At 57.2% G+C, this 140,310-nt stretch overlaps 1 protein-coding gene and 1 long non-coding RNA gene across 12 annotated transcripts; one reads left to right on the top strand and one right to left on the bottom strand.

Moving 5' to 3' along the window:
• Window positions 1-48,124: 48,124 nt before the first annotated feature.
• Window positions 48,125-110,537, top strand: ST3GAL1 (ST3 beta-galactoside alpha-2,3-sialyltransferase 1). 11 transcript variants are annotated; one of them, XM_036264423.1, is made up of 9 exons: window positions 48,125-48,404; window positions 64,441-64,602; window positions 85,823-85,877; window positions 100,503-100,695; window positions 101,569-101,765; window positions 102,957-103,136; window positions 104,246-104,291; window positions 105,431-105,550; window positions 107,381-110,537. In XM_036264423.1, exons 4-9 carry the CDS (start codon window positions 100,507-100,509, stop codon window positions 107,552-107,554), a joined length of 906 nt encoding a protein of 301 aa, XP_036120316.1. In that variant the 5' UTR covers window positions 48,125-48,404; window positions 64,441-64,602; window positions 85,823-85,877; window positions 100,503-100,506; the 3' UTR covers window positions 107,555-110,537. The 11 variants fall into 11 exon arrangements, with proteins under 11 accessions (XP_036120316.1, XP_036120307.1, XP_036120312.1 ...); XM_036264414.1 differs by having other exon boundaries at window positions 99,789-100,695; XM_036264419.1 differs by lacking the exon at window positions 48,125-48,404 and adding an exon at window positions 49,380-49,443 and having other exon boundaries at window positions 99,789-100,695.
• On the bottom strand, window positions 55,163-56,718 carry LOC118631805. Its single transcript, XR_004959905.1, has 3 exons — window positions 56,499-56,718; window positions 55,687-55,849; window positions 55,163-55,303 (listed from the first exon to the last, which is right to left on the bottom strand). It is a non-coding gene; the product is annotated as an uncharacterized LOC118631805 (long non-coding RNA).
• Window positions 110,538-140,310: the final 29,773 nt, after the last annotated feature.

Below are 140,310 nucleotides of genomic sequence, written 5' to 3'. Positions count from 1 at the left end.
CGAATTATTTTTAAAAAACAAAAGACAAAAAGAGACTCTTTGATCCTCCCCCTTACCTGCCTAATGACATTCAGATAGAAAAACCCACTTCGAGAGAGCTGTCATCTTACCATGATATGAAGGACTAGGGCAGGTGGCGGGAACCAAGCACATCTGTTTGTTGGACTCCCCTGTGTGTCCTCCTGTTTCTGGGTGGTTGGCAAGAATGCACTTATCTCGTGTTTGCTCTTTCTCATCTTCCTGTGAATTCCCTTTGAAGCCCAGACCCCTGCCTCCTTCTCCAGAACAGCATGTAAGCCTCAACTGCCCAATGGATCTTCAGTCCCAAATTCCTACAGAATCCCCGTACGTACACATGTAATAAAAATTAGTCATTTTCTCCTGTTAACCTGTCTCATGTCCACTTGATTAAATCACATTTTATTTTATTTTTATCCTCACCCGAGGACACTTTTTCATTCTTTCTTCAGATAGAGCAGGAGGGAGAGAGAGAGAGAGAAACATCGACGTGAAAGGGACACATCGAGTGGCTGCCACCCCCACGACCAACCAGGGCCGGGGACAAACTGCAACCGAGGTACGTGCCCTTAGCAGGAACCGAACCCGGGTCTCTCCGGACTGCAGGCCGACGCTTTAACCGCTGAGCCAAACCGGCCAGGGCGATTAAATCACATTTTAATTTGCTTGGATTAACTTAGATATCTTAGACTCCCAGGGCCATAAAGTCTCTCAGCAAAAGGCCCAAGGAGTCTCCCAGGAGGTTACTTAGGCATAATTCCCACCCCTGGAGAACAGAGGCTGTCCCTTGAGCTGGTACAGGCAAGGTAAGGATTGCCCCTTCTCGGTGCCTGAGGACAATCACAGGCCTCTTTAGTCCTAACCAGGTTCTTCAGCTGGTCGATACCAGGACAGGGCCTGTTGGCAAGACCCCTTCATGGGGCTCTGAAAGGAGGAACCGACCTAGAGCCCTTAAAATAGGATGGGAGACGCAGCATGGAAACCTAAGGCTGGAACTCACCAAGGCTGCCGCCCTTGTCCACCCCAAAGGACAAACCCGTCCTACTACTTGTTACAGAAAGACGGGGGTAGCGCTAGGAGCCTTAACCCAGTCCTTAAAGACAATACTCCACTCCGCAGGCTACTTTTCCTAAAGCCTAGACGTCGCAGACCTCACTGGGCAATCCCCGTCGTGGTACTGCTCACCATACGTTTTGTTATTCCAGCTTCACCCCAGTCATATGACGATGTCTAACACAATGTGCCTCCAACAGGTCACAAGCCCTGCGCGGACTCTGGGAATACCACCCCTGCCGACTCCAGACACCATCATAGCTTCCTTCCTGGGCCAGGATCTCGTGGCTCTGACAGAGAATGTTGCCCCCTTTCAGCAGGGAAGCACTACAGAAGAACCCTGTACCCCTTTCCTTGCAAGAATTCAGAGCCAAGAATCCTTCGGGGGGAAGACAGTAGGTAGTTGACAGGCATGAGCGAGGGCGGGAACAATAGGCCAGGTGCAGAGGGGCCCCTGGACGGAGAGCCCCAGGGCCTAGCATCGGGCAGATCTACCAGCCCTTGCGTGACCACTCCCTTAAGCGTTACCCCCTGGAAGAGGACCTGTAGGCTTCAGCTGTGTCTCGGCCCCAAGCCCAGAGGAACGGCAAACTCAGATGGAGCGATATCGTGGCTGGCATCAGGACCAGCTGCACTGACTAATGACCCCCTGGGGGTGATAAATCAGTGGAGAACAGAAGGGGCACAGCGGCAAAGCTGATGACTGTTGCATTGGGTTCTCCCCTAAGGCCTCCAGAGGAAATAAAAGCCCTCAGGACGGAGGACCCTCCTGGGCTCTCTCCAAGGATCACGCCCCTGCCCTCCCCCGCCCTTCTTCCTCCGGGGCGAGCTGGCTGGTGTGTGCATGCTCGCTCTCTCTCTCCCTCGCTCTCTCGCTCGCTCTCTCCCTCGCTCTCTTGCTCGCTCTCTCCGGAGCAGCCCCCCCCCCCCCTCCCTCGGAGCACCACCTCCTCTCCTCCCGAGCTCCCAGGGCATTCTTTGGCTGGAACTTGTTTCTAGGCCCATTTCTTCCACCTCTGTGACTTTCTAAATAAACTTTCCCTTCTAATTTGAAAAAAAAGAAAATGTTCAGCCAGAAAAGGAGAAGAATTAGGAGAGAAAGAGAATTATTTTTTCTCGCCCACACTATTAAGGTATTCATCTGTTAACTGAAAGACTTCAGTCACCTTAAGTGAGTGGGTTTCCCCCAGAAAAGCCCTACCTTCGGGAACCACACCTCTGCCTCTCATGAGTAATTTATGACCCATTCTTTGGTGTTTGGAAAAAAACACCCTATTTTCCATCACAGAAATTCTGGGGGAAGTGTCTGGGTGGATTCAGGAAGGCGTCATGGGGCTGAGACACGCCCACCCCACAAGGCAGGGCTGTGGAATTTGATTTCACAGAAAACAGCAAAAACAGTCACCTATACAATGAGTGTCTGCTTCGCACCCATTGTCCCCTAGAAACAGCTCTGGGGGCCTCCCGCTCTGAGGCCCGGAGCGGGAGGCCTGAGTGGGGAGTCACTTCTGAAGGGGAAGAAGGAGTGAGCATCCGCAGATTCGATGCCCAGGAAGGTCGGCATCTACGCCGGGAGTGGGCCCTGGCTGGTTTGGCTCAGCAGTTAGATTGCCGGCCTGTGGACCAAAGGGTCTGGGGTTCGATTCTTATCAAGAGCACGTTCCTGGGTTGCAGATTTAATCCCCACCCCTGCTGGGGTCATTTGAGAGGCAGCCAATAGAGGTGTCTCTCACGTCAACCGCTCTCTCTCCCTCCCTCCCTCCCTCTCTGTCTAAAATTCAGTGGGGAAATACCCTCGGGTGAGGGCTAACCAAACCAAACGGGCCAGGAGCGGGAAGGGGTTGGTAAGAGACTCCTCGGTTCCATCTTCACCCCTGGGCTGCGGGGAGGAAGCGTGAGAACCAGGTAGCCTTGGGCCATGCGTCTCCAGGACAGTCATGGGAGGCGACCCCAACCCTGCGGTGCACCGAACCCCTTGAGCTCTCAACCAGAGCCGTTAACTAGGGAAATGGGGCGGGGAGGGGATGCTTCTGCGTGCACTGATGCCAGGCCCAGAAGGGCCACGGGCCGTTGTGGGGGTACCTGGGCAGGTCCCCAGGTGCTGCCTGGGGGGAGGAGGGCTCGGCCTCAGGATGCCTCCCTGGGGTCCACCTCAGACATGACCCTCCCCGGGGCCACTGGGGCATCTTCCCACCCCCCGTTTCTCTCTGTCCACCTTGCCCACCCACGGCCCACTCTAAGTACGCCCGCTGGGGAGTCGGGGCCAAAGCCCAGGGTTGGAGCAGCAGGACCTTCATGGAAGAAAAGAGAAGGCTTCTGTTTGCCTTTCTCTTGCTCAACACCCGGTTGCACGTCACTAATTACCCAGGGGCGGGAGCCATCTGGAAAGTGGGTTCATTCATGGTTTCCAGCTGGCGCCGCCCTGCCATTGCCCCGGTAGTTGTAATCGGGGAGTGGTTGCCCGCTCGCCACCTGGTTCCGTGCTCCTGGAGGGAAGATGCTGGGGCCTTGACCGGTGGGCTTCCTTCTGCGGAACAATCTGCGCCTGAGGCTGGCTCCTCGGTGGGAAGGCAGAGGGCGGGTCAAAGGCCCCCGAGGTCTCCCGGCTCGATTTCAGTGACACCCTTTGCCTGAGTGCCTGACAGGGCATTTTATGTCTTCTCAGAGGACTTTTTAAAATAGAACACCCTCTTCTGGGGTGCGATGGATTTTCATTTCTAACATCCTCCTTGACTGGCCAGAAGCTAAGATGCTTATTTGGCATTTAACTAGTCACCACGACGGGATGCAAGTGGCCACCCGTTCTGGGCTGGAAGCCGTCTTCACTCTCGCCAACCAACTTCCATACACTACACCAACAGTCAGCAGCTTGTTTTTTATCCTCACCCGAGGACATTTTTGCATTTATCTTCAGATAGAGCAGGAGGGAGGAGAGAGAGAAACAAAGACACGAGAGAGACACATCGAGTGGTTGCCCCCCACACGACCCCAACCGGGGCCGGGGACAAACAGCAACCGAGCTACGTGCCGGCAGCAGGAACCGAACCCGGGACTCTGGTCCACGGGCCGACGCTTTAACTGCTGAGCCAAACCGGCCTGGGCCAGTCAACCGTTTTTTGACACGAGCTGGATGCCGGGCGTTGTTCTAAGAGGCTACACTTTCCAAACACCCTCAGCATAACTCGGTGAATTGGTGCTGTTATCAGTTTCCCATTTTACAGATAGGTCAACTGAGGCACAGCTAGGCCAGTGCCCACCCAGTTCCCGGCAGCTTCATGCCTCGTGTTTTCTAGTGAAGGCCGGCCGCTGTTTCTCTTCTCAGGACTATCCAGGGATCTTTCTCGAGACGCTGCCATTTTTGTACAGCTATAGTCTCCATTACCCTCAAAGCAAAAGCCTGAGGTTGGGTTAGGACAACATGCAAACTTCCTAACATGTATGTGGATCGGGGGGGGGGGGGGGCAGGCCCAGAGGAGACTAACGACCCTGCAATAAGAGTGGTACTGGTGCCCGGCTGGTGTGGCTCAGTGGACTGAGCGTCGTCCCATGGACTGAGAGGTCGCCGGGTCGATTCCCGGTCAGGGCACATGCCCGGGTTGGGGGCCTGATGCCCAGTGGGGGGCGTACAGGAGGCAGCCAGTCGATGTTCTCTCTCTTTGATGTTTCTATCTCGCTCTCCCTCTCTAAAAATCAATAAAGGGAAATTAAACAAACAGTGGTGACCGGAGTTGGGGTCTCCACCATGCCCCTGCGGCTCCTTCACCCACTAAACCCCCGCACCCCCCAAGCAGCAGGTCAGCTCCCCCGCGAGGACCTAGGTTCTCCCCCTGCAGACATTTTCCAATTTCACCTTCTTGAAATTTTCATTTTAGCAATAAATCTTCTCAAATGACTATTGCTCCAGAAGCATTTTCAAAGAAATGAAAACCGTGATCACCGGGGTGAGAAAACAGACATTTTTTTTCGGTTACAGAGGAAAGGAGACCCAGGTCGCTCCCAGCCACGAAGTACGCTCCTGTGGGCCAACTTTCCGGGGTTCTGCCGTGCAGGCCGAGGGCAGGGCTGCTTCCTGGTTCCCGGTTCCTGGCTGTCCTCTCCCCACACCTGGTGTTTGCCCACCCTCGGGGGAAAGCACAGCCCGATGGGAGGAGCTTCTCTCTGAGCTTGGTTCCCTCCTCCTCCAGGGGGTGACAATAGCACCTGACCTGCGGGTGGGCAGCCCTGTGCAGCCCGGAGCCCAGGGGGTCTGTGAATGACAGCCGGATTCAGGCTGACGACACGATCACTTAAGAGCACGGGTAGGGCAAAGCCCGGGCCCCATGCGGTGGCCGCCGCAGCCCGGGGAAGCAACCCATCTCTTCACTGCGAGCTGGCAGAACACACAGCTGCAGGCCTCTAACCAGTCCGAACTGAGGCCACTCGGACTTGCCTTGTTACGTCAGACACAACCCTACTTTGGTTGCGGTGGCTGTCAGCCACCTTGGGAGACCCCACAGGAGAGGTGAGGACAGTCTCAAAGGGTCCTATTGATTATAGAGGCTGAGACAAATGGCAGAATGCATTCAATATGCAATAATAATTCCTCCCCAGCCGGTGTGGCTCAGTGGATTGAGCGTCATCCCATGGACTGAGAACCCAGTTTGATTCCCCATCAGGGCACATGCCCAAGTTGCAGGCTCGATCCCCAGGATAGGGCGTGCAGGAGGCAGCCAACTGATGTTTCTCACATTGATGTTTCTATCTCTTTCTAAAAAAAAAAAAAAAATCAATGAAAGCATTTAAAATAATAATTCCTATTTATAGAGCCCCTTCCATGTGCCAATGACCATGTGCATGTTAGCTCTGTTTATCCCCAAAACCATTATAGTTTCCATGACAGATCAAGAGACAGCCCTTTTGCTCATCAGCTGCAAAGGTGGTTGGATGCAGTGTCCCTGAAGTTCATTCCAGGTGGGGCTCACTCGCTCATTTCCCAGGTGTAGAATTGGAAGTGGCTTGTTTACGGTCACCCACAGCTCATTAGCCATGGAATCTGGTCTCCTGTCAGATTCTGCTGCCTCCAAACCCCACTGGTTACTTCTCGTCGGCAAACCCAAGCCCATGACATAGTGCCAGGGCCTCGGCACCTGGGTCAGGCACACCTCCCGCAGCCCAGCCACTTGGCAGGAGCCCACCAGCAGTCACAGAGGTGCTAGCGTCCTTACGTAGCAGGGGCAGGAGCCCGGGGCTTGCTGCAGGACGAGCGGCCTGGGGACAGGGACACATGGAGGGGCCCCGGGGACACAGAAGAAGGAACCAGGACTGAGGAGACTGCCCAGAGGGAGGCAGAGGTCAAATTGTGGTTGACCTTGAAGCAGGCCCAGGAATGCAGACTCTACCATCCTCAATGGGGGGCATTTGAGCCATGAGGAGTGAGGTCTGGCAGGGCTGGATTTGTGGGCTGGAAGCAGCTCTGTGCTGGATCTGTGGCGGACAGACGGACAGACGGGTTGGATTTGCACAGGGAAAGCTCGGTGGCCCCCTTTGGAAGGAGACGATGAGTAATAAAGAACTTTTAAGTGTGACCCGTTGCCCATAGGTGCCCTCACTGCACAGACTTTATTATTCATCCGTTTCGTTTACTGATGTATCCCCAGCCCTAGAACCAACCGTGCCTGCGACTGGCACACCTCATAAATAACCATTGAATAAATATGTGAATAGATGAATAAATGGGGAGCTGCTGGGGCCAGGGAGGGGCGAGGATGAGAGTACATAGTCTCAAGGTTCCAAATTGGAGTTCTCAGAGGTTCATCCCATGGCCTGAGCATGACCCCCAGGTGGGTGGGATCCGAGAAGCCTGGTTCCTGAGACTATCCCGGGGGGAGGAGGCCAGGATGGAGAGCAGGTGCCGGGCACAGTGAAGATCAGCCTGGGAGCTGGGAGCTTTCACAGTGAGAGTCCGTCAGGCCAGGCTCCTTGGTCCCACTCCGCCCGGGGCCTCAGGAGTGAACCTCCTCCGTAGGCTGTCTGGCTCCCAGGAGATGCTCACATTCTGACCCTCAGGACCTGTGGCTATTGACCTCACGTGATAAAGGGGACTTTGCAGATGTGATGAAGGTCTTGAGGTGGGGTGAGTGCCCTAGATTATCGGCCCAATGTCGTGGCCAGGTCTTGCCTGAGGGAGGCAGGACGCTCCGAGTCCGCAGGTGCTTTGACGAGGAGAGCCGAGGTCAGAGTGCTGTGGCCGGGCCCAGGGGTGCAGGCAGCCTCTAGACCGGTGGCTCTCAGCCTTCCTGATGCGGCCGCCCTTTCCTACGGCTCCTCCGTGGTGGTGACCCCCCAGCCAGAACGTTACTTTCGTTGCTACTTCAGAACTGTGACTTTGCTACTGTTATGTCTTAGGCGACCCCTGAGAAAGGGTCGTTCGACCCCCAAAGGCTGAGTACCGCTGCTCCAGGCGCTGGGAAAGGGAAGGAGACCACTCTCCCCCAGGGCCCCCAAGAGGAATGCGGCCCACTAACGCCTTCATTTCCAGACTTCTCTCCTCCAGAACTGTAAGAGGCTAGATCTGTCCCGTAAGCCACTGGATTGGTGGTACTTTGCGACAGCAGCCGCTGGGAACAAACACACCCTGCCTTCCTCCCTCCCTTCACCACCAGCTTGCTGGCCTCGGGAAGCCTCGGACCCCAGCCCTTGATCCCCGAAGCTGCTGGGACACACTGAACAACATGTTTGATAGTGAGGTCAGGCCTGGTCTTGAGGGACACAGCCTTACCCAAGGAGATGGAGGGCTACGTTCTTCTTTTCACCTGCCCCAAGCTCTCTGGGCAGTGGGGGTGCACACCACTACGGACGAAGAAGAAAGGGGGCCAGGGCCCTGCAGCCTCGCAGGGAGTAGGCAATTCACAGGCAGCTGGGGAAGAGCAGGCAGCAGGTGCCTTCTTGCCAGGCAACCCAGAACCCGGGGGCGGGGCGGGGCGGGGCAGAATCTAGCTACCAGGGCCCTGCCTGCAGCCTCCGTGGCTGATGCTGACCTGAAGATGCTCAGACCCCCTCCCTGAAGCAGGCCTTTCCCTCTGAATCTCTCGGGCAGGACAGGGGGGGCTCAAGGTTCTTTCTGGGTCTTTTGTGTCTTAATAACCAGCTTAGACTCAGTATCCCAAAAGGCACTGTTTTGGGGGTGGCAAACTTTGGTCCCCTTTAGAGATGTCCCTTACAAATGTAAATGTCCTTTTACAAAGGGTAACTTCTGGGTTTTCAGGGCTCCCCCAGGTCTGCTGTTCCCTAAAAATAATCAGCCTAAAATAATCAATATCCCCAAAGGCACACCCTGGGTGACGGGTTCTGCTCTGCTTCTGTGCCCAGGCTCCACGCAGAGCCACCCAGCACTGCCCTACGGGCGGAGTCTGCGCTCGGAGCTCGGCACGCCGGTGGGTTCAAAGGTCCCCTGATAGAATGTCACCTTGTCTTTCTCACCTGCGCCCCCTTCCTTAGCCCCTCGCCCCAGGCAGAGAGCCTGCCCTCTCCTCTTCATTCCCTTCCCTGACCTTTGGCGTCGTCGGGAGACCGTCTCGATTGTCACTGGAGTGGGAGTGTCCGCTCCCATGTGGAGGGCAGAGAGGGGAGAGGCCAGGGATGCTGCTGACATCTGACCATGTCCAGGCAGCCCTGCCTCACAGCAGAGAATTCACGGGCCCCGAATGTCAACCGCGTGAAGCTCAACCGTGTCCGCCGTGTGAATGTCAACCTGCTCCCGAGGGTACATATTGCTTGACTCACTCATTTGTAGTAAGCCCAGCGCTAGCTCAGAACCTGGCACAGCCAGAGTCCAGTGCCCTTTGCTGCTGGCGGATGCCGTGTGGGCGAGTGAATTCCTGCGTTCCTGGAGCGTGGGCACACAGCCCCCTGCGTGCTGCCCACGCAGCTCGGGTCCACGAGGACCTGCCCGGCTCCCCACCTGCTCACCCAGTCCTCCCGCAGCAGAGGATCCGTCGCCTGTCTGCTCTGCAGTCCGAGCGGCGGCTCGGACACCTGGGTGGAGTCACGGAGGGAGCGTCCTCTGTGATTGATTTCACTGACCAGAGGCATCTCCCTGCTGCGGCTCCGGGTCTGGTAAGCAGCGCGCCCGGAAGAACAGCGGCCCTCCTGACAGTTACGCACGCAGGAGGCGAGGCGACAACTGGGAAAGTGAAATGTGGATGGGTGGTGACAATGACTGAACGCAGGGGGGAACGCGAGCCCGCCCCGTGGGCAGTGCCAGCTGCAGCTGCAGGGCAGGGGCTGGGATGGCCCCGGGGCAAAGGCACGGACTCCTTTCTCCTGGCGTTTCCTCTCCCGGGGACTGGAGGAGGCCAAAGAAGGGTCAGCAGAGAGGAGGCGAGAGCCGAGAGGGGCTGGTACAAGTTTTAGGTGAGACGTCCTGGAAAAGTCGGAAGAGAAATAGCCTGAAATGTACCAGCCCTGGGCTCTCTGAGCCACATCAAGTTACAACTCGCCCTCCCCACTCTGCCCTGTGAAAACTCAACCAGGTTGTTAAGATTTTGTCTCTGGCTTCCCTCGAACACGGCCTTTACTAGCCTGGAGATAGTTCCTGGTTGCTCGTTCCCCTCCACCATACGCTGTGGAGGCCCTTGAGCAAGAAGGTCTTACTCATGTCTCTGTCTCCAGTGTCTGTCTTGCTGTGTGACGGTGCAGTCAGTAAATGAACCGACGGAAACATTTCCATCAGAGGAATCGGTGCAGCGGGCAGAGGGAGGCAGGATGGAAGGTCAAGGGCCTGTGGACAGCAGGCCACAGTCACGGAGTCGGGGAGGTTGGGTTTATTCAAGAGGCAGCAAAGGTTAAGTAGGCGCCGCGTGTTGCGTTTAGCCTGCTCACGATGTCCCTTTGTCTTGGTGTGTGCACTGTAACTTTTCATTCACAACCAACGTCCCGAACTGCGTGTCATGCTTCAGTTTGGCGTTGAGTTGGAAAAAGGGCTGACGGTCGTGGGTCAGTAAACCCCTCTTCAGAGTCCCCCTCTCCTAAGGCCTGGGACTGGTCTCTGTTCACTGTGCTTGGACTTAGCACATGCGATACGGTTTCGACCGCGTAGCAGAACATGCGTTCGGAAAATAGAGTAAAGAATTTACGAAGATATTCCAGTCGGTCGCCTCTGGGAGGCAGGGTCCTCGATGTTCTCTGCATTGTCGTCAGAACTTTCTGTTTGGTCCACCTACGCCCTCGTGCGCACGGGTCCGGGAGCTTTATGGGACTGCGTCCCTTCCCTCAGCTCTTCTAGAACCTTCCACCTCATCCACCCAGCCACACGAGAGACGCCGCCATGTGTGTGCGATGCACCAAAATCAAAGCCTTTCCCCGGATTTGTGGAAATGAGCCTCAGCGGTCATTTGCCTCGAACTCTAGATCTGGATGTCACGCCTGTGACAAACCACCACGCCTTCCTCTGAGGGCTTTCCCCCAGAACCCAAGGGGAGACCGGATCTTTCTGGGTCTGCCGGAAGAGTGAGCCCTGCCTCCCCGCGCAGGCCAGGCCGGGAGCACCTGGCCAGGAACCCACCCCTGTGAGTTCGTGGGCGGAGGCTGGGGTGAGAGTCTCGGGTCTGAAATACAGCTCTACCAGGTACGGTACTGACTCCCCCACCTCCGTGTCCTGATCTCTAAAGAGTTGCTGACTGTGGGCATCTGCCTTCTAGAACTGGAGGGGAGGGGGAGCCTCAAGGGCGTGATGCTGTCATCTCACAGGAAGCACTAAATAAATAACTAATGGCTCATTTGTCAAGAGTGTATCTCATCTTCATGGCTTCTCCCTTAGAGTAGCGCCCACTTAACCAGAAGATGCTCGCTCTTCGCACCGTCTGCTTGTATCCCCCCAATGTATGTCCTTGAAGCGCATAACTGAGACCTTCCAGTCGGCTCTTCCCGATCGTGGCTTTAGATCTGCCCAGGGTCTGTGTGTCTGTCTTGCATGACTCAACAGAAGTATATCCGTGAGCTCGAGCTTATGCAACAGGAACGAATGACCTCTCCCTGCCCCGGGGAAGAAATCTTGGCAGATTCCAAGTGGTTGATGTCTTGCGCACAGTCATGTGCATCTCTGCTCCGTGCCCTTCACTGCATACCTTTCATTCCAGCGCTAAGGAGCAGCCCCGAGCCAGGACAAGTGTCCTCGTGACAGAAGGAGAGGAGAGGGGGGAGACACGGAAACATCCCGCAGGGCTGGCGCCCACCACTTCCACTTGCATTGCATTGGCCACAGCAAATCACATGGCCAGGCCTGCTGTCAGTGGGGATGGCATGTTCTTGCATAGACAAGTCGAGGAAACATGCTGAAGAAATCATAGCCTTTCCCTGGGAGGTTCTCCACCTGGTCTCAGGGACTCTCCGGCTGCACAGGCAGGAAAACACTGAACTTGAACGCTGGGCCCTGATTCCCTGGGGCGGGGGACGTGGGAGGGTCGACTGGTCTTTCCTCTGCTGTCATAGCCCTTCGTGCTCCCGTAGCCCACTACCCTAGTGACACTTGTATTTAGTTCCAGCTGTCCCAAAGATGTTCACATCAGAAAGGTTGGAAGACAATAATCCCCAACCTGATGTTTTTCTCTGTGATGATTATTTTTCTTTTGTATCTTTCAGCTTTTTGAGAATGGGTATATAATTATTGAGTAAGAAACTATATCTATATGTTGTTGTTTTTTTAATTAGAAGATTAGTCTGGTGTCCTCACTGGACGGGCGGCCTCAAGAGGTTGAGAGGGAGGCTTCTGTTGGTCACCTGCCTTGGGGAAGCACCAAGGAATGTGGAGGTCTGTCCGACCCGCAGAAGGAAAGGGTATTTCCGGATGAGAGGCTGCAGCTGTCATCCTTGGATGCAGCCAAGTCAGAAGTGACCCCTTGAGCCCTCCCCACCAACACCAAAATCTCACCCAGGTTCTGCCCTGGTAAGTACGTCAACAGCGAACCTTCAGCCCTTCTTTGGTTATTTGGAAACTGTCCTTGAACTGGCACCATCTTGCTTTTAGGAAACAAAGGCTCGATGGACACTTGCGGAGTCAGTCCACTCGTCCCTCCGTCGTCGGGGAGAAAAGCACGTATTCAGATCGTCCTGCCCACACAGAGGACGCGAATTCTCAGGGCAGATCTTCCACAAGGTCTGGCTTGTCCCAGAGCTGTAGGCTCCTTGTTATGTAAATAGAGAGGGTAACACCTACTTCATAGAGTTTGTAAGCATAGAAAGCAATCATTTTTGAAAATAGCATGACAAAGCCGGGCACATAATTAGTAATTACTGTAATGATAGAGCTATTCGGGCACCACAACACAATGGTGCAAACCATTTGGCAAGGCTCTCGGGCAAACCCCTATGATCATAATGAAAATAATAAGTGAAAGCCATCTATAATGTGTCCATCCATTTCACCATTTAATGATCAGGAAGTTCTTTCTTGTGTCCAACCTGCATTTCTCCATTGCAGCTGAACCCATAAACTGACACCCTGCCGTGTGACAATGGCCCTGTTCTGGAATCAGTCCAGTGTCATGGAAGGAGCACTTGCTATGGAGTCAGACAGGTTTGGTTTACAACTGCATGTCCCTGGGCACGTCACTAAGAATCTCTTGAGCTTCAAGTTCCCCTTGTTAAAAATGGGAGCAATACTACCTCAGAAAATGCTACTTTGAAAATTATTTTGAGAGATGCATGCAATGCATCTTGCCTGTGAAAGGCATACATTAAACGTGAGCTCTTTTCCATTTATTTCTAATAGATTTTGCCATTTAAGGAAAATCATATTTTTCTAAACTCAAGGTTTTTTTCAGCCCATTATTTTTATCCAGGACCATTATCGCTATTAAGTGTTTTGGGCTTCTCTCTCTCTCTCTAAGGACATTTTATAATGCCAATTAGAAGTACAGGTGTACTGAGATTAAAAAATAATGACTGGGAAGGTGAACAGTGAGTTCCCCTCTTGACACTCAGCTTGCTGCTTCTAAAGCTTATTTCCAAATATCTAATTCTCTATAGGGGGAAACACACACACACACACACGACACCCCCACACACACACACCCCCACACACATTTCTGGGGTCAAGGGAATATTGTTAAGATTTTACAGTTTCAGACCATCAGGGGAAGGATGGTCTATGTGAGCAGGAAGACATTCATGGGGACGACACAGACCCTGTTGCCACTCTTTGTTAGAATAGAAGGCTGATAATAGGAAACCAGTAGTCACATCTCAGGGAATTAGGAAGGCTGAGTCACCAGTTGGAATAACCAGAGACAAAGTCCCAGTTCACATGCTGGGACCACCCCTGTTTTATTATCACACACAGAGGAGGCTCTCAGTGGGTGTACAGTCACGCATGAGTCCACGTTTGTGGATGAGATGATGTTCTATTTTCCTTCCCATTCTCTTTTTTCTGTCTCTTGGGTCCTTTTTCTCCACCTCCCCCTTTCCCAAAACCACAGGGATAAGAATAAAATGATCTAATTTAATGTGGGGACCGCAAATGTGTTTCCTGTTACATCTGAAAACCACTTTCCTCCTCTACAAATAGAGTGAGAGAGGCCTGCTTCTGAGCCCCGTCTCTTTCCAGCCTGTCTCCACCTCCTAGCGCCCCCTTCTCCCGCCTGGATGCCTGTGGCTGCAGCCCAGCTCGTCTCTCAACCTCGAGAGTTAGCATCACAGCAACCCCCCGCCCCCCCAGCCCACCATCATTCTCCAAGCTCTTGCTCCGGCGGCATTCAGCAATGCCCTCTGCCCATGCCAAACACCTCTTACTTCTGTCTGTAACAGAAGGGACTAACCCACCTCCACAAGAAGGGAATGTCGAGCAAGACCTAAGGGAAAACTTGGGGTCTGCCCACAGCTCATCATTCCTGCACCCCCTTATTTCTTTCCTCTTACACTTTCTGTCTAGTCACATGACAGAATTGTCCCAAACCTCTGTGGCTTTCACACCTCTGGGTCTACGCATGTGCTCTGCTCTCTTCCCCACTTCCGACTAGTTGAGGAAGAAGCAGCTTAGAAGTCTATTCTCCAAGGTGCCTACCTTGTCACCCGACCTGTCGCAGGACCTGTCTTCTGTGGCTCAGAAGCACTCTGCCCTTACAGGTGTCCCAGTGCCCTGCCACTGTGGGATGGTGTCCCACGCTGGCCCGCGTTCACTGGGACAGCCGTGTGCCTCTCACCCCCGCACCCCCTGGCCCGACACAGCACACGGCAGCAGTGAGCCCTGAAGTCCTGCGTCAGCAGGGAGTGGAAACCACGCTCTTAGCCAAGCGATGCACGTTAGCACAGAAACACACCGCAGATCGAACTTCCCAGAGGCTAAAACTGGAAGCAGGCACACAGGGTAATCACTCTGGGCAGATGCTTTTCCGATCATCATTTTCTTTATTTTGGGTTAATTATTTATTGAATGGCTAAATTCGGTAGGGTACAAAACGGCCCGACTCAGACACAGTCTGTCCTCTCTGCCCAGAGGAGTGACAGCTCAGGCAGAACCATAACCCTCGGGCACGTTCAGAAATAACCGTGGACCCAGGGTCACACGGAAAAGCCCAGGGCGCACCAGACTGCCCTCTGCCTTGGGAGCAGGTGGTGAGAAGGAGGAACGAGTGAGCTGTGGCCCGCTCCACGCCGTGCCCCTGCCCCGCCGTGCCCCTGCCCCGCCGTGCCCCTGCCCCGCCGTGCCCCGCCACTCTGTCTGCTGCTCCAGGAATATGCAGGGCAGCAGCCACGGGAGGGAGGGCGACAGACTGAGCGGCCCAGGGTCAGACCTGGCTGCTGCTGCCGGCCTCTCCCTGCTCGCCAGGCATTCGAATGCGGACTGGTTTTGCAGAGACCCTCATGACACCCCACCCCAAACCACGTCCTGTCCTGGACCGTCCCCAGCAGCCTCTTTCTTCTGGCTGGTGCGAGGCCATGTCTGCCTTCATGGCAGTTTGTCCCAACACCCTGGGACATGTGTCAGGGTCTCTGCTGTCCCTGCTCTAACAGCCATGATGATGGACTCTCACGAGCCTCACGGGGACCTGCCCCCCCCAGCCCAGCACCTTGCCCCTCGCTCTGCAGAAGGCTCACCTCGCCAGCTCTCTCCAGCTCTCGCACCCGCCCTTCTGCCCCCCGGGGTGAGGTTCACACCTCTCTTCTGAAGCTGAGACTCTGCAATCACTCCATTCTGACCCTCAGTTACTGCACGTACACGCCCTGGCAGACTCTTCTTGTAAACATACAGGCCTTGAGAAACCCAGAGAAAACTATAAAGATAAGGGGTTAATGATGGCCTTGGGAGACTCAGAAACCATGAGAAAGAAGAGATTAATAGTTGCCCTGACCTCTAACAAGCTCCTCTCCCCTTCTCTGTATCAGCCCCCTTAACAGTGCCAAGAGCGGCCCCAAGAGAAGGTAGTTTTGGTTTTTTTTCTGTAGTTTGTGCCTTTAAAAGTGGGCAACAAAGAAGGCAGGTTGCTGAGGATTGGGGAGAGCCCCCAGCCCGGTGTAATGAAGCGCCCTCTACACTCGGCTGGGCGCGTCTGGTTATCTCGCTGACACCTGACAGCAGGTCCTGATCATCCTTCGTCTTCGACTCGGGTTTCATCAGAATTCCGGAACTCCAGGAAAAGCTGCTCTTCCTATTGATCCGTGCCAGCGACAGTAGGAGGAGGGAACAGGAAACTGGTGTTGCTGATGGCAGTGTGCTGAGCTAAGCCGCAGGGCTGTCTGATGTCCCAGCAGCCCTGAGACTCCGACAGAGGCAGGACGGGAATGGCGTCGAGGCGGAGCCGCTGGTGGCCTGGCACGGGCACAGTGGCCACCGGTGCCGTTTAGATCTGTTTGGTAATGATGGCTGAAAATGATGGCTTGCATTTGTGCACACACAGGTGTGCAAGTATCTAGTTAATGTGCTAAAGGACCCTTGCGTACCCTGGGGTGGCATGGCAGTTAGAAATGCCAGAACTCGGGGAGCCCCAGAGTCCCGGGAAATCCCAGGTTCTCTGTTGAATGGACTCATGGACCTACCGCCACAAAGAGGGAGCCAGGACTCGGCCCGAGCCGGGCACTTAGGACGGCTTCACAAACGGATGGGAGGGATGCGGGAAGTTCCTCCGAGGGGGCTGGGCCAGCCTGCAGCCCCGAGTCAGGGAAGAGAAACATAAGAGCAACCGAGGCACATTTTTCAGTCTTGGGACACGAGGTGGAGGGAAGAAAGGCCCTTGTCTGAGTCCTTGCTCCATTCAGACCTCAAGACTTCTGCTTCGAGCACCTTCCCCATCTGGTCCTCACGGCGGCCCCGTGAGGGGACAGCCGAGCTCGTCATCATGGGGAACAGGATGGAGAGAGACTAACTGACGTGTCATGAGAGCAAAGCTGGGAACGGAGCCCAGCTTCGGCTGGGTGCTCAGACACGCGTGCGGTCCGTGGTGGGCAGAGGTGGGAATGGCCCTGGCAAGTGAGCTGGGCCTCGGGACAACCTGACCTCCACACGGTGCCCACCTCTGTTTGCCGCAGAACTGTCCCCCCCCACCCCCACCTCCGGTCAGGAAATGCACAGGCGTCAGGAGTGGCTCACTGGAGAGCAGTCCGGCTGGCCCTGCTTCTGGGTTTGGAGACCAGGTACCCGGGCTCGGGCCGGGCGGTGAGAAGCTCCTTCCTTCCTGGTGTGATGCTGGGGACCTAGGCTGCCCTACAGGTGTTCCTGTCACCAAGGTCGTCAAATGGTTTGATCCCCAAGAAACCTCAGCAACTTCACAAAATCACCTCCGTGGCCCTAAGTATTCAACCCCGTTGAGGCATAGTCCCCCCGCCCTGAGACTGGCCGGAGGGGAGGACTCTCGGGAACAGGCCCTGCTGCGCTGTGCGGGGCCACCCCCTTCCCCAAGGTCAGAGCCAAGGTGAGAGCAGGGCCCGCGGGAAGGAGCGGCGCCAGGCCCAGAGCCCCAGCTCGGGTCGGGGGCATCGCTCGTGGCCAGCACCCCCAGGCAGGAAGGGTGCAGGTGAGTGTGGTCTAGGACCTGCTCTGAAGGGGCCGCTGCCCAGGGGAGAGAGACTTGGAACCAGGGGTCCCCTTCCTGCCTGCAGAGGACGTGCCCTTGGCCAGGGCCTCCAAGCTGTTCATGAAAGACAACCCGACAGCACACATCTCCGCTCTCCCACCTCCTGGAATGTCCAAGCGCCCATGGCGATGACTCCGTCCGAAGGCCTCGGTCAGCTTGTGCCTCGCTAGTCTCAGAGGAGCCGGAGATGCTACTCACAGCCGTGGTGACCCTACCCTGAGACAGGCTCTGAGCCAGACACCGTGGAAATGACGTGTATGTCGTCACATCTGGTCCTGACAGCCGCCTGGGAGCTGGCTGCCGGGATCGTGATCCCTGGTTTCCGATGACGGAGCCAGCGGGTGGGCAGAGTGGGGTGTCCTGCAGGCTGGCTGGCTCCATGCTGTCTCCATCGGGAGCCTGCTGGGCCACCACCGGCCCCCTCCTCTGCCCCTTGGTGCAGACATGGGTCCCCAGGAGGCCCGCCAGTGCCCGGAGGGGGCAGCAGTTCCTGCAGGCACAGAGGGAGAAGAGTCCCCTCTCCAGGACGCCGTGCCCTGTCACGGACATGTCACAGCGCGGGGGCCGGCTCTGCAGAACTGCCGCCACCCCAAGCACACGGGGCCCGCAGGGGCAGGAAGGCCCCGGATCTGCTTGGGGCCGATCAGAACCACCCAGCCCTGCAGAGCGAGTGCTTCTTGGGGGTCGCCTATAGACACCTACCAAGATGAGACGTGTCCCCAAGTGAGGTCGGCTTCTTGTCCTGTTAACCAGCGAGCGAAGAGAGCCATGCTCACGCAGTACTCCAGCCGAAGGGAAGCGGCCCAGGCTCCATCCCTGAGGCATGGCCAAGCAAGGTGCGGGGACACACACGGCGGGGTATTCGTCTGGAAAGGAAGGACATTCTGACCCGTGGTGGAGCCCAGGTGGACTTGAGGACAACGCGCTCGGTGAAACACGCCAGTCAGAGGACAACGACCGGCCTCCCTCACAGGAGCACCAGGGTGTTCCGGTCACCGGGAGGACTGGTGGTTGCCGGGGGCCAGGCGGGAGGCGTGGCGAGCTGTCATGCAGCGGGGACAGTGTCAGTCTGGGGAGATGAGGAAAGTCCTGGAGAGAATGTGCTGTGTGTACTTCATGCACTGACTGTACACGGACAAACGGGTGAAAACAGGGTGGAGGTGGTAAGCTTGAGGGTCCACGAATCCGGTAAATACAAACCGCCAGGGCCTCTGCTTTAAGGAGGGAAGACCCCAGGCCTCGCCGGCAGGTGGGCCTTTGCTCCCCCTGCTTCTGGAGCGTGGCCGAGAGGCGGCCAGTCGCAGCCTCTGCCCTTCCCTGGGGGACGGCCCGAGGTGCTTCCTCTTCCTGTCTGGGCGGCCACGGTCCCCCGGAACCTCACAGAGTCCGCACCCGCACCGCGAGCTCCTTTCAGAAAGGGGCCCACGGGCCCGAGAGCAGCAGACAGCGATCTCAGTGCACGGTTTCCTATCGACTCCCAGACGGGGGACGATCATCAAGCCTGACTCGGGAACTCAGGCCTGTGAGGAGTCGCATAGGTGGCGGGACCCTGTCCTCCGCCGACTGACGGGCCTCGTTTCCCGGAGAAGGCAGGACTCGGGAGATGCCACATCGAAGGCCGTGGGTCTGGGCACCAACAGCGTGTTCCCTGCACGAGATGGAGACTTGGCTCCCCCGAGCCTGGAGGGAGACACAGCTAGCGAGCGGCAAAGGTCGGTTTTGTCACGGTGGCGGCTGCAACTGTACCAACGCTTCCCCTCCACCTTCTAAGTTCCTCTGGCGGGCCCATAGCCGCACGAACAGAGACAGAGTAACAGGAGACCTCCAAGTGTAATACATGAGCAGGGAACACTGACACAGGCGTATTCAACCCATGAAAATTCCAGGACAGCGGGGTGACGTGGGGTGTGCGAGACATTTAGGACGGAGGAGAAGGGTGGGGGAGGGGTACCAGATCGGGATGAGACGGGCATCTCGCAGGCAGCTGGGTAAGGTCGGAACATACCTGGCGGGAACCTCTGGCTGGTGACTCAGAGACAAGGGGACACGGGGGTCTCTATCAACAGGCGCCTGCCTGAACCCCTCTCGTTGGCCACCCTCAACTCCTCCAGCTAAGGCAGCACCCTAAGGTCTCCTTCCTGAAGCAGCTGTCTGTCTGACTCTCTTGGGCAGAAAAGGGGGAGGGTCAGCAGTTCTTTCTGCGTCTTGTTTCTTCACAAACAGCTTAAGATCCATATCCCCCAAGGCCGCTTTGGGGTGGCGGGATTTGGCTCCCCTCGCCACGCAAGGAAGAAAACCTTGCCCTGGCCAGTTTGGCTCAGCGGTTAGAGCATCAGCCTGCGGTCCGGAGGAAGAAAACCTTAGTGTGAGTCCCGTGGGGCGTCCTAATGAAGAGGGCAGTTGGGACTCACCCGGGCTTTGGACACTAGAGAGATCGTCACAGACGGGCAGTGTCTGCATTTCAAAGAATGACGAGGGGCTGGCCAAGGACAGGGCTGAGATGGGGGGTGTCCCCTAAACCAGGCACAGGGTTTAGCTCGGGAACTTTCGTGCCGAAGCTGAGCAGCGGCCGTGGGTGAGGACTCGGCTACCGGGAAAGGGGCAAACCCCAAAGGCCCTGGACCGTCACAAGGGCACCGTCACCTTCCTGTGGGTCTTCTGTGTTTCCATCCACTGTGCAAACGCTGGCCCTGCGGCGCAAGGGCCTCAATCTCGAGCCTTTCTTTAGTGCCATCCAAGGTTCAGAACAAACCCTTCTCCCCACGGAGAGCTGCATGACCCTTCCTTTTCCCCACGGGGAGTCTACCCAGCAACCTTCTGGGGCACGGACTGTGCTCCCGCAACGGAGCTGCCCCCGCCAGGGCGGGGCAGTCTTTTCAAACCCAAGTCTATCATGACGTCTTCTAGCTTGGAACATGCAGTGGCCGTCCGTGGCTCCTAAATACGAGCCCACGGGGTGACAGGCGCCTCTTGTGCGGAAGCTGCTGGGATCGAGGGAGCAGGCGATGCCAACGGTCCTGACATACAGCCGCCCCGGGGTGTGGGAGAGGCCAGGGAGGGCCTTCTGGAGAATCCACAGGGATTCAGGCTTCGAGCAACAGCCGGACCTGAAGGGACAGAGGCAACTTGTGCCCAGGACAGTTCTGGGAGTTTTCTGTCTGTGTCCTCTCACATGTTGGGACTGGTCGTGGAGGAGGAAGCTGAAGGCCAGGCAGGGGGAAAGAGGGAAGTCGTCCACCTTCTGGGCTGCCACCGTGGCTGCAGCTCAAAGCCCACCGAGGTCTGAGGGAGGAGCTGCGGCACTCGGCCGCCGAGACGGGCCTGGGATCTCGTGGGGTCTCTGAATCAGGCGTAAAGTGATGCACGTCTGTTATTGTCTGTGAGCAGGCAAATGACGAGCCCAGCGGAGTTGGCGTTCAGGTCGGAGGACAGTACCCTCGACGGCCTGACGCTTGAACACTGCAGCTTGATGGTCATTCACACGCCTTGCGTATTCCAAATGCAGGCGTGCTACGTGGGTCGGAGCGTCGTCCTGGGCGCCAAAGGGTTGTGGGTTCAAGTTCCAGTCAGGGCACATACCCAGGCTGTGGGTTTGATCCCTGGTCGGGGTGCTTACAAGAGGCGACTGATCGATGTTTCTCTCTCACGTCGACCCTCTCTCCCTTCTCTCTCATCAATAACCACATCCTCGGGTGAGGGTGAGCGAAAGAACCGAGTGAAGAAGCTTCTGGAGGAGGGGAGGTAGGTGCATAGGCCCTGAGACAGCAGCCCCTCCTGTGTTCTAGGACCAGCTAGGGTCACAGGTCACCACAGAACATGAACCAAGGGGAGTGGACCCGAAAATGAGGTGGCAGAGGCCAGAGGTCAGTCAGGCAGCTCTTATCTGGGGTAGAGTTCCAAGGAATAGAAGTGACATCCTTAGAGTATTTGTCCAGAGATATCGCAGTGGGTGCTGGGTGACAATGGTCCTGGAAGAGGCGAGAGGTGACCGGGAGCCACCTGCAAAGTGGCCGCCGAGGTCTGGGCGCTTTGCCTCCCAGCCGGCCCTGGCGTGTGGACGACGAAGCTCAGGGGAGAGGAAGTCACGGGCTTGGGGGGGGTCTTAACCCCAAGGCTGACATGATTTTCCTTTTCAAGCTGTCAAGTGTCAGACACCCCTTTATGTGTTTCATAGACTTTCGCTCTGTCAGTTCCCGTGCTCATCCCTGAAATAAGGTTGCCGTAAGGATTCAGTTCCCACGTTACAGCGAGGGAAAATGAGGTACAGAGAGAAGCAGCAAACGGGGAAGTTGGGGTACGGCGAGGAGGAGAGTGTCGCTGTTCTGACCGCCTCCCGCTCGCTCTTGCGAAGCCCCCGTCGCTGCGCATCAAGCTCCCAGAATGCCCCGCTGAGGTCAGTGTCAGAGGTCACGGGAACTTCCTAGGTGGGGCAGGGTCGTCCACAGGTGTGGTCTCAGTGGCCCTTGAACTAACCCCATCATATCAGAGTTGAATATGGGGGTGCTTGTGAGAGGAGGGGATGAGCCAGGCGCTGGGGAGCCAGCCACAGTTCTGCCGTCGCTTTGGCCATTGGCGTGACAGGAACAAAGGAGATGAAGTGATGCGCGTCCTTGCTGTCGGACGCCAGGGAGAGCCAGAGCCCGCACCGGCTCCAAACAGCAGACAGGCCCCTCGGAGAACCTGCAGGCGGATGAGTATTAGGGACGGGTTTGGAGGACACATTGGTACGCGCTTGTTCTTGGAGTGTCCCCATCGGACACCTCCTTGCTTATGAACATTCACTGGAACTTCTAGATGCACTTGGAATTAAATGGGACATGAGTTGACATAGGTTAGTTCAGTGGACAAAAGAGACTGTCCCTCCTTGAAGTCCCATTTGCTTCCAGGTTTGGGCAGCTGGACAAGGTCCGGGGCAGCACCCTGGAGATCTCCGGCTTAGAAAGTACCCCACCATGCCACAGTCTCCCTCTCGGCACCCGGGTCTCTGAGGTTAATTGAAGTCAGGGTGGGGAGGTGAACTCTGAAACTTCAAAATTTCTGTACTGGCGTCGCCCAGCTCTGAGGCCTCGGGGAAGTCATCCAGTCTGTCTGAGCGTCAGGGCTGCCGTGTGGAAATGGGAATGAGACCAAGCTGCCTCATAGAGTCAGCGTGAGCTCAGCAGACAGCGTTAGCTAAGGACCAGCACGGAGGAGCCCGGGATGGGCGTGAGCATCGGCAGACTGAGCGTTAGCTAAGGACCAGCACGGAGGGGCCCGGGATGGGCGTGAGCATCGGCAGACTGAGCGTTAGCTAAGGACCAGCACGGAGGGGCCCGGGATGGGCGTGAGCATCGGCAGACTGAGCGTTAGCTAAGGACCAGCACGGAGGGGCCCGGGATGGGCGTGAGCATCGGCAGACTGAGCATTAACTAAGGACCAGCACGGAGGAGCCCGGGATGGGCGTGAGCTCAGCAGACAGCGTTAGCTAAGGACCAGCGTGGAGGGGCCCGGGATGGGCATGAGCATCGGCAGACTGAGCGTTAGCTAAGGACCAGCACGGAGGGGCCTGGGATGGGCGTGAGCATCGGCAGACTGAGCGTTAGCTAAGGGCCAGCATGGAGTGGACCCCTGAGGAGTTTGCCCCAATGTGTGTGGCTCTCTAATGTGGCTCCATCACCGTCCGCTAGACACACCTGCTTGGGGAGTGTGCTCCCTCCTGGTTCCGGTCCACAGCAGAAGGTACAGGTGTATCTTTGATGCCCTGGAGCTGGGGCTCTGGGCTCTGGGAAAACGAGGTCTTCACCTCCTTGCCAGGCTAGTCCCTCCAGGTACGAAGTGCCAGACCCCCAGGGCTATGGGGGCTGACCGTACCTTGCTTTGATTTAATCCAGCAGAGGCACCGATGGTACATAAAGTCTGCTTCTAAACCGTTCCAGCGTCTGTCACGGATCATCACCTAGAAGGGTCCACAGCAGCCAAGCCACCGTCAGGGCTCCACCCACACCCTCAGGAGGCCTGACCACCTCGAGGCGCCTGGCTCCCGCAGCTCCCACCGCCCCTTGGGGGCAGCGGGGCCATGTGGCCTGCTGTGCAGAGGCAGAGAGCCCGGAAGCAGCCCCGAGTTGATGGACACAGGAGGACCAATACCCCAGCTCCAGTGCCCCTGGGCAGGACGGCTCAGAAGTATGACTGCCCTGAGGGCTGAGCTAGAGTCACCCTCCATGGGACTGCACTTGACATCACCGCCCTGTGGGGCCTCCTCCCGCCCCCAGACCCTCTCCTCCACAACCACACCAGTGGTTTTCTGCAAACACTTTCACAGGACTTATCCCAGGGTCTGCCTCCGGCGAACCCAACTGAAGACAGAATCAAATTCAGACCATAAGAAGGTAGCACCTACTCTGTTCCAGGCACTGAGTTAGGAGGTTTTGGGTGGGGGTTAGCACAATATCTCACTGAATTCTCACAATGAACTTTGGGGGCATCAGAGGCAAGGAAACGGGCTAAGAGATTTAAGCCAGTTACCCCAAATCCACGTCTGGCAAGCCACTCCTCCAGGGCATCCGGGAGCCCTGTGTCTGCCTCTTTCACATGGCGGGGGGCTGGGGATGTTGTGGGGGGCGGGAGGCTGAGAAGGTCGAGGGTCAGCTGCCACCCAGAGCCCAACTCCACCTGTTTTGTATATCGGAGTTTCCATGGAATGTTTTATTTTTCTATGAAAGGTTTTGATTTTTTAAAAAAACAGATGAAAACCACGGCACTGTATCTGCTCCGTGGACCAGCTGTGAAAATCCGGTGAACACGGAACAGAACGTGCTTTGCACAGAGCCGGGCACACAGCGTGCCGCCGAGGAATGTTGGCAGACGGGGCTCTATTCATAACGTGCGCTTGCAATCTACCTGTGCTTGCTATAGATACGCCATCCATAATTTAAGGAAACAAATAATTCATATATTTCCAGTAGATGAAAATGTTTTCCATGTCTAGTTGCTGGAAATAAATTATAGAAGTACATGCATATATGCATTATTTCTACGTGTATATTTAGAGCGTGTGGAGACAAATCGGGGGACTCGAGGTGCATGTGTGGTTTCTGGAATGCATCTCCTTACGAAAGCTGGAAATCCACTTCCTTCCCCCACCTCTTCCCTGCCTCAACCCTCCCCCCGCGTCACCCTCATTGTCTGCTGAAATCTGTAGAAAAGCCAAGGAATCTGACCCACCACCACCAGCTCATTCTAGCCCTTTGCAAAGGTTTTCTTTTTTTAATCAAAAGGAATTTCTAATTCACTGCAGGGCTCAGTTTGCTGAACTTAATCTGTTTGAAATGCCACTTGCCTGAACGACATGGGCGGTGTCTGGTAGAGAATGAGGCAGCCACCCCCGCCTGCTCGGGTCGTACTGGAGACATCTGCCGAGGCTCGGGGAAGGTCTGCCGACCAAGGTGGGGGTCGGAGGAGTTTGAAAGCCCATGAACATATGTGGTACATGTACCCATGTGGATCCCGGAGAGAGAAGACAAGCGATGTCCTGCTCCGCGTCTAGGCGGGCGCGTGGATGGTCCCTGACCCGGGGCCTGGTCTGTGACAAGCCCGGATGCAACCAGCAGGCGCTAGGTAGACTTGTTAGAGAAAGGGACTGTCTGGGTCAGAGCCACAGTGAGGAGGGCACAAGAGAGGGCCCAGCGAGGCCCACGCCGTCCTCCCGGCTGGACGCCAGAGGCTCTTCCCTGGGGAGGCGGGAGGAAGCTCCCAGACGACTCCTCTCATCTTCCTTCCCAGCAACTTGCGAATGTTGATGTGACCGCTCAGGGGGACCGTGATTTGATGTCAGGCTTAACTGAAGAACGTTGTGCAGATGCAAAAACCGAGCGAGCGTGGGGAAGAAGCATTTCCCGAGAGGATCTTATTTCCACTTCTTTCTATGAACCTGGCAGGCTGCACATTAAACATGCTAGAGGAGGTAGCCTGCAAATAGACGCCCTCCTCAGGAAAGGGTAGATGGCATTTGGGAAGCCCTTGGCAGGTGACAGCGTGAGTGAGCACTGGCAAAGCACTGTCCAGGGGTGCACGTCACCAGCACAAGCAGCAGCGGCTGACAGCTCACAGGTGACAGGCCCCCCCATGTCGAGTGTGCGGGGCGGAGTCTAGGAAATAGTCCGCCTGGCAGACACGTGACTCAGCAAATACTCAGGGAACCCATCAAGCGCTGGGCACGACTTGGCTTCTCTGATGGACGAGGATGGTCTCCGACGCCGGAAGACATGGACCAGCTTGCAGGACAGAACAACCAGGACAATGACCACACCCGTGACAGTGACCACACCTTTATATTTGCAGGACGCTTTGCCCTGGACGAAGCGCTTTGTCCCGCACTGACCCTCCTTGCCCGCTCAGCAGCCCTGTGCACGGGGATCGAGCCGGTTCCCATCCGCTGGCTTCTGATGAGCAGCACTTGGCTCCTGCCTTAGAATTCTGGACCAGCCGGTCCAGCACCGCTTTCTGCCGGCTTTCTCGGCTCCGCCTCTCGGCTAAGAGCGGAGCTTTGCATACATGTCATCCTCAGAGTAACCTAGTACCCTTCCTGTCTGTAGACGAGGACATCGAGATAGATCGATTGCACTGCATCAGGGTCATGGACTGGACCCCAGACAGCCACCCGGGGAGCCATGTTCTGAGCCACACAGCTCTGTGCCGGGCGCCTGAGGTCTGAGTGCGGATGTAGTTGCCAGTAGAGGTGTCACTGTGATCCTGCTAGGCCTGCGAGCTCCCGTCGGCAGCCCGGCTCGCAGAGGTGGAAATGGACTTGGAGATGCTCACCCAGCAGGTGCCAGTCCTGCCCAGCCCGGCCCCACTGGACACGCTGAACCTCCTGCCCCACAGGACGCGCTGAACCTCCTGCCCCACAGGACACGCTGAACCTCCTGCCCCACTGGACACGCTGAACCTCCTGCCCCACTGGACGTGCTGAACCTCCTGCCCCACTGGACACGCTGAACCTCCTGCCCCACAGGACACGCTGAAACTCCTGCCCCACTGGACGTGCTGAACCTCCTGCCCCACTGGACATGCTGAAACTCCTGCCCCACTGGACGTGGCATCTGCTAAAATCTCATCATGATACATCCTCATCCATCCTGTCTTCTCTCCCCTCCGAGAGAACCCCGAAGGCTCGGATGGGGGGGGTCAGTCCCCAAGTCAAATTGCCACTCCTAAGGCCAAAAGCTCTCGGGACAAACGAGCTCACCAACGTTTCTCGTCTGCGTGGGAACAACCGGTCCGACCACAGTTCAGTGAAATGGGCACAGTGCTGATCAAGAGAACAACCGCAGGGATCACCGAGTTGGAGTAAAATCAGCCCGTCTCGAACAACCCGTCAGTGCTGTGGTGGCCGGAGGTTCCCGTGGGGGAAGGACAGCAGAAGCACCTGGCGGCCCGTCCTGGCCGGGCCAGTTGGCTCAGCTCTGCACCTCTGCTTCCTCAACCCTAAGGTGGCCCGCACCCCACCTGCACGCAGGGGCGGAGGCCTCGGTGGGGACAAACACGGGAAGGAGCCTAGGGCGCCACCTGCTCAGCGCAGATGCTCGGGAAACACCCGTGGAGCTGGCTGACTCCGCAGGGAGCCCCTGGCGCTTGCTGGCCGGCGAGGGAGCAGCTCCTCGAGTTGCTGCTGTCACATGTGGGCGCGCAGTCGGTCACACGTCCGCCTTGTTGACTGGCCCTGTTGGTCCAAGGGGCTCCTCAGACCGAACCCCGCACTGGCTCCGTCAGCCTCTTGGCCAGGCCAGGGGTGCACGTTGTTGGCTTGTGCCGACTGCCCTGAAACCCCACCGTGAAACGCGATGAAAGAAATCGTGGGAACCCCCCCGGAATGCTCCCCTTCTCAGCACAAGGCCTTGGAACCCCCCGATGCTCGCCATCTGGGGAAAGGCAAGTAGGGCTGAGAGGCCCCCAGGCGCTCCGGGGTGAGTGGCAGGGGCTCAGGACGGGGCAGGTGACTGAGACTCAGACCTGCTTCCGCTGGGCAGCGGTGGACTCTGAGAAGCCACGGTTTGCCCTGGGTTTCTGCAGAGGGGAGAATTCATTACCTCTGGTCTAAGGTGGATGGCCAGGCGGCCGATGGGGAGACCTCCCCAGCACACAGAGCACAGTGGGACAGGAGGCGGGAGGAAGTAGGGAGCCCAGTCACAGGGACGGAAGGGGCAGAGACCCCCGAAAGCCGGTCCATCCGGGTCCAGGGTCTCACCCTGAACCCCCTTCTGGTTCTTTCATTAGGACGGACGGTTCTGAGGGTCACCTCGGACACGCTCGGAGCTGGTTTCTAAGCAAAGTGGGATCACAGTCCCTGCCACATCGAGCGTAATTCATTTTGTCTCCCAAATGCAAGTGTTAAGCCATCTGGGAATGTAATTGTGTTTGCATCCGAGTCGGGGGACTGGGAGGCAGGCAGGACAATGCCTGCTCCCCCTTGTCTCCCAGAGCACGGCCTCGTGCCCCCCCAGCTCCCCGGGGGTCCGTCTCGTGGCTCCCTCATGCCACCCAAGCCAATGACCCTCGCTGTCCCCAGCCCCGTGGCCCATTCTCACCGCCGGGGAAGACAAGCTCCCTCTCTGCACTCTCTCAGCTCCATCCTCACCACGGCCCTGCTGCTGCTGGGCCCCGAGGCACCTTCTCCACACCTCTGGTGTCCTTCCCAAACACGTGTCCGGTGTCATCACACACCCGCCGATGCCCGCCAGCTCCTCCCAAAAGCCGCAGAGTGAGGGGTCAGCTCCCAACAGAGCTTCCCGACAACCGTGACCAGACCGTCCCCTCCAGCTCCGGCCCATGTCACCACCCAGCCCCACGGGGCAGCACTGAGCTGGCCGACTCCCGGCCTTGGGGCGTCCTTCTTCCCATTTCTGTTCTTTCCTTTCCCAGCTGACTCCGTCCCTCCTCGTCCCATCCCAGGCTCCAGGTCATCACCTGCCATGAGGACCTTCAAGGCTCAGCTTGGCATCACCGTGGGCGCCCCTGAGCCCGGCTGGAAGGCCCTCTCCTGCGGACTGGCAAGGACCCGCGACCACTGCAGACACCTCTGCACTGGCCCATCTCGCCCACCAGGAGAGCCTTCGCCGTCAGCGCTGGCTCCTGGACGTCCTCAGGCCTCGCCCAGAGCTCCTCCACGGCCCCGAGCTGCGTCTCCAGCAGGTGATCTCCGTTTTCTTTGGAAGGCCTTCCTCAAATCTAGTGCTGAGCCCAAATTTACAGCAAGGTCTGGCTCAGAGGAGGTTCTCGGGAGGAGTCATGACTCTAACGAAACGAAACTGCCCGTGGAAGTCCCTCCGCCATGCACCCTGCTGCCCGGAGTCCTCGCGCCGGCCGGGGAAGCTGCGTTCCGTTCTCCCGGCCGCCGGCCAGCTGCGGGGAAGAGGGCTCTGCGGTGGACTTTTGTTTGTCCCTGGTCCTTGAGCTTCTGGTTGTGCCAGAATGTCCTGAGAGCCCACAGACACTCCCCTTATAAACTCCAGGGCCGGATGGACGGGCAGCAGCCAGTCATTCTGGGCTATTTAACAGGGTGACTCTGTACGAGCTGATGATTTGAAGGAGAACACGCCCCAGAGACGCCCGGGACTCATTATTACTGGACATGCCTGAAACTGTGAGGTCGCGTGGCAATACCTCCGACGAAGTTTGGTGCAGCGAGGAAGACGGAAACAGCATCTGCCAGGACCACTTCCTCAGAGGCTGGTGCCGGCCGTGGGCTGGAGCTGACTGCTTCAGGAGTGCTCTCAGCCTGCTCCCATTTCACAGACGAGCAAACCGAGCCTCCAAGAGGCAGATGTGCTCCCCGAGCTGATACTTGGCTGTTACATAACAGGAGCAGGGGAAGGGCTTGCTACCCAGCCCACCGTGCCGGGACCCTCTGCCGATCACATCTGAGCTGGGGTGGGGCAGGGAGACCGTGTCCAGAGCAGGCCGTCCTAGCTGAGGGCGGGGGTCTCCGCCGGCCGCTCAGTCCAGCCTCTGAGAACTTGGCGAGGGTGTGTATGGCTATGATCTCTCCTTCACGAGGTGTGTGATCCAGAGCTAGGGTTTCCAGCTGGGGAGGACACCGAGGGGACCAGTGTCAGGCCGCTGTGATTAAGGGACTATATATGTGAGACAGTGCGTAGAGCAGACGCAGGAGGGGGCTGAGGACCCCAGGAAGGCCCTGTCCTGTCAGTCCTGCAAACTCCACACCGGGCTTCGGGGACAGGGAACGGGGCAAGCTTGTGGGGAGTCGGTGAGCACACGGGAGGGGATGGAGGGACACCAAGAGGCAGAGGGAGACCGGAAAATCCCGGCAGAGGAGGGTTGAGACAGACGACAGAGACAAAACGACTTTCCTCGGGCTCCAAGACGGGGCTTGAGTGAGGACTTGCCTTTGAGAACACTTTCCGGCTCAGACACACGTGTACACGTTATCTCCCCGAACCCTCCCGGTAGCTCTGGGGAATAAGTATTTTTCTCTCCGGTGAGAAGGCTGAGACACTCAGAGCCGTAATACTTCGCCACCTGCCCCATGGCAAATGGGACAGGTGGTGCTCTGGGCTCGGATCCTGATGCCTGACCTTGGGCTCTTTCCGCTACAACTCCCCTACAACAAGGTGAAGATGTGGTGCAGAGCCTGCTCCGCAAAGCGTGGTCGGCGGACAGCGGCATCTGCACGCCCTGGGAGCCTGTTCCACGTGCAGAGTTGGAGCCTCAGCCTGGACCTGCGGAGTCACCGTCTGTGTGTTAAGAAGACCCCTGGCGATCTGTACACGACAGTCTGTGGGGGGGCCCTTCAGACTTCCCGGGAGAATCTCTGCCACTGGAAACAAAGGTGATAATAGCAATAATCATCATTTCTACGCACAGCATCAACCACAGAGCCCTGCGAACTTTTGAAAATATCATCGGACCACTCGAGCTTATAAACTGCTTGCCTACCAGCCAATGGCTGACCTGAGAACCTCTGGCAAAACAAAATAGTTTGCTTTTCTAAGGAGATCAATTTTACCTCTGTGATTACCCAGTTATCATTTATGACATATGTCAAACCGCAACTGTTAGCGCTTGTTCGTTTGAACTGCTGGTTTACCTTGACCACAGAGCACATCGGAGCTTCTGCAACAACCAGAAAGTCCCCGGTACCTGGCGGCAGCCTTGGCTCCTGCCCTCGTCCACAAATGAGGGAGCTGTGCCCAGGTCCGAGTCTCCGTCCAGGCTGGCTGAGTCCTACTGCTTTCCATTCTTTGAGGATGTTCTAGACTTGGCTAAGGGCCTTTTAGATCTTGTTTCTCAGCTTTCTTGGGCTTAGAGACTGCCAGGAAAGAAGAGGCACCCGGCTCAGAACAGTGGAGACAGTACCAAGCAGAATCTTTCTCTCCTGTGCATGATGGGGGTGTGGTGGGTCAGGGCCCGGGGGGGACCCAAGGGATCAGCTGGGGAAGGCAGAGGTCAGGAGAGAACAGCTCTGAAAACCCAGGGCTCTAGGGTTGGGCTGAACTGAGATGGGGTCTGGTTCTGCCTCTTATTTGCTGGGTGACACTGGGTAGATTACCTACCCACTCTGAGCCTCTGTAGCCTCATCTATATAATGGGAGAATGATGCAGACGTCAGGGTTAAATTAAATAATATAAGTAAAATACTGGAAGCCAGGCCTGTCACATACAGACAATCAATGAGAGAGGGCTTGTATTTTGAAGATAGAATTGTATTTTGATTGTAGAGTAGGGCATTGGGGGACAGAGGTTGCAAATGTCATGACTCTTCTAATTCTTAAAACTCATACACACACACACACTCATTTTCCTGCATAAAATTCAACACAGAATAACTGAAAAAATCGAAAGGTAAATGACTCCTTTGGATACTTAATGCAATAGCGAGTGGCTCACGGATCAAATTCACCTGTGGCAGAGTGTGTGTGTGTGTGTCCCACAGACTAAGAATACAGTTTTTGTTTTTAAAGAAACTGAAGAAGAGTGTGCTGAGCTGGTCTAGAGGACCGTCCTCAGAGCAGCCCCGCGCGGAGTGCGCAGCTGGGTCGAGTTGCCGTCACGGACGCCTTGTTCGGTCTTCCTGGTACCGGGAAGACACCCCCGCCGCCCCCTCGTGCAGATGAGGCAGCCGAGGCCTAGAAGCATCCCAATTTCACCAGGTCCCGGAGGTGATGCGCCGCGGGGACCGAATTGAGCACCACTGCTTCACACAAACTCCTTTTCCATGGACCTTCTGGATCAATTTGGCAGAATCAAAACCAGGTAAGAAAACCCCACACGCGCAGAGGGTCCGGTCAGCAGCCTGAGGAAGTGAGCACCGCTTGGGGGAGATCCCGGCCCCCGGCCCCGCAGGGAGGCGCAAGTGAGCTGAGGCAGGACCGGGAGGTCAGGGCCAACACGGAGCCAAGACAGACAGGGAGGACCCAGCAGGCTGCTCACGGTGGGGCCGGGCCGGTGCTGGGTGAGGAGAAGACCGTGGACCTATGCTGTGGGCTTCGTGGACTGGTTCCTCAGTTCCACTGATCAGCGCTGCGTCCTCAGCTCCGGGGCCCAACCCACGTGCTAGGCGTGGTGCCGGGTGCCCGCAGAACGGACGGTAGGAAGACCACTTGCCCTGTGAGTCACCCTCGTGGGCAGAGACTGTGGGGGTGAGGGCTGAGCGCTGAGTTCAGGTGCCTGGGGGAAGCACAGGTGAGCCCTGCTGAGCAAGTCGGGGAGACAGAGACCCCCAGACTTGCTCCCTGGCCCTCCCTGGGGAGCAGGCCTGTGGCTGGACTCCAGAGCAGCGTGGTGGCGGATGTGCAGGCAGCGGGCAGGTTGGAGGAGCGGCTGAGGGCGAGGTCCCAACCGAGCTCGTCCAGCACCGTGGAGAAGCCTTGACCAGCCAGGCTCCACTTGGGCTCTATTTTAAAATAGCAGTCAGAGCAAGCAGTCACACGTACCAGCGTGCGGGCAAACCGAGGACTGTGCGGGGGCCCCTGTGTGGAGGGGAGGGGTGAAGGTTGAAACCCAGCCCACCTGCTTCTGGCCAAACCGTGTGCACTGTGGTAGGACTGCGTCTCCAAAGCCAGAGCGACATCTCTCCTCACCGAGAGGCCACGGCCCCGAGCTGTGGGCTGCATCCACCCGGCAGGTACAACTTTTTGAAGTGGCACAGAGACTCCACGGGAGCTGGCCATGGCCCAGCCCTGTCTGAGGGTTTGGAGGGAGCCAGGCCTGGGCAGTCTGGGGATGGAGATATTTTCACCTTTAGAGCCCAGAAAGGCAGAGCCAGCGTCCCTCCCAAGGTTCACGGACAGGGAGGCTCCAGGAGGCGGACCAACTTGTCCAGGGCCATGTGACTGGGAATGGCACAACACGGAACAGGACGGACCCGCGTGTTGGGCAGTCTTCCCCTAGTTCCTGCAGCCTCCGAGGGTGATTTCAGAATGTAGGGATCAGGACGCGGGGAGCCGGGGCCAGGCTGCACTATGGCTCCACTTCGTTACTTCTTGGAAATGCAGGTCCCTGTGGTAGGGAGTGTCTCAGAGTCTCCATCAGTGGTCATCATGTGGATGACCGCGTCCAGCACCTGCGCGGTGCCAGAGCAGCAATCAATGGGCGGCTCCCAGGCAACTCCTAGTGTCCATGCAGTGCTCACGGGCGTTGTGCATCCTGTGAGCAGGGACCTGGGGGCGATGCATGTTGGGTGGAGGGGACGAAAGAGAGAGAGAGTCACATAAAGGGCCCCTGGAACAGAGTGTGCCCGAGTGCAGGAATGCCGTGCATCGGACGGGGTTGGCATTTCTGGGCAGATTGCATGTGCATGTGAAAATTCACACCGGAGACCTGGGCACTCGTCTAACTGGTGCCACAGACAAGGAGCCAAAGTCCCTTCACGTCTTCCGGCTCCAGCTTGCTGACGCAGCCTGTCTGACTCCGTCCCCGCCGCGCCCCAGCATGGAGCCACCAATGGGTTTGCAGAGGCCGCAGCTCCTTTCTGCCACTTGCCTGTACGAGCTCGTTGCCCTCGACGCGGTTCACGCTCGATTCCATTACCTGCGGTGATCTGGACACCGCTGGTCACCCCGGAGGTGGGCACATCAGCGCCCTGTCGGTCTCCCAGCCCTGCTCTGCCCGGGCATCACCGACTGAGGCGGAGGGTGTGCGGGGCACGTCCCTCTTGGTCATATGGAATGTTCCATTACAAACCCTGATTAAGCTATTAAAACCCCCAGCAGAACGAGGGGGCAGGCCAGGATCTCCATGCTACTTGAAGTGAAATTCCTTCCTCTTAAACCTGGAAAATATATCATGTGTGTGTGAAGGCAACACCCCAAATATCTTTTCTTCTGCGGACCGTTGGCTTCCTCGTTCTGCGAGTTGTTCCTCCAGGCAAAGGCCTTGCACAAGGGTTTCCACAGAAAGTGCTCCGAGGGCGCAGTCCTGCAGGTGGGCAGGGCTGTGAGCTCTTCGTGCATCGGCGGCCCGTCCTCGCCTCAGGCTCCTTGTGGGTGTTAACACAACGTGGGTGGAACTGAACTGAGCACGGACGGCTAAAAACCAAGACAGAAACACCCGTCTCAGTGAGTCCCCCCCAGAGCCACCCGGGCAGGCACAGAGCTCAGCCAGTCAGACCTGAGTCACCGTCACCAAGCTCCTGTTAAGGACCAGAAAATCCTGTGATCCGTGGCTCAGTCGTCACTCGCGGGGTGTGTACCTGTAACACCTCCATGCGTCAGAGACCGTGCGGGGCTCCGGGCAATTACAAAGTGGCAAACTCAGAGGCGGAGGGACAGCTGCTCTGGTAAGTAGACCAGCGCAAGGTGCCCGACCGGCCGTCTCAAGTCCTCCTCCCACCAGCTGTGTGCCATGGGGCCAGTTGCTCAGCTTCTCTGAGCCCCATTTTCCTTAACTGTAAAATAGAGAGGGTCCCACCCGTCCCTTTTCCCAGGGCTGCTGCAGGACTGGCTGAGTTCACGTCACAGGGCACTGAGCAGTGTCTGGACCGTCAGAAGCGCATCACATATTGTAACGATATTCTTTCTAATGGATGCACAGCACCTGGCACCGTCTCTGGTGCCTAAGAGGTGCTTAATAAGTAATCATTCTTCTGACTGTGTGTTTTATCAAAACATGTCTTCCGTGCTTAACTGGCCTGTCCCGGCAGGGTAAAGAAGAGAGCACCTGCCAGTTACTGGTGCCGACTTGAGGCAGGGCCTCACTTATACACTTCTGATGACGCAGAACTTCGGGGACAAGGGGAACACACCTTCTGGACTTGCCATGAGTTTACGTTCCCACCTGTGTGGCCTCGACGGGAGGCGGAGGCAGCCTGCTTGGGCGACCTTGGTATTGGGGTTCCTGTCCACAGCTGGCTTGGAGATGCTCTTCCTCTAGGGTGCTGCTTGAAAGGCACCCATGTTGCTGGGAAAGCTAGGTGTCCTTTGGGCTCTTGCACCAACTCACTGTAATCCTGGAAGTGACCCCTCCCTGTTCATCAGTTTATTTGATCTTCATACTATCCCATTTAATAAATGGAACAGCGGTAGAAATGAAGAGACCTGTCCCAAATCAGAGACCGTCAGCCTAAGGATACGATGGGAATGGAGGAGTACAGCCGTCTGGGAACTCTGGCTAGATCTGGAGATCAAGGGGACCCCACAGCTCCAAGGGGCAGGCACAGCGCACACCGCTGCCCCGGGGCCTGCCCAGCTCCTCCCAGCCTCCCTCTCTGCCTTGGGCCGGGACCTCCGACCAGTGGAGTGGGAGCCACTGTACACGATCTTCCCCCTCTTCCCTCCCAGTATCTGTCCCCGGCGCAGTGGCTTGTATGACAGTCCCCTGTGATAAAGCAATACCCGTTGTAACCATTCAGTCACACACCCTCCAACGCCCCCCCTGCCCTGCCTGCCCTGCCTGCCCTTTCTTCCCTCTGCCCAGCTTCTTGGGAGTTCTTCTCCGCTGAAGGAGTAACACAAGCTTTCCCTCCGCCTTTGCTGCTGGGACCCTAAGAGAAAGCCATTGCACCCATTGTTATTCATTAGGACAGCTAAGTCGGGGGGGGGGGGGGGGGGGTTGGAGGGGAGAGAGTGAGCCTTGGCTCTGCAGATGGAGACAAAGCAGAACTGTGAGTTCAGGGGTGTGAACCCAGAGCCCAGCTCTGCGGGAGGTGCCCCCTCCCTTCGTGACCAGCCTGCAGTCCAGCTGTGAGGTGTCGGTGATGATGATTCTTACATCGCAGGTCTCCTGCAGATGTTCCATGTGCTGACATTCGTAAGACACCCAGAACAGTGCCTGATACATTCTCAGCACTATTTATGAGTTTATGAAACACACAAATCAATAAGCATCTCCTCCTTGAATTTGTGTGCAGGGCTCTGAGGAAGTCGGCGAGTGACCCCGGGCCACAGATTTTTAGCCACAACCGGGAAGGTTGGAATGAGTCACCAAGTGTCTGATCCTGATACTCTAAGGAGAACCTGACAATAACAGCAACCGGCACCATTGTGCCCCACAGACGACCTTCAGATCCTGTATAAATGGTGTTAAGATCTATATAAACTGCGCTGTCACGAATCTTCCCAAGAGCTCCGCGAGGCCGTGGTGAGCCCGCTGCTTGCAGACGAGAAAGAGAAGGCTCAGCGACGGTGGGGAACTTCCGCGTAGTTGCACAGCAAGCCGTCGGGGAGGATGCCATCACGTCGGGGGACGTAAAAGCCCCCCATGCCACAAGGTCCTGTCCAGGGCTCGCTGGCGACAGCGTCTGACTGCAGAGATCTGAGCTGAGGTCCTCAAGATGCGGGTAGTGGGCTGGTTGCCTTCTGGGCAACCTGCCAATAACAGAAGGGATGTCACTCCGTGTCCGTGCCGGTCACGATGGAAAGAGAGAGGGTGCAGGCAGACTGTGAGCTGGGTGGGCTGCATGCCAGCTGCGACTCGAGGATCTGCAGAAGGAGAGAAGAACTCGCTCCGGAGGGAGTTACCAGCAGGCGACATTCACGTGGGTCATAGTTGAATCTGTCACAGGGTGGATGCCCAGCCCAGGTTTCCATGGGGCTACCTCCACTCTCCCAACAATTTCTGATAGATAAATATTTGGTTGGTGGTTTTCTTTAGAATTCTTTTACAAGCTATTGTCTGTGCGTAACCATAACACACGTCATATTTTGCTAAAGAAAACTGTTGCATAAAAGAAACGAACATGGTTTCTCTTCCTCCTTTCATAGGAGAAGGGCAACAAGGGAAATTCCTCTGTAGGTTTGCAAGGCTGAAAGGTCATGGGTGGTCGGAGTGGGAGACGGGAGGAAAGCAGCCCCCATCCACCTGTGATGCCGCCTCCCTGCCTGGGGTCTCATGCCTGCGGAAGTCCAAGCTTTTCCCTGCAGTCCAAGCTACCAGCCTCTGCTGCGAGTTTATTTCGACATTGTCACACTGTCCCCAGAGAGTGGCATTGGCATGCTTCTTTTTGCCATGGTATCATAGGACCAGACTCATTGCTCACAGGTATCACGACCATTTCTTCTTGACACCAAACCCTGACAGCTACAGATTCCAAGTAATGTGTGTCTGCATCTCCCAGAGGCTGAGACAGCCCCTGGTATTGGAGCGAGAAGAACATGACAATTCACCTGTTTGGCGGAGATCACTTTATTCAAGGCATGGTGGGCTTGGACTCAGAGATATGCAGACAGAACAGTGGATGGGTTCACTATTCTATTTCATGCGTAGTTATTTGATTACCTTGTTAAGCCTCTGATGCGTAGCGGGGGCGAAGGAAGACAGTCTGCCCTCACAGAGCATCGTTGAAGTGGGGGATGCAGAAATTGAACCCGTGTCTCCCCCCACAACAGCTTGCTTCCAGCAGGGGTAATGGGTTACAGCCCAGCAGAGAAAGACAGCGTGGTCTGAGGAAGACCATGTTCAGTAGCTGCTCAGAGTCACCAGCTCTGGGTCAGGCTGGCAGCGGGCGCACAGTGATGCAGGCACACTCGCCCTGCCCACAGGGGCCACATCTGGCGGGTGCAAAGAGGGGCCTACGCATAGCTGTGGTCGGCTGTAGGGGGCGCCGTTCAGCAGCACGCGTGGGGAAGTCGGGGCCTGTTTCAGGGAGGACGGTGTGAGCTGAGGCTTGAAGATGCACGGGCAGTGCCGGGTGACAAGACGGCAAGAAGGGAAGGAAGTGCACAAAGTCGTGGAGAATGGAGAGCATGGAATGAACAGGATGGAGCAGAGGCCGGTGCTGAGGAAACATGACACATGCTGAGAGGAGAGAAGGAGGAGCAGGACTGGGGATGGAGTCAGCCAAGGGCCCTCCAGGAAGGTCTGCGTGCCACGCCGAGGGCCGCCACTTTCATCTGTGGATGAGAGGGGGCCACAGAAGAGACGGCGGGGGTTCCGTGGAATGTCTAGGTTGTCCTGAGATATGGGGGTGGTTTCCTCCACGTTCCCCCCTCCTCCTCTCCTGCTCCCCCAGCCAACCCTTCTTCTTAAATAGACTCTTACTGACTATATTGTAAAATTATGAGTTCATTTCCCTGTCTTAACAAGAAGAGACTCTAGTGAATATCCTAGACCTTCCTTGGATATTTGTCCGGATCTGAGGCCACTGTTCAGCCCATGGCCCTGATGGCCAGGACCGCAGGGGTACCCGGAGAAGGAGCTCAGAGCACAGGTTGGAGGAGCCCTCCCCCCACTGCGTCTGGTGGCCCGTGGTCCACAGAGGGGAGCTGGAGCTGTCCACCCCTGCACGGAGGGTGTCTTCTCCTTTACACCGGGGTGGTTTCGGTCAGAAACGGTGCTTGCAAGGAACAGAAATAGTTCATCGTTAAAAGGTAAGGCGGGTGGGTGAAAGGGGTTCAGTGGGAAATGTGGGTTCATTCACGTAACTGGAAGGAAAACTTATCAGCTAGGTCATGAAATAATGAACACATTGAGCACCTATGGTATGTCCGTCTGTACTTCAGAGCTTGAAGGGATTGCTCAGTGTTTACAACAGTACTAAAGAGGACGCGGCTGTGATGCTGAGACGGGAGAGGCTGAGTAATGGGCCCAGGGCCACACAGTGAGGTGACATCAAAGCCGTGACTTGTACACACACTGTCTGGTTTCGGGACCCACACCTTTTCCTGCTGTGCTGAAAAACAGGAAGGTCAAGCCTCGTGCTCCAGGTAGAAGGAAACAAACCCTTTTCAGGGAGGTGACGTGTGTGACGGGACTAGCGTGGGACCCTGGCCTCCTTGTAACCAAGGAAGAGGTGGGTCCCTTGACTAACTGGCTCCCCAAACTGCTTGGAATGAGGGTGAGTCATTTCTCAAAACAAAGGCCAACACTGGGTTCCCCAGAAGATTTAACGTGGAACAACAAGCAAACAAATAAAAAGAGTTCCACCACTAAAGGAAAAAGGGTTATCCCCACTGCCCTCTGATTTTAATATGAATAAATAAAAATAGAAAAAAGTTGTCGTTGTTAGGGTGAGTTTTTATCATCATCATCATCATCGTCGTCGTCGTCATCAAGCAGCTTTTACACACAGAAAACTAAGGTTGATTTTTTAAAAATGTATTAACATAAAAATCATTTTAAAAAATCCACTTTTTTAGGTCTTTGAATTCAACTCACAGGTCTCTTTAAACATGGATTATATTTTAAAAATTACTTTCGAGGACTCTCTTCTTCAATATTTAACAAAAACTAAATAGCTTGAAACAATGGTTCCAGATAACAATTCATTAAATCCCTTCCAGTGTTTAAACTGATATAACAGGCAAATGCCTCCCTCAGTATTCAAAACATGTTGTGAAGCAATAATTAAACTCGGAACTAGGTTTAAAGACTCTCAGTTCTCCTAAACAATGAAAGGCAATAAACTTTCTAATATTTTGTTTTAATTTTCCAGCAAAAACTTACAAGTCTAAATGAAACTACTACTTACTTACATTTTAAATAGGTGTTATCAAGCCAACATCTCTAATATGTTGAAAATTTATTTAAAAAAATTTTTTTTTCCTTTATTGATTTTAGAGAGAGAGGAAGGGGGAGAGAGAGAGAGATAGAAACATCAATGAGGGAGAACATCGACTGGCCACCTCCTGCGTGCCCCCCACTGGGGATCAGGCCCACAACTTGGGCATGTGCCCTGACCGGGAATCGAACCAGTGAGCTCCTGGATCATGGGTTGACGCTCAACCACTGAGCCACACCAGCAGGACGAAAACTTATTTTTTATCATTATAGCACATGCTTCAAATACCAATGTGCTGATTTCCCACCAATGTCATTAGTTTCCCATCGCTGGATAAGTCTAACCCTCCCCTGGGTGGAAAAGTGTTGAGCACCAGAATAAACAAGCCTTTTTTTTTTTTTTCTTTTTTCTTTTTTAATATCACAAGCAAGTACCATCCTAAATGTATGAGCTTCTCAACCAAAGATTTCTGGCCAGAACACAGGGTCTGCGGGACAAGGACGTTTTTTTTTCCTTGTGACAGTTGGCATGCTCGGTCTTTGTTCTGGTTACTATGGCAACTAGCAACTCCAAGTCCACACTTTTGCACGTGGGATTAGTTTCTGCACTCTTGCCCTGATCTAAGTGAGCGATCTAACCCCTGGAACGTGGCAGCACAGACGCTAATTGCCCCCGGATGCCCGTGTCCCTGAGCGTGTGCCCAGGATGAAGACGGCATGCGGGAGCGGCCTGGGAAATGAGCTGGAAGTGGCGTGGCGTGGCGTGGCGTGGGCCCTCTGCAGGAGCTGTGTCTAAGGTAGCAGGTGTGCTCTACCTCCTTCCGAACCTTGGAATAAAGACTTGATGCCTGGAGCTGGAGCAGCCAACTCAGCCTAGGAAATAAATTAGGGGTGCGTAGTGTGCACTGAGGTGGGACAGCCTGGGTCCCCGCACTGTACAGTGCCACACCAGCCCAGTCCACCAGGACCTGTAAAAGGGAGAAGTTAAATTCTACCTGATTACTGTTACCTTGGGTTTTCAGCGGTCAAACCTAATCCTAACTGCTACAGATCCTATCACCTGATTTGCACACATGAAGTTCGGAATCCTCCCTAGTCAGCTATTTTAACCCCGATGGAATCCTCCCTTCTCCCGGGCCTGGCTATAGACCACAGGCCTAAGGCACCCTGATGACTTCAATGATTTTACCAAATCGACACCCCAAATTAATAACAGATGTCACATCTCTCTAAACTGAGGCCGCAGCTTCCAAGGTAGATTGAGCTGCCTCCAGAATCATTAAACGCAGGTCATTAAATGCAAGAAGCTAACATTAATTTATCTTTTATGAGTTTGCAGTTCAAAATATGTCAACGCCAAAATATTTAGTCAATCAGTGCACTTAAAAATAGCAATAACTAACTACTGTGCACTTTCTCTGCACGTGGCCCATTTAATAGTCATTTAACTCTCCCAACTGTCCTAGAGGGTTGATCCTGTCATTGTCCTCATTTTAGACACAAATAAGCTGGGGCGAAATGTTTTGTCCAAGTTCATACCTGCAGCTACACAAACCACTAAGTGACAGAGGTCCCCCTGCAGGCACACACGCATTCTTGTATTGTTTTAACTATCAAAAGGGGAAGCCCTGGCTGGTGTGGCTCAGGTGCTTGAGCATCATCCCATGCACTGAAAGGTCACTGGTTCGATTCCTGGTCAGACACATGCCCCGGTTGCAGGCTCCATCTCCAAAGGGGGCGGGGGGGGGGGACGTGCAGGAGGCCTCAGATCGATGTTTCTTTCTCTCATCGATGTTTCTCTCTCTATCTCCCTCCCCCTTCCTCTCTCTCCAAAATCAGTAAAAACAAAAATATAAAACCCCACAATATTTTTAAAAGAGAGAAAAAAGATGTTTGTAGGTTTCATCTCAAGGAAAGGTAACCTATTCAACAACACAACAAAAATACAGGAAATTAAACTAAAAACAACGCAGCCCTCTTTCTGGTTTCTCAGCAACATAGATGGATGTCATCTTCCTTCTTTTAAAACACGGAACACATGTCCCAAGTTTAGATATGTAGGCTTGGTTTGAAATGGTAATAAATAAACAAACAAACAAACCTACCTGCTCTCCCTCAGTGGAGAGGTGGGCAAATTCGGAATTTTAAGGCCACTGTTGTTGGGCACGTTGTTTAAAAATGAGAGGATTCCAAGGGTTCCTTCCCCGGAGAGATGCTGCTGGCCTCACGGAGCCCTGACACTTGGCAACTCCCAAACTGTGTAATTTTCCATTCTCATTTATAAAACATTTGCAGGAATGTTGACAAGTATAATATGCATCAGAAAGACACTTAAATTAATAATGGTCATCATTTATTGAATGCTTACTAAGTATCTGGCACTGAGCGAGTAATTTTTTATATAAAATCTTTCTCCTTAAAATGAGGCTGAGAGGCAGGTACCACGTGCCCATTCTGCAGATGGAAACCGGGAGACTCAGAAAGTGTCAATCATCTGATCCGGGCTGCACCTGCAGCCACCTGGCGGAGTCCAGAGCCCCGCCCTCTGCCCTGTGCACCGCTGCCTCTTCCCACGAGTAGGAGCCTCTTCTCTCTTCCTTCATCCAATTTCCCAGGCTAAGGCGCTGGCTTTTAAATGTCAGAAAACCATGACACAGAACATTTTGATCCCTAAAGAGCCCCACAATTTCTTTGTAAGAATGAAGGCGTGAACTTTGGGGTCTCAGAGAGATTTCAAATGCAGTAATTGCATTCTGCCTGTTTTGACTTACTCAGAAATAAACTCTTTGGAAAACATCCTCGAACAAAAGCTTTCTGGTTGCAAGGACCCTTAGAGATCACCCTGTCAGCGGTTTCAATGCCTGGAACGGTTTGCCCAAATGGCAGCCGGACACAACAATCGAGGGCACATTTGTGGGCTCCGTCTCTTGTCCCTTCTGTGTTTCTCCCTTGCAGTACCTTCATAATGATAATTAATCATCGATTTTGTACTAGCTCCAGGATCCGGCCCAGGGCCCAGCACAGAGCAAGCATTCACTCGCTAATGGATTAATGCAGGTAGGTACCCAACGTGAAACCCCTCGGTTCTCATTGCACACAGTTGGAAAACACGGCTCTAACTCAACCTGCTAATCGTACCGGCAAGAAAATTGATGTCAAAAGAAAAAAAAACTGTCAGATGACAGGTGGCTACAAAGTAGCAGAGCCAGGACCTGGAGCCAGGACATCTCATCGGAAAGACTGTCCACGGCTCTGTTGGGATTTATGGCTGAGTGGCTGAGGGCCGGACTGTCCACCCAGCCCCTGTGTTACAGAAGGAAGTGGTTTTAAAAGGCAGATTCCTGGACTATGAATTCCGATCTCTGGGAGGGGCACCCGGAAGCCTATGTCTAGAACATACCTGCTAGAGTCACCCCTGTGCACACCAAAGTTTGAGAAGCCGGCTCTAAAGGTTCCTTGTCTGGGGCTCCCGTACCCTGAGGCTCAGTCAACCGTGATCATTCTTCTATTTGGGCCTGGACTCAAGCACCGCTGACCTGAGAGTTTATCTATAGAGAGTCATGTTCTTGCATGAATTATTCATTCCATTAGCATTTACTGACAGTCACCATGTCCTCAGGGCTGCTCCTTGTCCCTCTTTTGTTTTGCACAACATCCCCAGGTGATGGCATGACACCAGGTCTCCGCCACCACCTGCCACCTGTGGCTCTCCCGAGTCAACCCATTCCTGAAGAAGGTGCCTGCCTGTAGCTGTGTGGCTTTCCAGAGCAGGGCTGCAAACTCCGTGTCACTCCTCCCATCAAGAGGTGGCACCTCCGCCCCCTCCCCAAGTGTCTGGACAGGCACGTGACTGCGAGAACAGAGCACAGTGCATTTGGGAAGGCAGGCTTCCCGCTGGTTCTCCTGGGATGCTCCTCCTCAGAACCTAGCCTCCCTGCTTCCAGAAGCCCAAGCCACGTGGCTGTGCTCTGGGGGGCGGACCCTGCTGAGTCAAGCCTTCAGGGCAGCCCTTCGCTGACCCCGGACCTACAAGTGGGAAAGCCTCATGCACCTCCAGTTCTCAGCCATTCAAGTTACCCCCAGCTTCAGGTCCTCCCAGACATGGTGGGGCTGAGACCCTCCCTCCCCCCGGGTTCCAACCAGACTCCTGACCCACAGAGCCCATGGTCAAAAGGCAGTATCTGTTGTTTTTATGCCCCTAATTTCAGGGAAGATTGATTATGCAGGATTCGTAACCAGAACCAGCAGCAACTGAATGTCCCACAAAAAAATGAAAGGTGACATGTGAAAATGGTGTTCACCTCCTTTTCCGTCCTGGGAGGGCCAGTATTGGGTAGGGTGGCAGGGGACAAAACTACTCACTGTGCTACCTTAATGAAACAGGGCTGAGCCCTGGCCGGTTTGGCTCAGCAGTAGAGCGTTGGCCTGCGGTCCAGAGAGACCCGGGTTTGGTTCCCGCTAAGGGCATGTACCTCGGTTGCAGTTTGTCCCCGGCCCTGGTTGGGTGGTGCGGGTGGCAGCCACTCGATGTGTCCTTTTCACGTCGATGTTTTTCTCTCTCTCTCTCTCCCCCTCCCCACTCTATCTGAACAAAAAATGAAAAAATGTCCTCGGGGGAGGATTAAAAAAAAAGAGAGAGAGAAACAGGGCCGAGCGTTGTTGCGGATTTTCTCCCACAAAGCGAGATCCAGGTGAGATGCTGCCGGCACTGATTCCGCTGCTCGGGGATGCGGTCCAGGGTCCGAGCTTTGTGCTCTTTCACCCCCATTCCCAGGCTGACCTTGCATCAGAGGTGGCCCGGCCTTGTGGGAGCCCACGTGTGTGTGTCCGTGTGTGTTCTAGGACTGGTGGGTGCACAGAACACAGGTTTGACGGCCGTGGCAGGACACTCTACTTCAATATTAGTTTGTGGTTTTGTCCTGTGTGTGTTCGTGGTGACAGTTTAACGCAGAGCTCGTGAGCTGCAGCTAGGAAGACGGGACTCTGTGACAAGGACGTTAGGAAGCCATGGCTCTTTCGGGGTCCAGCAGCCTAGGCCAGCAGAAGGCTCTGCTATGTTGATTTCAAGGACATAACAACACGTCATTTAACCAGAGCTGCTGGGCTGAGTTCATTTCACTTCTGGTATTTATCTGAAGAAAACAAAATCACCACCTTCGCAAAGATGTTTGCGCCCCTACGTCCAACGCAGCATGACTTACAATAGCCAAGGCATGGAAGCAACCTAGGTGTCCATCAATACATGAGTGGGTGAAGATGGGTACCTGTGCACAGTGGAACACTGCTTGGCCATAAAAATAATGAAACCCCGCCATTTGCACAGCATGACTGCCTCTAGAAGGTACCATGCCCAGTGAACAAGGCAGACAGAGAAAGACAAATACCGTGTGCTTCCACTGACATGCTATCTAGAAGTAATAAAATAAAATAAAAAACCCACCACCAATGAGTAAATGAAACAAAAACAGGCCCGTAGAAACAGGGAATAAGTTGATGGTTATCAAAAGGAATGAGGTGGCCCTGGCCGGTTTGGCTCAGCGGTTAGAGCGTCGGCCTGCGGTCCGGAGAGACCCTGGTTCGGTTCCCGCTAGGGGCACGTACCTCGGTTGCAATTTGTCCCCAGCCCTCGTTGGGTCGCAGCCACTCGATGTGTCGCTTTCACATCGATGTTTCTCTCTCTCTCTCTCTCCCCCTCTCACTCTATCTGAACAAAATATCGAAAAATGTCCTCGGGTGAGGATAAAAAAAACAAAAGGAATGGGGTGTGTATGTGGTGGTGGGGATTAGAAAAAGAACAAAACTAACCCCTTCGCGGTTCACATGCGAAGTTTCCCGGTGCTTAACCTTAAGACTTTCTTTCCTAGAAAATCCAAGAATATTTCTCTCTTTATCTTGTGGCTCCCAATGGAGATTAAATCTACTCCTTCCTGAGCCAAATTCTGGCAGAGAGATCAGGGTGGTCATGATGGATCAAGGTCCATCAGCTGGCTGAGCAGGCTGTCGGGTCGAACCTGTGTGAGTCACGTGCGCGTGTGGTTCTGCTGACTCTCGCCCCCGCCCTGGGTTCTCAGGGTTGGAAGGGGCTCAGGAGCTATGTCCTACACGCTCTGTGAGGCGAAGTCTCCTGCGTGGCTCCCTTTACTCAAGGCGAGCATGCTGCCTGGGCAGCCCAGCACGGTTCGGTTGTCGGCCCATGACCTGGGGAGGCGTGCCAAGGAGACCCCTTGTCTAGACAATCTGAAACCCAGAGTGGGTGATCAGTGGGCAGCGAAGCTCAAAGGGGGGCAGGGAGCCAGAGGGAGCCAGACCCAGGCTTTCTCCGTCAAGCCCCCCACTTCCAGCTTCCGTCTGCACGTTCCCGCGTTACCTCTTTTCACATCAGGCAAGTTGGGCCAGCTCCTCATACACCACTATCCCAAAATGCAGAGAGACCAGGGTGGTCATGATCGATCAAGGTCGATCAGCAGCTCCCAACTCACCTGTGACAAGCAAAGCAGCCTCTGCTGTTCTGCAGGATCATTCAGACGGCATCAGGACCCATTAGGGTCTTCCCACTCTGATGAGCCAAGGAGGGGTGGGGGCAGGGCGAGATCAATCTCCTTCACCATTACTACTGAGAGCTTTGCTGTTGCTGAGACCACGGTGGGGAGAAGGTGAGCGTCCAATCAATGTTGGGGCTCCCAGGAGACTGTGTGCAGACACCCCCAGTAGTGACTAATATGGGCTGTCTTCCGGCAGTGCCTGCTGGAGACACACTCGGGGTCAAGGAAGAACGCTCACGCACGCACACCCTGACGCAGAGCCCAGACCCGGCTCCTGCATGCACCAGGGGCGTGGGGAGTACTGCTTTCACGAAATGTCCCAACTCCAGGAAAAAGGAGAAGGGGAGAGACGCTCTCTGCTACCTACTAAGACAGACACTGTATCAGGAAGTGGGTGAGAAAAAGCCCCTCTGACATCTGGGAAAAGATGTCGGATAGCCATCTCTGTCTAGATGCGGTGATGATTTACGTGTGTCTCAGAGTCGCCCAGTAAGGCTTCCGTCTCACCGTGGAGTCATCAAGGGGAACTACTAGGAGCCATGGGCTGAAGTGAGCTGTCTGGCCCTTGGCTGCCGAGCACAACAGCTGGGTGACCTGGGGCCACTGACCTGCCCTGTCTGATCTTCCCCCATGCTCCTGCGCCCCTCCTCCCACAGGAAAGCACTGTGGGGAATGCCAACTGTGGGGGACACCCTGCCTCCTGGCTCAGAAAGAGCCAAGTCCCCTGGTGCTTCTAGGACGGCCTGAGGCCCCCCCCCCAGAATCAAAATAAAAGCCGTAAGGGTCACTAAACACCCCAAACTTTTCTCTCAAACGCACAGAGGGCAGCAAACTCGGCCAGGTCCCAAGCCCCCAAGGTAGTCGGCAGGGCTCTGAAGAATTCTTAGATTCACATGCTTTTTTTCTATTGTTTTATTTTGTTTCCCGCACTGATTCTTGTCCTCCCCGCCTCCTCGAAATTCCATCTCTCTTCCACCTCATTTTTTCATTTTTTGTTCAGATAGAGTGGGAGGGAGAGACAGGAAGAGAGAGAGAGAAACATCGACGTGAAAGGGACACATCGAGTGGTTGCCACCCACACGACTCAACCTCAGCTAGAGACAAACTGCAATCGAGGTACATGCCCTTAGCGGGAACCGAACCCGGGTCTCTCTGGACCGCAGGCCGACGCTCTAACCGCTGAGCCAAACCGGCCAGGGCGCTAGGTACAGTTTTAAGGGTCTTTCATGTATGAATTCACTTCATTATCACAACAGCCTTACATGATGGATAGTTACTAGGCCAATTTCACAAACGAGGAAACTCAAGCACAGAGCTAAGTAAGCTTGGGGATTCTGTGACTGGCCTATGACCCCACGTCGGCCAGTGACAGCGCAGTGTCTGAAATAAGAAGTCTGATCCCGCCGCCCTGACCTGAAGCCTGATACTAGAGCATCTCCCTGATGAATGACGGCCTAGAAAGCTCTCTCCCGTTCCATTGCAAAACATGACCTCTCCACCGGAAAAATGGGAGCTGGAAGAACGAACTGACCCTCAGGCCAAACTACACTCCTTTCCTCTTAGCATTATTCAGAAACGTTGCGAAAGAGGTGAAGTCCAATGAGGGGACAAGACCTGTACAGCCAGTATTTTTTTAATGCCTCTTAAATCCCGGTCCAGCATTTAGCCTCTTAGACTGGCATTCTGCCACCGAGCAAATGTCTCCAACTTCCCCACTTCCCTACAAAGGAGGGAGGGCAAAACAATCCTTAAATCTGCTCCCAAGAGGGGCTGGTCCTAGAGGCTGAAGACACAGGCCACCTTGGGGCCAGCCACTACCTGGGTCACCCCGCTCTGGACCTGCTTCTGCACGCTGACGCCTCTGAATACCGGAGGAGGTAAGGGGGGCGGCAGGCAAGTAGGGGAGGTAGGGGAGGGGGCCGGCCGTGCCCTCTCTGTGGCCCAGAACCGGGCCCAGCTGGGCCTCACTAGCACCCCAGCACCGCTGGCCCTGCTCCTCCCCTCCCCTTCCTTAAATCCCACCTCCAGTCCTCGAGCCAGTGGGCGACTCTGCACAGTCACCAGCAGGGGGAGGGGCCCCTTCTAGCTACCCTGCACCCCACTGGGGCTCCTCAGGGTACCGCCAAATCCTCGCGGTGGGTGCCCCCTGCCTCCTCCCCTGGCTGACCCCACGAGGCCCTGGGCCACCTGGACGCCTTCCCTAGCTTAAGCATTTACGGCGGCAGCCTCGGCGCGAGGTGTCGCCGAGCTGTCCCCACAGCGCCCCTCTGGGGCGGCGACTCGGTCCCGTGCCGCCTCCGGCGTCTCTGGCTGGGCCTCGGCCGAGCGGGCTCCGGTCCACGTGGCTCCGGAGCTCTATATTCGGCTCGCAGGGAGCCCCGAGCAGGGGAAGGCGCGCGCGCGGGCGGGAGGGAGCCGCGGGGGAGGGGCAGCGCGGGCCCGAGGGGCGGGCGCTGGGCGGAGGAAAGGGAGGGCCGCGCGGCCCAGGCGCCCGCCCGCCCGCCCGCCCGCTGCCCCGGCTGCTGGTCCTGGCCGCCCGGCCTGCCCCTCCCGTTACACCCCGGGGGAAGGTGTTCCCGAGACCGCTCCCAGCCTCACCCCGCCTCCCGGGCTCCAGCCTCCGCCGGCGGAGCTCCACTATGCCAGACAGTTTCGACACTTTGCAAAGACAAAGACCAGAGGGAGGAGGAAGCGGAGGAAGAGGAGGAGAGAGAGAAGGAAGGGGAGATGTGAGCTGGGAAGGGGGCGAGTGTTTGGGGCACTCTCCGAAGCCCCTCGTCCCCGAAGCCGCGGAGAGCCCGGCGAGCCCCCGGCCGCGGTGAGTGAGCGCGCACCGCCGGCCGCTGCCGGGTGCGCAGGGGCTGCGTCCGCGGAGTTGGGGCTCCGGCAGTTTCGCGTGTGTCTCGGAGGTGATTGCCCGGACCCAGGAACAGAAGTGGTGGGGAGGGGCCTAGGAGGGTGTGACAGTGGAGTGGGACCGAAGACCCCGGGCACCTGGGAGAGGACACACGTAGGGCGACCCACCCCTCGCCCGGGCGTCGCCGGGATCTTTGGGAGAGGACGGGGGTCTGGCAGGAGGCCGGGGCCAGGGGTCTTCAGCCTGTACTGGAAGAGCTGCGGGAGCCCAGCGGGGGCCTTACAGCAGGTCCCGTGCAAGGTCCCTGGGGTGGCCTTGTGACACTGCGCTGGGGGCCGGGCTGCGATCTCCAGGGTCTTGCCTGAGGGAGGACGGAGCGGCCGGTGGGGCCGCGAGTGGGAGGACAGACACCCCACCAGCCACGGGCTTCGGCGTTTTCCAGCCGAGCCGGGTCTCCGAGGCCAGCGGTCGCGGGACAGTGTCTGGATGCAGCCTCCAAATCCTCTGCGAGCAGGCGCAGATCCAGGAGGTGGCCATGGCCCCCGGGGACCCGAATGGCCCGCGTCCCTCGGGATACGGTGGAGAAGTTGGTGCCAGGGACGGGGCAGCCGGACGTGGCGTGGTGGGCAGTGAGGGACAGGGGTGGGCAAAGCAGAGCTGGCGAGGCTGACGCTGGTGGCAGCCCGAAACTCTGAGCCCTCCCTACCCCCGCTGGGCGCTGCAACGGCTGCGAGCTAATCTGACAAAAGTTAAAAACTTGTTTGCGTCTCCAGCTGACCTGCGCGGGGCAGGGGCAGCTCCTTTGCAGAGCACCAGGGGGCAGGGAACCGTGACTCCGGGGCCGTGCGCCCGGATGGGGTTACAGTTAGATTCCGAACTGGGACAGTGGCGCAACTTTCAGCTCCGTTTACGAGGCGTGAGTATGTCTGAGCGTGACCTTGAGGGAGGAAACGCGGCTGAACTTGAGGTGGGGGTTGAGACTGCGCCCGGCTTGGCACGGGTAAGCCCAGGCTGCGCCCTCCAACACCCTGGCCTGGTCTCCACCCTGTCCCCCCTCTCCCCTCTCCCCTCTCCGCCCCGAGGGTCCCGGCTGGCGCCGAGCACCCGGTGGGCTGGGGAGGGAGCCCTCGAGCCAACACGTGCACGCTCAGAAGTGCGCGAGTGGGTGGGGGCTGGGCGAGTCACTGCGTCTGCCGGGATCTCGCGTCCCCCGGGGCGGGGGGCGGCCTTGACCCCGAGGGCAGTGACCTTTTCACCAGGGCTCGCGCAGGCATCCTCCTGCCTTTCTCGTGGCCACCACCTCCGGGACGCCTCGCCTCCTCTGACTGCTCCTCCCTGCGGGTGTCCGCGCCCAGCGGATTCGTGCCGAGATGGTTCCCCGGGGAGACCGCCAGTGCCCACACTTGCTGCGGGGGTGGTGGGGAGGCCGGTTCTTTCCAGCGGGGGCGGGGGGACGAGATGAGCGTGACGGTGGTGGGCCAGTCGTCTCCAATGCGCATGGCACTTAGTAGGTACAGGGGCTGTTCCCAGAGGCCGCTAAGATGGAGGGCGCTGGCGGGGCCCGGGACACCCCTTCTCCCCGCTGCCCTGTTCTAACTGCTGAACACACACGAACCTACCTAGTCGGGCCCTGTCGGCTTCTGGCTCCCGACTTGCCTTGAGCACCTACTACATGTGGGGCTCGAAGCCGGGCCATTCCTAGAAGCTGCTGGCACAACCTCGTGGTTTTTAACGGGAGCTGCGGGGAGTGCGCGGAGGTTCGGAAAAGACAAGGTGCACTGCCCCCTGCCGGCTGCCGTGGAAACTGGCGCTTGACTCCCAGGTGGGGAAGGGGCTCCAGCAGCAGGGTGCCTGGGGTCCTTCATGGTGCCTGCCTTTCTGCCCCCAAACACGGTGGCCGGCTGTTTTCTGAAGCTCGTGATTGGTTGAAGAGAACCCCCCAGTTCACCATCCCATGCCCCCTGCCTCTGCCCAGATGTGGGTGTAAAGTTCCAGGCTTCCTTAGTCTCCCCTCCCCTCCCCTCCCCTCCCCTCCCCTCCCCTCCCCTCCCCTCCCCTCCCCTCCCCTCCCTCCCTCCCCTCCCCTCCCCTCCCCTCCCCTCCCCTCCGGCTGGGGGTTTCTTCAGGAGGGGGTGGATTCGGCTCCCAGCGGGTCTGCACCAGCAGGTGGAAGCTAGCTTCTAAGCAGCCTCCTTGCTGACCTCAGGGTTCTGCTCCCCCTTGGAAGCACAGGCTGGGCACTCCCCTGGCTAGACTCCTCTGCACCCGTCCTGAAGTCAGGATCTCCATAGAATTGGCCATTGGAAACCTTTGGTCCCCTAGGTATGGTAGGGTGGCATTGAGGGGTCCTGGAGCCTGGGGGGGGGTCTCTCTCTCCCCTCTCCACCAAGCAGTACCCCCCAAGGCCAGGATATCACTTGGAGGCAAGCTGTCGGCGGTCCCCCGGAAGGGGCCTCTCTGAGTCTCCTGGTCAGTTAACCTTGCTTGAGTCCTTTGCTGAGTAGCAGCTGCTGACTCAAAGGAGTTATATTTGGACAGGACTTTGCCTTATGAGATCTCAACCTTGACCCTCTCCCCAGGCCCCTCCCACACAATAAAAGCAACCAAGAAAGCAGAAAATGAAATCCACCGGTCATCTTGACCTTATACTGCTTCCGAGTGAGTCCTGTGTGCACATATGTCCGTACATGGGACAGGCAGTGGGAGGGCCGGCCTGGGCACACAGCATCCTAGCCTAAGACTTACACACACTCCGTTCAGTTGAGGAGCTCATGTGGGACCTCAGCCACCGCCACACAAAGCCAAGGATGTGACAGCTCGGGCCCCAGCGAGCACCTCAGTTCTGTTCCCAGGGCCAGTACTTTGAAACTGGGCACCCCAACTGTTCCAAGCTCTGGGTCTCCATTCCACTCTTTGCAGAATGAGAACCTTTGGTGGGGTGGTGGGGGGGGGGTGCAGCAGAGCCTTTCTTTGAGAAGACAGCCCCCACCTCGTTTGCTTTGGCCTCCAGCTCCATCCTCAGAACCCTGCAGGCATTCTGGGCATCCTGTGCCCACCCACCTCTCCTCTCTCGCGCGGGTGCCCAAGCTAAGTCATCCTCCAGCAGTGACTCTGGGGCCTGAAACCCAGCAGCAGAGGTGACACTTGTGGGGACTCCCAAATGATGCCTGTGGCAAGTAGGAGCCATGGCGACCTCGCCAGGACCTGTCTTGTCCCCAGTCTGAGCCGAAAGTGTTCTTCGGCATTCTCTTGTTCACCTCTTTCATTTCAGTGCAGAAATGCTGAGGTCCAGAGCGGAAGTCCAGGGACCTTTGGCCTCAAACTCCAAAGCCCTCGGTGTGTCCCCTTCCCTGAAGCCTCTCTGTTCCTTACTGGAAACCACTGTGTCCGCGGGACGCCTGAGGATGTGCTGTTTCTTTGGGTTTTGTTGCTGGTTAGATTTTGTGTGTTTTAATGCCTTGCTTTTGTTGATTTATTATTTGTTTATTTTAATTTATCTTTATTGTTGAGAGTATTGTAGGTTGTTTTGATTTCAGGAAACCAGTCATTTGTTAGGGATTTACATCCCAGGCACCGTGCGGTGCTAGAGATACACAGATGGAGGAACATGCGGCTAGTCCTTGCCCCTCGCCCCCAGGATCCCGGTGGTCCCCTGCTTGCGCAAGAAAAATAAGGAAAATAACAGATTGGCCATAGGTCTGTTTCGCATGGTTCTGCAGAGGTGAGGGATCTGGGGATTTTCAGGGTTCCGTGCTTTGGCCCCCATTTCCTGCAGTACCCCCGGTTTTTGCTGTTGTGGGATCCCTCCTTGCCGCTCAGCCAGAGCGCAGACCCTGAACACGGATCCTCCGAGGGCTTCGGAGCGTGGCGTGGCAGGTGGCGGCTGCTTTCGCTTTAAAAAGCTGCCATCCAATGCTTTGCTTGAATGTTGGCCCTTATATTTGATCAGATTTAAACAGCTGATTTGGGACGGTGGGGTTAGAAGGTGTGGTGGGCAGCGTGTGGGGGAAGTGCCCGGGTTTCAGGAGCACATGCCACGCTCTGACCACGTGAGCAGGACGAGCCGGGCATTCCGTGGATGAGAGTCGAGGTGCATGTGGGCAGTTCTCCCCTGGGATCCGGGCACCATGAGGATTAAACAAGATCATGCGAGGGAGAATACCACCCCTGGGGCCGGGCTCCTGGACCCTACCGGTACCAGCTAGGAATCTTTGTGCAGGAGTTGACTGAAAGTGGAAAGTTCTGCAAGACTCATAGAAGAACACTTAAATACAGCCTGGTTCTCAGCTTAATGGTTTGTTAACCCCACCCCCACCCCAGCCCCCCACAAGGAGCAAGGCCACTTGATGAGGTAGCAGCAGGCTTCTGTCATTCCTGAGGATTGTATGCGACTTGTAAATTTCTCTTCTTAGGGTGACACAGAGAGTGGTGGGGCGGAGTGCACTGCTGGGGGGTGCTCAGCACCCTGAGCCCATCCTGTGTGGCCTGGCCAGTCAGCAACAGGTGACGTGTCAGAGCTGAAGGCACTTGGAGGGGACTATTTGTTGTGGCTGTACAGGGACAAGGATTAGACAGAGGGGTTTTCCTACCAAGTCAGGGCCACCCCGGCAGGGGAGCCAGTGACCTAGAACTCCGAACTCCTGGGTCCCGGCCCTGACCCCTTCCCACCTGTTTCTGGCTGGGAACATTGAGCCTGCTGCTTGACCTCATGAGTCTCCCATTTCCTCACTAGCAGATGGCTGTATAAACTCCCACTCTGCCTGTACCCCGGGAAAGTTGTGGGAAGCTCACAGGCGGAGACCGGTACACTTGCTGTATAGATAAATAATACATTTAGCAGCATCTGCTTTTTTTAAGCGTGTCATGTGTGCCCAGGAGAGGCAAGTATTTAAAATAGTAGATCACTCTGGGTTCCAGTTGGAGCCACGCACACTGACATTAACAAGGGAGGTGGCAGCCCCTGGACCCAGTCACCACCTTCGCAGAAGAGGTGAAGGGCAGGATGGGCGAGGGCAGCCGGGAGAGATACGCAGCCTCCCTTCTCAGCCTGGCACGGAGGAGCCGGAAAGATGAACTCTGCCACCTTGCTGTGCCCTGCCTGCCCACCACAGTCTCTGTGCCACCGAGAGCTGAGCCCACCCAGGGAGGGTGGGAAGCCACAGGGACCCCAAAGGACCTAGGAGAAGCCAGCGGCCAGAGAGGAATTCCCTTGCCCAAGGCCACGCAGCCGGTGGAGGCTTGAGTTTTAACCCGAAGTGTTCTGTCACCGCCAGTAACTGAGATGCTACTGAGCCCCTTAGGTTTTGTCGGTAGCGTGGTAATGAAACGCGGAACAGCCGCAGTATTGAGGGTTCCGTCCCCGTTTATCACTCATGACCCAGTGATGGAATTACTGACCTTTTCAGCATCTCGTTTTCCTCATTCGTCACGGAGAAGATACAGTCGATGTGAAAAATAAGCCAGTCACTCTGAAAATGAGCTTTTATTCCTGAGAAGGTGGTGGAGGCCGGGTTGTGCTGGTAGCCTGTTCACTATCCAGATATACTACTGGAATATTTTTATGTTGAAAGTTTTTTCCTTTCCAGAAATTCCATCTGAGGATGTTTGGACTATTTCTTCCGACTGTGTGTGTAGGTATCTTTTTTCTGCTAAAATACATAAAAGCTTTCTAACCGGGTCTGAATCCGGAGCCCTCCAGAGAACATAAAATACCAGGTAGAGCTCACTCCCAGCCATCCGGAGAGGTCGCAGAGACAAGAACACTGGTTCCAAATTGTTTGGCAGAATTAAAAAAGGGCTTTTGAAAGGTTCACATCTGGGTGTACGAGAACATTCTTTCTCTGAATCCCACCAGATACCTTGAAGAAAATCAAGTCCAAATAGGTATCATTGTAATCGATTTTGCTACATTAGAAAGAAACCCATTTGGATCCACGTTGAGCAAACAGCCGGACCTGGCTAAGAAGGCCTCGTGGGGATTTGCTCAGCCCAGGGCGCTTGAGAAGAACCCAACTGAAAACAACCGAACCACCTGGCTGCTTCCTAACCCAGGGCAGAACCCCTCCCAAGTACTGCTCCGTGTTCAAAAAGCCCGAAACAACTCCACATGAAAGACGGAAAATCCATCTAATTGGGCATTTACCTTTTCAGAAATAAAAGGCTCAGTGGCAAGGAAAGAAAAGGGAAAAAAAGAACACACAAAAGAACCCTCTTTTCTTGGAAGACTCGACCAAAGCCCAAAATAAACCCCCTGAATTTGCTTGGCAGCCTATGAACCTGATTTCTCTCCCTCCCGGGGTCTGGGAGCTCAGGCAGCTTCGGAAACACCGACCTCTGCGTCCTCTGCCCTTGGCATTCCCAGCCCTGACCCTTTGGCCCTCAGGTGACCCTTCTGTGCTGCCTTGGGATGAGGGGCGTCCTTCTCGTGTGACTCACCCAAGGTCGCACTGCCTCTCTGCCCACCCAGATCTCCGTGTGCCTTTAGGTACCTTCGTGGGAAGTGGGTCCTCCCAGGGCAGGAATAAGCCCACACTTTCACCAGATACGTCTTCCTGAGCTCACCTCTCCAAGCCCCACCACCCACCTTCCCACCTTGACTGTACAGATGAAGCCAGGTGACATGGCCGACCCCAGGACATGTGCCCGGGGAAGGGCAGATTCAAGCCTCTGACCCTGGGGAGCCACCTTCTTCCTCCCTGCTCTGTCTCCACCTACCTGTGGTCCCTCCATCTGCTTGGCTGAGTCTGAAACAGTGACAAAGGACCGTGCATTTAAGTCTTGGCATCCTGATGCGACCCTGGAGTCAGCTTAGGGAGCTGAAATGTCGTCCTTGTAACAAGGGCACGTAACACATCACGACACTGCAGAACAACACACCACCGCATCGCACAGCACACCCCAACGAGAGAACACAACATAATACAACAGGACAGAACCACACAACACAAGGTGGCACCGCATCGTATATGACAACAACCACAGCTACCACATTCAGCCCGTGCAAAGCAGATACTGATCAACCCGCACCAGAGCGACGCGGCCAAAGCCCGAGTGAGCATCAGGACCCCAAGGGCGCCATCAGCCCGGGGAACTCGGGCCAGGCCCAGGTGAGGTTCTGCTGGCCAGACCCAGGCAGGCAGACCACCGTGGCCCCTCCAGAAAGGAGCTGTCAGCAAGTAACGCAGACGTTTAGTGAGGTCATTTCCTGCCATCTAGTTCTTTTGCATGTAAGTAATTTTCTCACCAGGGAGGGAGTCAGCCACCACATGGAGTCCAAGCCCAGGGACAAAGGCCTGAGCAGGGTTTACAGCGAGGAGAGAAGAGCCTGTGGAGTCTGCGCTTCAACAGTTTCTGGAGGGTAAACTGATGAACCGTCAGCCAGCAAAGGTTGCTGTGTGCATTCTTTCCTTGAGTAAAATTTCAAAGAAAATAATTTTAGTTGATGAATTTTCTAGAAAACCCCAAAAGTGTGGAGACTACGTGAGGGGCAGAAGGTTCCCCTTCTGCCCAGACCCTGTCAGCACCTCAACTGTGGCTGGTCAGAGTTTCCTGTTACTTTCATTAATATCACATCCCTAGTCTTAACAACAGCTCTATAAACTTCACTGTACTTTTTTCCTAATCCCATTTTACAGATGTGGAAACTGAGGCTTAGAGAAGTTAAACCACTTGCCCAAGGTTACACACTGGAAAGTGGCAGAGCCACAGTTCCTAACCGCTCCTTTTCTGCCCAGAGCCTGAGATCTTGGGCACCAGGGTATGTAAGTCCAGCATCATCATGTATCTCTAGACCCTGGGAGCCTGCAAGGGTAGGGGATCCCCCCCACCCCCCGCCAGGAGTTGCAGGTATGAAACATGTCACCCTGGGCATCTGCCCCCAAGCCCAGCCCAGATTGTGCTATCCCATCCAATGAGCATAGCAAATAGACCCAAGTTCTGTAACAGCCGTTTTGGAAGGAGGTCCTGATTACCCTGCACACGTCTTTCCCAAGTATTATACGAGCAGCCTCATCCTCCCAAAGGCTGGGAATCCAAGCCTTTTCCCTGATTCACCACCTGGGGCCAGCTGGATGGGTCTATTTAGCCTGTGATAATCTGGCTGGATGTGGCTCTCCACGCCTGCCTCGCGAGGCCGATTGCAAGCACTCCCCTTGGCTTGTTGACATCGCTGGAGTTGGACCGCCCCACGCACCTGCGGACTCCGGAAGGACTGGGTGTCTACCGGGGGTCGGAGACAGGATCCTGAGCAGGAAGGAAGGTTGTCATCAGGCATGAAAATCTCCCCAGCTCCCTGGACAGGTGCCTGGACAGGGTACCTGTGCCAAGGACACTGACTAGTAGGTTGCTGCTGCAACATTGGAAAATTTCCTGCTAATAACTCACACCTTCACAATGCAAAGATTTCTTGTTCTTGCTCCTTGAAAAGGCTCTTAATCCTACCACCTGGAGGGGAGTTTGAATGGGGACCATTGCCTGGGAAATATATTCGCTGCCACAACAAGAATGTCTTTGTGGGGAGTATTCCTGGTTGTGTCTGAAGCACCATCTTTTTTTTTTATTTCTTTTAAATCCTCACCCGAAGATATTTTTTTATTTATCTTCAGATAGAGTGAGAGGGGGAGAGAGAGAACGAAACATCCGTATGAGAGAGACGCATCGACTGGCTGCCTCCCACATGACCCTGACCAGGGCCAGGGACTGAACCGCAACCGACGTACGTGCCCTTGACTGGAATCGAACCCAAGACTCTTTGGTCCACGGGCCGATGCTCTAACAGCTGAGCTAAACCGGCCAAGGCTAAAGCACAGTTTATTATTAAACTTCAGTCATTGGGCAAAAAAGGAAATTAAAACAAAAGGCACAGATTAGAAGACAGCGAAGTGGTACGTTACCACCTATTAGAAATTTCAAATGAAAACCATGCCTTTCTTAATGGTTTGAAGAATTGGTTCCAGCACAGGGTCTGTTACTCTTCTTCCTCCGCCCATGGAGGGGACCGGTGGAGCTAAGCCAGGATGATCCCCACGCTACGGGCGGATCCATTAAACCGATGTCTGCATGACGACAAGCATCCAGACAGGGAGGAAGGGTGGACCGGCCCCGGGGGCCGTTTTGAATATCAGAATACCTCTGCGTGGTCGGGACCTGCCCCTGGGACCAAGTGGAAGAGGGCTTCTGTCTTCCTCTGGCCACGAGCCCCAGCGTCATTCATAAGCGGTGACCGTCACTGCAGGAGGGAGGAGTACGCGTCCCTTGATGGTAAAGCTCAGAGGCTGTGCACCAGAGAGCAGGAGACGAGAAGGAATCGGCGTCCTGGCGTCTGTGAGAGGCTCAGCAGTGCCCTTGTCCAACCTTCGCCTACTCCGAGACTCCAGTTGTTCATCTCCCGAGCCCGTCATCGATTCTCTCCGTAAAGCAGTGGCGCTACCACCGCCTTGCTGTGTGACCTTGAGTGAGGCGCTTAGCCTGTCTGTGTGTGTATTTCCTCTGAGCAAGTTTCTGTTGTTTCTTGTGAATTCTGGCGTCGGTCTGGGTGTGCCCTTTATCTCTCCTGAGCTTCTGCCCAGGAAATGCCAGGTATCGGTTGTTCTGGGCTCATTTAAACTTGTAAAGAACGCTCTAGGGTCGTCATTGTTAGAGGTATTTTGACCGTTGAGAGCACTGAAGCTCACTGAATTTGGCCTTGTGCCCTAAGGTCCCCCAGGTTGGTAGCGGCTGAGTTGGGGGCTGCTATGCACCCCATCCTACCACATCCCCATGCCTCCTGTAACACACCCACGTGGTGGGAGGTTGCTGGTCTCAGCCTGTGTTAACCAGACCCCTGCACACCTCCCTCCCACATCCTTCTCTTTGTTCTGAGAGTCAGATAAGAGGCCAGTAGAACAAAGTCCCCCTGCACTGAACCATATTTCAAAGGGCTATAAATAGGACAGTTAATGGTGACCCTCAGGTCACATTCACCACCGAGGGACTTTGTATGACGCCACCATGTCCTTTTTTCCAAGGTTTCCATGGTCAAGAGAAGTTTTCTTTCCTTCTTTCTTCATTCCTTCCTTCCCTCCCTCCCTCCCTCCCTCCCTCTTCCTTTTGTTCTTTCCTCTGATCCTAGAAAACAAACACATTTCACAATTCCTCCCAAATCTGAGCAAGGACCCCACTTGCTTGTCAGGCCCGGAGGAGACTGCTCAGCCGCCGGCATCTCCTTTCTCGGAAGGCGAACCCAGTTTACCCAACAGGAAGGCCAGCCTCGGGGGCACCTCCTGTTCAGGGGGCCTTGGGGCAGAGGGGACGGGGGGAGGGGGCAGAGCGAGAGCAAAGGATCTGGGTGAGGGACTTCCATGTTCTCTGCCTAAGCCTGCCCTCCTTACCAGATGGGAGTTGAGATACTTAACACAGGAGAGGGTGGAGGGAACAGCTGGTCTTCCAGCTGGGGGACCGATGGGGCCTGCTGACAGAGCTGCGATGGAGAGAGCCGGTGACCAGGGATGGAGCCGGTGGAGGAGCCCAAAGGCCCCGTCATGTGACCGGGGAAGGAGTAGGAGGAACACAGCAAGGCCCAGCTCGGTGGGTCCTCCATGACCCGCGTTCTTTCAGTAGTAAGGGTGAGCAGGGGTGTTTTCCTGTGAGCAGAAAGACATTCGGTGAGACCCGGGCTTCAGGAAAAGCAGCTGGCTGCCGTTCCATAGGTGGTCCACGCGGGAATTATTGGGCACCGTGTTCGGAGAGTTTGCTCCAGTGTGAGAGGAACTGGTGACTCTGTCTGTCTGGGGTTGTAGAACTGATTATATTTTGGGGCCTGGGGAATTAGAAACCGAAAACCAGTTGGCGATGTCCATCTGGTTACTGAGGGAACTAGGGAGCCATTGATGATTACAGGAAACCCAGTAACCGGAGGCACATGCTGTCCCTCCCATCGTGAGCCGGTGGGATTTGAGGTGGAGAGGACCACCTTCTACAGCCCAGCCAGTCTGGGTTGTGAAGAGAAAGCCTAGTGTTCAGCATGGCCTTGGCTTGGCCAGTGTCTAATGTGTGGCCTTGGGCAAATGACATTACTCTTTAGAGCCTCAGTCTCCACGTCTGTGGAATGGGTGGAGGACTGCCACCCTCCGAGGACTGCTGGGGAGATGGAATGAAACCGTGCACCTGAAATGCTTAGCATGGGGCTGGCCTAATTGTCTGTACTCATCCCGCGGACGCGGTTGTTAATAGTAGTATCTCCCCTGGCAAAGCAGGCGGACCTCAGCAGGTGGCCTCCCAATTCAGAAATTCAGCCCTTGTGAGCTCTCCAGTGTGCCGGCCCCTGGCGGGAGGGAGGCCACCCTGCAGAGAGCAGCGTCTGCAGCCTAACACACACACACACACACACACACACACGCGCACGTCCTGCCCACGTTCTCTTCCGGCTCATTTCCAGCTGCGTCAGGCGGGCTCCCTCTGCCCCTGGGCCCAAGGCCGGGGCCCATCCACCCCCCGAAGGGGACCACCAGCCACTGCAACCGGCTCCCCTCCGCCCTTGTCAGTGCTGCTGGTCCTGACCCACACCAGTTCCTGCCCCTGCGCCTGCTCGCGTCCCGATCGGGCATCCCAGCCACCCGGACTTTGCATCGGCCTCTGATCTGCCCTCGCACCTTCCTGGTCTGGGTCACCTGTCCCCTGTGCAGACTGATCCGGCCAGATAGTCTCGGTCTGGATCTCATTCTCCGTGGTCACTGTGTTCCGGACAGGAATTCGGACTGAGACCACCCACCCACTTGTTCATCTCCCGTCTCCTCCTGGGCACCGAGAGGCCCGGCTCCTTGCTCCTGTGCCCATGCCCCCTCCCCACACACCGGGCTCCTCACGGGCAGGCCCCGGAGTGTACTGCTGCCCCCCGCAGGGCAGAGCTGTGCTGCACTTTTGGGACAGGCTCGGGATTGTGTCAGTCCTGCCCTGACAAGACAGCCGGCCCTCCGGGCTCCACTCTTGGCCGGGACCCCGAGCAAGCGACGTAACGTCTTCAAGCCTCTACTTACACACCCGCAAATGATGCAAGTGGTGATGCGCGCGCGAGGACCCTTGTGAGGACTGACGGGTCGTGAGGATAAACGCTTTCGGTCGGCCAAGTGCGACTGAGCACTTAGAAACCGTGTCTTGCTACTATTCATGACGGCGACTAGTTTCACCGTATCCCTCTTATCAAGTGACGTCGTGTTGTTTTCTATTCGTTAGTTCTCGGCACAGCCCTGCAAAGGATGGGAGCAGCCACAGTTCCTGTGCACCAGGAGGAGCCGAGCGCTCAGGGCAGGGCTGTTCTTTCTGCCGTCTCCCGTCTCCCGGCTAGACTGGCCCGGCCGCCCCTGCTGGTGCAGCCGGCTGCAGGCACACTGTTTCGGAACGTGACACGACCCCGGGCCTCCCAGAAAGATCCCTGTAATTTAAAAGTGCAGCAGTATTATTCAGCCAGGCCCAGGGCGAACAGTTATTCAGATGATCACTTTCCGCTCGGAGGGGAAAAGCGAGGATTTATTAAGCAAACCGGCTGCGCTCCTCCAGGAGTGAGGGAGAGTTTGATTTCCAGCCTCCTGCTCTGCCCCGGGAAGAAACAAAATTGCAGAATAAAATTTCTCGTGTGATTTATTGTATTATGCTGCACGGGAGACGCGCACACAGATGGCACGTGCATGGGCACGCTGTAATAGGGGCAGAGAAGGAACAATTATAGATCCAGAACAGGAAAGGGAGAACAGAAATGGGGATTTTGCTGGAATTTGTCCCAGTCCTCTGTGCACCAGCTAGCGTTGCTGGACGGTTGCCTTCCTCCAAGTCTCCTGGTTTCGACCCAGCAGTTCCGACGTGGTGGTCGGTTTGATGGGTGGCCGGGAGGGGCTGGATGGGCGGCACAGGATGAGGGGGTCAGCCTAGTAGCAGGAACAGAGCTCTGGGCCCGGAGCCTAAGACCTTGACCCTGCCCTCCCGCCATGTGACCATGTGCCCGCCTCTCTGGGCCTCAGTGTCCTCCTTTGTGATCTAGGAGAGCCATAGGCCGTCTTCTGGGTCTCCCTGAAAATGGGGATCGTCTGACTTGTCCTCCTTAGATGGCCCATGAGCATAGACACACTTCATCTGCTTTTTGTTGTGGTTAATCCTCACCTGAGGATATTTTTTCCATTGATGTTTTGTAGGGAGAGTGGAGGGGTGGGAGGGAGAGAGAAAGAAACACTGATGTGGGAGAGAGACACCGATCGGTTGCCTCCTACACACCCCCTGATCTGGGCAGGAATGGAGCTGTGACCCTTCGTTGCACAGGCCGACGCTCAACCCCGAGCCACACCAGCCACAACTCTGTCTGTCGGTAAGAGTCCAGTTGTTGCTCTGATTGCAGGTCACTGTGGCAGGGCCGGGGAAACGGGAGGGAGAGGGACCCGGATGTGGCAGGGCCCGGCCCGCGGAGCTGCACCGTGGCATTTCAGAGAAGTTTTCAGGGCCCGTGTTGTAATGCAGAGGGCGAGGAGTGTCTCAGTAGCTCATGAGGCCTCTCCGGGGACCCGCGGGTAAGGTAGTGCGATGACCTTGTGTTCAGTGCCCCGGGGCCCTGTTACCGGAGCTGAGAAACCAGGCTACGGAAGGTGGGCACACATGGGTACAGTCCCATCTTCAAAAGCCCCGAGGTTGCAAGCTTGCCAGTTGGGGTGACACCATGGCCAACTATGTTTTTTAAAGCCAAGACGGCTGATGACAGGATTGCTTCAGGTCTCTGTTTTGCTCCACGGTGAGTCTTAGGATCGAACCGAAGGTCACAGGTGGGCACAGGTGTCAGGCTGTGGAGACAGACCTGAGGCTCAGCTGGGAGGGAGGGGGCTCGGTGTGTGGTTTGGTGGAGAGATGTCCCCTGACATCTTATGGTATGGAACAGTTACAGTATGCCTCCCGTACGTGCGCACGGACTAAATCATGACATGATTTCGTAAGATGTAGCGTATGGAGCACAGGCTTCTGCTAGTGGCAGATCAGCCACATCCTAACGAGACTTAGATTCATCTGCTTCCTCATTCATTCGTCATTACTGGGGGTCTCCCATACCCGTACAATGTCTGCAGAGGGTTGGGGTGGGAAATCTAGTGACGAGTAGAATACTGCCCCCCCCCCCAGGCACTCAGTCTAGTTAGAGCAACCGACAGAGGTGATGTCTGCCACCTAGTAAATTCTCACTAAGTGAAAGAAAGAAAGAATAGAGAGATGAAGGCAAGGAAATGAATCGGGGAAGCTGCGCGTACCCCAGGGTGGTGAGGCCCCGGAGAAGTCATCATGGAGGTGTGCCCCATGAGTTCCTGTGGTCTCTCTCACTTGGGAAACAGTAGTGGCCTTTCGTGTGGCAGAGGTGTGCTGGGCGGTGGTGATAGGACGTCTGCGCCGTTGCCTCAGCGGGGTTATCAGGCTGGGGACAGATGTGTTCTAGGAACACAGGACATTCTGGGACCGCGGAGTGGCCGTGCCTGGCCTTGTCTGCAAAGACGTCCCTGGGGAGTACCGTTGATGCTGAAATCAAAGGCTGAGTAGAAAGTGGAGGGGACTGGGGATGGTGTGAGCCTGTGATGGGACGGGGAGGTCTGGGGTACAGCTCACAGGAAGCCCCGGCCGCTGCTGAGAGCCGGCTGCCGTAGGAGGCGCCGCGATGGCGAGCCGGCTGGGAGGTGGGGCAGTGAGCACCCACCTTAATCTTTCTCTCAAACAACAGGGGCTGAAGAGAGAGTTTCATTCCAGCAGCTTCCTTCCCTGGACACTCCGCCCGCACCTCTGCCTCGGTGCTTTGTGTATCTTCTATGAAAACACCCGCCCCACCAGTGAGCTTTAAATAGAATCTGTTTATAGTCAACCCCAGAGTCTTTAGGCAGAGGTGGGGTCAGTCTGCAGGGAAATTCTGTTGATGGTAACTTCCGAAACAGCTCCGATCTCTCGGCCTCACCTCCGACCTGGTCCTCACTGCCCGCGTGGCCAGCCCTGGACAGATAACTTGGTGGTTGTATACGGAGTCGGCTCTCTCTGCGTAACAAAGAGCCCTAAACCTAAGTGCCTTAAACAACAATCATTTGTTATTTCTCCTGAGTCTGGGTTGCCTGGGCATTTCCTTTATTCTGGGCAGCTTGCTCTGGCTTCCCAGACAAGCCTGGGGTCCCGCTGGGATGGCTGCATGCCTCTGGCCTCTCTGTGTCATTTCTCATCCTCCCAGGGGTGGGGGCGGGGGTGCTAGCTCAGGTGTGTTAACTTGGCAGCAGCAGGACTCATTCCCAGCAGCAAGAGAGGGGACACCTGGAGCAAGCAGACAGAGGGCGGTGTCCTGCTCTGGTCTGTTCTCCGACCTGACAGCCTTTGTCATACTGGGCACATCGACTCACCGAGCTCGCCAAGGGCAGCTGCCCATTTGTAAGGGGATCGTCACTGTGGCCCCTCGGATATCATGAGAGGATCAGATGAGAGAGCGGGGGGGCTGCACACTTCCCAGGGTTTGGGGTGCAGAGAGAGCTCAGCTGGGAGGCTGTCGTCCCCAGAGGTCTTCGAAAGCCACTTCCTGTCTGGCCGCTGCCCTGTGTCCACCCTGACTTCCCACTTTCACTTCTGAATCGTTCTCGGTCCTTACTCCTGGGGGACACTGTCCTCAGGCCTGTTCTACTTTGATGGAGAAGCAGCTGAAAACATCAACTCCTGTTCGAATTCTTCTTTGATCAAGTGGGTCATGTTTTCCTGCATGTCACTCGCAGCCCTGCGACCCGCTGGCCCCTAAGGACTCGTCTGTCCGACTTGTCACCAGGCCGAGCTCCTTGGGGGCATCAGTTAGGGTCCACTGGCCTTTCTGTCTCTGGCTCCCGGTCTGTGCGCGGAACGAAACAGGCGTTCACGTGGGAAACAGCTGCTGTACAGTGTCCGGCACAGGGGGAAACGGGTTTGTCTTGAGTCGTTTTCGAAAGGCGGCGGACGGACGCAAGTCCAGGCTAACTTAAACTTTCCTCCTCCTCCCGTCCAGCTGGTACCGCTTCCAGACTCAGCCTTTCTGACCCGGACTGACCTGGAAATACCGACAGGGGTCATCGGCACCGCCGGGGACTGCGGTGGGCGGACGCTTGGAGCTCTGGCCAGGACAGTCCCATGTGAGGAGCAGAGATGGACCGTCCTTCAGCCTCCTGAGGTAAAGGTCAGCGTAAGAAATGTTCGGGCCTGGAGAGGATGTTTATGAGGACCTGAGCCAAACCGACAGCTCGCTTCAGGAAAGGGCAGTTCTGCGCGGTATGGTCTAGGTGACAGGGAGAGGAGCGGGTGTGTCACAGAAATCCAGCCGTGATGGGTGGGGCAGAGTGGGGGCGGGCGGCCTCTGGGGTCAGATACAAAGTAAAGTGATAGACACTTGCGTCTTTTACTCAGGTGCGTCCAAGGCAGTTAACGGTCAACAATTAACGTGATAATGGTAACAATTGGGGGATGTGGTCTCCTCCCTGGGGAGGCGCCTGAAGGGGAAATGACTTTGTATTTGCAAATGCGATCTGGTGTGCTACCCTAGAGCAAAAAGACAATAGGCTGAGTGAGGACAAAGACTGACCTTTGGTTAGGGAAAAGTGCCCGCCTAGGCCGCCACCATCCGCCATCAACTGCTTTTAGTTTAGAAGTTGAATTTCAGACCGTCCTCTGTGGTCACTTCAGGTCTCTGAGTCTGTGAGGCCGCCTGGCAGGCCTCCGCGGGGCTTGTCGGGTTAGTATGTGGCCCCTTTTGTGTCCAGGTAAACGACTCACTGACCTTCCCCACAGAGAGATGTCATCTTTTCTGGTTTCTTCCTGGGATTACCCCAGGCAGGGACCAGATGTGTTCCCTTTCGTCTCTGTGCAAGTCGGTTCCCCTGGACAGTCCGTGAGGGGGGAGTTCTTCCTCTGGGGAGAAATGCAGGCCTCTTCCAGTATCAGGCAACCCCTCTCTCTCTTACAAGGAAAGCCTGGGCCCGCATGAAAACTGGTTGGCAGCGTCCTTCTAGTGACAAGTGACTGCCCTCCCGAAGGAGACCTGGTGACACTGCGTGGCCTGACATTTTTTGTAAATGCAGTCTGATTGGCACACAGCCACGCTCCTTGTTCAGGCACGTCTGTGGCACTGTCGCACGGAGCAGTGGCGGCAGGGACGTGTGGACGAAAGCCAGGAAGACTCGCAGTCTGGTCCCGACCGAGGTGTGTGCCAGCCCCTGGTCTGGGGCTGTCCGCACGCCACCGCCACTCCGTATGGGCTGTTTCCATTTCAGTTCATGACAGTGAAGTAAATTAGGAAAGTGGTCCTCGGTCGCGCTCCCCGCCTTTCAAGTGCTAATGGCCACACGTGGACGTGGCGACTGTTGTGGACATTGCCGATGGGGAGTGTTTCCAGCGTCGCTTGGGACACTGGTGATCACCCTGGGATGTCTGTCTTCACTCTGCCAGTGTCTAACTCAGCTTGGGCATAATTGCAACCACATGGGAGAAGAAAGGTAGGGTGTGTGTGTGTGTGTGTGTGTGTGTGTGTTAGATGCTAATTGGCAAGGATATTTATGTAGTCAACTACTATCTATCTACCTACCTATCTATAAAAGTGGAATTACTTTTCAAATCTCTTTGGGCAGCCAACCTATGGTCTCTCTTTGTGAGTCCACGTAGCACCGAAGCTGCTTGGGCCTTGGGGTGTGTTCGTTTCACACCCACGAATAGGTGGCTAAGACATGAGCTTAAGCCCTGCCTCGTCACAGGCAGGCAGAGGCATGTACGGCCTCCCTTAACGGTGCAGACACAGGTGTCCCGGGGGTGCGGGTAGAGGCAAGGGATAAGAAACAAGCAGAGGAAGACCCTGAGCCGAAGATCGGACATCTGGACATCTCGGAAGAATGTGGAGTGATGGAGGTGGAGGTGGTGGGGTGGGAGCGTGGGCTTCCTCTCAGAGAGCCCGTTGAACAGAGTAAGGACCCCATCTCAGAACTGGGTGAGGGCAGGCCTTACCCGGAGCACATGTGTATCCCCAGCCTCCGGCGTATAGATGCCGAGTGTGTACTGATGCACGCTGGTTCCGTGCATACGCTGGCAAACATTTCTGAGCTGCTCCTGTGTGCCAGGCGCTGTTCTAGGCAAAGACCCAGGGAGTTCACATCCTAGCAAGGAGTGGGGGAGGGGAGGGGACTGAGGATAATCAGGAAAAGAAATGTGTGTGGTGTCAGGGTCTGGGCAGGCAGGGGGCTGGGGGAGGACAGCTCACAGTGCTGATAAGAGATAACCAACAGGGAGGGCTGAGGGAGCCCGGGGGATGGGGGTTGCTGATCAAAGGACAGGCAGGGAGTGTGCCCCCAGCCTGGAGACCAGGCCTGTTTGGTCCCGGTCTTTCCTCCCCCAGATACATTTATCAGCTGGCCCCAAGCAGACTGGGGCCAAGGCATTCTGATTAGATAAGAGGACACCCTGCCGGTTTGGATGGGAGAATGGGCCCCAGTGGGAGCTGGTGGAATTTCTGCAGCTGATAACCTTTGAGGAAAGGGCCTCAGTATCTGGAACAGGGGTTGTTTCCCTGGAAGAGAGGCCGCTTGGGGAGATCTCGGTTCAAGCTGTTCTTCCTTCTTTCCCACTTACTCCTTCCCTCATTCAGCAGTGGCTCCTAGGTCCCTGGCACTGGGCCATGCCCTGGAGGATTCACGAGAGCTGTGCCCTCAAGGTGTTAGCAACTGAGTGGGAGAAACAGACAAATGAATACGTCAGTGGGCGCAGAGGCAGTGCTGGGTTTGGTGAGGCCTACAGCCACTATAATTTGGGAGTTCTCTTTAAGAAAAAAAAGTCAGCCCTGGCCGGTTTGGCTCAGCGGTTAGAGGGTCTGCCCGCAGACCAGAGAGACCCGGGTTCGGTTTCTGCTAAGGACATGTACCTTTGTTGCAGTTTGTCCCCGGTCCCGGTTGGGGTCGTGTGGGTGGCGGCCAGTCAATGTGACTCTCACACAGATGTTTCTGTCTCTCTCTTCCTTCTTCTCTCCCTCCCTCTCTATCTAAAGATAAATGCAAAAATGTTCTCGGGTGAGGATTAAAAAAAAAAAAGAAGAAGAAAAAATAATTAAAGTTATGAATTTAAAATAAGATGCAAGGCCAGGTTCCTTGTTGGGCCCTGGCCTCCTCTGGGTTTGGGTGCTGGGGTAGGTGGGATGCCTTCTCTTCCTGGGTACCGGAGCCCCGGGGCTGGCTGGGCCCCTGGGGATGCTGCTGGACAGAAGAAGGCTAGCAAGGCAGAGAGGCCAGCTGTGGGACTCCTGGTGTCCACCGGGGTGGACTTACCTCTGGGCCTCGTTCTTGCGCCGATGAATTAAGGCTAAAGACCATTTTCTCAGCACCGCCGGGGTTTTTAAAGGCACAGTCCTTGCAATTCTACGGGCTGGCCTCAGGGTCCCACATCCGGGACTGCGTGCGCAAGCGGCGCCTGCATCCGGGCGTGGACGCGCTGGTGTGGAGCGCTTGCTGGCACTCGCACAGGGGGACAGGGCCGGACGCTGTCCTGACGGCCCCGCGCATGGCCCTGGGAGCTTGCTGTTTCCCCGGTGCGGATGCAACGGAGGCTCAGAGTGGTTCAGTCACTTACCCAGAGATGCACAGCACAGCGGAAGCAGAGCAGCTGCGCCTCCCAGGCGGGCCGTCTGCCTCCACGGCCCAGTCCCTTGCTGTGTGGCCCCTGCGTGATTCTCGCTGCCTGTCCCTCTGATAGCAGCGTAGTGGAAGCACCTCGGGGAAGCAGATTGGAGACTGGCCACGGCAGGGGTAATGCGTGTTCGAGACCGGGAGCCGCCCCAGCACGGCGAGAGGCTTTGGTCATTGGTCGCGAAGTGGGCTGCATGGAAATGAGACCAGGTGTTAACTGTCCTTGTGCGTTAACGGCGCTTGGGCTCCGTCTCAGCGTTGCACCATCTCCCGGGTGGGCAGAGCAGGCTCGGCGGCCCACACGTCCATTCATCGGGTCTCCCCGAGTGCTGGCTGTGCGCGTGACGTCGGGGAGACGTGAGTACGTGGTCTCGGCTCTCCTGCAGCTTCCCCCCACCCCTCACTGGACTGTCTGCCAGCAGCCTTCCTTGGCCCCCAGTGCCCTCAGGTCCTGCCCGCCCTGCACCTCTTGCCTCCTTTGTCAGGTACCCCCGGGGACCCCCAGACCTGGGGTGCAGGCTCCTCACAGCTGTGAGCAGGAGGCCTCGCGGGTGAGCTCGCTCATGACCCCCTAGAAAGGCCAGGCACCGAAGGCCGCGCCTCCGGACGCTCAGGGGTCCAGCTCCGCTTTCCAGCTGGGCTGCGGGGGGAAGCGAGGGCCCTGGGTTCTCCGGACCGAGCTTCCAGACGGCCCTGCCCCTGCCAGCTTGCGTCCTTCACCTGCCACGCTTTGTGCTCGTGCAAACACAGGGTCGGTCCCACCCACCAGCGGAGATGGACCCCGGATTGTAGGGGGCTCAAGAGAATGGGCCCTGGAGTGAACAAGCCTGGAGGGCACCCCCAGCGGCCTCTCTCGGAGTGGGGGCAGGTCTTCCGTGTCTCTGTGACTCAGTTCCCCACGTGTAAGAAGGAAGTGGATCACAGCACATTCTTGCGAGGGTTCGTCAGGATTGGATGAGACGATGACTCAGACAGCTGGACACGGCGCCCGGCCCACAGTAAATGCTGTCCGAATGCGGCATGACACCAGCAGGAGTGGTATTTATAGCTGAGCCACACTGGGGCACGGGTGGGCTGTGGGGATCAGAGCGGGCTCCCGCCGCTGCTAGACCGGGGACCGTCTCTGCCTGCAGCGGCGGTTTTCACCCCTTTTCACCTCATGGGGCCCTCAGCTAATCGCTAAAAGCCTGGGGCACACCAAAACATATGTTGTGTTTTTTGCCGAGCTGACCGAAGAATAGGTGTAATTTTGATCAAGTCACACCAGACGGCTATTGTGTGGGCTGTTGTCATTTTTTTATTTGGCAATCTAAGGGGAAAGAGGTCAGTGACCCTGGCTGCAGAGTCAGGCACTGTGTGTGGTACAGATTCTTGCGGCGCGCCCGTTGAAAATCGCTGGCCTACAGCAGAGCTGTCTTCCAGGGAAGGATGGACATTCCAGGGTTGTCTGTGGTGGCCAGGTCCAGAGGCCTGACAACTGGGGTCGTAGATCCGGGGCCCACCGGGACCATGGAAATTTCCCAGGTGCTTCCAGAAGCCAAAGTTATCGATTGAGTCACTCTTAAGACACTGATTTTTAATCTGGTCATGCCTGGCTGATAACCATCTGGGCTTTTCACAGTAATCTTTGTTCCCAAAGGGTACCCAGTGCGTCGGTCCGCCCTTCAGGGTTATGTCACGTATGGCCCTGGGCAGAGCCGAATTCCATGGCCGGACCTGGGCTCCCCGTGACCTGGGCCTCGCTCACCATCGTCCTCACGGCCCCACTCCACCTTCTGCGAATCCCAGAGTAATTTCTTTAAAATAGGTTTTTTATTGATTTGAGAGAGAGAAAGGGAGAGGAAGAGAGAGAGAGAGAAAGAAACATCAATTAGCTCCCTCCTGCACACCCCCTACTGGGGATCAAGCCCTAAACCCAGGCATGTCCCCGACCAGGAATCAAACCAGTGACCTTTTGGTCCATGGGGTGATGCTCAGCCAACTGAGCCACACCGACCAGGGCAAATCCCAGAGTAATATGAAGAGTGCAGACTCTGAAGACAGATGACCTGGGTTCAAATCACACTTCTGTGGCCTCTCGGGGAAACCACGTGAGCTCTCTCGATCCAAACTACACAGAGATGACAGTAGCACCAGCCTCATAGGCTTGTTGTGAGGGTTAAATCCATCAATATTTGTGGAAACGCGTAGAACCTGGTAGACACAGAGCGGTCCCTGTTGGCTAGCGTTTCATATGCAGCATGCTGCTGGGGTGCCTGGGCACTCCCTGGGCCGGGACGACCAGGGCAGCCCCCACAGATACTCCCGGCCAGAGCCAGTGGTTTGGCAGGACCAGCCCTTGTGCTATTAGGATTGTCAGCTGCACCTAAGAAATAACCAGCAGGGAACGTTGGAAACAAAAACAAAACCACGGCTTATTATTCACACAAGATCCTGGGGGTGCTTAGCACACCCTGAGCCAGAGAGAGCAAGAGAGGCCGGACCGGGGTTCTGCCTTTACAGGGGTGGAGGGGTGCCTACCGGTTCCCCTTTTTGGTGGATTGGTAACATCAGAGGGGGAATTAGGGCACGGGATGGGAAACGCGGGGTCACGCTGGTGGTCACGTATCTAGATCAACCGAGGCTTTCTGAAGGGGGAGCTGGCTGTCGCTAGTCGTGTGTCGGCCTGTGGTCATCCAGGTGGGTGTCTTCACGGTGGACACCTTGGCGATCAAAAGCTTGATGCCAGCCGCTTGCATCATAACCCAAAGAGCTAGCTGCCAGGCCCTCACACTACAGATGCAGAGATGTAAGATGTGGCCGTGGCCGTGGATAGATAGGGGGTCTCCTGGGCTCCCCATAAATAACGTTCACCGTGAATGAGGTGACACCTCCCTCTTCTTACGTCCTGTAGGAACCACCATCAGAACTCAACCCAGGTACCGCCTCCTCTGGGGATTCTTTCCCCACCCTTGCATCCCACCCTCCTACTGTAACCCCCAGACACCCCGCATGTGACTTGGCCAACTGCGTGGCCTGCGTGGCATCTGTTCTCCCTGTGACCCTGGGGGCTGCTTGCTGTTTCAAGGTGTGTGTGCCTCAGGCGAGGCTGGGCAAGCAGGCTCTGCAACAGACCAACCGCCCTTTCCTGTCTGGCCGTGGCGGGGGGACACGGGAGGACCAAGGCCATCTTGTTTACATCTGTTTGGCAAACACTCTGGATGACGTCCAAGGGCCACGCGGGGAGGAGCCAGGCCGCTGTGCCGCTCCGTGTTTCGAGTATAAACAAATCCTTGCTCAGGAGCATAAAGTGCCCTCTGTGCGGGGGGTTGGCCTCCGTAAAGAGGAAGACGGGGAGGTCTTTGGGGCGGGAGAGGTGGATTTGCTCCTGTCGGTCGGATGGAGTGGAATCGGCTCCCTGTGTGTGGAAACCACGGCAGGTGGACAGTCACATAAGTGGAGCCTCCTTGAGGGCAGGGCCACGTCCCTCCCCATTGAGTCCCTAGTACCTGGATCAGGTGGGGCCGGCCCAGGAATGTTTCTGGAGTTGACCTAACACTGGTGTCATGTGGCTGCAATGTCCCATCCATGACGGAGCCGTGAGACAGCCTTCCCTGTCCCTGCCTGTCTGTGTAATGTGTATCCGTGTTTATCATCATTATCACCGTTATAAACAGCAGTGTGTCCAGTATCTTGATGCTTTTAGCATTCTCCTTGATCTGTGTCCTTGGGATAATTGCCCAGGAGAGCGATCTTGCCACCGGTTACCAGTTGTGACTTTGCCACGGGCCCGAGAGAGGGGCAGGCTGGGAGCTGAGCCTGCTGGGCCTGGTGGGACCAGTGCAAAGGTGGTCAGGTGATGCCCCACGTTCAGCTGGGCCCTGCATCCAGGTCGGGAGGACCCAGAGTGACCGGAGGGGGGCGGGGGGAGACCTACTGGGGGACAGGAAGGTGGGCAGAGGAACCGGATCCTGGTAGGAGAGAGAGCCCCTTCTCATGCCCGTTTCGTGGGGGTGTTGTGCGGGTCAGCAAGGGCCTCTGGCAGCTGTGTGTAGGCTGGGCTGCAGCCCGAGGCTCCCCTCAGTCCGTTTGTAAATGGTGATTCTCGGGGGAAACATCTGTTTCTCCAGCACAGACAAGGATCTCGGGATTCCGGGAGCCCCATACCTGAGGGAAGCCCTCTCTAAGCAGCCCGAGGGAACAGCCACCCTTGTGTGCCGAGCTGCCTGGCTGGAGTTCCACCTGCTCAAACGCAGGAGCCCCGAGAGCGCAGCTGGGGAGGCCCAGGGGCCCCCCTGCACTCCGCTTCCTGCTTTCCTGGAGCCCCATCAAGGGCTTGGGGACAGCTGCTGACAGAGAACCTCATCTTCTCTCCCTCTGCTGCTGGGGAAGCCGCTGTCTTCCTGGACCCCTGGTGGGGGACATCTGGCCTCTGAGCCCGATCAAAGGGGACCCAGGATGTGGGCCCCAGGAGGGCCTGGGACGGGCTGCTCCATCAGGGCCCAGGGCTCCCGGGGGGGTGTGTGTGTGTGTGTGTGTGTGTGTGTGTCCTGAAACGCCTGTTGTCAGGAAGCTCCCCGGGAGCTCTGCAAAGGCATTTGCATTCCCTGAGCCTCCGAAAGTACAGGGAGGTTAAAAAAAACAGAGACGAAAGGTCAGCAGGGTTATCTCAGGAAAGCGCGTGTGTGAAGAGTCTGGGAGGCAGCGCCCCCTCCAGAGAGCCAGCTCCTTCTTTTCTACCTGCTTCCTGGGGGCAGGTCCTCAGTGGGACAGTCACCTGCTCACCTGGTCCCATTCACTCTGCCACCCCCACTTGGCTTGCGCACTGATGCAGTCAGCAAACGTCCATCCGGCTCCCCCTGTGCCCTGGGGGTGCAGAGATGGGGGGCTTCAGTAACTAGCAGAGGGCAGCCCCTTGTGAAGCCACTTTGTGTTGGGGGGACTGATACACTACAGAGTTGACACGTAGATCCAAGAGCTGTCGGAGAAACTGGGGTGTCCTCTTTCCCATGAGTGCTGGGGCTTGGGTCCTTACCATATCTCCAGGAAAAGAATTTGCTGAGACTCTCACAGGAGGATGAGTGATGTTTTTCTGCGGGGAATGACATCCCTGGGTTTCCGGGGTCCCTTCCAGTCATATAGAAGTGGAACTGGGGTCTCAGTGAAGCTGGAAGCAAAGCCAGTGTCCAGTTTCCGTCCCAGGTTCCAGCCGGGTCCCGGTCAGCGTCAGGCCAGCTGCTAGTCCATTGTGTGTGGGTTCCACGTGGTGGCCACGTGGGCAAATGCCAGGAAGCCAGAGGGACAGAGTCCCACAAGCCAGGAGTTAAGTACAAAGGGTCAAAGGTCAAAGGCAACCAAGAGAAACACCTCCCTCCCCCCCAGGGCAAACGCCTTTGTTTGGAGGATTGTCCCAAATTTCTGGCCCTGGCAGTGGCCACGCCCATTCTGCCCAGGGACCTGTCCCCACGTGTGAAGGACAGGCAGGCACCTTCCCCGGCTTGACTGGGCATGGTCTGTTCTCCCTGTCCAGCCCCTCCCCCAGCCATCTGCAGTGGTGGACCGGCGACTCCCCGGGGCGGGCACAGCGGCAGCTTCGCCAGGCTGCCCAAGTGACATGCCTGCCATTTTTGGCCTTCTCCTTGCTCCTTTCCTGTTGTTAGTAAGGAGGTTAATTACAATGGCATCGCAAGGATTCGTAGGAGGGTGAGGAGCGCTGGGGGGGCGGGATGTGTGGGTGTTTTGAGGGCACTGAGCTGGCCACACTGAGGAGACAGATGAGCAGAGATGGAGAAGTTGAGGGCACTGTCCACGTGGGCACCTCTGGGGGCAGCTGTCACCACGCCCGCAGGCGGGAGCAGTGTGCCTGGTGAGCCCGAGCTGCAGAAAGGCTGAGGGGCCGCAGGTGGCCAGGGAGGAAGGGTGGCTGTGGGTCTCCTCGGCCTTTGGGACTGCCTCCATGGCTTCCGATGGCCGGTCCCCTGGCTCAGGTCCCCCACCTCACCCCTCTGGGAAAGCCCCTGGGCCTGGAGCTTCTCTTCTGGAGCCCGTGATGTCCCACGGTGACCTCTGGCCCCACGTGCCAACTTCAGACGGACCCTCATCCACCTGCCAGGCTCAGACATTCTGGGTCTCTCCCTTCTCTGCCAGGTGCGGCCACGGGCTGGTCCTGGGTTCATGGCCTCCTTCCCTTGCCCAGGGCACCACCCTCTGGAACGTGGGCCCTTCTCATCCTGCCCCCAAGTGCACCCATCTTTCTCCTGCGTCAGCAGCTGCTCCCAACCTCTCTGCCCACCCCCGGCACTGAGCACATTGCCCGGCCTCCGCCTGCCAGAGTCCCGCAGTGTCTGCTAGGCGGGGCCCGGGCTGGGTCCCCTTGACGAAGGCCACCTGTGTCCCGTGTGTCACCTTCCCACCGAGGCAGCTCTGTCCCGTCAGGACGAGGACCCCTGCCCCAAGGACGCCGCTCCAGAAGCCCGGCTGCCTGGCCTGCACGGCATTCCCCCGTCCCGGAGCTCCATCTCCTCCGGTGCCGGGCCTGCCCCATGTCGTGGAGGCCCGGATGTGCCAGAGGGTCCCTGTGGCCGCCCTCAGAGCCCTCACAGGCTCGAGCAGAGCAGCCGACTTGTCCTGCAAAGGCTGCATTGTTCACTCACGTTCCAGTCCGCGGGCCCGACGTCCCTGGGTAGCTGCTCAGTCCCGCCACTGTGGCACCGAACACCACGGGCAGCACTGCCTAGTGCCGGGCGTGATGGCGGAGGACCTCGGTGGTGAGCACCGCGCCTGGCGCGGGGTCGGCAGCCAGGATACGGGGATGGATCGGTGAGCCTCTGAGCCCCGTGAGCGGAGCAGGACCGAGCCCTTTCCCTCCTCACACCGAATGCTGCGGACGGGCTGGATGGGCTCCCTGGGGTCCTGGGCAGTAAACCCAATCCCCTCCTCCAGGGGCACCGTTTCTGGGCAGAGTTGGGATTTGAACCCTCAGTCCGACCTTTGTTCATAACCCCGCGCGAAGCTGACATTCGACAGACACGACTCGGAGCTGGAGGGAGCCAGAATGGATCCAACTCACCTACCCAACCCTCTCCCCAGCTACAGTGTTGAACAGAGAAGTGGAGTCATTGGCTCAAGGTCACACAGCATTCAGAGCCGAGGCAAGCTGTGAAGCTGGGCGATTCTGCTCCTAATGCAGTGCCTTGTCCACAGCCCAACCTCTGCTCGGGCTCGGGGCCTGTAGGAAACAGAGGCCAGGTCCCAGCCCCCCACGTAAACAGCCTCAGCTTATCCTCGGTGAGCAGCCCTCTCCCCAGGGGACCGCATAGGGCTGAGCGTCCTGGGCCTGCAGGCAGCCAGATTGGGTTCAGGAGGCAGGTCTCAGGGAGGCCGGGACGAGTCTCGCTTCTCCGACACCCGGTTCCTTCCTGCACGGCCCAGCCAGGCCTGATTCGCCGCGTGATTTGCTGACTTGTTCTCAGAACTCGGCACAGGGATGAGTCTGAGGGCCTGCCCTTGCCACACCCTTAGCCCTCAGCAAACATGGCTTCTTGTCCCCGCTTCCTTACCCCCCCCCCCGGGCACCCCGCCCACTTCTCTCAGCTGCAGAACTTCATTCGGGGTTCCTCTTGTGAGCAGCCACTCTGGCCTCATCCTGTGCAGCATTGCCAGGCCGGGAAACCACCCTGCGCAGTCTCCACCCCGGGGCCCTGGCGGCTCACGTTGTTCCTGTCTGTAGTTGTGGGGTTGACAGGACTTCTGTCGGCTGAAAGTCCCAGCGCTCTCTCTGTCCCTCTGTACGTCCTTGTATCTCGGGAGCCCTCGCAGTGAGGTCCCCGGCCCCTTGTGGGTGCCGTCTTGCATGGAGACAGATGTCCGGATGAAAGGGAAGACTGACGTTCGCTGGCGGGAGCAAACCGTGTGATGAGCCGGGCCCTGTGATGAGGCCTCCACGTGGATTTGGTGGCCCTGGGGGTTGGGGAACCTTGAAAGTCTCCACTGTCTTTAGCTTCCTGCCTCTTGATCTGGGACAGGCCACGGAAGCTCAGATCTTGGGTGCTGGCTGGGGAGTGAATCGTGGGACAGTGACAGGCACAGGGCGTGGGGGTCGTGGTGTCCAGAGACCCCAGAGCTGGGAGAGTTGTCATGTCTGCAAAGTGGGGGGCCGGGTCCTCAGCTCGATGCAGGCTGCCCGGAGCCCAGGCCAGCGTTCCAACTCAAGGTCGGCTGAGGGTCTGGGGGTGCCTGTTGGTTACGATCCTTGTCTTGGGGGACACTGCCTGGGTTTATGTCCTGGCTTGGCCACTCCCAGACTGCGGGACTTTGCACTATCCATCTCTCTGTTTCAGGTTTTCATCTGCAAAATGGGTGATAATAAGTCATTCAATCCTCTTTAAAAGCAAATATGTTTCGAGGGGTCGTAAACCACGAGGCGAGGGCTGACCTCGCCGCAGGCCCCTGGGGAGGTCCTGGGAGTCCCGTGACAGGGGACGCCGCTCCGGACAGGTGGCTGGCCACGCTCCTCTCCATTCCTGACCTGATCTTCTGTGCTTTACGTAAACGTTGGGTCCATCCTCACTGTGTCCCTTTGAGGTCACTGCTAGTTTTAGCGCCACCATCCCCCGAGTGCAGAGGAGGGGAAAAAGGCACAGAGAGGTTAAGAGACTTGCCCGGGGGTGCCCAGCAAAGGTGTGGCAGATTGGGGTCCGGGCTTGGGCAACTTGGCTCTGAGTCCCTGTGCTTAACCCCGGGGCTTAGTTCGTGTCTTGGCATTGAGGGTGCGAAGGCTTCTACGTAGTTGTTTCGAGGGGACCGTGGACTGTGACAGAGGCGTGCACCAGGGTAGGCCTGGGCCTGCCTGTGTTTTGGCTGTTGCCAGTGGCCTCCCAGTCTGGGCCTCTGTGGTGTTTGGAGGACAGAGCAACCCCCCAGGAAGGGCTGTGCCCCACCCTCCCCCAGGAGGCCTTGCACCTCCCCACTAGCCTGGTCCGCCCCCCCAGGAGGCCCCTGCTGCTTTCTGGGGCTCCTGGAGCAGGCGGGGAGCGACTGAGCTGGGTGGGGGCAAGGCATGGACCCATCAGTTTGGAATTAGACGTGAACTGAGCAAGCTGGCCCGGAACCAGCTCCGCTACAGCCAGAAAACGAGTTTGGAAACAGGCTGCCAAGTGTCCAGGCACAGCCGGCTGTCCTCTTCGATTCCGTCCTGGTCTCTTCCCTCTGGCTTTCTGTTCCCAGCCACTTCCCCACACTGGGCTGGGGACAGACACCAGAGACCCTGTCCTTGCCCTGTGAGGGAGGGAGGAGGGGACAGTGCGTGGGGTCATGTCCTGAGACCAGAGAAGGACTTCACTCCGGGGAGGACCAAGGGAACCATTGGCCACAGTGATGGCGTTCGTCCTGTGCTAATGGGCAGCCGGGGCTCATCACTGTTTTACCCCCTGGGTCAGTATGAGGTCTGTCTCCAGGTCAGTGATGGAACCTGGGCTCCTGCCACTGAGTGACTCGTGGGCCATCTATGAGGGTAGCGGGGGCAGTCCTCCGTAGGAAGAAGGGGTCAAGTCAGATGGCCTGAGTCCCATTCTCTGCTCTGTCCCTTACCAGCTGTGTGGCCTCAGGCCAGTTGGTTAACCACTCTGAGCTTCATCGGCAGGCTGGTCAACTCCTCTCAGCTGTGACGTCCACGGCGAGGACACTGTGACGTGTCCCCACGGGACAGCGCGAGGAGATGCAGCCACACTCGCCGGTGTGGAAAGTCAAGCGAGGACCTCTCTGGGCTGCAGGGCCGGAGAGCCGCCACAGGCTTCCACTTGGGGGCTCGAGAGGGAAGTGCAGGGCTGGCTGGGGCCAGGGAGCCCCGGACTCTGGGGACAGCGTTCCCAAGCCCTTTCGTGTTTTCTTTCTTTTTTTAAATTTTACAAACTGCTGCACACATCCCTCCCTTCTCTCGCTTGGTGTTCGAGATTTATCTCCCTCGGTCCTTCTCTGCTTTGGGCCCGAGCATCTGGCAGATGAACCCCAAATCCTGAGAGGCTGTCTTACAAACACAGCCCTTGGGAGATCGCTGGGTCCGGTCCTGGGGGGGGGGTCCAGCTCAGCACTGGGGTGCGAGAGAGGGTTCCAAAGTCCCACCACTTTTTAGGGTTTTATTTTTAATGGTAGGTTTATTTTCTGATCATAAAAGTAGCCATGACCACTGAAAAGAAAGAAAAGTGTCAAGACCCGGGGGTGGGACCCACCTAAACCCCCTCCCCAGAAGCGCCGACGTGAGCACCAAACAGTGTTTCCTGTCACCGTCTTTCGGTTCCTATGTTGCTAAAGCCGTCCTGCTGGCTCTGATGTGGTCGCCGGTGTTTGGTGCCATGTCCCCGCCCCGTGGATGTCCCCTGCGTGACTTCGTGAGCGTCATGAGCCACGCGGGCCTTTCTGTACGGAGCAGGTCCTGGAGCGCTGAGGACCTTCCCTGTGACGGAGCGTGTGTGGGTCTCTGCATTTGGCTGTTAAAGCGACAAACCTCTTTGGGGAGCTCATTTCGGCTGCACGCGGACCCACTTCCTGGAAAAGACTCCTGGCGGGGAGGGGACAGGCTCTGGGCGCCCATAGGGATGGCCTTTTGTGAGGGCCCCAGGGCTGGGCGGGGAGGGCTGGCTACAGCGGAGCCTTCTCTGCAGGGAGCTCGCTGTTCTGCCCAGAGGGCACCAGGCCAGAGACAGGCCAGACTCAACCTCTTTTCTGCTCTTTTTAAAAAATTTTATTGAATTCATTAAGGGGACATTGGTTAATAAGATCATAATAGGTTTCAAGTGTACAGTTCTGTAATACGTCATCTGTATACTGCATCGTGTGTGCACCTCCCAAAGTCAAGTCACCATTTCGTCCCCTTTACCCTGTTCTGCCTCCCCCTCCCCTTTCCCTCTGACAGTCACCACACTTGTCCTGTCTGTTTGTTTTTCTGTTTTGATTTTTTTTTTTTTTTGAGAGAGAGAGGAAGTGAGAGAGAGAGAGAAACATCAGTGAGAGAGAACATCGACTGGCCGCCTCCTGCACGCCCCCCACTGGGGATCGGGCCCACAACCTGGGCATGTGCCCTGACCGGGAGTGGAACTGGTGACCTCTTGGTGCATGTCAACGCTCAACCACTGAGCCACACTGGCCAGGCTGGGTTTTTTTTTTTTGCTTAATCCCTTCATTTTTTTCATCCAGCCCCCTAACCCCCCTCCCTCTGACAGCTCTCAGTCTGTTCTCTGTCTCCATGAGTCTGTTTCTATTTTGCTTTCAACCTCTTTTCTTGATGCCTTTGAGGAAGCTGAGAGTCCGGACGCTCTGACTTCTCCCTGGAAGCCAGGACAGCTGGCAGGACGCAGAGGACAGAGGTGTCAGGGCGGAGTGCGCCCCCTCCGGCCAGAGTTCGTGGCGGAACGTAAACAGAACAGGGCGCGTGGGTGCAGGCATGCCCACTCGCTGGCCCCTCGCTGGCCCTGCCTCCTGTGGACGCTGACCTCGAGTGCGTGGAAGCCGGTGCTGGTTCTCTCGGGTGCCGGGATCGAAGCCGCCTTCGTCCGATTTGCTCCGAGCTGGAGCCTGACCGCCGGGCATGACCTGGCCCAGAGCAGGCAGCAGCAAGTCTGTCCTGAGTGGATGCGTGGTGAATGTTTGCAACATGATGACCCGCTCAAAGGTCCCAAACGTGACTGTCAGTCATTACAGCGCCTGACCACACTGGTCCATGGAGTCCTTCATGTGCCTGGCATGTGACCCCAGGTCACCCTGCAAGGTGGCTCTCTGCGCATCCGGCCCATGTGCGTCCTGGCTCCCACCACCTTGTCATTATAACAGAAACATTTACCCCTGTTTAAAAAAATTCTTTGTGACCGTATGGAAGAACATTCTGGAAAGTGCTTGACACTCTCCTCGACACCTTGGATCTCCCTGGCGTCCACCTGAGAGTGGAGTTGATGGGGCAGGGAGTGTGCCTCTGTGGACCTTGTCCCAACGGCCAGGTGGCTCCCAAGAGGAGCTCCGGAGTCCACTTTCCCATTCGCAGGGCCTGAGCCTCTGTGTGCAAAACCCTGGCCACTGGCATCCGGGCGCCTGGGCAGTTTTGCCAGGCTGATAGGTGTTAAGTGATGTCTCATCCTGGTTTCTTTGTTTGGTGGTGGTGGTGGTTTGTTTTTTGCATTTCTGATTCCTAATGAGGCCCCCGAGCTCTGTGCTGCTTCCGGCCTCGGCCGGGCCCCTCACCCCCCCAGGGTTCGCTCTGTGGCTGGCCTTTCTCTGCCCCCCCAGGCCTCCCAGCAGGCTAAGGTCTCCTAGGCAAACCCAGCTGTGGAGCCTGCCCAGCACCTGTAAGCTGTGCCACGTCAGCTAAGGCCTTAACCTCTCTGAGCCTCTGCAGCCTCTCCTGCTGATCAGGGATGAAACTGGAGAAGTAGGTGAGATGGATCATTTATGTGCAGAGTTGCCACTTAGTCTGGCTGAGCAGTGGGAGCCTCCGGGAGTTAGAGCCCTTGTGGTCCTGCTGTCACTAAATGTTTACCCGCCAGGCCTCCACCGCCGGGGAGGGGGAGGGGCAGGGGCAGGGGCGGCTGCATGCCGCATTTCTTTCTATTTTCAGCTCTCAGCCACGCTGGGCAGACAGAAAGACCTTGAAGGAACCATGTCCGCCTAGCTGGAGCGCAGTTCAGTGCCAAATGATGGGTTGGCCTAGATGCCTTCCAACCCTGAAATTCTGTGATCAGGAAATTACCCAGGAAAAAGTTCTCCTTGCTGGGCCCTTTCTAAGGTTTCTAAATGGGGCTTTATTACACACTGCAGGTAATTATAGGAGGCCTGGGCGAGAGCTCTGCGTGGCCTGAGGGCGCTTGGGAGGCTATATCGTCTTTCTGCTGACCTGGGGATCAGAATCCGCAGGGAGGCAGGGCCTCTCCCTTCGCTGGGTGGGAGCAGCCCTGGGGCACTCTCTGGCCTCTAGTGAGTAACATCAGGAAAGTCATCGAAAGCAGGAGCAGAGGAGACCTTTACAACATCCAGTCCAGGGGTCAGTCTATGTCCACATAGGCCACACGGAGAACGTCAGTGGATAAAGAGGTCTGGGGAAGGCGATAGGGAGGAGTGGGGCCTGTGGCAAACTGGAAAGCTGACTAGGTTCTGACCAGAGGAGAGGACTGCTGCTCAGCCCCAGGGAACTTGCCGCTGTGGCGAATGTGGGCCCCAGGTTCCTGGACCCCTCCCCCCTTTATGAAGGAGAGCCAGAGTCCAGAATTTCCGTGAGGTTTCCTGATTTTTAAAAGTTGCAGCTAACGGAGAGTTTCGCTGTGGTTGTGTGCCGCAGACGAAACAGCCCACGAAGCAGCGTTCCCATGTCCTCTGATGGAGCGCAGCGTTGGACAGACGGGGAGACGGAGGCTCAGAGTCTGGGGGCTTGCTGAAGGTCACCAGGGAGGTCGTGACCCTGAGGCACATGAGGCCTCATGGTCCTGTGGCTTCGCCTGGGCATGTTGGGCTGCCTGATGGGCTCCACCACCTTTTCCGAGGCAGGAACTGAAGCCCAGAGAAGAGAAGGGACCTGCTCAAAGTCACCCAGGCGAGTCAGCCTGGGGCTGCCAGAATGACCCTGGAAAGGTTCCCTTCAAGGCCTGACCGGGCGCTTGGCACAGGTCACATTCTGACCCGCGGCCAGTCTGCAGAAAGTGGCTCGCACACCAGCGGGCAGGAACCCACTGCTGCCCAGGGAGATCCGCCTGTGCATCTGCTGAGCTAACACTTTCAGCCCTGGAGGTTGCCTGGCAACCTGGATGCAGGTCCCGACTCTGCCATGTACTTGCTGTGTGACCTTGGACAAATTACTTCACCTCTCTGGGCTCACCTGCATAGGGGCACCTAATGCAAGGTTGTTGGGGAGATCCACTGGCTTAATCCACACGAAGTGTTGGAGACAGTGCACCTGTAAGTAGCGAGCAGATGTGAGCGTCCGCGTGTGAAGGGCCAGGCGCACAGTGGGTGTTCAGCAGATGTGAGCGTCCGCGTGTGAAGGGCCAGGCGCACAGTGGGTGTTCAGCAGGTATGAGCGTCCGCGTGTGAAGGGCGAGGCGCACAGTGGGTGTTCAGCAGATGTGAGCGTCCGCGTGTGAAGGGCCAGGCGCACAGTGGGTGTTCAGCAGATGTGAGCGTCCGCGTGTGAAGGGCCAGGCGCACAGTGGGTGTTCAGCAGATGGGAACGCCCGCGTGTGAAGGGCCAGGCGCACAGTGGGTGTTCAGCAGATGTGAGCGTCCGCGTGTGAAGGGCCAGGCGCACAGTGGGTGTTCAGCAGATGGGAGCGCCCGCATGTGAAGGGCCAGGCGTACAGTGGGTGTTCAGCAGATGTGAGTGCCCGTGTGTGAAGGGCCAGGCGCACAGTGGGTGTTCAGCAGATGGGAGCGTCCGCGTGTGAAGGTCCAGGCGCACAGTGGGTGTTCAGCAGATGTGAGTGCCCGTGTGTGAAGGGCCAGGCGCACAGTGGGTGTTCAGCAGATGTGAGTGCCCGTGTGTGAAGGGCCAGGCGCACAGTGGGTGTTCAGCAGATGGGAGCGTCCGCGTGTGAAGGGCCAGGCGCACAGTGGGTGTTCAGCAGATGTGAGTTCCCGCGTGTGAAGGGCCAGGCGCACAGTGGGTGTTCAGTGAGGACAACTGCCTCTGTGTCAGTTACCCACGAGCCGGTATGTCAGTCTTGCTATGTTCAGGAGGACCACACACCTCATGCATATCCACTTCCCCGTGCTCCGCCAACGAAAGTCCCAGACCCAGATAACCTGCTTTTCCGTCCTTGGGCAGCTTTGGCTGGATGAGAATTTTCCAAACGTGTTTGTGAATCTTTTAAAACCCCCCAGGTGAATATTCACTGTCGAAGCGTGCAGGTGTCTCAGGGACCGAATCCAGGTGCTGGATAACGATGCTGGAGCTTTGAAGAGGGAGGTCGCCCTCGGGGGCTGCCGTCCTTCCTGCGCTTGTTTGTGGCTGCGAATCCCATTCGTCTGCGTGAATCGCTGTGAGGGCTTAGGAAGGAACTGGAGAGTGGTCTCCTCAGATTCCCGCTCCATCCCCTGTCCCTACCCAGTGATGGATTTGTCCCCCTCACCTCTCTGCTCCAGCTGCGGTGGTCGCCCTGGGCTGAGGGTGGAGCCCAGGCATAGGACACCATCAGTAATGGGAAGACCAGCCTGCCCAGCTGGCCAGCCCCTTTCTGTCCGCTGTCAGGGACGCGAGTGTCCCCGTTTGCCAGAGGAGGGACGGAAAGCACTTTGCACGTCCATTTTGCGTTGCCGAGCAAGTGCGGGTCTGTGGGGAGCAGGGAGCCCCTCCGAGAGCCCCCCGTAATTCCAGCCGGCAGGGTCCCCACGCCTCCCGCAGCCCAGGCTTCACTTGATGTGAGATGCAGCGAAGGCCACGAAGCCAGGATGGTCCTTCACGGAGAAACACTTTGGGAAGTGGGGCAGGTGTTCCAAAGGCCGCCGATGGCTTTGTTCGCGAGGCTTCGTCTCTGATACTGAAATACCAGCGTGAAACGGGGTCTCGGCCTGGAGCGCCCGAGGGAGCAGGTGTGCGGCGGGGTCCCCACGGACAGAGCTAGCCCAGAGGAAGTGCCTGGGAGGGGACATCACGAGGAGCCGTTCGCCTTGGCTAACTTGCCGGGTGACAAGCCCTTGTCCTGCTGTGGTGACATGATCAGGCCTCGCTTCCCTGTCTGACCTCATCCTGGAAAATGATCCCTCTCACTCAGCCGGCTGCTCACACTGCCCTGTGGTTTCACACCGACTCTCCCCTCTGCCTGAACTCTGGTCCCTCGCCCCGCATGTGCCTGGCTGACTCACTCGGAGCTCCGGGTGCTGCCTCCCCCGTCACCCGCTGCCATCACCCGCTGCCACGCAGAACGTGACGGCTGCCTCGTGGGGTGCATAGGCTTCGAGAAGAGAGGGACGCGGCCTCGACCACCATTGCACCCCTGCGTCCCCACCAGGCCCCAGCCAGCCTGTGCTGACGACCGGTGGCTTCAGGCTGCACGTGCTCAGGCCCCGGGCTCCTGGGCCGGGTGTACAAGAGCCTCCTGCTCTGGAAACGTTGCTCCGAGCGCAAGAGCACGTCACGGTCACAGCCGAGGCTTCCCTGCCTCGGGCTCAGACCAGCCGCACACAGGGTCTGGGCCTCATGGCAGAGCCCGAGGCAGGGACCCCGGTGCCGACAGCTGTGGAGGTTCCCAGGCGGAGGGGGACAGGGGCTGAGCAAGGACACGCCCCAGCTGGACAGACCTTCGTTCAGCCTGATCACCGGGACCTGGAGCACAGCACTGGTCCCACGCTGAGAAAAGGGGTCTCATAGAGCCCCCAGGTCTCTGTCACTGTCTGGGGCCCGCCCCAGGTGTGGGCCAGGACCTGGCCACCCCCCACGTGAGGCATCTCCTGTCTGGCTGGGGCAAACCTTGGAGCAAGGGGCAGCTGGGAGCTGACAGCCACAGAGGCTGAGGGGTGGTGGCCCAGCCCAGAAAGGCCATCTGGCTGGGTGCCCACAGCGTGCCCTCTGCAGGGACCTGGCGCCTCCATGTGGCCTGACCAGCTAAGGAAGATACCGCTGACCGACACCTGCCTCCCAGGTCACTGGGAGCGACTGCTACCTAAGGACAGTCTGGCAGCTCTCGGTGGCTCCTCCATGCCACAGTCGGGAGGTGGCTCAGTGAGGATCCTTAGCTGTGATGACACGCGCGTGGTCCCCTGGCCACTGCACGCGTGGCCTCGAGGCTCACCTGTGACAACTCATGTTGCTTGTTCTGGAAAGTAATAGCTGTGAACTACACTGTATTAGGGTTTCCGCGGAGAGTCAGGGGCAGGCCGGTCCATCCTCCTTGCCGGGGTGGCCCCAGGTGACTAGCATCCACGGGCCTCCGGGTCACCCATTATTGACAGGCGCAGGTCAGTGAGCCCAGTAGGAGGGCCCGAAAGAAGCCCAGGCCCTCTCGACCATTCGGCAACCCCCCTCCCCCGAGGTATCTGCTCACCTCTCAGGTAACAAGGCCAAGGCAGCGTGTCGATGAAACCGGTGTCCACAGGTTATTAACACCGGAGCATTCTTACCGCCTTGTCCTGGTTTAGGGTGGGCCCCACTCAGCATTTAGGGAAAACCTAAAACAACAGTACTCCCCAGTTCTCGGATTCAGGTGCTCCAGCCCTTACACAATGCCCAGCTGCCTGCTTCCTGCCAGTTAGAACATTCCAGAGTCAGACCCCCCCCGCCCCCGTGGGGTCTGGGACTTGCCCTGTTGCAGGTGCCACCAGCGCAGGCTTCTGCCAGGGAGGAGGACAGCTTCCACCCCACAGACAGGCTGCCGCTCCCCCCGCCCCGGGCCCCTCCAGGCTCCCCGCCGTCAGAACCTCGGGTTGCTCCTCTGTCGGACTGGGGCTGGAGCTGCCTGGGGGCTGCTGGGAGGAGCCACGGACCTGCGTGGCTCAGCCCGGTGCCTGGTGCAGGCCGGGGCTCCGCATGAGCACACCCCTCCGATCTGTCGAGAGCAGGATGTGGTCCAGAGATCATGCAATACAGAGCTTTCACAACAGTTTGCAGCTCGAGTCGTACACCCAGCTCCCGTCTCCCACGAGCGCTCTGCAGGTGACTTGCTCTCTCCTCCCGAGCTCTGCACATGGACGCTGTGTCTGAGCCGGGCACCTGGCAGCGCTCTGTTAGACCTTCACATCCTCTCCCTGCGGTGAGTCTGAGCGTTTGTGTTTCTTTCTGTTTTTCAGATGAAGAGACTGAGGCTCAGAGAGGTTAAGGAACACCCCCGAGGCCACACACCTGGTAAGTGGCAGAGCTAGGATTTGAACCCGGCTCTCTTTGGATCCAGAACCAGTGCTCTTAATTGCCTTGTGCCATCTGCCTTGAACCCTGTTGAAACGATCATCCCCCTTCCACCCAAGTGTGGGGACCTGTGACTCGGTGACGGGGGTGCCTCTCAAGCCCATTGGTCACAGGGGCCCTCCGTCCCTGAAGGAAGCCTGTCTAACCCCGCGTGGCCCGGCAGTGTTCAGGGAAGGGGATGCCCATCGCATCACTAGAAAGTTCTGGTCAACCCAGGGTTCCCCCTCATTGCCGCATCCAGGTGCATCAAGTCTCCGACATGGGCAACAGGACACGGGCCTACGGGAAATGCACCCCGCTCTGGCCAGTCCTCGTGATTCAGAAGCAGGACCCCGCCTCCCTGACTTCACAGGCAGGCGCAGGGCAGGCCGTGGGGCGGGTCCTGCAGGCCCCGCCCTCCCCCAGTGAGGCCACACCAGATGCTGATGCCCCTCCGCTTCTCTCCTGCACCCCATGTGACTCTGGCTGTATTCTGGTCCCGCCTCTTGGGTCCCCTCTCTCCCTCACCAGGAGAGCCGAGCCCTGGTCCCCATCTTTCGGAAGGTTTCTTAGAAGCTGTTGCTGAGACGTCTCTGACAACGAACCAGCCCCGCTCTGGGCCGTGGCCGCAGACGGCTGCCCCGTTTGGTCTCTGAAGTCTTCAGACACCTGTGGGCTGGGGGCTGAAGGGGGTGGCATTCTGGGGCCACCGGCGTGGGCAGTGGGTGTGGTCTGTTAAGGGCTTTGGCTTTCAAACCACTTTGGGGGTGACGAGGAGGCCCAGTAGCTGGGCTTGGGGTCCCCACCGCCACCTGAACCGGAAAAGCTCCGCGTCAGTAGCTGGATTCTGCCTGATGTGAGACCCACTTGCAGGAACATTTGAAACGACCGTCTAACGGCAGCTGTCGTCCGGAAATGCGGAACGCGGGTCTAGGTCTGGTTCGGCCACGTCCCTGGGCCCCAGTGTTCCCATCTGTACAGTGGGCTCAGCTAGTAGAGCTCCTTCTCCATAGCCCTGTACAGCAGGGTGGCCACAAGCCTTTGACGAGGCTCGTGTGGGCTCTTTAGTGTGTGAGGCAGAGCCATGGCGCGGGGGCGAGGGAAGGGGGTGGTGACATTTCATGAAATCAGCCCCATCCTCCATGAGTGTCCTGGTCAAGACACACCAGAGCCTCACGCACACCTGGTACAAGCATGAGCCACGAGGCGGACAGGGAAGTCTCTCCGTGGCTCCTGGTTGGCTGGGAACCAGCGCGTGGGCCAGGTGCCTCCGTGTGCTGTGTGCCCACATCCTGCCCAGCCACGGAGGAGCCCAGCGGGCAGGATGCACATGTTCTGCCACCGTTCTGGGTGGCTACACAGAGGCAGTGTGCTTGTAGTGTTTTTGATTGGTCGTTTCTACAAAGGCCGAAGGGCGTCTGCAGGCCGAGCTCCGTGCCCCACCACCCGAGGACGGCTGATCTGCTCAGCCGGGGGCAAACAGCTGAGCGTGGAGAGGAAACCTCCAAACACGAGACCCCGAGACCAGAGGGCCCTGCACGCAGCTAGACACTGTCCGGAGCTGGTCCTGGTCAGGGCCGCTTTGAGGTTGTTCTTGTCACCACCCCATTTCCCACTGGTGGACGCTGAGCCCTGCAGTGACCAGGCCCCCGCCTGTCACTGTGCACAGCCCAGAAGGACGCTCTGGGCCCTGGGTCTGGAGCGCCGGTCACTGCCTTCGTCCCCACGTTCGGGCAATACAGCAATAAGCAATCATGTAAGGACAGACTGGTCCCCGTGCTCACAGCTGCTGACCTACCTTCCCACCCTTGCATTTGTTGAAGACCGATCATTGTTCTCAGGGGGCGGGGGCAACAGACGAAGTCCTGCCCTCCCGGTGGGGGCGGGGAGACAACCAACAAGGGATTCAAAGCACAAGGGGCGTGGCGTTTTCTGTGAAGGCCCTGAAGGAAAAGCCAGCCAGGGGAAGTGACGATGTGATATTTGATGTGATATTTCCGAGTGGTCAGGGAAGGCCTCGGAGGAGGGCATTGGGCAGAACCAGGAGTGCAGCAAGGGAGCAGGCAGCCCTGTGGATTCTAGGGTAAGAACTTTCTAGTTGGATGGAACAGCATGTGCAAAGGCCCTGGGGCAGGGACTGTGCTTGTTGTACCATCACACTCTTTGGTTCTGATTCCCTGTGTCTTTGCCTCCCCACTGTCCCACCAACACAGCTGCTACTCTGTGTTGTTCCCTCCGTTGGTCACCTCTGAGTGTCTGTAGGGGTGTGACAGGGGTACTTGTTGTGTAGCAAGAAAAATCTAAAACAATTGAATGGGGCAGAAAGAGGGTATATCTCTAGTAGGAAGTTCAGCTCTTCTTCCTTCATCCTCTCTGTAGCGTTCACTCTGGGTGACATTTGAAATGGTTTCATATTCCTGCTTTGTAGTTTTTTGTCAAAACACGTATTGGAACTGGACTGTGAGTTTTTAGTGCACCGTAACCCACTATTTCAGGCCCTTCTTTCCAAAGAGTGCAGGAACTTGGATTCCCAAACCCAAGAAATAGAGCGAGAAATCATGCTGGCGTTCACTGCTGACTCGCGCTGCTCATAGGAGAAGGGGCTCCGCGGGCAGAGCCGGGGTGCGGGCTGGGGCAGAGGCGGGCAGAGCCGGGGTGCAGGCTGCGGCGGAGGCAGGCAGAGCTGGGGTGCGGGCTGGGGCGGAGGCGGGCAGAGCCGGGGTGTGGGGTGCGGGCTGCGGCGGAGGTGGGCAGAGCCGGGGTGCGGGCTGGGGCGGAGGCAGGCAGAGCTGGGGTGCGGGCTGGGGCGGAGGCGGGCAGAGCCGGGGTGCAGGCTGCGGCGGAGGCAGGCACCTCTGTGCAGCCGTGGTCTTGGGCAGGCCCATCCCGTCGGGGGGTCAGTTCTCCCCGCCTCTGTGCTGGTACTGATGCCTGTCTGGCCCACCCGCTGGGTGTGCTGGAGGGGACATGCTTTGGCAGGTAAGGAACCAGGTTCTAGTCTTGGTGCCCCCAGACACTGGTTCTCCACCTTGGGCGAGGCCCATCTTCTCCCTGGGCCTCGGCTTCCTTAGGTGGCCGAGGGAGCAGGGGAGGGTGCTCTCTGTCACCCTGAAATGCCCCCGTCCTCTGTGTCCGAGGCGGGCAGCAGCCTGGCTGGCACAGAGCCTGCTGGCCGCTCCCCTGTGATTTCCCAGCTCTGGGGCCCATGAGGGGGCAGGCCCCTGGCGGTCAGTCCTCCCCGGGCACCCAGGTGAAGCTTCAACCAGTGCTCCCCTCTCCCTGATCGGGGACCTGTGGCTGCCGAGCCAGAAGCGTGTGTGAGCGGAGGAATCTCTCTCCTCGGGCCCCAGAGGAGTTATTAAGTCTTCCATTAACTGAATCTCATTCGGCTGGAAAAATAGTAATTAGAAAGCAGTACTGCCTGGTTACCGGCCTGTGAGCTCCTTGGAAGCTTCACAAAGATGCTCACAGCGCTTCTTACCGTGAGACTCAGAGCCTGGCCCTGCCTGCCGCCTCCCCAAGGGACAGGCGCCGCCTGGTGGTCGACCAGCCAGCCCATCATCTGTCAGCATCCCTGGGTTGCCCATCTTTCCGGCATCCATGAGAGGCCAGGGCCAAGGGCACAGTACCAGAGACACAGAACTAAATAAGACACAGTCTGAGCCCTCAGCGTCAGGCTCACCCCGACCACATTCTCCGTTTGGCCAGACTCCCGGCAGTTCGTGCTGAGCTCACCCTCAAGTCATAAAAATGCGCACGTTGGACAACGCTCACCTCTCTGTCTTATCTGCTTTCCCCAGTGTCGCCCCAGATTCACTGGTTTAATATGTTCTGTGTTCACTAACGAAAGCTAACGTCTCTCTTAAATCATTAAATTTTCTGCTGAAAGACACGTCGAGTCTTATATGAATTCTGGGGAGAAGGGGAGGAGAAGGAATCAGGGAAGTCTTCCTGGCGAAAGGGGTACTTCGGACTTGATGTTCACCAGCTGGGAGGAGGCATGAGACAGAACGTTTCTCTGTCAACAGGGGCATTTTAGTGACAATAAAAAGCTCGAATATGTGGAAAATAGAACACAAAGGTGTTCAGTCTGGGATATGATTTGGTGTCACTTACAAGCTAATACGTTAGCCTGTTAGTGTTTCATGGATGTTGGCAGAAGACGGGCGACTCCTGGGTCAGAGACCTGGGACTTGATTCCTCACGGCACAGCCAGCAGCGTGCGCTTCAGGTGTGTGCCGGCCACGACGTCCCAGGCTCCAGCCGCAGGCCAGGTGGAGGCCCCACGTGTCACGGTTGCAGCGTTGACCAGAGACACTGTAGCACACAGAAAGCGAGCCACTCGCTCACGTTTCCTGATTCCTCGCTGCAAACACGACCCTGAGAAGTGACCCGGATACAGAGCATCGGGCCTCTTGTTCTTCGCTGACCCCGAAAATGCGCATGAATGTGAGCCCCGTGGAGGCGCATCTTCTGACACTAAGTTGGCTTTGAAGAAGTCTGGATTCGCCCTGGCCAGTTTGGCTCAGCGGTTAGAGCGTCGGCCTGCAGTCCCGAGAGACCCGGATTCGGTTCCCGCTAAGGGCATGTGCCTCGGTTGCAGTTTGTCCCCGGCCCTGGTTGGTCGTGCGGGTGGCAGCCACTCGATGTGTCCCTTCACGTCGATGTTTCTCTCTCTCTCTCTCTTCCTCTCTCCCTCCCACTCTATCTGTACAAAAAATGGAAAAATATCCTCGGGTGAGGATAAAAAAAAAAAAAAAGAAGTCTGGATTTGAACCCTAGGCCTGACACTGAGACTAGGCAGACTGCAACATCGGGAATTCTTTCAGCCTTGGTTTCTCCTCGTAAGATGGGGGTGGTACCTACCCTTGCGATGATCATTAAAGACTATATAAGATCACTGTTCTAGAAACCCAGTGGAGAACAAGAGAAAGTCTGAGCTCAGGGAGCTGATTTGCATGGAGAACACAGCTACACATAAATACATAATGTCGAAAAAGGCAGGGAAATGCAGAAAGGAGGGTGCACATCGTGAATCAGGGATAGAAAAGGTTCAGGGAAAGTCTCCAAGGCGTGGACATTTGACCCGGCATCCTGAGTTAACTAGAGAATATCTTAATATCTATGTGCAAGGCATTCTGGGCAAAGCTAATCGCCTGTGTAAAGGTCCTGTGGCTGTCATGCTTGAGGCCGGTGTAGCTCGAGGAAAGTTAGCAAAGGCATAGGAAGTAGTCAGACAGTAGGGCAGGACCAGCTCTCGCAGGCTCTTGCAGACCCTGGTAAGGACCTTGGATTGGATTGTAGGTGTGGAGAGAACCCCCGGAGACTTGAGCGGAGAACAGCATGGAGAGGCCATGGGAAGGTGTCAGGTCAGAGATGAGGGACTGTGGGGAAGACCCCAGTCCTTTCTTGCCTGGAGCCTGGGTGCAGAGTGAGCTCTTCTCGTTGGAGGGCCGATGTTGGCTTAGTCAGTACCTCCAGGGGCTGAGCTCAGGGAACAGAGCGGGTGGAGGCAGTGGGGAGGACCCCAGGTCTCCAGCCTGCCTGTTTCCTGCACAGCAGGAGAAAACGGCACCCGGCAGACGGGCGGGCTCGCAGGTTCAAGTCGGATCTGAAGCCCGGGTGTCTGCCTCCTTGTCGGAAGCGAGCTCCTCCTGAGCATTCAGCCTCGGGGTGTTTGATTCTTCGTGCTCTTTGCTGAGAATGAAGATGTTCGGGTGGAGCTGAGTCCAGGACACGCAGACACCTGCCTGCAGAACCCCTGCGGGTGTCTTCATGACACAGGGAGGTGCTGGTCGCTCACTGGGAGACCAACGGTTCGGGACGCCCGAGGGCAGCCCAGGATCCCGGCAGGACAGCTGGGCGGCCCCTCTTCGGATCCTGTCCCTGCTGCCATCGGTGCGGTCCGCCTGGAGCGCCCTAGAGCCGGGGTCCCTCACGCAGACTCGCGTGGGCCCTGCAGCGGCCCAGGGCGCTCCCGGGCGAGGCCGCGTCGGCCTTTTCACGGATGAGGCAGGGTTCGGGAAGTCACCCAGCTGGCCGGTTCTGAGTGCCGGCACGCTCAGGGAGAGCCCTGCCTAGGGGGTGCGTCCTCCCAGCCGCCCATCCAGCCTCGGGCGCAGACCGCAGGAGAGCTGCCCGCCTCGTCTCTGCGTCTTCGGGGGAGCTGAGAGGAAGCCAGTGGACAGAAACGAGGCCTGAGAGTGCTGGCGCCCCGAGTGGGAGGCAGCAGGGGACAAGCCACGCAGCCCCCGCCCTCAGGAGCCGGGACAGATCGGCCCCCTCCCTGGGGACCCCTGGCCAGGAGTGCGGTCGCCATCCTGGGGGTCGGCGTTGCTCCCTCTTTCCTCCTCCCCTGTCCAGCTTGCCTCCTCCGTTGGGTAGAGGGTGAGGAGCAGTTGTGAGCTCCTCTCAGGGAGGAGGGAGAGGCGGGGTGGGGTACAGTCCCCCTGCCTGTGTGGACCATTGCAGGGTGAGGGGGGCTCCGTCCAGGGCTCCTGCTGTGAGACCGGCTTAGACCGAGACTCAGAGGCGGACACTTAGCCTGAAGAGCTGGGGCTGTTCCAGCTTCACTCCTCACAATGTGTGCCCCCGGGCCTCCATGTTCTCATCTGTAAAATGGGCCTGTTCGTTGATTCAGGAGTTTGCAGGACTGAAGCCCTTAGACCTGCTCTGAGAGCCACACTCGGGGTCAGCACGCAGGGACGGCCACTCAGCAGGATTCGTGCAGGGGGAGCTGACGGCCAGTGGCCTCACCGAGGCCGGGGCTCTTCCCCTGGCGTGTGTCCGCTCCGCCTCCTCACCGTGCGTTGCGGTGGCTGTGTGTGCACCATGTGTGGTGTGTCAGGCGGCTTGTCCGAGGTCACACAGCTGACCAGGGTTTGGAACCGCAGCTCCCTCCCCTTCCCACTTTGCACTCGGACCTGGGTCGTCTGCCTCCGTCCACTGCTGACCCCGTGGGTGACCCTGAGCAGGTTTATGAACCAGCCAAGCCCTTTGTCTAGTAAGTGCTAGGCGGTGAGCCACCCGTAACCCTCCAGACACAGGTGGGAGGCGGGGCTGTGGTGGGGTTCATAGTTCTGAATAGTCTATTTTTGTCATGATGCCTGCACCCCCAAATCGGGGAAGTCCCCTGTTTTCTTGGGGCAGCTGTCAGCCTGGACATGCCAACGAGACTCCCTAAACCCTGACGACTTCACGCTGCGAGTGCTGGATGGGTCTTCAGGCTCCGACTCCAGCGCCCTTCAGTCCACACACTTAAGACGATTTGTGGATTTAAATTCCTCTCGTGCGACTCAAACTGTGAACACGGATCCAGCTCCTTGTCATGTGACCCTGCTCCTGGTTAATCGTGTTTCTCGGGGGCACGTCTCCAAAACGCCTGCTCTGCACCCGGATCTGTGCTGCAGGGAACCTTGGTCTCCCCTCCGGGTCCCCCGAGGAGCAAGCAGGAGGTGCCAGGGTGCGGAGAGAAGCATCTGCAGGCCCAGGAAGGCTCTGCCAGCCCGCCAGCCTGTGTGCAGACGGGCAGTCCAGTCCGTGCGGGAAGGGTGGGGACACTGAGGCCCCCACGGAGTGGCTGCTCTCCAGACTCCAGGGTGGTCGCGTGCACCCCTCCCATCCAGCCTCCACGTCGTAAACATCCGCCCACCGACTCCCCATGGCCTTCGTCCCAAATGCACATTCCTAAAGACTTCCGCGACCTGGCCTTGCCCACTGTGGCCGCTCTGCAGGGCACCCCGTTCTTACCTGTGCCAGCTGCCCCCCTCACCACACCCACCGCTGCATGCTTTGGGGAGCGGCCTGGTTTACCCCATTCTCTCTGCTTTCCTCCATCCTTGTCAAAGCCCCCGCTTCAGGGCTTGTCTCCGTGGCCACCTCCACAGCCTCCTCTGTCCCTTCAGTTGTCACCAGTGTGCACCGTGGTACCTCCAGGGCCCGTCATTCCCTTTGGAGGCTGGGCCCTGGCCAGCAGAGAGTCACACGTCTGAACTGCCTTGCCCACCTCCGGCCTCCCCTCGCGGAGCCTGGGTTTCTCTCCGATGATGTTTCCCGGAGGGTCTGGGTCTGGCTGCAGCCGTGGCTGAGCCTTCGTCCTGAGCGCGGGAGGAGGGAGGCATGGCCGGTCCAGGTCTGAGCTGCAGACACACAGAGACCAACTTTGGGGTGACTCAGCGGGTGGAGCTCAGCGGAGAGAAAACAGAACGAGGAAGGGAGGGCTCACGCCCGGCTGTGCCAGGCCCTGCGCTGGGCCACACGCAAACACTGGTGTTCATGCCACCATCGCCAAGTGCGGATGGTCCCCGTCCCTCTCCAACAGTTCAGACACCAGGCTCCGGGCAGGGACCAAGCCCCACTGGACACCACGCACTGTGCTCTGCCCGGGCTGGGGTCCCGACTCGGCAGGTCGCTGGACTGCTGTGGGCCTCTCTGTTGCCGCCTCCAAAAGATGCAGATAAATCCCAGCTCCAGAGCTGTGACTGTCGTGGCCTCGGGCAGTCTGAGCCACTGTTTTGCTTAGAACTGCGGCTGGCAGAGAGGGAGCCCTGCAGAAATGGTGTCTGTCCCCGTTACTGATGAAGAGATTCATTAGTACTTCACGTGGCCACCTTGGGGGCAGGGATGGTTTTAACCTCCATTGCACAGATGAGGGACTTAAAACTCAGTCCATAATGTCCCTGGGGTCACTCGCCAGGGGCTCAGGGCCTTTCAGATGTGCCCTGCAGGGCCCCGCCTGGCTGCTGCCACAGGTCAGCTCCCGGACCCCTCCCCCTACGGCTCTGCCCTCTCTCTCGGGCCGTCTCAGTCCGTGGCGCCTCCCGAGCCCTTCCCGTGGGAAGTGCCACGCGAGGGGAGCCGGGCGGGTCTTGGAGTTTGGGGCCTGGTTCTCCAATCAGCTCTGGCACCGTTTCACTGTGTGTTGTTGGAAGAGTCCGTCCCCCTTTCTGAGCTCAGCCTCCACGTCTGTTAGATAAAGTGGGGCAGGAAAGATGGGGGTGGGTAGGTGGCACTCCATCCCAGAAGACGGAAACCACGGGGTTCCAGGAACGACACCTGCCCTTCCCGAGCACTCGCGATGTGCCGGCCACCAAATGCTTCACCTGCACTGCCTCGTGTCCTTCTCGGCACAACCCGGTGAGGTCGGCACCGTGCTTACAGACGAAGAAACTGAGGCACAGCAGCTTCAGGCCGTCTCGCAAGGCTGGGGAGTAAGACAGAGCAGTAAAACATTGAGTTCAGGACTACCAAGTCAGCCCAAACCCAAGGAACCAAGAACCTAGACCAGAGGGGAAAGCAAAGGAGGGAGCTGTTATTCTGCACCTCTTTTTTCTTTGAAGGCGTTCGCCAGTACTTACGGTACTTGGACCCAGAGCACAGAAAACCGAGCCAAAAGCTGAACGGGGAGACCACACTTTTGGCCGTCCCCCAGAGCAGGGCAGGTAGGAAGTAGACAGCCAGAAAGGAAGGCACCTTGGTAGGCATCCGAGCTACCCTTTGAGCAGGGCTGTGCCTTACGGTAAGGACAGACCATAAACACCCAGTCACCAGAGGAGACAGGTGCGGCCCCAGCCACCAAGCGAACCAGGTGATGCGCCCCTGCTGTGCCTGCCCCACCAGGAGGGAACAACTTCCTGTCTGAATAAGCCTCAGCCAGAGCCTCTGCCTTCCTGCCATACCCAGTGTCCACGTTTACCACGCCAACGGACAGAACCCGATGACCAAAGAGAGAAAACAAACAACAGAAACAGACCCACCTGGTGTCCAGACGTCACAGGCAGAGACGCGGCCTTGAAAACAACTGTGATCATTAATTGCGGGAAGACAGATGACAAGATGGAGCATTTCGCCAGAAAACCACAACTTACACAAAAAGTACTCAGATGGAAATGCTAGAACTGAGAAATACAGTAACCACAATGAACGTAACACGTGATTTAAACATATTCAACTCGGCAGAAGAGAGGATGAACAAGGTAGCTGGAAAGATAATGTGCTTTGAACCCAACAAGAAATGTCAAGAAAGCGAACAACAAAGGGAGCAGGTGTTGGTGGAACAGAAGGACTAGCCACGGCCTCCTCGAGACCCAGGAGGAGGCAGAAGTCGGGGTCCTCGTGCTGGCTCCTCCGCCTCCATTTTGCTGTGTGACCTTGGGCAAGTCACTTGCCTTCTCTGGACCTTAGTTTCCTGCCCCAGGGAAATAAGCACAATTACTTGCCCTGTTGATGTGAGGCTCACGGGGAGGACGGCTGTGACAGCCTTAATTGGAAGTGCTGATGTTCCGCCCACCTGAAGTGTTCACGAGGTGCGAGGTCTTTCACCAGCACCGTAGTGAGCGGCTGTGCAGGAGCTGCGAGAGCGCCCCCGCCTGGTGGGAACTGCTGCACAGTTCAGCAGGCGTTTGCTCGACCTCAGAAACCCCGCACTGCTCATCCCACAGGTTTCCAGGCGTTTGAGACCATTCTCAGAGGCCCGTCATTGCCCCATCTCTCCAATGCCAGGGGAGCGGATGTTCATTAGGGACCCTCCGTAGGGAAACCCGTACTTCCTGAGTCCTTGAATGGGCTTTGGCATTTGTCATCCTTTTGCTGCTGGTGACGCCATTAGACTGTCACATACACTTTCTCTGTGCCTCCCCCTGCAGACAGGACAGGGAGCTGCCCCCATCCCTTGCTCTTTGTTTTGGGGAGCCATGGCTCGTTTGGCAGCACAGGTCCTTGGCCAGTGGAGTCTTGGCCCGGGTTCCGTCTCGGGGAGCCAGGGCTGGCGCGCCCGTGTGTTGCCGGCTGCCTCGCGTAATAGAGTCGAGGGGAGTCGTGCACACCTCCTTTCTTCCCTGGGGCGGGGGAGGGTGTTCCTGCCTTTCCACTGCAGTTTCGTCCGGTGCTTTCTCGAGCGCTAGTTCTTACTGCCCGGAAGCCTCTGGTAGGTGGGAGCCCAGGAGAACCCTGGCCTCGGAGACACGGCTGCCAGGGCGGGATGTGCCAGATGGAGGGGCGGAGGGTGTCGCTGCCCCCGACTCTGCAGCTCAGCCTCGCCCTCCGTCTCATGCCTCCCTGGTCACAGCTGAGAACACGCGTCTCACACGGAGCCAGGGCGCGGTGGGCACCTAGCCTCTCGCCCAGAACTGTATCTGATCAGCGAGGCTCAGCGGCCACCTGCTTAAGTGAACTTGTCTCTGCCCTTGGCAATGGGGTGCAGAGTTAGTAAGCTCATCATGGGCGCCACTCGTCACAAAGACAAACACAGTGTGACCCTGTCACTGCTCAGCTCAGACCCTCCAGTGGGCTCCGTGTCACTCAGAGAAAACCTAGTCTTGGGAATGGCTGCCACAGCTGCACCCCTCTCCCCAAATACATGCCTGCTCCTCTGCCCACCCCCACCCCCCACGCTGGTCATGCGCACCAGCCTCCTTCCTCCCAGAGGCACCGGGGCCTTACCAGTGCCCGGGAACCTCCCACACCACCTGACCCAGTGCTCAGCCCAGCACAGGACCCAGCAAATACATGGTGAGTGACAGATCCTACTTGATTGACAGCCCCGAGAAGTGAGCAGAATCTCTCTCATCAGCCCCATTTTCCAGGTAAAAGAATGGTTCAGAGAGGTTAGGTAGCTCGTTCCCAGTCACACAGCACATGGGTGGGACAGCCTGGGGAGAATCTGTCCTCTGACTCAGCCTGTGCTTTCTGGCTCAGGTCCCTGAACGGTCCGTCCTGCCTTTCCCTCCGTTCACGTCTGCCAAGCGTGTGCCAGGTGACGGGGCCGCAGTGAGTGGGGCTGAGCTTCTGACCTCATGGAGCTCCCCCAGGGAGGAGAGACGACTTAGTGAGCAGTACAGGCGGAATGGAGCCAGAGTGGGCGGGCCTCGAGGAGTCAGCGCTGGCACAGCCCTGAAGAATGAGCAAGAACCGAGCAGGGTGGGGTGGCTTTCCTGGACTGTAGGGACAGCCTGGGCAGGAGCCCAGAGGCAGGAGCAAGTGTGACCTGTGATTCAGTTGTGTTGCTTCAAGTTGCAAGTAATCTGCTTTACACAATAAAGGGGATTCATTGTCTCATGTCACTGAAAGGTCAAGCTGTAGGGTGGGCTGCAGGTGCGGCTAGATCAGGGACTTACTGCCGCTTGCCTAGTCCAGCCATCCCCCTTCGATGAGCAAGCAGAATGACCTACATGGCTCTGACCTCCACATCCAAACATCAAACGGACCAGAGCAAGAGAAAACTTCTTCTTCCATACAGAAGTCAAGCACTCTGATTGGATGGAATTAGGGCACCCCCCTGGACCGTCGTCCACAGTAAGGGGGTGGGAGCCCTCTGCTGGACAGGTGAAGGCAGAGAGAGCCCGTGCCGGTTAATCTAGCTCAGATGCCCAGCTGCCCCCTGATGGAGGTGTGGACATCTGGAAGGGACAGTGATGGTCACCAGAAGTTCTAAATACAAGCCATTTTGTCATGAAAAGTGGAAAGGGGAGCAGGGGGCCAGTCACCATTTTCTTGCCGACTGAGCCAAGGCGTTGAGGATGCTGTAGGAGTCACGACGTATCTTGGGGTCTGGATGTCTCCAGGCAAAGCACTTAATCTCTCAGAACCTAGTTTCTTCCCTGGACAAAATGGGAAACCTGTCCAGCTGGCGGTAGACGTTGAAGATTATCTAAGTAAATAGATTTGTAGGAGGAATGTGCCATCAGGCGCCGCTTTTTTTTTTTAATATTCTTACCCGAGGATATTTTTCCATTGGTTTTGAGTGGGAGGGAGTGGGGGAGGGGGAGATCAATGTGAGATGCATCGATTGATTGCCTCCAGCATGACCCCAACCAGGGCTGGGGATCTAATTGCAACCAAGAGACAAGCCCTTGACTGGGATCAGACCTGTGACTCTGGTCCGCGGGCTGCTGCTCCCAACCACTGAGCCAGGGCCATGGCCGGCTTTAAGGGGTCGCCCAAGAATATCTGTTTTTTGAAAAAGGAAAATTAAAGTTTACAATCGCCTGATACTAGAAGGTCAGCAGCTGTTGTTTTATCTTCATAACCAGTCTGTAAGTGGAGGTGCTAGTATCCCATTTTACTGAAGAGGGGACTGAGGGCTAAGAGGTTCCAGAAAGTTCCCCAAGGTCACACAGCTGGTAAAGCAGAACTTGAACCTGGCCCATCTCAGGTCCACTCTGTGGGACCGAGGGTACGTGGCAGAGCCTGAAAATGCCCGGGTAGACGGAAGCCAGGACAACCCCTAAGCATACCCTTTATGTTTTTGGTTTTTATAAATCCTTGCCAGAGGATATTTTTCTGTTTATCTTCAGGTAGAGTGGGAGGGAGAGGGGGAGAGACAGAAACATCGACCCGAGAGGGACGCAGCAACTGGCTGCCTTCCTCACGACCCCCACCAGGGCCGGGGACGAACAGCAACCAAGGCACGGGCCCTTGGCCGGAATCGGACCTGTGACTCCGGTTCGTGGGCCGATGCTCTACTGCTGAGCCAGCCCGGCCAGGCCCTTTGCACTGTTGGACTGGAACCACGAGGTGAAGGAGAGAGAACGCAGTGTCCCTCAGCAGTCTGCCCTGCGCCGTGCGGGCATCGTGCACGGGTTCCCAGACTCGGGGTGAACGCTTGCCTAGACCAGGTCTGGTTGCAGGAAGGGTGGGTGGGACCCCTGTATTCCTTACCAGCCTTGCAGAGTAGGCACTGGCCTCCTGCCGGACAGGCGCATGCACCACGGCTCAAGAGGGTGACACGCTCGTCGTCACCTGCCAGGTGGGCTTGACCACAGAGTGGAGGATTCGGGGCTTCATCCTGGAGGAGGCGGGGACAGAGCTTTGTTTTGTTTCTTTTCACTAGCAAGGTGATAGAATCCCATCCTTTCTTCCTCCGTCTCTGTGCAGATGACAGACAACCCTTGGTGCCTTCATCCAGTCCACTGCCCGACGGCCACATCTCCGGTGACCGCTGGTCAGGCTGAGTTCCAGTTAGGAATCTTCACACGTCACCCTTCCCGGAGGATGGTGACAGGGACAGCTTCCCTCTGTCCCGCACCGTGAACCTTCCTCCCAGGACCTCGCCTTGGAGGGACACAGTGCGGTCACGGAGATTAATGACCCCTCAACCCCTTTGGATGGGAAAGGAAATCACAGGTGTTCGGTTTGATTAGCGTTTCATCAGGAGGCGTTATCGGCTGTTTGCGGGTCGCTGACGAAGCCTGCTACTTGACTTCTGCAAGAGGCCGACTTCGTTCAAGGGTCCTCTCGCCCTGAGCGAGCCACTTAGCCTTCGAGGGCCACAGGGTGATGCCCTGTGCCCTGGGGTGACCGCTGCCAAGCGGAAGTGAAGCCGGCTGGCCGGAACAAGCCTTGAGGCCCCCCTGGGAGTCCCCGCCCCGCCTTGTGATTGAATCTCCATTTCTGGGATTTTTCTTCCAAGTTCCTCCTCTGTTGGGTGTGATTCCCTCCAGCCCATCGCCGGGAGCCCATCAGCAGAGCAGACATGGTGACCATGAGAAGGGCCCTCAAGGTCCTCACCCTCCTCACCCTCGTCATCTTCTTCACCTCCTTCTTCCTGAGCTACTCCCACACCATGATGACCACCACGTGGCTCCCCAGACAGATGGTCGCCGAGCTCCTGGAGAGTCTGAGGAGGCTGCTGACCCTCTCGCCGCGGCCCTGCGCCTGCGCCCGCTGCATCCGCCAGAAGCACGCCTCGCCGTGGTTCGACAAGAGGTTCGACGGGTCCATGCAGCCGCTGCTGACGGCGCAGAACGCGCTGCTGGAGGAAGACACCTACAGCTGGTGGCTGGTGAGCGGGGGCGGGGCGGGGGCGGGGCGAGGGGCCCTTCCAGCAGCCTTGTGAGAATCACAGTGTTGGTCATTCATTCGTTCGTTCAGAAACCACTTATTGGGGATCTGCTATGTATGGATCGGAGCAGAGGGTTCTGCAAGGACACCTGGTCCTGAGCATGTCTCAGTGTTGGGGTGCACGGGGGCCCTTCCTGGTGGAGACCTCCAAGAGGGTTCCTGAGGGGAGCTTGGCTGCAGCGTGGGCCCCACACCAGCAGCGGCAGCCCCGTGACCTGGCAGCCTGTCGGACGGGCAGAACCCGGAGCCCAGCCCGACCGAGTCCGGGGCGGCACAGTAGCCAGAGCTCAGGTTGTTACCTACTCAGCAGCCGGAGCTGCCCCGGGAGGGCTCACAGCAGCGGGTGCTCAAACCTGGATTGTTGGTTTACTTTTGCTGTTAGGAAATAACAGTTATTATCTATTAACAGTTACATTAAGTGTCCATTTCAGTGGCATTAAACACATTTGGAGTGCCATGTAACCGTTACACCATCTATACCCAGCACTCTGCCGTCATTCCCCAGCACGTACCCCCCCAGCCCTGGCAGTCACCGTTCTCTCTCTGTCCACCACGTTGACCCCTCCAGGACCCTCCTATACGTGGAATCACGTGGTATGTGTCCTTCTGTCTGGCTTATCACACGAGGAGTTTTTTCAGGATTCAGTCACACTGTAGTATGTATCAGAATTTCTTCTCTTGTGGCCGAGTGATTTCTGTGGTATGTGTGACCACGTTTTTACATCGGTGCGCCCGTCACTGGACCCGTGTCTGAGCCCTCTCCCCGCCCGGGGCCGCACCGCCGGGCTGACCTGTCCCCCCTGTCTCTGCCCAGAGGCTTCAGCGGGAGAAGGAGCCCAGTAACTTGAACGACACCATCAAGGAGCTGTTCCGGGTGGTGCCCGGCGACGTAGACCCCCTGCTGGCGAGATCGCCCATGGGCTGCCGGCGCTGCGCCGTGGTGGGCAACTCGGGCAACCTGCGGGAGTCCTGGTACGGGCCGCAGATAGACAGTCACGACTTTGTGCTCAGGTGAGTGCCCGGGCCCTCTCCCAGGCCCCTCTGCTGCGTCCAGGGGCCCCCGGGGCTGAAGGAGGCATCCAGGCTCCGGGCTGGGAGATCAAGGTCCCAGCCCAGCTGTGCCCGGATTTTCTTGGGGACGGAGGCCCTTGCTGCACCCTCTGGGCCTCAGTGTCCCCATCTGTGCCCTGCAGGATGCAGATGGAGTCACAGCGCCTCTCCAGATGCCGGGGCGGGGGGGGGGGGGCCCGGCACCCAGAGTTCTGGCGAGATGCCAAGATTAATTTGAAGACTCTCATTTAATTTTTAAAATTCATCCCATTTTGCAATCGAGGCCATAATATAACTGCATACTTTTATTTATTTAATTTTTATTCCGAGGATGTTTTTCCATTGGTTTTTAGACAGAGTGGAAGGGAGGGGAGGGAGAGAGAGAGAGAGAAACCTCCATGTGAGAGAGACACACCGATTGGTTGCCTCCCACATGACCCGGACCAGGGCTGGAGACTGAACCCCCAACTGAGGTGCACGCCCTAGACCAGAATGGAACCCGTGTCTCAGTCCAAGGGCTGACGCTCTGACCGCTGAGCCGAACTGGCCAGGGCCGGAACTGCTTCTGATGTCAAGTCTGCTTTCCCATCACCAAGGAAACGGGTAACCCAGGAAGACGCGTGTCTCTGGGTTTCTTGTCGTCTCCATCCGCTCCACCCAGCAGGGGGACGCGAGCGGCGGCGGGCCCCGGGACCTTCTAGGGTCTCCCTGTTCCCGGGGCCTCTGACTGTGTCCTCAGACCACTCACCTGGCCTCTCCGGGCTCGGCCGCGCCCGGCTCATCAGGACGCCGTGGCGAGAGGCCTGGGCAGGTCCAGGGTCAGACGGGCTCGTTCAAGGCTCCGCTTGGTGGCCCTGTTCTGGGGCAGATTCTTGGCGCTTGGGTTTCTCTGACCATAAAATACCCGCGGACACGGTCATCGCTGCGGTTTGACCAGGTGTGTCGCTGGGCCGCGGGGTGTCCCGTGCCGAGTGGGTCGTCAGTGGTGGCAATGGTTAGGCTCACTCGAGGTCATAAAAGAAGAAAACAACACGTCTTTCCATCTTACAGACGAGGGAGCTGGCCGAAGGAGGCCGCTGGCCTGCGGTCACAGCTGATCCCTGGGCTCAGTGACCGTGGGATACACTGTGCCTTCTTCTCTCCTTCTCCCAGGATGAATAAGGCCCCCACTGTGGGGTTCGAGGCCGACGTGGGGAGCAAGACCACCCACCATCTCATGTACCCCGAGAGCTTCAGGGAGCTGGAAGAGAACGTCAACATGGTCCTGGTCCCCTTTAAGACCCTTGACCTGGAGTGGGTGGTCAGCGCCACCACCACGGGCACCATCTCCCAGTAAGTTCCCTCGGGGCGTCTGGATGGGGAGTCGGCTCCTCCCCACTGTTGGTGCCTCCTGGCCCCAGCAGGCTGTGCCCTACACCGCCGCCTGGCTCATGCTGTCCCTCTCCCGGGAACGCCTCCCTCTGCACACTTCCTCCTGGGATGCACCAGCCCCATGGCCGACGGGCCCCTCCGACTCTCCGCTCCCCTCACCCCCGTGACCCCCAAGTGGACCCCCGTGGTGTTCTTCCGGAGACCCTGGGACTCCTGGGGAGGGGCTGCTGGCAGGGTTCAGTGCATCTTAGTCCCGACCCCTTATCTCTGCGGTGCTGATGGTGACAGCCACTTGCTTCTCAAACTGAGAACAGCCCTGGATGGGGCGCAGGGGGGCAGGAAGATGGGGTACCGAGCACGCTGCCTTGAGACCGGGGGCTCACACCTGCCGGACACCACGCGTGCCCGGACACGTGCTGTCTGACCGAACCGGCAGTCATTATCCTGCCTCCCTTCTGCCAGGGAGGACCCTGAGGCTCGGCGGGCACGGCGCCCGCGGCTGACTCCGCCGCCAGCTCGCACCTGGCCCCCTGCCTGAGCCCACTTCCCAAAGAGAAGCGGCTCGATGCCCAGGCCAGAGCCTCCGTGCGCGAGGCCTAGAGAGGACCGGCTGCAGGACGCGGGAGGGGGGCGCCGAGCTGCCGGCATCAGGGCAGAGGGGAGCGGGATCGGGCCGGAGAAATTCCGCCTGGGCCGTGGCTTCCGGAGCGTAAGTTGCACCAGAGTTGGATCCAGAGGGAAGCCAGGTGACCTTTATCTTGGAGGTGCCTAGACCCCTGCAGATGAAAGGGAGGCATGTGGGGCTCATCAGCCAGCACCCCCACAGTGGGGTAGGTGCTCTGGCCTCCACATGCTCCTCCAGGCTGTGTGGGCGCTTGGAGCAAGTCCTCGAGTGAGCCAAGACTGCCCTCTGGTGTCCACAGTGGGCCACTGCAGGGCCGTGCAAGGAGGTGGTGTCCCTGAGGTGTGTGTACGCCTGCTCAGCCTGCCCTGCGCCCTCAGTCACCCCCGAGCCGCCTGCAGGTGGCCCGGCCCCCTCCCACATTGACCATCTGCTCTTTCTCCCCCAGCACCTACATTCCTGTCCCTTCGAAGATCAAAGTGAAGAAGGATCAGGTGAGTGGCTGCTCAGGCCCCTTGCCCTGAGCCCAGGCTCGTCGGTAAGGCTCTGCCCGACGGTAGCGAGCCCGTCTCCTCTGCCAGCCTCTGGCCTCAGGGAGCCCCTGGGCGCTGGGCTGGTGCAGGTCCCTGCTGGAGGGACCGACGCTGCGGAACTTTCCCGGCGTGGGGACCCCGGACCAGCAGCATCACCTGGGAGACTGTCACGGATGCAGACCCTCAGGCCCAGCCCAGACCTACCTGGGTCTTTAGAAGGCCTCCAGGGGTGCCGATGAGGCTGCAGTTTGGGAACTAGGGTGTGAGCTTCTCCGAGCCAGACCTCACTTGTGTCTCCATCTGTGCCTGGTGTGGGTTGGCCAGGGCCTGGCAGAGGGCAGGAGTGAAGGAGGGCAGTGGCCACCACATCAGCCCTTTGCACGTGCTATTTCCATGGGGAGGTCGGGGTCAGCGAGGTCAGGCAGCGCGCCCGGGCACCCACAGCTGGTCGTGATCACGCTGGAGCTGAAGTGCTCCCTGCCTGCAGCACCTGCCGGCCATGTGGGGCCGTACTGCCGGGGGGAGACCGTGTGGCCCCGCTCGGCCGGCTGGGGGCTTGAGACCAGGCTGAGAGCTGAAGAGGTCACCGGAGACGGGTGTGGTGCCTATGCAGACCTCTCTGGGCGGGGGTGGGTGCTGCCTCCCAGGTCCCCTCACTGTCCTCAAGGCTGCCCTGGGCAGTGGGACCCAGGCCACACCCGATACTAGGATGCCCCCCGCTCAGCTACCGCTGGCTATGTGGCATTGAGCACGTCACTAAGCCTCTCTGAGCCTCGGTTTCCTCATCTGCAACAGGAGAAGAGGCAAAGCCAGTATGTGGGGTCATTTTAGAGACTGGAGACCCTCAGGCCCAGACCAGGTGGTCCGGGAGGCTCTGTGCATGGGTGTTTCTGCAGTGTGACAGGTGTGTCCTTGTCACTGTCTCACCAGGCCCGGGCCTCATTGGATTGCTCTGTCTCTTCCCACTAGAATGCAACCCCCTCGAGCCGGGGTGTCCATTCCTGTCCCGTCTGTCCTCTGTCGCCACAGCACGTGCGACCCCCGAGGGTGGTGGCATCCCTCCTCAGACGTCTCTCTGAGGCCGTGTGCTCTCCCCACAGATCCTGATCTATCATCCGGCCTTCATCAAGTACGTCTTCGACCGGTGGCTGCAGGGCCACGGGCGGTACCCGTCCACCGGCATCCTCTCGGTCATCTTCTCCCTGCACGTCTGTGACGAGGTACGCCCCTCCCCTCGGCCCGCCCGCCAGCGCTGGGCCAGGCTGACCCTGATCCCGACCCCAGGCCGTGTGCCTGGCCGCGCCTCTCATGGATGGTCTCTGAGAACGTACCCAGAGCCAGTTCTGGCTCCTCCTCAGCTGCGGGCTGCGGGGCAGAAGCCAGGTTTGGGGCAGAGCCAAGGAGCAGACTCCAGGAGACCCCTGTAAGGCCGCTCTTCTGACCTCGGAGCTGAATCCCTGCACCCCGGCCACTCCCACCAGAATTCTAGAGTGGGAACCAGGCACCCAGGGGTTCCACTGTCTCCAAGATTGACAATCATAGCTCTTGGGAAGCCTGCGTTCCCCATCATGGACTTTCCTTGACACCCACCAGGTGGCGCCAGGTCTCCATCGATGATCAGGGCTCCCACCCTGGGCAGAGGAGCAGGAGGGGGCCACAGCGCCCCCTCTCTCTCCCTGGCCCTGGGTTCAGGCAGGACACTGAGATGTCCCTTTCTGTCACATACAGGCTGTCCCACCTCCCTGCCTGCCTGGCTCATGGTTGGAAATCCCAGGGAGGGGTGAGGTGTTGCCAGGCCTGCCCACCATGGCTGCCTCTCTCTTTAGCCAGAACCCTGGGTGTCCCTCCCAGAAGCCACATCTCCTCCGCCTTCCACCCCCACCACCTCCAGCCAGCTGGTTGCAGACCCTGTGGGGCTCTGCCTCAGAAATGCCCCTCCATCTCTTCCCTCCTGCTCGGAGCCGGCCAATGGCCCCATTGGCATTGACGGCAGAACTGCCCCTGCCCCAGTCTGGCCCCACCCCTCGAAGCAGTCATCCTGTAGCCCCGAAAGCGTTTCTCCCCCTGGGAGCCCCTCCCCACATCCCTGACCATCCTCTGCTCATTTTCCAAGACCCAACTCCAATGTCACCTGCTCAGACCAGCTCTCTCTGGCCCCTCCACCATCCGCCCCTCCCTCCTCTCCACCATCGGCCCCTCCCTCCTCTCCATCATCGGCCCCTCCCCCTCTCCATCACCGGCCCCTCCCCCCTCTCCACCATCGGCCCCTCCCTCCTCTCCACCATCGGCCCCTCCCTCCTCTCCATCATCGGCCCCTCCCCCCTCTCCACCATCGGCCCCTCCCTCCTCTCTGTCGTCGGCCCTCCCTCCTCTGTGCTGTCAGGGCCCTGACGGTAGTCCTGTCCCTCATGGGCCACTCAGCTGCTGCTTGGAAGTGCCAAGAGCTGAGGCCTGACTCCTGCACCCCTAATTCCCAGCACACCCCTAATTCCCAGCACCCCCGGGTGGACCTGGTGAAGGCTGCCTGAACTCGGCTGTAGTTAGTGCAGTGCTTGGCTCAGAATGAGCGCTCAGTACGCATCGGCCACGTGTAAGAAAGGCCCTGCCCGCTCCTGGACCAGATGGGTCTCATCAGCCTACGAGGAGGGAGGACCACCTGCCTCACTGTGGCTGTTACTCTGGACCCTGTTTCCCGGATGAGGAGAATGAGGCTCAGGAAAGAGATGTGGCACTTTTGGGGTTCTCCAGGGAGTGGCAAAGCTGGGGTCGGGAGCAGCCTGGTCCCCACTCTGCTGTGCTCCTCTTCCCCAGCTCCTCCATCCCCAGAGGTGAGACCCTGCACCCTCAGGGCCACCACATGCAGTAGCCTCCCACTGTGCCTTTTGACACTGAACTTGACTTTTACTTAACTCGCTTTTGTGACACCGAGCCCCGGGAGTTCCAGGAACCTGGGGGGGATGTCTGTGGTCCTTGGCGATGTCTCCGCAGGTCCGGGACACCCGCAGGCTTCCAGCCTGCCTGCAGCCCTCCCCTTTGCTTGGCCCCCACAGGTGGACTTGTACGGCTTTGGGGCAGACAGCAAAGGAAATTGGCACCATTACTGGGAGAACAACCCGTCGGCGGGGGCTTTCCGCAAGACCGGGGTGCACGACGGAGACTTTGAGTTCAACCTGACGACCACCTTGGCGTCCGTCCACAAACTGCGGATCTTCACGGGGAGATGACGCTGTGAGGAGCTGGGACGGACACGCCTCTCGCCCGGCTTCTCGCCGAGGCCGCTCCATTCTGTGCCGGGGCCTCCACCCCGCCTCGGGTGTGCCCAGGTGCCCCTCGCAGCCTCGCACCCCAACATTTGACAGCATCTACTCAGCAAGTCTCAGAACCGGCTTGGGTGGGGAGACCCCTCCCTGCTGACCCGGAGCTGGGAAAAGGGGGGAATCTTGGAGCAAGTCCCTTCTCTGAACACGGCTTCAGAAGATAGGGGCACAGAGACTGAAGACTCCCCTGTTTTAAAAGAAAGAACAGTCTCCTCCCCGGGAAGCCAGGTGGAGACTTCTCTCTGCCGAGGGGTCCAGGGCGGACTCCCAGCCTCTGGTTTTCACTGGGATGCTTCTGAGTGAGGATGGCCCCCAAGACAGAGCCTCGTGGCCACATCGGCCCTGGGGCGAGATGACACATTACTTGCACGTGACACCCCAATTCCCCTTGGTTCCCCAAACTCATTTTGGTGGCTAGGAGAGACCTCCCACCCCGAAGGTCTTCATCCTTGGCCAGGTGTTTCTGACCCCAGCAGCCGTCTACCTTCTGAGACAATGTCTTCGAGTGATCAGTCTTTGTTGTTAGGATTTGGCGGAGAGCAGACCTGACTACTTCCACGTGCCTTTGTATTTGGGGGTGAAATGCGAGCACTGGCTAGAATGAGGCGAACACCCCGAGTCCGGAGAGAAGACCCTGGCAGCTGCCCTCCCTGCTCCTAGCTGGGGACATCTTTTCCAGTGTCCTGAGCCAGCGCGAGTCGGAACAAAGCTCGCGGGGTGCCCGGTGCCTCCCCGGTGCACATCAGCATGGAACAGCGAGACTGACGGGCTTGGTTCCCGCAGCCCGCCGAGAGGCTCTCTCCCACCAGCGTTTCCGAGGGCCCGCGCTCTGGCCCATTCCTGCTGCACCTGCATGGTGTCCGGGGGCTGGGGGCCACGGGAGGCGCGTGACCGTCGGAGTCGGGGACGTCATACCTCATCCTCGAACACTTTTTCCCTCATCAATCTTCTGATTATTTATTGATTTTGCTGTTGCACTCAGCTGATGTCATGTCCCTTTCTGGCTCTGCTGCTGGTCCTGGGTTTTAATTGAGGTTTCACCTGCCCCCCTGGCCAGTGGGGAGTGGGGAGCTCACAGCATGCTCTGTGGGAGCCCTCAGGCTCTAGTGGTGGTGGTGCCCAGGTTTTGGGGGCTAGCTGGTGGGCAAATCTTTGGGTGGTGGGTTTGTGAAATGTCCTGTGCCTCCTCCTCTCCCAGCCCCACCTTCCTTGTGAACCTGGATTCAGCCACAGGCTAGGACTCTCCAAACCCTAGTGGAGCCCCTGGGGGCCGGCTGGGAAGTGGGGTGCAGGCAGAGGACAGTGGTCGTTGGCCCCCGTCACTGACATTTGAGCAGAAAAACCACGTTTCCTGTCGAGAGCATTTCCTCAAAGGCCACTCTGAGGAGGTGTGACGAGTTCCTTCCTGGGGCGGGGACAGGACGCCGTCTGGGGGGCCAGGGGACCGGACGGGATGCTTGTGCAGCACCCTGGCCAGCCCTGCTCTCCTGGCCTCCGCTGTTCCCTCTGCAAATGGGGAGGGAGAGCCTGGGGGGCGCAGGAGCCACAGAGGTGTCAGCAGTGCGTGAGAGTCCCCAGAAATCACGCCCGTCCCCCCGGTCTGTGCAGCCCCATGGCTCTATTCAGTCCTCAAAGATGCAGAACCCAGAACGCGTGTGAAAGACGCACAGGCCTGTCCCAGCTTCAGAGCCCCCCGCACGTAGGCTCCACATAAAGGCTCGTGTGTCCCTGTGAGTTCGTCGTCGCGGCCCGAGCTCACGGCCGCACCTCACGGGAGATGGAGGGACCGAGCAAGTGTCCGGGGGCCGGCTGATCAATCCCAGGGACAGACCTTAAGACAAGTGGTCACGGGACCTCATAGCCCCTGAGCTGCCTCCCCTTCTGCCCCCCGCGTCTGTCCAGGCACATCACGTTCAGAACAAGTGACCTGCTTCTTTGGGCTTTGCTGAGTCAGAGCAGGTCCCCAGAGGGAGGACCTGTCCCTAGCTGAGCTGCACGCTGCCTGGGTCAGCTACCTGGTCCCATCCCATCTCCCTCCGTCCCGCCAGGCTGTTCAAGCTGTGAGTCCTTGTTGCCCTGGGATCTGGTCCCACGGAGCAGATGAGGAAACAAGGCCCAGAGAAGGCACGCGACTTGCAAAAGAACTGATTTGTGCCAGAGGGCGCAGCCCGGACACTTTGAGCAGGAACAGGACAGGATGCACCCCATGTTGGGAGCATCCAGAGGCGGGGTCCCCAGCCTGGCCCGTCGGTGTCTCGGGGCACTCTCCGGGGTGCGGCTGCTCCTCGGGCTGCCCACGGGCTCTGGCAGGTGTAGCCCTCACCTCGGTGCCATCCCTCCAGTGGTGGGGCCAGCCCCAGCCCGGCAGACCTCCCTGCATCTTATCGGCTTAGCAGAGGGGACTTAACCAAATAAACATCAATCCGTGTGGCCGGGATTGAACGCCCTGCCGAGCTAAAGCCCCTGGGTCCCACGTGGTGGCTCAGAGGGTCACGCCAGTGTTTCTCCGAAGGCACTTAGCAGTGTGCTGGGCAGGAGACGGAAGCAGCCACACAGGGAGGCCCTGGCAGGTTCACCACACGCGGTCAGGCTCCCTCGGGCCCCTGGTCCCAGCTCGGGGCTCATTACTCTGCAGGCGGAGAGCTCCTCGAGAGCTCCTCCTCGGGGCGGCTGGGGCGGGTTAGGGGGAGAAACCTGAGGGGGAGAAAGGAAACGGGTGGGGGCCTCTGGGCCCTGGAGCAATCCCCGAGAGCAGAAAGTTCGAGGTGGATGCTCTTGGAGCCCGCGGGCGGGCGGGGCTGCCCGGGGAACCAGATGGAAGGAAGGGGGACTTGCCGCACCAGCTAAGCCCAGTGGGCTCACGCCTCGCTGTGGCCCGAGGGGCAGCCCGAGGCTCCCCGCCTGCCTGGGAGCCGCCCGGGGCGCACAGGACTTAGAAGGGTGGCGGTCGCTGTGGCCGTGCTCGTCCACGCCGCCTGAGCAAGATGAGAAGCAGGAAAGACACCCACCTGCCTCTGTCACTGCCCCTCACCTGCTGTCAGGGAGGCCCAAGCCCGAGTGACCGCTGTCCAGCTCAAGATGGACGCCGGCCACATGCCATGCGGACCAGCACTGTCCTCTCCCTCCAGTGAGCTCGGGGTGTCGTGTCCGTTGTGGACATTTGGGTTGCAGCCGACATGTCTCAGGCCACCAGCAGGTCACCCTCCCCTGGCACCTGGCTGACCAGGATTGAGTTTGTCAGCTTCTCTCCTCTCATTGGCCACAAAAACGCCAGCTCCCTGGCCCCTGGGCTGCTCCGGGACCCCTCTGTGCAAGGCAAAGGGGAGTCTAGGGGGAGCCACAGAGACGGGCGGGCACATCTGTCAGCATCAGGGTTTTAGCTGTTCAGAGTACTGCTTCCTCCAGGCAGCCCACCGGCTTGCCCTCCCACCGGCCCGACGCCTGCTGCCCAGCAGCGGTCACGGTGCAGCTCTGGCCTGTGCCAGGAGCCACCCCACAGTAGGATGTCCCTGCTGCCCGGTCACTGAGCCCCCACTGAATTCACGTCAAAGCCAAAGTTCCCAGCACTTCCCTGTGCCCCGCCGTCTCGCTGGAGTCGGTGGCACCATGGCCGGCTGGCCCACCCGCCCGCCCCGCTGCGCTGTTTGCAGCCGAGCAGTAACCTGGATGCGTTTTGAGTGACGAGTGTCGCCTTCCTCAGCCTCTGCTGTGTTCTATTTATTGTTGAACGTTTCCAATGATCGAATCAAAGTGAATTAAAAGAACTATTTTATCATTTGGGTGGGTGTGTCGTTTTTCTAGGAGGGCCGAGCTCATGCTGCCCCTCAGTTTCCACTCAGGACGTATTTTCGGTCCTAAAAAGACGCAAGGCCTCGCCTCCCCAGGGTTAGTGTGCGCCCCTATTGAGTGCCCAGGGTTGACTGGGGGAGTCAGCTGACCTCTCTGAACCTGCACTGTCTCATCTGCAATGAGGGCCACAGTACCAGCTGTCCGAAGGGGGGCGCGGTCAAGGGGAAAAGCCTCTCGGGCCCACGGGGACTCACGCCAGTGCTCTGCTCAGGTGGAGGGTGTGGCTGGGGTTGGGGTTGATGAATTTAGGGGGACCCCACCTGTGGAGCTGGTGCCTTTGCTCAGCCACTGTCCAGGTGCGGGGAGGGGCGGTGGGTCTGCCAGGAGAGAAGCAGCCGGCGGCGAGGAGATGAGCCTGCAAAGGGGCGGGGTGAAGTGGGGGGCACGGGTGAAGGAGGAGAGCCAGGTGGGAGCTGGTGGATGGGGGCACAGCAGAGCGGGACACGGGTCCTGTGGATGTCAGACACGGGACACTTACAGAAGCTGCACTGAGCTGGAAAGCTGTGGGCACAAGGTGTCTGAATCAGTGGCCTTCAAGATGGGGTTGATCCAGGTGATGGAGAGGAGGCGGAGGGAGGAAGTGGGGTGAGTAGACACTCAGGGTCCAGGAGGGCTGGTGCTGTATGTGAGCGCCACAGCGACACTAAAGTCGCCAGGACAAGGGCACAAAGTGGTTGTAAACACACTTCTCCGATGTACAAAGTCTGCCGGGAAAGAGGGCAGCGAGGTGCTGGGTACCCTTGACAGGAAAAGGCTAAGAGCTATAGGCAGACGGAGTGTGCAGCCAAGAAAAAGGGGGGGAGGGGTCCGGAAACATCAGTGGGTGCCCATAGAGACACGTCCTCACCCCACACATGGCGGCTGGGCTTGGAACCAGAACCGCCCCAGGGGAACCGCCCCAGGGGAACCGCCCCAGGGACATCTCAGCGGTCAGGACAGGGAGTCCGCGTCTGCAGGGCCAGGAGCCCCGGGGTGCCACACAGCGAGCACAAAGAAGACCTTGAGCAAAGGGTCGTGGTTGCTATCAATCCATTCAGAACATCCTTTCCGAAGCCTGGAAGGGGGCTCGTGCAGAACCTGCAGCTACAGGTGTGGCATGCCCCAAAGGCACCATCAGTGTCCAGGTTCGGCTTTCTGTGGCCCCGACACATTCCTGGCGCTTTGTCCCAAACAGGGACGTACAGCTGCAGGTTCGTAGTCTGGCTGGGTCCCGGGCACCCGCAGGTCCTGGGAGTCAGAGCCCTGGATCGGACGGACCTTCTCTGTGAAGAGGGAGTGATGATTCCTGGCTTGTCTGCCTCATGGGATTACGTGAAAACCCACACACTGTATCTATACATACATTTAACCCGACAAACATTTACCGCAGCCGCCAGGGCTGAGGATGCTGGCGAGCCAAGCTCTCTCCGTCGGAGGGTCACAGACTGACCGAGGGGGCCACCAGCCGATGGCAAGGCCATGGAAAGCAGGAGATGGTCAGGCATGACCGTGGTTCCCTTTCGCACGCCGTCCATTTGGACTAAGTGTGTTGCCTCCGTTACGCTCACTTAATCCTGCAACAGTTCTGGCAAGAGACCTTACTCCTGCGCAGGGGAGGTGGTGGAGACGCTGGGCCTCCAGGAGGTGGGAGAACTCGCTAGGGAGGAAAGGGTGCGGCCACAACTCCCAAAGCAAGGCGCCGCCCTGGCGGGTTTGGCTCAGCGGTTGGAGCGTCCGCCTGCGGTCCGGAGAGACCCGGGTTCGGTTCCCGCTAAGGACATGTACCTCGGTTGCAGTTTGTCCCCGGCCCTGGTTGGTCGTGTGGGTGGCAGCCACTCGATGTGTCCCTTTCACATCGATGTTTCTCTCTCTCTCTTCCTCTCTCTCCCTCCCGCTCTATCTGAACAAAAAGTGGAAAAATGTCCTCGGGTGAGGATAAAAAAAAATTAAAAAAACAAAACAAAAAAAAACAAAAGCAAGGCGCCGAGTTCAGGAGCGCTGCGTAAGAACTGTGAACCTTTCCCCGCGAGAGCGTGGGGGCACTGGATTCTCAGCTTTGCCCCAAACCCGAGCACAAACAAACCCACCGGCTCTTTCCTCGTGGTGGAGCCCAGAGCTGCCAAAATGTTCCTTCTGACCTTGACCAAGTGCGCAGACCAGATGCCTACTGAGGGTGGCCACCAGAGGGCGCAGTGGCCCCACCGTCAGCCAGTTCTTTTTCTTCCCAGCTCAGGGTTTGGTGGGGACCCAGAAAGGGTTTGAAAACCACGTGAGAAAACACACTCACCCAGGTACAAGGTCAGAACTTTAAAAAGCTTGGCGTTAGGTATTATCAAGTCCCACACCCTCCAGATAAGGAGACGGAGACACCTGCTGCTGGGCCAAGAAAACGGTCAAGAGGAAAAGTCTGAGCCCAGTGGGAAAAGGTGAGAACCCCAGGCAAGTGGCCTGGCTGAGGGGCTCTGCAAGGTGTCATGTTGCCACACAGCACAGCTGGCCCCAGACCGCGGCATTTCTCTGGCCTCCCGCCCCACCCCTTCTCCGCAACTCCTTTACTTCGTAGCCTATAGGGCAAACCTAACCTCTTGGAACCTTAGTTGCTGAATCTGTAAAATGGGTATTGGATTCCTTTCTGTGCAGGCATCCATAATGCATTCTCTCCCTGAACTTTCACAGCAGCCCGTGGATGAGATGGTGTCCGTTATCCTGGAAAACCCGAGACTCAGAAGCTGTCAGGCACTTGCCTGTGGCTGCATACTCGGTAGGGATCAGGAGGGCTAAAGACCAGACCTGATCCCAGCAGTCAGGATGGGACAGGCCACAGCTGCAGTAACAAGTAAGCCCCCCCACCCCAGTGACTTAGAGACGAAAAGGCTTATCTCTTGCGGTGGCAGAGCTGATGGGTTCTCCTATGAGGTCCTTCCATGTGGTGACTCGGGCTTCCCGGCCCTTCCCATCTTGCAAGAAGGCCAACTTCAGCTTCAGCACGTGGCCTTGGAGCTCACCGAGCAGGGGAAGTGGGGTGATGCCCTTAACTCTCCATCTGGAGTCAACACGCATCACCTCCACTCAGGTGGCCAGACCTACCCACGTGGTCCACACATAACTACAAGGGGTGCTGGGGAGTGTCAGAGCCCCTGGGATGGTCGGGGTGCACTACCTCTACCCAGACCTTTTCTTTCTTTTATTTTAAAAATTTTTTTATTGATTTTTAGAGAGAGGGGGAGGGAGAGGGAGTGAGAGCGAAACATCGATGTGACAGTGAAACATTGATTGGCTGCCTCCTACATGCCCCTACCAGGGATTGAACTGGCGACCTTTCTGGTACACAGGACAATGCCCCGCCAACTGAGCCACACTGGCCAGGGCCCCCTGTCTTTTCTTGATGTCACAGACCCAGACCCTGGCCTGGGGGCTGGCCGGTGAGAGGCCCACTGGCCCTGCGCTGCCAGTCCTGAGAGGTCCTGGGCAGACCCGGGCCGTGGCTCAGTGAGACGCAGCAGACCAGGACCGACCCTCGGGAGGGACCCAGAGATGGAGCGGGGTGGAATCAGGGCTGTTTTGCCTCAGCCTGTCACTGCTTTCTACACCTGCAGGGCTGTCGAGCGACAAAGAGCGTGGTGTGTCCCGGGTGGCTGATCTCGTCACCTTTGTCTGGCGCCCTCTGCGCAAGCCCCTTCTTCCCGGGCAGACTCTGCAGTCTCCTGGGGGAGGGAGCTCTGTCCTGGGAGCTGCCCGAGCAAAGGCTGGACCACTGCTTTGGGGAGACGCTAGGGAGGAACTTGGGCGTCAGGGAAGACGCCATGGGAAAGGGTGGATCCTGCCTCGAATCCAGCCACGCTCCTTCCAGCAGGGCTGCCACCTGCTGGCCTCCGGAGCCTGTCGTTCCCAGTCCCCTCTGGACGACTTGGACGACGGCTCCATCCTGAGCCAGAGTGCCCGGCGGCCCGCACAGCAGGCCTGGGAGCTGGGGCCTGGGGCCTGGGCTCCGCGCTGCCCAGCTCTCCAGACAGCCCCATGTCAGGGTTCAGGGGGGCTGCGTCTCCCAGCTGGGTGCTGGGTCCCTCGTGACTGGGACCACCCTGTAACCCTGGAAGCGAGCCAAGAGCCCCACCCAGGTGCGTGATGCATGAGTGGGGAACTGACCTGGTCGATGGGAGGGACACGCCACGGGAAGGCCCGGGTTCTAGTGTGGGCGCTGGGCTCGCTCACGGCCCGGGCTCCTCAGGTCTTCTCCGCACCCCGGGGGTCTCAATGTTTGGACGTTATAACCGGAATCTCGTACTGAAATAGGAGGTCGTTCCCCTTTCTCTGCGGAGAGAGGGGGAGACTGAGGAGGGGGAGGCAGGAGGGTGGGAGGAAGAAGGACCCAGGCTGTGCCCCGCCGTTGGGATCCTCATTTATACAGGTGCGTTTTAAGAGCTGCAGTTATAGAGGGAGATCTATTTTTGCATTTTATTGGTTTGTTATTTTGTAACCATTATTTTCCACATTGAAAGGTTGCCTTCTAATCACCATGTTCATGGCAACAAGAACCTCTGTCCAGGAGATAGCGTGCCTTCGTGAATGCCCGCTGTGCCCAGGGCACGGTGCCATCAAACAGAGAGAGCTGGCCTCCAGTGCTCACAGGACAGCAGGGTTGGGGTGGGGGAGCCTTTGTTTGGGGAAACCTCAGAATAAATCGTCAAGCTTGGTAAGGAGGGGACAAGAAAGAAAACATGGATGGATGGAAGGAAGGGAGGGAGGGAGGAAGGGAGGGAGGGAGGGAGGGAGGGAGATGAGGCAATGCTAAAGCTACTAATATATATCATTACAAATATTTAGTCCTGGTATTAAAAATGAATTCTTTTTGCCCTGGCTGGTTTGGCTCAGCGGTGAGAGCATCGGCCCACGGACCAGAGAGTCCCAGGTTCGGTTCCCGCTAAGGGCACGTACCTCGGTTGCAGTTTGTCCCCGGCCCTGGTTGGGGTTGTGTGGGTGGCCACCAGTTGATGTGTGTCTCTCACATCGATGGTTCTTTCTCTCTTCCCCCCTTTCTCCCTCTCGCTCTATCTGAAGATAAATGCAAAATAATAATAATAAAAAGATAAATTCTTTTTAAAAAGTCTAGGAAAAAATGTTTCCAAACTATGTACCAGTATCCAGAATGTATAAAGAACTCTTTCAACCCAATTTAAAAAGGGGCAAATGATCTGAGTAGCTATTTCCCCCAGAAGATAGACCAAGGACAGCACACATGGAAATGCGCTCACAGCATTGGTCACCAGGGACACACAGCACAGCTGTGATGAGACCCAATGCACACCTGCTGGGATGACTGATAGAAAGGAGGGGATGAGCAGTATGGGTGAGGGTGCGGGGACATCGCCGCTGTCTTCGCTGGCGGAGTGCAAATGGTGCAGCCGCTGTAGGCGACCGTCTGGAGGTTCCTCAAAGGGTTAAACGTGGGATCATCACACGGACATGACTCAGCAATTCCAACCCTCCACGTCTGCTCGCACACATGCACGAGAATGCTCATGGCGGCGCTGCTCACATTGGCCTACGGGGGAAACAACCTGAGTGTCCATCCACAGAGGAATGGACACATGGATGTGTCCATACCATGGAATATTACTCAGCCAGGAAAAGGACATGTGCTGCAAGGCGAATGGACGAACCTCAAAATCATCCTGCTCTGTGGATGAAGCCAGACCCAAAGGATCCAATTGTACGATTCCATTTCCACGCAACATCTGTAATCGGCAAATCCACAGAGACAGGAAGCAGATTGGGGGTTGCAGCTCTGGGGGGCGGGTTGGGTTGGGTGATATGGGGAGTAACAGGTTCAGGGTTCTAGTCTGGGATGATGCAAATATTTCGGAACTCGATGGAGGTGGTGGTTGCCCAGCATCATGAAAATATGAAATAACACTGAATAGTACTCGTGAAAATTGTTCATTACATATTACATGGATTTTAGCTTGATTTAAGAAGTTTAAAATTAAACAACTCTAAAATAGTAGTAAATACAAAATGCTTTTTATATGTTCTCATTTGAGGACGTGAGCCCTGTGGGGTGGGCTGAATGGGTTCTGGGGGCAGAAATGAGCTCGGAGGGACGAAGAGACTTGGTCAGAGCCCCGTGGAGCTGGGGGGAGATCTGACCCAGCTTCCCGCCACCGCTGGGTCCGGGGAGGAGGCGGAGCCCCTCTGGGCTCAGCCCCTGTGTCCAACAGGCAGGGATTCTTCCTGAAGCCTGGACAAAGGGGCACAGGGTACACGGCCCCAGCAGCCCGGCCTTCAGGGTGGAAAGCCGGGGGCGGGGGGGAGGCTGGAGAACAATGAAAGAGAAACGCTGAGCCCTGCCTTTGTCCGCTGGCCTGCAGCGCTTTCATTTCGTTTTCTAAAGAAATCGGAGCCCATAGAATTGTTCCAGAAATAGGGCTGTGACTGCGTCGCCCGTCCTGGAAATCGGACACCCTGTGGGCAGACACGCTCCCTTGGCCAGCTGGCCTTGCCAAATCAAGGTGGGAAATTCACGGCGCGCACCTCCGGGTCATTGTTGGGTGGACAGGGGGAGCCTCACTGTCCTGCTACCTGTCAGGAGGGAGGCGGAGGTTAGCAAAAGCAGAGGTCATCAGGCGACGTCTGTGGTCAGCTCTTCCCGGCTCCCACCCTGGGAAACCAAGTTCCCTCCCCTGCCCCCGCCCCGGCCCTCCAGCTCCTGGCCTGGCCCCGTTGCCCCCTTTTCTGCTTTGGCACCAGCGGGCCGGACAGGACACAGCAGCCTGCCAGGCCACTGGGAAGTCACGCCCACCGTGCGTGGCTGCCCATGGTGACCCTGCCTGCGATGCGGATGTCATCATTGTCATTGTTATCGCCAGCCCCGTCTTACACATGAAGAATGAGAGGCACCGACAGCTTCGGGGACTTGCCCAGAGTCACACAGCCAGTAAACGAGAGCCAGGGCTCGGCGGGCCATCGGACGGAGTGCAGGCTGAACACTGCCGTTCTCCACCTGGGCTGGCTGCCAGCGTGTGCGTTTGGGGTGTCGGGAGGAAAGAAAGAGTGGACTCGGTGCCTCGAGGGAGAGGAAGCGTCCAGGGCACTCAGGTGCAGCGCTAGTCAAGACGCACGGACCCAGATCACGAAGGCGCCTTCCAGACCCCGCTGGGGTGAACTGATGGTGCCCCTGGTTCCCGGCTTCTGTCCTTTGGCCCGCCTGCCCTCGGGGCTGAAGCCTTCTACTGAGGTAGCGGAGGCCTGGCCCTGCCTCGTGCGTCCTGCGTGGGATCTGGGCACCTGTCTCAATCTCTCCGGCCTCAGCTCCTCACCTGTGGAGTGTGCGCAAGCGCATCTCCTCCCTCGCAGTTTAGTTAAGGATCGAAGGACACGAGGCTGACGATTGGCTCAGTGCAGGGCCACAAGCACGGGGAGGGCTTAAGAAATGGTCGAAGAGGTTTCATATCTTTTGATGAATATGATGGTATTTATAGTGTGGACGGTGGACGGAGGGCGGACTCCTGAAAACTACATTTCCCAGGTTCCCTTGCCAGCGGCTTGTGCCTGGGGCCAGCCAATGGGAGACACCAGCGGAGGGAGGCGGGCAGGAGGAAGGAAGAAGCCACGGTATTTCTCCCCCTTCTAGGGCAGCTTCTCTGCAGTGCCAGCACCCCGTGCCGGGCCCCAGCCCCTGACAGGCCTCCCTGCCAGGGTGCCAGCTCCAGGGGGCGGTCTCAGGCCCTGGACCCTTCTCCTTTGTCCGCCAGCCCCAGGGAGTAACGCTCCCTGCTGTTGCTGCCCCCTAGGCTGCTCCCAGGTCCCCTGTGAGTGGCGCTCAGCAGAGATGGTAAATAAGGACGCAGGAAGCCCAGTGAAATGAGCATTTCAGGTAAACGGCAAATCCTCTTTCAGTGTGAGTATTCCCAAATGTTGCTGGGCGTGCACACACTCACACACACACACACACACACACACGAAGAAGTCCGTCGTGTATCTGCATGCCGACTTGGCCGGCTGTCCTGGGTTTTACCCGCGACCCTACATGCCAGGCTCCCGCCTTTCTGACACCGTTGTGCCTCAGTCTCCGTATTCCATGTCCCCTGGGAAGCGGCCTGGGCGGGGACCTCTGTGGCTGGGCCCTGCCCCGATACAAATGCGGGGTCCTGTGGGACCCAGTGGCACAGTTCCCGAGTGCTGATGTCACCCCTGGCCCCTCCTTCAAGCCGCCTTCCGGCTCCGGGAACCCGCTCCGAGGGCAGTGTTGCTTAGAAACATACCTGAACGAGCCACGTGGGCAGAACGCCGAGACCCCGAGGGCAGAGGCCGGGACCACGCCAGCCTGCTCGGCTGCTGGGCTTAGGAAAACGAGAGCGAGCGTTCCTGCCCCGAGAGGGCAGCAAGGGGTGTTCCCGCGGGGTCTCACTGCACGCAAAGCATCCCCCAAACAGCGGGCCACGAAACCGGCGGCATCATGCTCACAAGCTGTGGGTCGGGAGCTGGGCAGGACGCAGCAGCGACGCGGTGTGTCCGCTCCAGGAGGTCAGGGCCTCTGCCTCCTCAGGATGAGCCGTCTCAACAGCAGGTGGCTGGAACCATAGAGGCACCTGCACTGGCCAGTCTGGTGGCTGATGCCACCTCAACTCGGGGAGGGTGGTGACCAGCGCGTCCCTCAGGGCCTCTCCGTGTGGTCTGGGCTTCCTCACAGTGTGGCGGTCTCAGGGAAGCTGGAATTCTTACACGGCGGCTCCGATGTCCAAGCTAGTGTCCCAGCAGAAGCCCGCTGCTATTACTTCCTCCCTCGGCTATCTGGGAGGAGGAGTCCGGGCCTGCCAGAGTCAAGAGGAGGGGGCAGCAGCGCCCCCTCTTGACGGGAGGATGGCGAGGCCACACAGGAGAAGAGCACATGAGGAGGGGGATATGGTGACAACTGTCTTTGGGAAAAAGCACAATCTACCAAAGCGAGGAGAGAGACGGAGGGAGAGAGGAGAGGAAGAAGAGGAAAAAGAACACCAAAGGGCCGGCGTGCAGTGGATGTGCCCGGCAGAGCAGCCCCTGCTTGGGGGTAATGTCCTTCTCTGTCTTCCACAAATTTTACTCAAGTATCCTGTGCACACAGAGGCCTTGAGCTGATGTGTGTGTGTGTGTGTGTGTGAGTTTCCCAGGAAGGAAAAGTCCGACCGCCTGTGGCTGGGGTTCAGAGGGAAGTTTGGTGACCTTAGGGTCACTGCAGAGAGAGCGGAAGCCCACTGTGCTCACCTGAAAAATGGCCCCTTCTCCAAAGATGTCTCCATCCTGACCCAAGAACCCCAAGACTATGCTACCTTCCTTGGCAAGGGGGAGTTTGCACATGTGATGAATTAAGGCCCTTGAGATGGAAGGTCGCCCTGCATTACCCAGTTGGGCCCAGTGTCGTCACAGGGCCCTGTAACACGAGACAGGTGCTGTCCAGGGTGGAGGACTAAACAGAGAGACGTGGTGCCCTGAGCCAGGGGATAGCGGCCGCCTCTGGCGTCTGGGAAGAGAGAAGAAACAGAGTCTCCCTTGAGCCTCCAAGAGGAGCGAAGTCCTGCCCACACCTTGAGTTGGCCCGAGGAGACCCACTTTGGACTTCTGATCCCCCAGAACCATAAGATACCGAAACGGTGTTGTTTTGAGCAATTTGTTACAGCGGCCACAGGGAACCCCCCCACCCATCCACCCACCCCAGGGCCATGGGGACGTCAAGGACCCTAGAACTTCTTGGCTCTTAGCTGCTCCTCACAAAGGTCCTTCTCCTCCCCATGTTCTATTGTCCCACAAATATTATTCGCCAGAACTTTGAAGCCAAGAAGACCTGTGGGCTCCTCTTGGGGATGTCACAGGATGTTGGCCGGTGTCCCTGACTCCAAGCCAGCCTGAGAGCCAGGTAGAGGAGGCCCTGGGTCCGGGGGTGGGGTGGGGAGCCAAGCCCCGCAAATGGCCGGGAGGGGACGGGTGGGAGGAACACTGATTCCCCACAGGGGGCCTCAGCAGGACCCCAGGGCGTCCTTCCCCGAGAAACACCCTCGAGGCCCCGGAGTTGGCGCCAAGTCAAGGGGCCCGTTCCACAGCCAGTCTGTGCGTCCTGCCAGCTGGGCCAGAAAACAAGCCTTTGATCCTTGGCCACCTTGGCTGGGGTGGCGGCTCTGCCCCCCAGGCTCTGAGCAGCTGGCAGGCCGGGGAGCTGGCGGTTAATCAGTGAGGCTCTTGTTTGTCTGGCTTGGCCTTTTGGTGACTTAGCATCTCCTTGGCCTAGTTACGAGGGTGTGCGGTATCAGCATTTCGCAGAATGCAATGAGTAACCAGGGTCCCCAGGCCTCCGTATCTGCCTTTTGTAAACAAAGCTGATTGCGCAGGGACTTTGGGCTGGGGGCGAATCCCACGTGGTTGAGAACCTGTGGCCTCCTGCAGGGGTGGAGGGCTGAGCCCGGAGAGGGTTGGTCTTGGGTTCGGCACCCAGTTCTTACCCCACTGTGGGTCACCCAGCCTCTCAGAGACTCTGAATCTGCCTCTGCAAGGGCTATGCCCCTTCTACAGCTCAGGAAGCTGAGACCCCAGGGGTGGAACTTGCCCAAGGTGACAGCTAGGAATCTAAACATGTCCTCATAGTCGTGTCGGTGCCCAGAGCAGACCTGCGACCTCACACAAGCCAGTTGTCACCTCCCAGGCTCCCTCCCGCGTCCTCGGGCTCCAGGGCAGATGGAGAGAAGACCCGATGCTGTGAGCCGGGTGCCAACAGCCAGGCCGTTCCAGGTGGAAAGTATGCAGATGCCCGAGCTCGGCCACCAAGAAACTGGCAGGGCCACCACGAGGTTCTCCACACAGGGCGAAGGTGGGGAACTACAACAGGAAGTGACCTACCATGGGCGCTGGGCACTCATGAGATTTGTCCTCCAGGAACAAAGAGACTTCTTTATAGGGGACATTGTGGTGCATCCTTTAATTTAATTGTCTTACTTGATTCTTGAAGATGTCTTCCTCAGAGAGGCCGTCTATCAGAAGGCCAGACTCCCCATGAGGTTTCATCTCAACTTTGAACTCAACTTTCACTCATTTTGTTTTTATGAAACACATTTACTTATTCATTTGACACATATTAGAGGTCCCTCCTATCTGCCGGGACTGAGGATAACATGGCAAGCAAAAGGTTTTTAGAAGATAAGTCATTGTTTCTGCCATCACAAAGCCGCCATCTAGACGTTTATCAACTTATCATACAGATTATTAAACAAATAGCTCTCAGCTTCCTCCCACAAAGCTGTGAGCCCATGAGGACCGGGATGGAGTCTGGCCCCTCGGAGAAAATGGTGTGCTGACTGTTAGCGCCCAAAAGCCATGTGTTCAATGTGCAAGAATCTTGCCATCCAGTTAAACTGTTGGTAGCTTGAAACTGATGACGTGGGGTGTATTTACACCACAGAAATCAGCAGAGGCCACAAATCGGGGCTTTTCTCTTCTTCAGCAGAGTGTGAATGATCAGCACAGCCTCCTCCCCTCAGCTTTAGGGCCCACACACTGTGAGAACTCGGTTAATATTCTCTCACATCGATGAACATTCACAAAACCCTCTCTGTGAGAGAAGCGTGCATTAGGCCCATTTCTCAGATGAGGAAACTGAGCTATTGCAGCTTTAGCAATTGGCTCAAGGTCATTTAGGTTGTAGGCGGTGAAGCTGGAATTCAGGCTCGGGTCTCTGGGGTCTAGACTCTGCTCTCAGCCTCTGGTCCGCACGGCCAGGCCTTCTGTCGAAAGAAAACTGTCTACACTGCAGGAAAGGAAGGAGGGGCCTGCTGAGGCGCAGGAGGGTTTCTGAGTTCGGATCTGAGTTTCTGAACGTCGGGAACAGGCCCCTGCAGAGTGGAGGCAGAAACTGCTCTTGCCTGTCGTTGATCTGTTTTGTTTCCAAAAATATAAACGTCCCCGGGAGGCCCCGGAGTCCTTCCCCGCAGGGCCTGCTGCACGCTGATTTGCAGAGAGGTCTGCTGACACACCCAGGGCCGGCTGCTTCGCTTGTGCGGCTGTTGGCAGAGCTTAACAAGTGAGCTGCTGCGTTTTGCAGAAGGTGGTTCGCGGAGGGTTCTGTGTCACGGCCCAGCTGGGCTCGGCTCCTCCCCGAAGCCGAGACCTCCTTGCAGGCACCGTCTCCAGGCCTGGGTCAGCCGGGTGGTTCCGGGGGATCGGGCCGCCCAGAGCCGGCACCTGGCGGACGCTGTGAATGAATGGGACCTTGTGTCTCTGATGTGGGTTCAACAAACAGCCTCCGTTTATTCTGTTCTTAAAGTGACAGAAAGTTAGTATAATGTTATTTTGGAAAGCACAGGTAATCGTGAGAAAGAAAATAAAAACAATAACCCCGTCCCAGAGATAACCATGTTTGTCATTTTGGTATATTCTTTTAAAAAGATGTGTGCACAAGTGTATTCTTATTAAATCACACAGTATAGAGACATTCATATTTTGTTCCTTTTACGTAATCCTTTATCAGAATAATTTCTCATGTTGGTAGAGTCCTATAAAAATCTTTGTCTCCTAGTCTGCTTAGCATACTAGCAGATGGAATTATTGAAATTTATTTTATTTAATGGATCCTCTCATTTTTGACGTTAATTTTAACCGCGGGCTGACGATTTTGCCACATAAATCCCTGTTTTGTCCTTGTGCTCCCTTTTGGTTGGGGGTCCCTAGAAGTGGAATCAGTGGGTCAGAAGGTAAGAGTTCTGCAAAGTAGTGCGTAAGACTGATTTGACTTTTAGAGAGCGTGTCCAGGACCTTCAGGAGTGGCGTAGGAGCATCTTTAGCGTCATAGGTTTGACATGTAATCAGTGTGTGTTCCTTCGATTGCCTGCGGTGGGGGGCCTGCCTTTCTGTGTGTTCAGGAACGTCCCATCGCCGCCGCCCCGCCCCGCGCTGGCGGGAGCTGACTCTGAAGAGGGTGTTGGCACTGCCCCAGGCCCCTTGCTGCCTGCTGTCCAGGAGCTGTCACCATGGCTGAGCCAGGCCTCTCCCTGGCACAAGGCAGTGTGGTTTCAGGAGGACTGGCACAGCCTGTGGGTTTCTGGGAAAAGCCACAGCCCCTGGCCAGTGCCCGAGGCCTACTTGGCACCCTAATGCCTCCCCTCTCAGTGGGAGGCAGGACTGGGGGGCCCTGGGGAAGAGGTGGGGCGCAGTCTGGCTGGCTCCCCGACCTGCCTCTCAGCCCCCTTGGCTCCCAGCTGCGTCTTCCCCCTCGGCCAGCAGGGAAAGAAGAGAAAAGTGAAGTGGAGCCCTGGCCGGTGGCTCAGTGGTTAGAGCGTCGGCCCTCGGACCAAAGGGTCGTGGGTTCGATTCCTAGTCAAGGGCATGTACCTGGGTTGCAGGTTCAATCCCCGTCCCTGAGGTCTGGGTCATGTGGGAGGCAACCAATTGATGTGTCTCTCTCACATCAATGTTTCTCTCCCCCTCTCCCTCCCTCCCTTCCATGATCTAAAAATTAGTGGAAATTGAACTTCCATTTGACCCAGTGATCCCACTTCTAGGAATATACCCTAAGAAGCCTGAAACACCAATCAGAAAGAATATATGTACCCCCATGTTCATAGCAGCACTATTTACAATAGCTAAGATCTGGAAACAGCCCAAGTGTCCATCAGTAGACGAATGGATAAAAAAGCTGTGGTCCATATACACAATGGAGTACTATGCAGCTGTAAGAAAGAAAGATCTCTTATCCTTTGAGACGACATGGAGGGACCTGGAAAGTATCATCCTAAGTGAAACAAGCCAAACAGAGAAAGACAAGTATCATATGATTTCACTTATTTGTGGAATATAATGAACATAACAATCTGAGGAATGGGGTAGTCCCAGAGACGTGGAAGTGGGGTACAGACTGACAATCCCCAGAAGAGGGGGTGGTGGGGGAGAGATAAAGCACAGAACTTATATGCATGAATGCATGAACAGTGGACATGGACAACAAAGCTGGGGACAGGGCAGGGAGGGAGGAGGAGGGGGGAATCAGGGGGGGGGAAAGGAGAAACATCTGTAACAAAAATTAATTAATAAAAATAAATAAATAAATTTCAAAAGTATAAAAATAAATAAATAAAAATGAGTGGAAAAATATCCTCAGGTGAGGATTAACAAAAACAAACAAAAAAGTTATTAAATCAACGAAAAATGTGATTACATTGTTCCACTCCTGAAGGAGGCATACTATTCACCCATCAGACCAGCAGGCAAACAGGCCCAGAGAGCCCCAGTCATGTGCCCAAGGGCACCTGCCAGGAGGCGGGGGAGCTCGACTTAGGACCCGTGAGAGCTGTCCCCTGCGGCTGCACGGCCCGGCATGCGGGCAAAGGGAGGAAGGAAGAAAGGCGCCCACATGTCCCCAGGTGGGTGGGAGCTGAGGTGTTCCAGGAGGCAGGAGCTAGGGGTGCAGAGGGGCTCACAGAGGGCCCAGAGCGGGCAGGGCCTTGCCAGCCATGCTGAAGAGCTGCGTGGGCCCCTACGTCGAGGTCAGCGGGGAGCCTTCCAGGATGTACATCCGGCGGAGGGCGGGGTGTCGGGCTCGCTGCCCCCTTCCAGGCAGATCACTCCTGCGTCAGGAGGGAGGAGACAGTGGCAGCCCAGGGAGTGGGTGCAGGTCAGAGAGGAAGATGGTGGTGAGAAGGAGGGAATGTGACTTCTGGAGGTACCCTCCCAAGTTCAAGCATCGCCCCCGCCCCCGCCCCCGCCCCCACCTGTGCCTGGGGTGCTGTGGGCAGAGTCCGCGCCCGAGAGGCCCTCCCGCTGACAGCTGCTCCTGGTCTGGTGAGTGCGAAGTGCTGGAGGTGTGGGGTCTCCACGTCCAGTTCGGGAGAGGAAGCCCGGAAGGAGGAGCTTTGACTGCCGACGGGCCTCGTGTGTGCACCGTGGTCCGTGCCTCGTGCCAGGTGCTGGGGACCGGAGGTGAAGCTCCCCATCTAATGAGAAAGACGCAGAGTCGAACCAGCACCCGGAGCCTCTTGGAGAGGCTCAGCCCCTAGCACCAGCAATCCCTCCATGGACACGGGGGCAGTGATGAGACCAGAGACAGAGGGAGTGGCCTGCTTTGCTGTCTTCCAACCCCCGAGTGGTCATCAAGGTGGCCCCACACCAACCAGCCTCTAGAAGGCATCCGACAGGGGTCAACCCTCTCCGGCTGCAGGGAGAGTCCAGGCCTGCCCCACCGCTCACCTTTGCCATGTTTTCCTCTACGTCTCCTGAAAGGCAGCTCTAGCACCCCGAAAGCTGGCTGCTGTCACACGCGGCGTGACCGTTTTCCTTTGAAGGCTTTCGAAAGTCCGAGCGAACCGTCTGCACGTTTCAGCAGCCACCGTGAGTCAGAAGTGCCGATCCAAGTGGGCAGTGAACGGCCGAAGGGGCACCCCCAGTGGAGCTAACAGGCCCCCGTGCAGCTGGGGAGCCCCGGAGGGGCTGGCTCGGCATGGTGGGAGGGTGGCCCGTCCGAAGCTCGAAGAATCAAAGAGAAGGCGGAGGAGCAGCATCAGGGAAGGGCGGACCCAGGAGCGAGGTCTCCGCATGGGGGCTCATCAGGGCTGTCTTTTCTCCTGTGGCCGCTGAAGCAGCTGACCCCCGACACCATGTCACAGGGCACCAGTCATGCAGCGTCTTACGGTGGTGGGTCTGAAGTCTAAAATCAGTGTCCGCAGGCCTGTGTTTCTTCCAGAGATTTCAGGGGAGCATCTGATTCTCGCCTCTTCCAGTTTCTAGGGGCCGCCCACCGCCCTTGGCCCGTGGCCCCACATCACTTCCCCTTTCTCTCCGCCTCTGTGCTCTCGTCACCTCAATTCTGACTCCGACCCTCCGATCTTCCTCTCTTAAGGACCCTTGTGATTCCATTGGTCCATTTCAAGATCCTGAACTTCATCCATCTACAAAGTCCCCTTTGCCACGTAAAACGGCATATTGATGGTTGCCGGGATTAGGAATATGGACATTTTTTTTGCGGGGGGGGCTTATTCAGCCAACCACTGGGCCAATTCCAGGAACAAGCGACCTCTTCTGTTCCATGGTGGGTCGCCAGCATCCAAGCAGGCGGTCCAATGGGCCTTGGCTAGGTGCCTCCAGCTCAACCAGGATGAACATCTTTAGCCGAAATCCAGGGGCTCGGATCAGACTTGAACGCTGGACAGTCAAAGCACAGATGTGCTACATTCAAGCTGGGGAAGAAGGGGCTGCGGTGTGAGGAGAAGGCATCATAGGTCTGAACATCGACTCTGAGCTTGTCATAGCCGGACAGAAGTCATCAGGTCCCTCCTTGATTGGGGGCGGGGGGGGGGGGGGAGCCAACGCCCAAAGAGGGCCGCATTCCTGCTAAGATCAGCAGCAAGGGAGCGGCTGAGTGAGCACGTGGAGAAGTAGGAGAACTGTCTGGGCTACCGAAGAAACAGAACCAGGATCAAGGTGGTCGCAGAAAGACACACTGTGGCCAAGTGTGAGGAAGGGCTGCCCAGGGCCGCACCAACCGTCTCTGTCACCCTTGGACTGTGGGCACCATGCCCAGGACTGCGGGTGTGCTCCCAGGACGGGTGCTCAGCACACTGCCAGGGGCTCTGTGTGCTTCTGGTTTTAACCCGAGAAGTGAGGAAACTGGGGCTCTGAGAGCCGGGAGAACCCGCCCCAGGGCGCCCATTCAGTCGCTAGCTGGTCAGGTGTAGACCCCCCGCCTTAAAAGGCTGAAATGCACACAGGAACGGACCGAACCAAGTGTTGTTAGGCCACTTTGTTTTTTCTTCTCTGTTTTGTTTTCCGTGAAATCCAAGTCTGGGTGGGTGAAGAAAAGAATCCGATCGCTGTCTCAGGCTGGAACTTTTCCCAGAACCCTGGGGGCAGGGAACCAGATCGTGAAGGCCCTCCGGCCAGAAAGTTCTTTCGACAGCAAGCTCAGTTCCTGTCTGTCCCGGGGGGAGGGGTGTGGGAGTGGAGGGAGGTACTAGCCCTGGGGAGCTTGGGGCCAGACTTCACTCCTCTGCGTCCCTGAGCTGGGCCTGCAGGAGGCACAGAGCAGAGAGAGGCCAAGCTACCTGCCTGGGGTCACAGAGCGGAAGAGGCGGGGACCAGGATGGTAGGTTCTGCCAGGTCACAGAGGTTCTACGACCAGCCTCCTGAAGCAACTCTTGGAAGAGGAGCGGCTTTGGAATCAAGGGTCAGGAGGCAGGTCCTACTCTCCAGGGGCGGGGGAAACGCCCTCATTTCATCCCAGCCCCAGAGGAGCCCCCCCCCCCCCCCCCCGCTCGCGTGGCCTGAAGTTCCAACCAGGACCTTCATGCAGACTCCACAGCTCCGAGGGGCCCGCACGCTCTGCCCCAGGAGGTCGCAGCTTGTGAGCAAAACAAGAGTCTGGTGCCCCCGTTTCCTTGTGTTCCTCCCCCCCAGTGAAGGACACGTGGGCAGGCCCGGCTGACTCACCTGTCACGTGAGAACTCCGGGCCTGGGACTTCCACATAGAGGCTGAGCCCTGGCCAACGGCCCAGGACACCCCGAGGTGCCGCAGGGCTCGGGTCTCTGCTCTGCCGCTAATTTGCTGTGTGACTTTGGGCAACTCAGGTCCCTTCTGTTGCAGAGAGAGGGTGGGAGGGGCTCCGGGTTCCAACAGGTGACGTCCCCTCAGGGTCCTGGTCCAAAGAAGGCTGTGCTCCTCAAGGGTCGACCTGAGCTCTGGGGGTGTTCCCACCACGGTGCCTTTGCAGGAAGAGGTGCCCGCACGTCCTCTGACAGCAGCTGGGCTCCGGGAAGGTGGGCAGAGCTCCACTCGGATGGACACATCACGGGAAGCAGGTGCTGCTCAGGGCTCCTCTGCCCGGCTTCCGATGGGGGCAGCAGAGTGTCCCTGTCCCGGCTCTTCTGCCTGCCAACCTCACTCAGTGCCCCCCCCCCCCTGTCCCGGCCACACCGACCTCCTTTCAGTTTCTCAAACCAGATACTCTTGCTCACGTCGGGACCCCCCCCAAAGACCCGGAAACGGAGATCCCGGCCAGCTCTCCGCTTGGTCAGTGACCCCTGCGTGACTCGGCTGATCGCTTGTGGGCCTCAGTGTCCTCATCTGTACCCAGGGAGCTTGGGACAGCGGCATCTAAGACCCCTCTCCTCTCAAGACCCCATTGCCCAAGGGGAGGAGGCCAAAGAGAACTCTGTGACCCCTGCTGAGCTCACTGAGGGTGACCATCCTCCTGCGTGGCGTCCCCCAGGCCCCGAGACGGAGCCCCCGTTCTGCTCACGTCGATGGACAGAGGCAGGGAGCCGAGCCAGTCACAGGGTTCTATTTGGAGACCCCCTTGGGGAGTCTGAGGAAGCCCAGGGACCTGGTAGAGGGTTGAATGTTGTCCCCAAGCCCGAAAGATAGAAGCCCCTGGAAGCTGGAAACTTGGGAGAGGTTCTTCACAGGTGCAGTTATGGGTCTCTCGATGAGACCGTGCTGGACGGGGGACAAGCCTAGATCCAGTGCCAGGGGCTTGTATGGGAGGGGGGGGGAGAGAAGAGGGGAGGGGAGGGGGAGGGAGGGAGGAGGAGAGAAGAGGGGAGGGGAGGGAGGGGGAGAGAAGAGGGGAGGGGAGGGGGAGGGAGGAGGAGAGAAGAGGGAGGGGGAGGGAGGGGAGAGAAGAGGGGAGGGGAGGGGGAGGGAGGGGAAGATGGAGTGGGGATGAGGGGGGAGGGGGGGAGGGAGGGAGTGAGAGGGGAGGGAGAGGGAGGGGGAGGATGGGTTGGGGGAGGGGGACCTGAGGCACAGAAGAGAGGCCGGGGAGGAGGAGGCAGAGGCTGGCTGATGCACCAGCCCAGGAACACTGGGTTGCACCACCACCAGAAGCTGGAGGGAGGCGGGTCAGACTCTCCCCCAGAGCCCTGGGGGAGCAGCCCTGCTCCCAGCCGGCGTCCAGCTGCAAGAGCACACATTTCTGCTGCATAGGCCTGAGTTCCTGGGGGTCTGCTGTAACAGGCACAGGAAGCAGGAATGCTCGAGGCTTCTTATCACAGCAATGTTTTAGAAACGCAATCAAATACCCCGGGTGATAAGCAATCAGATACCCGGACGATAAAGGAAACACTGTACGGAAGCTCCCAGCCCGCCCTGCACCCCACCCTGCAGGCCCTCTGGGTGTTCACACTTCCCTGCTGTACCCCTGCGGCCAAAGAGGAAGGGAGAGTGTGTGTGTGTGTGTGTGTGTGTGGTGTGTGTACATGTAGTGGGTGTGGTGTGTGACGTGTGTGTGAGGCATGGTGTGAGAGTCATATCTGCCTGTGTGTGACATGGGAGGAGGGTCTGTGTGTACATGGGTGATGTGAGGGGATGTGTGTGTACATGTAGTGTGTGTGTGTACATGTGGGTGTGGTGTGTGATGTGTGTGTGAGGCATGGTGTGAGAGTCATATCTGCCTGTGTGTGACATGGGAGGAGGGTCTGTGTGTACATGGGTGATGTGAGGGGATGTGTGTGTACATGTAGTGTGTGTGTGTACATGTGGGTGTGGTGTGTGATGTGTGTGTGAGGCATGGTGTGAGAGTCATATCTGCCTGTGTGTGACATGGGAGGAGGGTCTGTGTGTACATGGGTGATGTGAGGGGATGTGTGTGTACATGTAGTGTGTGTGTGTACATGTGGGTGTGGTGTGTGATGTGTGTGTGAGGCATGGTGTGAGAGTCATATCTGCCTGTGTGTGACGTGGGAGGAGGGTCTGTGTGTACATGGGTGATGTGGGTGGATATGTGTGTACGTGGATGTGTGGTGTGAGATGTGGTGTGACTGGCATCTGTGCTTATGTGTGATGTGTGAGGAGGGTCTGTGTGTACATGTGTGTGGCGGGGGGTGTATGGTGTGTATATGATGTGTCTGTGACGTATGTGTAACATTTGTGCTGGGCTCCAGACCTGGGGCTCCTGATTACAACGGCGAGCCCCCTGCTAACTCCTAGGGAGAACGTTCCACTGGAAGGTCTGGATCTCACTGTCACTCTACCACGCACTCGAGTGGGTCTCGGCTAAGTTGTTTCCTCACCGAGGATACTTTTCCATTTATCTTCAGATAGAGTGGAAGGGAGAGAGAGAGAGAGAGAGAGAGAGACATCGATGTGAGAGAGACATCGATTGCTTGCCTCCTGCACAACCCGACCAGGGCCAGGGACTGAACCACAACCAAGGTACGTGCCCTTGATGGAATCAAACCCTCGACTCTTTGGTCCACGGGCTGACGCTCTAACCGCTGAGGCAGACCGGCCAGGGCTGGAGGGGCCCGTCTTGATGTTCTCCAATGGCCTCACCAACCCTGCAGGCTGGACTCTTCCAAGTCATCAGGCTGAGATCTCCCAGAAGACAGACCCCTGAAGGGTGGGCAGGACAAGATCCGGTGTCCTGGGCCAGCTCGACTGGCTGGAAGCCAGGGCTCCACCCAGGGAGGCGGGTCCCTGCTGCCCTTGAGTTTGGGGGAACTCAAGACAGAGGGAGACCGCAGTTTCCTTGAGGGGTTCGCCTTCATCTCAAGGCCTCAAAGCCCACACCAAACCCCTCCCCTGACCCAGGCCCAGGGCTGAGCCTTTGGAGGGCAGAGATGGTCATCCGAGTCCCAGGTAGTAGGAGCCCTTGGTGTGTTGCAGGAGGTGAAGACAACCCCTGGAATTAGGACTATAATTCCTAATTGATTCTGCCGCCGAGCCCATCCGCTGGGCTGTGTATTTCACTGATTGTATTTTCCAGTTCCACCGTCCCCACGATGTTCTTCTATTATCTTCTATTTCTTTGCTAAGACTTTGTTTCTTGGATGAGGCTTTCTATTTGTTTTACTTGTTTCAAGCATGTTTATAATTACTCACCACAGCATTTTTATGACTGCTGATCTAAAATTTTTGTCCGATCAGTTTAATGTTTCTGTCCTTGTGATGTTGTCATCTACTGATGATCTGTTCTCAATCGCTTGGATGACTTCCCGGTTCTCGGGGTGTCGTGATTTTCAGTCGAAACCTAGACATTTTCGCATCGACACTACGGAGACCCTGGACCTCATTCATACCTGCTGTGGTTCTCCGACCTCACCCCAGGGGGTCGCGTGGGGTGCCTTGTCCTGCCAGAATAGGGTGAAAGTTTAGGTTCACTCTTTGACCTCGAAGGCAGAGGTACCGGGGCATTCTCTGTTGGTTGTGTCTCAGTCAGTCCCCACAGGCCATATAAAGGAGGGGAAGTAGGTACAATTGTTGTCCCAGCTGTGGACTTGAAACTGAGGAACAGAGAGCGTCCGTTACTTGCTCAACCACACAGCCACAATGTCGATGACAAGGCTGGAGTTGGCCTCAGAGTGACTCGGAAGCATGAACTGACCCATTTTCCTCCTGGGCCTCTCCAGAGAGGTCGCGATGAGGCCTCACTCTTCCCTGAATCTTGAACATCTGGGACGGGGCCTGGTCCACCACGGGCTCAGCACACCTGGCAAGTGAACCCTGGTCACCGAAGTGCGGATCGAGCACAGAGGGAGGTGGATACCCAGGGAAGTCTGACGCAGGGCCTGGCCTCGGTGTCCGTCACCCGCTGTCTTCTGGCTCCAGACGGGCCACTCCGCCTCTCCCAGGCTGTTCCCTCCCTGAACAGCAGTTAACAGAGCCTTTCAGTTTCAAGAAGGTAATTGTGTAAGATCAGGCGGCGCAGCTCCTGGGGGGCCAGAGGTCACCAACGTGTATCTTCTTATCCCTGCTCGTGCCCAGTCCTGTGGAGTCTGGAGGGAAAAGAGCTCGCTGTGGGCCCCCAGGGCGATTACCCACCACAGAGATGCTGCTCAGGGAGCCTCGGGGGAGGTTCAGGTCTGTGCAGAGGAGCCCTGATTCGTACCAGACCCTTCTGGTTCAGATTCCAAATTCGTTCAAGAAGAACTCAGGACACTGCAGGTCCTAAGGACAGAAAGCCACTGGGCTCCCCCTCTGTATGTGGAGAAAGGAGGGGCTGGGGGGGTTGACCAGGCCTGAACTCCATGCCCAGGGCTGTCGTACCTCGAGCCACGTGAGCGCTGGAGGCTTGGGGTCACTGCAGCACGAGCCCCGTGAGCGCTGGAGGCTTGGGGTCACTGCAGCACAAGCCCCGTGAGCGCTGGAGGCTTGGGGTCACCGCAACGCGAGCCCCGTCTGTGGCTTCCTTGGAATTCCTGAGCAGGCGGTCAAGGGCCTCGGGCACCTTCTCCATGGAGGCCAGGCTCAGGCCAGGAGAAATGAGGAGGGCCATGCACCGGGGCGGAAGGTATTTAAAGGCATTTGCAGACAGACTGATTTCCAGGGGCTCCCGGACATGCTGACCCAGGCCGCTGCCTTCCCCGGCCAGCAGTGCCCTGGAGCGTCAGGGGCCGCTGCCTCTCCTGCCCCATCTGACGTTTCTGCCCATCGCTGGCTGGACACAGCCTCCAGGGCCCTCTCCCACCCCTCCAGCGTCAGCTCCTTCCACCTGCAGACCTTCCGGGATCATCTTCCCTCTGCCTGAAGTCTGTCTGTCCCGACCTCCCAGAGTCAGTCCAGATGCTTTCGATGCCAGCTGCACCCACCTCGCCTGTGCCCAGGCTCCCTCTCAGCACCCTGTTTGTCCTGACCACCAGGGACCTTGTAACTACTTCTTTCTCTCACCTCGTTGTTCTTCTTTGTGGTCTGGGGCCCAGTTCCCTGGGAGCGGAGGCGCCAAGGATTCACCCTGGCGCCGAGCATGGTGCGGGGCCTGCAGCCGGGCCCGCGCGTATTTCCCGCTCGAGCGTAGGAATCGTGCTCGGAAGATCCGCTTTGCCTGGAACTCAGGGAGTGAAGAGAACTTGCTGGAAGGGGAAATAAAATAGGCCAAATATAGAGATAAGGGTAAGAAGACTCCGGACCAAAGTGGGAATTGGATTTAATTTAATTGCATACGATATCTCTTAATATTTATGAAGCGCCTATGATGTGCCCACCATGTGCCAGGGAAGGACAGTTAATTCAACAGGCAGGCCGTCTCTTCGGCCAGGACACACCTATGGAGGGCTGACTATTTTGAGTATTGGCCCTGATACGCATCTCTTTGTGCAATTAAACGAGGCGAAGTCCGTGATCTACGGCAGCGGGCGGGAGCAGACGGGATGTGCACGAACCGCCACTTACCAGGGACGTGCGACAAGGGAGGCCGGACAGGGGCAAAGTGTGACAGAAGACCTGGGCGGGGTGCACTTGGAGGCTCCTGGGCTGGGGAGGGGCAATCCCAGGTGGACTGCGCAGAGCATGGGGTGGGGTGGGGCTGGAGGGGAACCCCGGTAAGCTGCCACGTAGGAAATGGCATGGCGGTCAGGGGTTCGAGTCTGGGTGCAGCTCGCTCTGTGGTTTGGGAGGCAGACTTAGGCCCACTTTCTCCTCCCGGTTGGCCAGGTCTGTCCAGCCGTGGGTCGGAGCACACAGGGTGCGCAGGAGCAGGCGAATGGGGGTGCTCCCAGCTGCCGACAGGGGCCCTCTGGGGGGTGGGTTAGCAGCAGGAGAGGCAGCCCAGCCAGTGAAGGGCGAAGAGGCCAATCCAGGAGACGGCACAGACAGAGGGGACAGGACGTGACGTCTGGTTGGATGGTGAAGAGGCAGCGAGAGGGGCAGACTGGTCTCAGCGGCTGGTCGCGGAAAGGAACACAGGGCAAAGGGGGACCCGCAGGCAGTTTGGTGAGGAGGCGAGCTGAGGAGCCCGCTTGGGACATGCTGGGCACCTGCAGAACATGCCAGAAGGAGATGTCCACGCACCTGACCCAGAGCTCAGGGAAGCTGCTTCTGGAAGGAGCTCGGGGGCTGCCTTCATCTCAGCTTCTTGGCCATGACCTGACCTGGAGCTTCTGCTCTGTGCCTTGTTTCCAGCCCCTTCCCCCTCGGTGGTTGCAGCTGTCCAGTTACCTGATGGCTTTCAGCGGCCCGTCAGCCCCGTGCTGGGTAGGAGAACGGAACCGTGGCCCAACCCCATTGGCTTGGTAACTTCCGGGGCCACCTCTGCATCCTTGGGTTTAAACAAAGGCTCAAAGGGGACGCTGTACCCTGAGGCTATGTATAGCCCTAGGCCCCTTCTGGTCCGCGACTTACCTTCTGGAGATTAATGCACGTCCTCAGCCGCCCAGCCGGAACAGGGGCATGTTCAGGGTACGAGTCCATGCCATGCCAAGCGAAATACAAAAAGAGAGAAGTCCATAGGTTCTCCAGTGAGCCAAGCACTTTACAGATGTTATTTTATTACTTGTATTTCCTTTTTTGCAGGCTTCTTTTATGTAGAGTCCATTCTATTCTTATTCTGCAAAAGGAAATGAAACAGGAAGTGATGTGACCAGCCCCCGGCCAAGGGCGACAGGTCGGACAGACATGACACAAAGCCCGCTGCCTTTGGGCCTCACGCTCTCTCTGCGCCGAAGGGCAGTCTGCCTCGTATTGTGCACACCTTCCTTCCTTTAGGTGTCCACACTTCGTTTTCACTTTTCTTTTTCCGCGGAATTACCCACTGCTCTGTAAGAATGACATTTACTAGCTACAATCCCTCTTAGCGGTGACCAAGTCACACACTCTTCCCTGGAATGTCAGGGGGGAAAACGCTTCTAGAGACTGTTCTTTTGGCCTGTTTTTCAAAATATTCTCAGAGAGAGAGAGAGAATCTTTCATAAGAATGTGAGCATTTGCAAATCAGAAACCTTTCCAGGAAAAACTAATCAGCATTTAGAGAGAAACAGATTTCTTCCATCGGCCGAGGACAAGCTGCCCTCTAACTGAGCCAGTTTCCTCTCCCAGATGAATCCTGGGCCCCAGCCTGTGCCTTCTTCTCCTGATTCCAAACATTCCGAACCGTGCCCCTGGGGCCATCACTACAAGTGTTCATGTCGCCCCAAAGCTGGGTTTGTCAGAGGACGAGTCACACACTGCCGTGAGATGGCCCCCAGCCCTGGAGAGGGACCGTCTTTGGGTCAGGGACCCTGTCTGTTCCTCTTTGTCCCCTCAGATTCATGCTCACTGCCTGGCCCACAGTATATGCACCACACACGAGAAACAGCTGAGTGTCAGTAGACCCAAGTAGATACCACGGACTTCCCTTGTTATGCCCTCCTTGGTGAATCCCACCTGTCTTTGGAGGAAGCAGACGTTCTCCAGGGCCCTGGGAGTCAGACCTGAGACTAGCAAGTAGAAGCTTTGAGAGAATAGACGGCAGCACAATGTCAGAAAGAACATGCCGTGTTCCCCAAAGATGACGAGAAAGGTAGGGAGCTTCCGGACACCAGCTGTATTTGAGCAGAGACTGGTAGAACACTGCTCCTATAAAGATGATTTGAATAGTCTTTGAACAAATATTTACTGCTACCAAACCCTGGGTAAAGAGGAGTGTGGACCTTGGATTGTAACTGAGATGTTTCTGGAGGCGTCGTCGCCATGGTCCTTCTCTGTTACCTCTGGCTGGTCACCTCTCGGGACCTCTCTTGCCTCATCTCTCAACAGAAGAAGTGTGGGGAGGGTTCAGAAGGACAGGGACCCATCGTCCCACTGTGGCTGTCTTTGCAAATACTGAATGCGTGGTGGTGAAGGTCTTTGTACCAGATGTCTACTGCGACAGGTTTATATAAGCTGAAAACCAGTGACTAGAAACCTCCTCAGTAGATCAATAGCAGAATTGTTCAATCAAGTATGGTGCATCCTTACTATATCTTAAGAGCTTACTATTAAAAAAAAAAAAAAATTATGGCCCTGGCTGGTCTTGCTTAGTGGTTAGAGAGTCGGCCCAAGGACCAAAGGGTCATGGGTTTGATTCCTGGTCAACAGCATGTACTTGGGGTCGTTTGGGAGGCAACCAATCGACGTGTCTCTCTCACATCAATCAATCAGTCTCTCTCTTCCTCCCTCCCTCCCTCCCTTTCACTCTATCTAAATATCAATGGAGAAATATCCTCAGGTGAGGGTTGAAAAAAAAAGATTATGTTAGCGATCTGTGTACTGGGAATTTGATCTTGCTATATATTTTTAAGCAATTACTAACTATGGCATAAAGCACGAGACCATTTTACGTGCATGCATGCATAAATCTGTCTTTGCTATGAGCATAAGAGATGTAGAAAGATGCAGTTGTTGGTACAGGTCACGTCAAGAAGTGGGACTGGAAGGGGTGGAGAGGTTATCAGTTATAATTAAATCCAGGTCCCAGGTCCATGCAACGGAACACTCAGAAAGCGATGGCTTAAGTAAACAGGAGATGTGGTTTCCTTTCACAGAAGGAACAGAACTAATGAGGTTCGATAGTCATCAGCTCGCTCTGTCTCTTTCTGCTTCACCATCCTTGACTAATGACCTCTAGGTTCAATGTCACCTGTGGTCAAAGTTGGCAGCTGGAGTTCTACCCATGACATCCAGGCAGGAACAAGGAAGAAGCTGATCATATCTCTGTTAGGGAGCTATCTCAGAAATCCCAGTGTCCACACCTAATTGCAAAGGAGGCTGGGAAAAGTAGGTATATAGCTGGCTACAGTAATCACATTGGATTATGTCACACCAGATTATATTCTCATCTGCTGGGCAGCCCCAATAATATAAGGGCTTTATTACTAAGGAAGAAATGGGGAATGAATATGGGGCGGCCAGGTAGTGGTCCCTGCCACAAGAAGATCATTTTTTTCTGAAATCGATTTTCTTTTTTTTTATCCTCACCCGAGGACATTTTTCCATTTTTTGTACAGACAGAGTGGGAGGGAGAGAGAGGAAGAGAGAGAGAGAGAAACATCGATGTGAAAGGGACACATCGAGTGGCTGCCACCCGCACGACCAACCAGGGCCGGGGACAAACTGCAACCAAGGTACATGCCCTTAGCGGGAACCGAACCCGGGTCTCTCCGGACCGCAGGCGGGCGCTCTAACCGCTGAGCCAAACCGGTCAGGGCAAAATCGATTTTCATATTATCTGGCTAACGAATAGGGGTGCACTGCTCATGCACTGAAATCCAGTTAGGAGAGGTGTTTACAGGAAAAGGAAGGAGCTCGCTTTTCTTGGCACACGTCTGAGCCAAGCAGGCATGCCACTCCTATCTCATTCACCCTCACAACAGCCCCGGGGCACGTGGTGACCCCTCTCTCTCTGCAGTAAGAGGAGCCCAGGGTGCAGAGGAATGACACACATGTCCACAGGCATCCTTGTCACCAAGGGGCAGAGCCAGGACTGGGGTCCAGGGATGTGTGGTTATAAACTGCATGCTGCAACCTCTAAGACCACTTTCAGGATGGGCGAAACACACGCACCCGCACGCACGCACCCCTCCTGTGTGAGTCTAGAGTCCTGAATCTGAAAGGGAACATCTTCCCTCGCCCGATTATCAGGATAGCACAGGAAGGCACACATCCAAACATCGGCTCTTCCTTAACTTCGGGATCTCAGCTGGACTTACCCAGCAGGGACCTCACCACCCCAGGCTGTTTTCCCTCTAGAATGTATCCATTTCCCGGCAACATTCATCTTATCTTTTCTCTGCTGTTCCTTTTCATGCCAACATTCAGAAAAAGACAAGAAAGTAACAAATAAAGGAGCCTTTTCTCCCCCACCATTTCCTAACTTCGGTCTAATTTCGTAAGAGTGGGGATAAGATCAGAGTCCTGCATAAACACGGGCTCCCCTCGGATTTTCAGCGTGGATCCTGGAGGGAACCGTGGCTGGGAACCCGCGGCACGCTGCTGCTCCAGCCAAGATGCTGCTGGCTGCCTGCGCTGTGGGAAACATGAGCTCCAGGGGTATTTTCCTTGAAGCACTTTCAACTCTAGACAGGATAGAAACAAACAGAAGGAGGTATCGCATTCCTCCGTGCTTCGCCGGCCTGGCTTCCTTTGGGTCTCTGTCTTACCAAGATACAGTTTCATCCTAAATGCAAGTGTTCCCCAGAGAAATGTGAACTTTCTTCCACAGAGCGTCTTCATCCTATTGGGTCCCTGCTTGTCCCTCTGCATTTTGTTAAGGGACCGGTCCTCCCCTCGAGGGCCCGTCGAGGGTTGGCACATGGCTGGTGTCTCCACACTTGCTGTGGGGTGTGGACTGCAGCCGACCTGACCCGAGGCAGATGTGCTCTCCAGCTGTGGGAACTCGGCCAGCTGTTTCACTCCCCTGGCTGGATTCCATGACCGGAAACATGGAGAGAGGGGAGTTGTGTCTTCTCCGCCTCTGATAAGTTCTTCAAGGGTGGGAGAAGGTATCTCACTCATCTCTGGGCCAATACAAAGTTGCTGTGAAAATGAGACAAAAATAAATTGAACAGAAGTGTTCCCGATTAGTACTACGAAAGACCGCACCCTTAGCCAGGGGGGAAATGGGGAGAAGCTGGCTCAGAGGGGGCAGGGTCAGGACTTGTTACTATAAAACACTCTGAAACCTAACTGCCTCCTGAGTTCAAATCCCAACTCCACACCTCCCTGCTCTGTGACCTTCAGCAAATGATTTGACCTCTCTGTGCCTTTGTTTTCTCGTCTATAAGTGGAAATAATAATAATGATGATCTCATTTACGAGTTGATTCTGGAAAGATGCTTAGCACAGTCCTAATTGTATAGACTCAATAGGCATTGACAGTTGTCTATGACTATGATTCATGAAGCGGCTCAGGGAAGGTGAGGGTCCCTCCCACACCACACTCCCTCCAAGCAATTGCTACGCCCAGAAAAACGTAGCTTCGTCTGTGGCCAAAGCTCGGAGGGGCAGGGTGAGCACTCCTGTTGCCCCTCACGGAGTCCCGAGACCGATGCTGGGCCCCCACCCCTAGTGGCATCCACCAGCTGGGAAGCTAATGAACCAATGGTTAATTGGAAAACAGCTCGTTTGAAACCAGTGAGCGGGGCCAGGTTCCCACCTCCACCTC

Source organism: Molossus molossus, unplaced genomic scaffold (assembly GCF_014108415.1).
Source record: "Molossus molossus isolate mMolMol1 unplaced genomic scaffold, mMolMol1.p scaffold_m16_p_16, whole genome shotgun sequence".
Taxonomy (NCBI): Eukaryota; Metazoa; Chordata; class Mammalia; order Chiroptera; family Molossidae; genus Molossus; species Molossus molossus.
This window is presented reverse-complemented; position numbering and strand designations above follow the sequence as displayed.

Bases quoted from the DNA above. Each gene is read 5' to 3' on its own strand.
- ST3GAL1 (XM_036264413.1), top strand. From the start codon at position 62,727: ATGGAGGTGTGCCCCATGAGTTCCTGTGGTCTCTCTCACTTGGGAAAC. The intron at 62,970-64,440 runs GCTGAGTAGAAA...CCTCCCGTCCAG, and splicing joins CGTTGATGCTGAAATCAAAG to CTGGTACCGCTTCCAGACTC. The intron at 85,878-87,322 runs GTAAGTGGCAGA...GTTTCTACAAAG, and splicing joins CCCCCGAGGCCACACACCTG to GCCGAAGGGCGTCTGCAGGC.